This window comes from Cynocephalus volans, chromosome 5 (genome assembly GCF_027409185.1).
Source record: "Cynocephalus volans isolate mCynVol1 chromosome 5, mCynVol1.pri, whole genome shotgun sequence".
In the NCBI taxonomy this organism is placed as follows: domain Eukaryota; kingdom Metazoa; phylum Chordata; class Mammalia; order Dermoptera; family Cynocephalidae; genus Cynocephalus; species Cynocephalus volans.
Window position 1 is genome coordinate 119,150,226 of NC_084464.1, and position 144,179 is coordinate 119,294,404.

Consider the following 144,179-nt stretch of genomic DNA (forward strand, 5'->3'; position numbering starts at 1 on the left):
TGTGTTCCCTGGACTTTGGACTTTCAGCCTCTGAAACTGTAAGCAATAAATTTCATTTTCTTACAAATTACCCAGTTCCAAGTATTTTGCTATAAGCAAGAGAAATGGACTAATACACCTTCCAAAATTAGCTTTATTTTTATCCGCAGTATTTGCATAAGTTCATTACTACAGCTACCAAGCTCCCAGCCACTTGCTCTACACATGATACTGTAGTTAGCAATGCATTTTGGGAAGTTGAAGTAAATAATTTAAAATTAATGTGTGTGTGGGGGGGAATAAATGTAACCATAATAATAATAGCTTTCAATTATTGAGTTAGGCATTGTGCTATTTGCTTTACTTATTTGATCCTCACAATATCCTGTGAGATAGGCATAATCACTTTTTTTATAGATGAGTCACAGACAGCTTAAGTATCTTGGTAAGGTCACTCATCTAGAAAGTGACTGAGGTGGGATTTCAATCTATGTGTTTTTTCCTCCAAGTCTTTGCTATTAACCATGGGCTACAGAAGGATGTGGGAATCCATTTCTTCTTGTATAAGTTAACAGTATAATAAATCGGCCAGTCAGTTCCAAAAGTTTGTTTCAAAAAAAAAAAAAAAGAACTTCCCAGTTATAAGCTATATGCAAATATATTAACATATAAAAAATATTACTAAAAAAGTAATTGTAATACTCATTTTCTATTACTTATAACTCTCTTTAGTTTATATGGACCACACTTGAATACACTTGAGTATAAATTTCATTTCTTTAAAAACAATTATTCAACTTCCTGCTGTACTGCGTGGGTGCAGCTGAGCTGCATTTTTTTTTTTTTTTTTTTTTTTTTTTGAGCAACACCAACGACTTCAAAACACGTCAGCTACAGACAATTTATTTTTATTTTTTTTTTTATTTTTTTTATTTTTTTAAATTTTATTTTGTCGATATACATTGTAGCTGATTAATGCTCCCCATCACCAAAACCTCCCTCCCTTCTCCCTCCCCCCCCCCCCAACAATGTCCTTTCTGTTTGCTTGTTGTATCAACTTCAAATAATTGTGGTTGTTATATCTTCTTCCCCCCCCCCCCCCGGTTTGTGTGTGTATGTGTGTATGTGTGTGTGTGAATTTATATATTAATTTTTAGCTCCCACCAATAAGTGAGAACATGTGGTATTTCTCTTTCTGTGCCTGACTTGTTTCACTTAATATAATTCTCTCGAGGTCCATCCATGTTGTTGCAAATGGCAGTATTTCATTCGTTTTTATAGCTGAGTAGTATTCCATTGTGTAGATGTACCACATTTTCCATATCCAGTCATCAGATGATGGACATTTGGGCTGGTTCCAACTCTTGGCTATTGTAAAGAGTGCTGCAATGAACACTGGGGAACAGGTATACCTTCGACTTGATGATTTCCATTCCTCTGGGTATATTCCCAGCAGTGGGATAGCTGGGTCATATGGTACATCTATCTGCAATTGTTTGAGGAACCTCCATACCATTTTCCATAGAGGCTGCACCATTTTGCAGTCCCACCAATAATGTATGAGAGTTCCTTTTTCTCCGCAACCTCGCCAGCATTTATCATTCAGAGTCTTTTGGATTTTAGCCATCCTAACTGGGGTTAGATGGTATCTCAGTGTGGTTTTGATTTGCATTTCCCGGATGCTGAGTGATGTTGAGCATTTTTTCATATGTCTGTTGGCCATTTGGATATCTTCCTTAGAGAAATGCCTACTTAGCTCTTTTGTCCATTTTTTAATTGGGTTGCTTGTTTTCTTCTTGTAAAGTTGTTTGAGTTCCTTATATATTCTGGATATTAATCCTTTGTCAGATGTATATTTTGCAAATATTTTCTCCCACTCTGTTGGTTGTCTTTTAACTCTGTTAATTGTTTCTTTTGCTGTGCAGAAGCTTTTTAGTTTGATATAATCCCATTTGTTTATTTTTCATTTGGTTACCCGTGCTTTTAGGGTCGTATTCATGAAGTCGGTGTCCAGTCCTATTTCCTGAAGTGTTTCTCCTATGTTTTCTTTAAGAAGTTTTATTGTTTCAGGGTGTATATTTAAATCGTTAATCCATTTTGAGTTGATTTTAGTATATGGTGAGAGGTATGGGCCTAGTTTCATTCTCCTGCATATGGATATCCAATAATCCCAGCACCATTTGCTGAAGAGGCAGTCTCTTCCCCAGTGAATAGGCTTTGTGCCTTTGGCAAAGATCAGATGGCAGTATGTGTGTGGGTTGATTTCTGGATTCTCTATTCTATTCCATTGGTCAGTGTGTCTGTTTTTATGCCAGTACCATACTGTTTTGGTTATTATAACTTTGTAGTATAGCTTAAAGTCAGGTAGTGTTATGCCTCCAGCTTTACTTTTTTGCTGAGCATTGCTTTGACTATGCGTGGTCTTTTATTATTCCATATAAATGTCTGGATACTTCTTTCCATTTCTGAGAAAAATGTCTTTGGAATTTTGATGGGGATTGCATTGAATTTGTATATCACTTTGGGTAGTATGGACATTGTCACTATGTTGATTCTTCCAATCCAAGAGCATGGGATATCTTTCCATCTTCTTGAATCCTCTCTAATTTCTCTGAGCAGTGGTTTGTAGTTCTCATTATAGAGATTTTTCACATCCTTGGTTAATTCAATTCCTACGTATTTTATTTTTTTGGTGGCTATTGTAAATGGGTAGGCTTTCTTGATTTCCCGTTCTGCATGTTCACTATTGGAGAAAAGAAATGCTACTGATTTTTGTGTGTTGATTTTGTATCCTGCTACTGTGCTTAAATCATTTATCAATTCCAAGAGTTTTTTTGTAGAGGTTTTAGGCTGTTCGATATATAGGATCATGTCATCTGCAAACAGGGACAGTTTGACTTCATCTTTTCCAATCTGGATGCCCTTTATTTCCTTCTCTTCTCTGATTGCTCTGGCTAGTACTTCCAACACTATGCTGAATAGGAGTGGTGAGAGTGGGCATCCTTGTCTAGTTCCTGTTCTTAAAGGAAAAGCTTTCAGCTTTTCCCCATTCAGGATGATATTAGCAGTGGGTTTGCATATATGGCTTCAATTATGTTAAGATACTTTCCCTCTATACCTAACTTATAGAGGGTCTTTGTCATGAATGAGTGCTGAATTTTATCAAATGCTTTTTCAGCATCTATAGAGATGATCATATGGTCCTTGGGTTTCAGTTTATTAATATGGTGTATCACATTTATTGATTTGCGTATGTTTATTTTTATTTTTATATTTATTTATTTTTTTAATTTATTTTTATTTATTTATTTATTTTTATTATTTTATTTTATTTTATTTATTTTTTTTTTTTGATTTGCGTATGTTGAACCAACCTTGCATCCCTGGGATGAATCCCACTTGATCATGGTGAATAATTTTACGTATGTGCTGCTGTATTCTGTTTGCTAGTATTTTAGTGAGGATTTTTGCATCTATATTCATCAAGGATATCGGCCTGTAGTTTTCTTTTTTGGTTATATCTTTACCTGGTTTTGGTATCAGGATGATGTTTGCTTCATAGAATGAGAATGGGGGATTTGCGTCTGTTTCAAACTTTTGGAATAGTTTGTAAAGAATCAGTGTCAATTCCTCTTTGAATGTTTGGTAAAATTCTGCTGTGAATCCTTCTGGTCCTGGGCTTTTCTTTGTTGGGAGCCTTCTGGTAACAGCTTCAATCCCCTTTATTGTTATTGGTCTGTTCAAATTTTCCACGTCTTCATGGTTCAGTTTTGGAAGCTTGTGTGTGTCCAGAAATTTATCCTTTCCCTCCAGATTTTCAAATTTGTTGGCATATAGTTTTTTATAGTAGTCTCGAATGATTCCTTGTATTTCAGATGAATCAGTTGTAATATCGCCTTTTTCATTTCTAATTTTTGTTATTTGAGTCTTCTCTCTTCTTTTTTTTTGTTAGCCATGCTAATGGTTTGTCAATTTTATTTATCTTTTCAAAAACCAACTTTTGGATTTATTGATCTTTTGTGTTGTTTTTTGGGTTTCAATTTCATTCAGTTCTGCTCTGATCTTAATGATTTCTTTCCGTCTGCTAACTTTAGGATTGGATTGTTCTTGTTTTTCTAGTTCTTTAAGGTGAAGTGTTAGGTTGTTCACTTGCCGTCTTTCCATTCTTCTGAGGTGAGCATTTAATGCAATAAATTTCCCTCTTAATCCTGCTTTTGCAGTATTCCACAGGTTTTGGTATGATGTATCATTGTTTTCATTAGTTTCAATAAATTTTTTGATTTCCTGCTTGATTTCTTCTTGGACCCATATGTCATTAAGTAGAATGCTGTTTAATTTCCATGTGTTTGTATAGTTCCCAGAGTTTCGTTTGTTATTAATTTCTAGTTTTAATCCATTGTGGTCTGAGAAAATACATGGGATAATTCCAATTCTTTTGAATTTATTGAGACTTGATTTGTGACCTAATATGTGATCTTTCCTGGAGAATGATCCATGTGCTGATGAGAAGAATGAATATTCTGAGGTTGTTGGATGGAATATTCTGTAGATATCTGCCAATTCCAATTGGTCTAGAGTATTGTTTAGATCTTGTGTTTCTCTACTGTATTGTTTAGATCTTGTGTTTCTCTACTGATTCTTTGCCTAGATGATTTGTCTAATATTGACAGTGGGGTGTTCAGGTCTCCTGCTATTATGGTATTAGTGTCTATTTCCTTCTTTAGGTCTAATAGAGTTTGTTTTATAAATCTGGCTGCTCCAACATTGGGTGCATACATATTTATGATTGTTATGTCTTCTTGATGCATCAGTCCTTTTATCATTAAGTAGTGTCCCTCATTGTCTCTCTTTATGGTTTTTAGTTTAAAGTCTATTTTGTCAGATATAAGAATAGCTACTCCAGCATGTTTTTCTTTTCTGTTTGCATGGTAAATCTTTTTCCATCCTTTCACTCTTAGTCTATGTGAATCTTTATGGGTGAGGTGGGTCTCTTGTAGGCAGCATATAGTTGGGTCCTCCTTTTTGACCCAGTCATCCAGTCTGTGTCTTTTGATTGGGGAATTTAAGCCTTTTACATTTAGAGTTGTTATTGAAAAGTGTTGGTTTATTCCTAGCATTTAATTGGTTGTTTGGTTGTCTTAGGTGTCTTTTGTTCCTTGCTTTCTATTTACTGTTTGGTTTCTGTGTTTGTTTGTTCCTTAGGTTGTAGATAGCGTTTTTGTTTGTTTGTTTTCTCTTCATGAATGCCATTTTTATTATACTAGTGGGTATTGATTTTTCTTGGGTTTTTATGGCAGTGGTAGCTATTTTTCAGGAACCAAACCCAGTACTCCCTTGAGGATTTCTTGTAAGGGTGGTCGTGTGGTAGTGAACTCCCGCAGTTTTTGTTTGTCTGAGAAATATACTATTTGCCCTTCATTTCAGAAGGATAGCCTTGCAAGGTAGAGTATTCTTGGCTGGCAATCTTTGTCTTTTAGTATTTTGAATATATCATCCCATTCCTTTCTAGCTTTTAGGGTTTGTGATGAAAAGTCTGATGTTAGCCTGATTGGGGCTCCCTTATAGGTGATTTGACGCTTCTCTCTTGCAGCTTTTAAGATTCTCTCTTTGTCTCTGAGTTTTGCCAATTTGACTATAACATGTCTTGGAGAAGGCCTTTTTGGGTTGAATACTTTTGGAGATCGTTGAGCTTCCTGGATCTGAAGATCTGTGATTTTTCCTATACCTGGGAAGTTTTCTGCCACTATTTTGTTGAATATGTTTTCAATGGAATCTCCATATTCCTCCCCTTCTGGAATACCCATGACTCGGATATTTAAGCATTTAAGGTTGTCTGATATCTCTCTCAGATTTTCTTCAATGTCTTTTATTCTTTTTTCTTTTTTTTTGTCTGCTTGTGTTATTTCAAACAGCCCATCTTCAAGTTCAGAGGTTCTCTCTTCAACTTCGACAAGCCTGCTGGTTAAACTGTCTGTTGTGTTTTTTATTTCACTGAATAACTTCTTCAGTTCAGCAAGTTCTGCTACATTTTTTTTCAGGACATTGATTTCCTTGTACATTTCCTCTTTCAGGTCCTGTATACTTTTCCTCATTTCATCATGATGTCTAGCTGAGTTTTCTTATATCTCATTCGGTTTCCTTAGAATTATCACTTGAAGTTCCTTGTCAGTCATTTCAAGGGCTTCTTGTTCTATAGGATCTGGAGTTTGAGATTTATTAACTTTTGGTGGTGTACTTTCTTGATTTTTTGTCTTTCTGGTATCTTTTTTTGATGTTTATTCATTGTGGCAGGGGGTTTCACAGTCCACCGGTTTGAGACTATTGACTAACTAAGATGTTGCTGTGGTTGCCAATTTTGTATGGCTCCCTCCGTGACTGCTCAGTTGGCCTCTAGTGCCTTGTGTGTGTGGTTGCCTCGGGTCCTGGGCCTCTCTGGGGAGCCACCTCTCTGGTCAGCTTGGACTCTGCTGGGCTGCTGGATCACGGGGCGGTACCACAGGGTGTGTGGTCTCTGCTGAGCTTCCACTTCCCATGCAGGACTTCTCCCTGTTCCGTGCACTCTGGCCCGGGGTGTAGGATCTCAGATTTCTTTGCTGCGCAGGCCAATATCCACAACTGCACCGATACCTCCTGTAGGGCGAACGTCTCAGCAGTAGCTGGTGGGGAGCACAGCGCTTCTCACCCCAATCTAGGGGTGACTGGAATTTGTGTAGTGCAGTAATCCAAACACCTCGAGTAGATCCCTGCCTTTAAATCCGCATCTCGTAAGAAATGCCTTCAATTTTCCATTTTACAAGCTGGGGAAACAAGTCTCCTGAGCCCATCAGGGACTAGCTCTTTTCCAAAAGCTACAACCACCTCCAACCCTCCATGTTCAAGCCCAAAGCTGGGCCACACACACAAGCCAGCTCTAACGGATCACAGCCAAGCCGTCCACCGCCCGCCTGGCCTTTAGAGAAGCCACGTGCGGTGGGGCTGCCCCTAGCCTTATTCTTCTGATTATTTCTTTTATATACACAAATGGAGCAACTGTTTGCCCTCTTGTTCTTAAAACTTGAGAGTTTTGGTGCAGCGATTTAGTATTAGCTCAGACAACTCTTCTTCCAGGAAGCCTTCCTTCTTTCTCTTCATGTGAAGTTATGGACTCCTTCCCTATTTAGTTACCTGCAAATACCTGCTATTGCATCTGTCATATTCTTTTGGAGCCCCTTAGACTGTGAGCTCCTTGGCAGAAATAACTCTATCTTGCTTATCTCTGAATCCCAGGTCCTAACACAGGACGTGGAATATAGTACGAATGCTGCAGATATTTGTGGGATGTTAGTAATTAAGATAGTCCATCATTTTATCCAGGAAATTCTAAAAACAGTCACTTTTTAAGACATACCTTTTTTAAAAAAATTTTATTTTGTTGATATACAATGTGGTTGATTATTGTGGCCCATTACCAAAACTTCACTCCCTCCTTTCTCTCCTCCCTCCCACCCAACAATGTCCTTTCTGTTTGCTTGTTTAAGACATGCCTTTGATATATGCTATGCAGCATAGCTAAACAGATTTTTATATTGGCTCAAGGGTTAGGGATATCTGTAAAATACATGTTAGTCTTTAAAATTCAAGGAATATTTTTCCCAATGAAAAGAGAAAGGTTTATTTAACAATGTTCTGGCTTATCTCACTAATAAATCCAGTATAATTTATGCTTCAAGAATTATTTTATCTATTCTGTAGTTAAAATTTACTAGATACTGTGTTTTGTATGGTATACCCAAACCTAAAAATGAAACATAACAAAAAAATTTTAATCCCTCTTACAAGATTTGTATTCCCTTACACTATCAAAGACTGGTGATAACTCCTTTTCTGCCTTACCTGATCTACATTCTTCATTTACCCTTTCCCACAGCTCCAGGTATGGTTCAGCATTATCTAAAACCACCATTTATCAACAATGGTATCAGAGTTTACTACCCATTGATTCTTCCTCTTTCATGCACTGTCAAGTCACTGTTTATTTCTCAGATTGTCAGACTTTGCAGGTCAAACACAGACTCCCCCTCATCAGCCTCTGTCATTTATGTTTCTTATAGATTAGTTCTACAAGGGCCCCCCAAACAATTGCACTCCAAATACCCTTCAACATTAATTTTCTTTTCTTTGCACTTTTATACTTTGATTAAAAAGTATAAGATACTATAAATCATCTAATTAGAATTTTTATAGTCTTATAAATTAACAAGTCAGAAAAGTATAGCAAAGCAGTTACACAAAAAGCCATGTCACAGCAGCTGTCGGAAATAGTATTTGTTTTGTCCCCAGTTGATTGCAACTCACTCAGAACTCATTTGGCTTTTGTTGCCATGGTGAACAGAGGGTGTGAGAGTAAAAATATTTCTGCAGTGAAAATTTTTCTCCACAAATGGGGGACTGTCCATATTTGAGCTCTCTTCCTTTGTTTATGGAATTTTCTGACTTATGTGACTTGGTGGGAGATAGAGTCCTCCTTCCATAACAAATGGGAAGTGACAAATAATCACTTTCCTGGCTCTGTAACAGCTAGAGCACAGTCATATGACCTAGAATGAGCTAAATAGAATCATCCACCTGAAATTTTTAACATGGAGACAGTGAGGCAGGGATTGGGAGAATTCTCTTTGGTAGAAAGTGGAGATGGGAGTGAAGATAGCAGCATCCAGTTTCAGTAGCAGCCATGCCAGTGATGGTTTCCAATTTCTGGTTGGTGGTGGGGGCCAGTGCATTCATGTTCTGCAGTGGCAGTAGCAATGGTGTCCTCACTCAACTGAGGTGGGATTTTGCTTTTGATTCTGGCTATATAGCTTTCCTTTATTCTTGACCATTTTCAAGTCTGGTTCTCCAGACTTTCCCACAATTCTGTGTGCTACCCAGTTTTCTTTTATTAATTCCTTCTCTGCTTTAATCAGTTAGAATTTGTTTCTATTGCTGGCTACTAATAACCCAAACTGGCACAACTATCATTTATTGAGACTCTACTTTTTGCCCATGGACTTGACAAGCCTTAGCTCATTTCATCTGTTCTTTTCTGTAAAGTGGAAATTATTTTCCCCATTTTATCTTCATTCTATAGAAGAAAAAAATGAGGCTTAGAGAGCTTATGTAGGGGAAGAATTTATTTCTCTGTTTTACTGTAAACTTACACTCTTTATGCAACATGTTCCAGAAGCAGCAAATAAATTGTAAAATTTTTATTATTTAAATATTTAAATTTTAAATTATAATTTTTTTATTATTTAAAATTTCTTTTGAAAGAGCTTTTCATTTTTAAAATGTCTTCTGTTTAGCTCTTGGCTGACCAGCTTTATAGTAGGAATCATGAGCTGATGATTCTAGTCTCAGGTCAGGGAGAATTTGGGTTAGTTTCTTTTCTGGAATTCAGTTTTCTATCTACACTGGGAAAGAGGGTATTCATTATATTATCTCTAAGGTTTCTTCCAGTGCTGACATGTTATGAAACTAATAAAAATTCATCAACATGCCAAAAACAAAATTAAATCTTCCTTTTAACCACAAAGGAGTAGTCCTTAAGAAGAGATTTATTTCTGCAGATTTCTTTATCCTGGTATAATATTCCTTCTGTGGTAATTGCTCCCAGAATACTACATCAAGATATTAGGTAACTTCAGGGTTTAGGACAATTATTTCTTGCTCTTTGCTTTTCATAAGTCAAGGAAGGCCAAGGTCCATTTCACAGAGGTACACATTTGTGTTTATTGCATGGTTTCTTAACAATAGCACTATTGATATTTTGGACTGCATAATTCTTTGCTGTGGGGGCTATCCTGTGCAGTGTAGGTTATTTAGTAGCATCCCTAGCCATTACCCACTGGAAGCCAGTAGCACTACCCACCTTCCCACTTCTTAGTGGTAATCAAAAATGCTTCCAGATACAGAGGGAGAATAAAGAAGATAAAGAAAGCAAGAGAGGGAGAACCCTAGCTTGATAATCTGGATAAAGAATCTAATCCAATTTAAATTCAGATACAAAGCATATTCCTTGAGATTGCTCCCCTACTTGTATTGAAAATCTAAACCTAGATTCTGGGCTGTATTGTGAACAGAGTTGCTGGGTGAGTCGTTGAGTTTTCATACTTGAGAAAGGCACTGATGCTCCCTTATCTGGCTTCTCTTTCCCAAAGAAGCTGAGTAACAATGATCAGAAAAAGTGTTGTAAAACCCTTTAAAGAAAAGAACTGCATGCCACACACTTAGCTTTCATGTGTGTTCATGAGCTAAAAACCCGAACTTTACATGCCTGGTATTATTATTCAGCATGTGAAAACTCTAAAAGTCAGCAGAAAGTAAACTAGTAGCTGAGCAATAGTGGTAGCTCTTGTGGCTGCTTCCTAGCACAAAAAATATGCGAAAAGACCTGTCCCTTCCAGAGCAGGTACAGCAAACATACATGTTCTTCAAGCACCCAGGCTGTACCTTGTATTACACTTTCTCTGCAGTTTATAGAATCAACAAGGCTTTGCCTTCTACCTCTTTCTTAATTGTTCTTCTTCCTTTTTCTTTTCTTTAACTATTAGAGACAAGGAATGATAGAGATTTAATTTTCTGTCAATATTCTTACTTTCAACAAACTTTCTTTTGTCTAGTAATAGAATTATTTTTTAATGTTTAGAATTTTTAAATATCAAATTAATGCTTAATACAAGAAAATCTGGGAAAAAACAGCAAAGATCGGGGAGGGAAATCACCTTTGGTCCCATCGCTAAGCCAAAGATTATATTTCCATTTTCTTTTCTATGCTTAGGCTTTTAAAAGACAGAGAAATACTTACTGAACACTTTTTTTTTTCCCTGTGTTGCTAAAAAGGTAAATTCATATTCACTTATTTTAAGTAAAATGCCTTCAAAATCCTATTCTTTGATGTGCCATCAATGACAGCACATTTTTCTGTTATGCAGTATAGTGATGAGTTCCATTTTCTATCCTTTGTAGGTGACCGCAGGATTCTTTTTTCTGAGTCTTGAAATTACACTGTATAATATTTTTTTCTTCTTTTTCATGGTATTTCTATAGCTTTACTGCAATTCTGCCATTATTTCTAATATTTTACATTGTGAATAGTTTTATTTTCTCAGGTTATAAACATCCTCATATATAATTTTATGTATGGGAAAAGCACACAGAAATTCTTACCGTGGAAATAAAATGAGTTGATTATTAGATCAAAGAAATTTGGCTTCAAATGACAATTGTAGCAAAGAGAGGTAAAGTTGAAGAGCAGACTAGAGAAGCTTCTCAGTATTAAAAAGGGTTTCTTTACAGTGAACTGCTAAGGCCTACCAGAAGGAGGAAATTTAGTTCTTCCACTTGTGGGGAGATTTCCTCTCTATATGATCTTTTGTCAAAGCTCTCAGCAGGGACAACCAGAGCAAGACAAAAAGCCACAACAAAGGAGCGCCCTAGACAAGTGCAGCTTTTCCCTCTATGGTCAGTGAGGTTTTACAACTGGCAAATTCTTCTGAAGAAACCAGAGACCCTTTCTACCATTATTACAAATATATGGAGATAATAGACTCATTGTGATGCTTTGTTCTCATTTGAGTTAACAATATTTTTGAATGTCAAAGACATTTTCCAAATATGATCTTTGGGTGGATGAAGTGATAGATGAATTGAAAAAATAATACGTGGCTCTAAGTAGCTCCCCATTGTTTCATCTACCAACAAAATTTTACTGAAACTGCAATAACAAACAGAAAACCTGCCTATTTTCTCTTGCTAGTTAATGTGAGAAGAAAACACCTGCCTGTTTCAGTCCGGCAAAAATGGTTTTAATATTAGGTCACAGAAAATTCAAAGGTTTTATGGTACACTATAAAACAGCTCTATGTCTTTTCCCACTAATTCCTTAGTGTCACATTTAACAAACGAAACAAGGAAACTACAGATAGTAGAGGTGTTTGCACATTAGCCTCCCAAGCCATAAATAACATAGGGTTTTGCTCACCTACAAATATTAAGGCAGCTTATCAATGTTTAAGCCCCTTTCTCTTTGTGATGGTTGCTAACATTTTAACCCAGACAAATTGAGAATTTTTTCTTTCCTGTCTTCTTACATTGACAGAGTACACATTCACAAGATTCTGTTACCAGATTTCATGGTATAAAAGAGTGGAACATCACCTAAACGCCTGCCTGCTACCAGAGAGCCTCTGTTTTGGAAGATGCATCTGCTTTATACTTTCCTTGTCTTGCTCTCTCTCAGCGATGGTTTCTCTGCTAACTGTCCCGGAAGATGTAGCTGTGATTCCATGCAATCGATGCAGTGCTACAGACTAATAGAGGTACCGTCAGGTATTCCTTCCACCACTAAGAGGCTCTACATTAGCCACAGCAAAATTCAGCACCTCCAGGTAACTATGTCATTCTACACTCAAATTGCTGCAATTGCATTTTTTGAGGACGAGTGAGGAACAAGTGTGCGGTTGTTAAAATTGATTTAAATAATCATAACTTAAAAGGCTAGTTATTAAGCCAGGGTAGTTAGGGTAGTTGTTCTACTGAGATGGGTATATGCCTCTGGATATTTCTTTTTAAGGAAGCAGCAAAAAAGAAAGAATTTATACTTAATGATATTTTATTTCAATTTTTATTAAAAACTTTTAAAACTATGTTGTTGCAAAGTAAAAGTAAAGAAGGAAGTCTTTCTTAACAAAAAGCCCCTTGCCACTTTATGTCCACGGGACTAAGAATAAATCAGGGGAAAAGGACAATAGTTTTGTTATGCCGTAAATGGTAAGTGATACATAGAACATCATAAGACTATCAAGGTTAACCCAGATATCAGAATAATTCATACAAATCCTACATACCAGCCAGGTATCAGTGTCTTTGTGGAAACCTATACAGAGGAAATACTTGTTTTTTGTTTTGCCAAGTTACACATTTCTTACTCTATGTGCTTCTAATTATGACTTTTATTTTTCTGCTCACCCATCCAGAAGGCATTGAAAAGAGTGCTGTAGATTTGTCTGACTTTTACAACATGAAAGAATTTTATTTTTCCTCTTTGGTGTTTAGAAAAGTAGCAAGAGCCTAGGGTTCTCGCCCTAGTTTCCTCACTAACTATACATGTGACCATTTTGGGCAAGCTATTAAAAAATCTCTGGGCCTCACCTTGTACCTTAGTAAAGCAAGAAGGCTGGATTAGATAGGCAATTCTTGACCCCTTCTTGATGGAAAATTCTATGGCCCTCTGATTTTCTCTTTACTAGTCTCCCTCATAGATCCAAATCCTAGGATAAGGAAATGCCTCTCTGTGAGCCAGGGTGCAGAGAGGCAGCAGGTGACTATAACTTCCCTTCAAATAGTGACACCTCTTCCTTTCATTTAGTTGAGAAATTTTCATATAGGTGTCACACAAACACACACAGTTTAAAATATGTGGCATGGTATTTATGAGTATATCCAGACTCAGTAAGCACAATTTTCTACTCTCCATCTGTTTACTTTCCTCTTCTAACCCAGTATTGCCTAATGCCAGATGGCAAGTCTGACCCTGTCAGATCTAAGCATTCAAGCAAGACACCTGGTTAAAGGATAAGATGCTTAAATATTTGCTCTGAGGACTTGAGATGCCTAGAGAGCTGGAGTGTCAACTAAGCCTGGTAATTATCCTATACTGCTACTTAGTAGCCAGTAAGATAAAATTATACCTCTCATTAAATTCAGTTATTGAATAAGTCAATTGGTCATAGGTTAGGTTCATTGAACAGTAGTGTTGCCGCTTCCCTGACTTTAACCTAGTTGGAAGGGCAGTTCACAACAGAAAGGTGATCAGAGACAAGATTGTTTTGTTAAGGAACTAAAAAACTCTAAGCAATAATACTTGTCTTTTAGTAATACTTGGGTTTTAAGTGATCATACAAGTATTTCATTTATATTTGATGAATACAATGTATATTCTGTTCATTTGGTTTGAACTTACAGAATCTGGTGTCTATATTTAAAGAGAAAAATACCTTAAAATGGATCCTCAGATTAATAGTAATAAAAATTACATATAATTATAAATATATGCTAATAAATATAACACAATTTAAAATGTTTATATTACTTATTCATATGACCCAGCTGTTTTGGGACTGTGAATACTGTATTTAAGGTTGAGGACAAAGCATGAAAAATTCACAGTATCTGCCCCAAGAAAAGAGGAACTTTATCCATTTATCTAAAAATTCCTACTTATTTGAGGTTCATGCCATTGGGTTGTAATGCTCTTTAATTGTTCTTCTGTCTGTCTTATACTGTGCCTCTGGTCCCTTCCCTTCTGGCTTATAGTTTCACTCTCTGTCCTAAGTACTACATCTTCTTGGGTGCCTTTATGACCATGTTGATGGCCAGTCCTGTATCCTAGTCTCGCACTTCCTTGAACTCATAAAAAAAAGGTATGTGTGTTCATTACCACTTCATTTCCCCCATCTTGGTTATATTTCTTTGTTATATCATAATCATATATCATAATCTTCATTATAACCTGGAACTTCTCCACTTAGAAAATCTTGAATTTTGGTCATCATTTCCTTTACTTTCAGCTGCCACTCTCTGTCTACACTTATCTTTCCACCTCATTTAGACTTCTAATGCTAGATTTAGCCATGTTCTTCCCAGATGATCAGTTTATTTCTTATCTGTCTTCTTTCCCTATGCCTTCCCTCTCTGCATCGCACAATTAATTGTCTCAACACATATCAAGCTAAGCCTCAGTATTAAATTTAGGGTGATATTTTTCCTTTGTTTCTCCTATACCTGGACAGCTGGGTGCTGCTAAAGAGGATCATGCACTGGATAGTTTGGAACCATCACAGATTCAGGGTCTTCAACCTCATCTCATTCTTCATTGTCACCAATCTGTTCTTTCATTTCTTCTTGGTCAGGTTATCCCTACATTCCATGAACATCTTCCAGAACTTTGGCATAGTTTTGGGTTGCCTACTCAATCCCTGCTTTCCTCATTACCGATAAATGGCTGGCCTCCCATTTTATTGACAAATCATGACAACACATGATCTCCTTCAGTTCCTGCTGTCTGTGTACTAACTTGTCTCCATTGACTTGTACAAACCTCTTTCCTCCAGACAGAGGATGAGATGTCCTTCCTTCTATTCAAGGTGATCCTGTGCCCCCCATGCCCTTGATTCCATCCTTCTCACTTCATTACAGTCAGAACAAAATCCTCTTAATTCTGTGTCTCCTCTTGCTGTTACCTCCCTTCATTTTCAAAACTCTGTGCTTTTACTGTCTCCACTTCCTCACTTTCTCTTTATTCTTTCATTCGTTGCAGTTTGGTTCCTACCTATTCCACATAGTTAAACTGTTGTAAGACATGGTTGCTCACTTCTATTTTCTTGAAATTCTTACTGTCTTGCCTTCCATGACATTGCACTTTCATGTCCTCATTATTACACTTTTATAGTCCTCTCTGGTATATATTTTCTGACATCTTTACAGATTTCTTTTCCTCTACCACTGCCCTCCCCCCCCATTTCGGCTTCGCCAGGGAGTCTCAATCCTCAGTCATTCCTTTTCTTTCTATACACATTCTCCTTACATGACTTCATTCTATCTAAGTGGTGATGGCTCCCAAAACTGACTCTCCATTCAGACCTTTCCTTTATGTTTCAGATTTATCCAGCTGCACTTCTTCACTTAGATATATAAGAAGGATCTCAAAACAAAATGCCCCAAACCAAATTCAATCTTTCTCCCTAAACTTGTGGTTTAGGCTTTTTGATTGGCTTCTTTCACTTAACATAATGTCCTCAAGGTTTATTCATGTTGTAGCATGTGTCAGAATTTCTGTCCTTTTTAAGGCTGAGGAATATTCCAATGTATGTTTATAACACATTTTGTTTCTCCATTCATCAGCTGATGGATATTGGGTTGTTTCCTCTTTTTGGCTATTATGAATGACACTGCTGTGAACATTTGTGTGTACAAGTTTTTATGTGGACATGTTTTCATTTTTCTTGGGCATATACCTAAGAGCAGAATTTCTGGGTCATATGGGAATTCTGTTTAATATTTTGAGGGAATGCCAGATTGTTTTCCAGAGCAGCTGCACCATTTTGCATTCCCACAGAAATGTATGATGGTTCCAATTTTTCTACATCCTCATCCACACTTCTTGTTATCTTTTTTTTATTATTATTATCAAGCCATCCTAGTGGGTGTCAGATGGTATCTCATTGCAATTTTGATTTGTATTTTCCTAATGGCTAATGGTGTTGAGCATCTTTTCATGTATTTATTGTACATTTGTATATCTTCTTTGGAGGACTGTCTATGAAAATCCTTTGCCCATTTTCTAATCAGATGTTTTGCCTTTTAGTTGTAAGCACTCTTTGGATATTCTAGATATAAGTCTTTTATCAGATACATTATTTGCAAAAAGTTTCTCCCATTCTGTGGGATGTCTTTTCGTTTTCTTGATTGTGTCCTTCAATGCACAAAAGTTTTCAATTTTGATTGAGTCCAATTTATCTATATTTTCTTGTGTCACTTGTGCTTTTGATGTCATATCTAAGATAGCTTTACCTAACCTAAGGTCATGAAAATTTATTACTGCATTTTCTTCTAAGAATTTCATAGTTTTAGCTCTTACATTTAGGTTTAAGTCCAACGTGTCTCTGCTAATTTTTTTGTAGATGATCTGTTTAATGCTGAAAACAGCATGTTAAAGTCTCCAACTAGTATTGTGTTGGGGCCTGTCACCCCTTAGATCCAATAACAGTTGCTTTATCTATGTGGGAGCTCCAGTGTGTGTGCATATATATTTATGATTGTTATATCTTCTTTTGCTGCATTGATCCTTTTATCATTATATAATGTCCTTCTTTGTCTCTTTTTATAGTTCTTGAAGTCTATTTTATTTTATCTGATATAAGTATGGTAACTCCTGCTCATTTTTGGTTTTCATTTGCATGGAATATCATTTTCCATCCCTTCAGTATTAATCTATGTGTATCTTTATTGGTGAAGTGAGTTTCTTACAGGCAGCGTATAGTTGGGTCTAGTTTTTTATTCCATTCAGCCAGTTTATATCTTTTAAGTGCGGAGTTTAATCTGTTTACATTAAGGGTTTTTATTGAAAGGTATTACCTTGTTTCTGCCATTTTATTAATTTTTTATGGTTGTTTTATATTTCATCTGTTCTTTTCTTTCCCTTTTATTGCTTATCTTTGCTGTTTAGTTTTTTTTTTTGTAGTGATAAGATACATTTTCTCTCTCTAATTTTTTTCATCTGTTCTGCTAGTGGTTTTTATTCTTTCTCATGTATTATGTTGATATATATCGCTCTTTTGAATCCAGATATAGGACTCCCTGGAGGAGTCTTGTGGTGGTGAATTCCTGCAGTTTTTGTTTGTCTGGGAAAGACACTATTTCTTCCTCATTTCTGAAGGAAATCTTGGTTGGATATAGTATTCATGGTTGGCAGTTTTTTTTTAGTACTTTAAATATATCATCCCACTCTCTCCTGGCCTATAGGGTTTCTATTAAGAAGTCTGCTATTAGCCTGATGGGGATTCCTTATTGGTGATTTGATGCTTTTCTCTTGCTATTTTTAGAATTCTTTGTCTTTGACCTTTGACAATTTGACTATAATGTTTCTCAGGGAGGTCCTTTTTGGGTTGAATCTGTTTGGTGATCTTTGAGCTTCTTAGATCTGTGAGACCATATCTTTCCCAGTACTTGGGAAGTCTTCGGCTATTATTTCATTAAATAGGCTTTCAATGCCTTTTCCATTCTCTTCCCCTTCCGGCGCACCAATAATATGGATGTTTGTATGATTAAGGTTATCAGAAAGATCTTGTAAACTTTCTTTAATTGTCTTTTTTTTTTTTTGGTCCAACTGTTTTAATTCAAAAAGCTAATCTTCTAGTTCAAAAATTTTTCTTCCACTTACTCTAGCCTGCTGCTTATGTTCTTGGTTGTAATTTTTATTTTATTGAAGGAATTCTTCAGTTCTAGGACTTCTGCTTGGTTCTTTTTTACTGTTTCTGTCTCTTTGTTGGATTTCTCATACATGTCTGGATTTTTTTTTTTTTTAACTTCATTGTGATTTCTATTTTTTCATCTGTCATGTTGGGCTTCCTTAATATTGCCATTTGAGTTTCATCTTCAGGCAATTCATCAATTTCAGAGCTGTAGTCTTCTTTAGGGGAGTCATGTTTTCCTGTTTTTTCATGCTTCTCATATCTCTGTGTTGATATCTGGCAGTCTGGTGGTGTAGTCACTTCTTCTAATTTTTTGGAGTGGATTTTGAGGGGAGAGACTTTTGCCTGTAGAAGTGTTTTATATTGATAGTCAGGTTGGGCTTTGTAGGTTTGGTGAGTGCAGTAGCAAGTGACCATGGTAATAAGTGCTGGCTTGCCCCTCACACTTTCTCTGCTGGTGCTGGCAGGCTGCTGTGTCTGACATGACACTGGGCTCCTGGGGAAAATGGCATGGATCTAGGCACTTGCACACCCCCAGTACACTCTCCGCTGGCGTTGGTGGGCTTGCTGCAGCAGACAGACCTCTCTCTTTTTGTTTTTTGGGGGTTTTTTTTGGCAGCTGGTTGGTAAGAGGATCCAAACCCTTAATGATGGTGTTATAACACCATACTCCAACCAACTGTGTAAACCAGCCAGTCCCATTCCACAACTTTTAAATTGTTTATAGAGAATAAATGTTGCTTTGATGATCAGAAAAATAATCCAACATTGTTTTACAAACTCCTTGCTGGCTTGTTTCACATAGGTTAGAAGCTGTCACTTTGTGGGTATGTCATTTTCATTGTATGTTGAACCCATAAGGTGTATGACCCTCTATTACTCGGAGTAGGGCCTGCCCAGAATTGAAACCAAATCAAAGTCTTTCATGGAGAAGCCAGCAGGAGATACCCTGTGCTCTACTTTACTTGACTTGCCTTGCTTTTTAAGCAATACTGAAAAAGCTACCAACAGCCTCCGGGCTAGTTTTAGGGCATCTCTTTCCACATCTCTTGAGCATAGCACTGTTTAGGCCGTGGGAATGGGAAAACAGATCTGGCAGAATTTCTTTCCCTTTGTCAGCTTTGCAAACCCACCTGAAAAGCTGAAAATCAGGGGGTGTCTTATTCCCTGTTTGTGGCACCAGAACTCTAAATTATTTGGCTAAATGGATGTTATAGCAGTAGGTTTAAAAAAAAAATGTACGTGGTAGAGTAAGATAAACCTGGGTTGGTAGTCCAACATTTGCACTGGATAGTAGGATATACTTGGACAGGTTATTTCGCCTTCTTGAGCCTTTGTTTCCCTCTCCAAAAAGGGAATAATCATGCTTATGCATAGGGCTTTGTAAAGATTAAACCTAGTAAATACTTAGGAAATGGTAGCCATTTTAATTAATAAAAATGAAAAGTAGTCTATTGATTTTGACAAAAAGGAAAAGAAAATGCTTTCTATGCTTAATAAAGGAAGACAGCTATCTAGGATTCAGTTAAGAATATAAACTCTATTTATGATTTAGGCCAGTCTGTATACTTTATAAAGAGAAATGAAGACAGATTGAAGCTTTGACATCACACTTTATCTAGTACCAAAATAAATGGCCCTTTCAGATCCATGCTGTCTCTGAGACTTTACTGCATAGTCAGCAATCTTGGGGTTTGTGGTCACTCAGATATAAGTGTAAGTATTATTATTAATATCGAGTTCTTCTTTAGGGAACTTAATAGTCCAAGAAGCAAAGATCTATGTCAAGAATAATTGCTACTTTATATGAAAGATAAGCATAGAGTGGAGTGTAGATTAAAGAACACTAGGTCTTGAGCAGGTCATTTAATTTTTTATGGCCTGAAATTCTTCATTCCTGAAATGAGAAACTTGGATTAGATAATCTCTAAAAATCTCTGCTTTTCTAAAATGCTGTGATTTGTGTCCATATCTTGAGTCTTTTTTGAAAACATTAATTGTTGGCCAGATGCAATAGAAAATGCATTAGAAAATGGGATAACTGAGGGAGAAAGGGCTTTGGGGTCCACTAGACCTTGTTGAAGTTCTCGACCCTTTCACTTTCTAGTTCTAAGTTTCCTCATCTAGGAGCCAGAGTTGATAATAGCAAACTTGCAGGGTTATTAAGAAATTGATGATAACATATAAAAAAGTACCTGGCACTTGTAGATACTCAAAAAATGCAGGAATAAAATTGCTATTATTATTGGGAGTAGGACTAGTCAATACTACTGATTAGTTATTAAGAAAATATCAAATGTTATCAGCAATGTATAACCCAAGGCAGTGCCAAAACTATTGTAATTAAAAACATTTGTGGAAATTTTAACTTGGGATTCTTCTAATAGAATAGTGTATTAGTAGATGCTTTAAAATATAAACATCTCATGTCCTCCCGTAATATAAATACCTATAATAAATATGTGATGTGAAATTAACTCACTTTGAAGATGTTAATCATGCACTGATATTATAATTAAATGAAATATTTAGAAACTATAGGTAGTGAGATATATAAAATTGTACACTGAAGATTATAGCTTAATTGAATTATAAGGCAGGTTGAAAACTTGAAGATTTATCAAGCTGAAGAAAACCTGAAACAATTTCTCTTTCTGCCTAAACATAACCTTTCTCCTAGCACTAAATGCAGACAATTACATTATTAAGGAAAAGAGGTGAACATCAAGCTAGGAGGTTGGCAGATGTGCTGAGATCGGGGAACTTGCAAAGCAAGAAGAAAGTACGTGTATCAGACTAGGTAATTACCTAAATTCTAGGAGAGGAGTAGCATTACGTCTGGGATATATGTATGAATGAACTTATTGCTCTACAGAGATGGAGAGAAACATGTACACATTTGTTTCTTTATGGATCTTTTTCATTGGTGAAATGCAAATTGGGCATAGGGAACAGGTAGACTCTTTTCCAAAATATAATATAGTTGAAAATATTTCTCAGGCAAGTATATCCTCATGATAGCAGAATCTATGACATCTAAAATTTTTACTTTTAATTATTTTTTTTTAAAGTGCAAGCATTTTTTAAGTGTACATAATTCATAATTTTAAAAAACCAAACCAGGGCCGACCCCGTGGCTCACTCGGGAGAGAGCGGCGCTCCTGCTGCGGGTTTGGATCCTATATAGGGATGGCCGGTGCACTCACTGGCTGAGCGCGGTGCGGGCAACACCAAGCCAAGGGTTGCGATCCCCTTGCCGGTCACAAAAAAGGAAAAAAAAAAAAAAAAAAACCAAACAAGGCAAAATGTATATATATAGTGAAAATCCCTGGCAATTCTACCACCTAGAATTAGAAACTGTTAATAGTTTGGGAAAGATTTACAGATTGTTTCATTTGATGCAACAAAGAACATTCTAGTGCATGAATCATTGTGCAAGGTGTCAGCACTTCTGCCTAGAAGTGGATTTTCTGGGTCGGAGACTATGCAGTAAGTTGGCCAATATACTATACCTACCAGTAGTGTGTGAAAGTGCTTAGAGTATTTTTAATATTGTACACTGATGTTAGCAATCATAAGTAAAAATAATCAGGACCTGCGTTTAAACCCTTGTCCAAAAGATAATTTTAAATAGAATCAGAAAGGAAATCTGAAGTATTATTAGTATTGTAATAATAATGTATACATGGTATTTTTTTCATAACAACCCTAATTTGTTGCTTTTCTTCCCCTTCCTTGCCCTCACCTTTTTTGTAGCTATCTAACTTCACTCAAATGTTGGCCCTAGAAGATTTTATTCTGCTGGCCAGTGGAACAGAGTCAGTAGAAAATGACACCTTCAGAACTCTGAGTACCTTGAAGACCTTAGAACTCTGGAAAAATAAGTTGAGACGAGTCCCCAGCATTCTCCCAGCCAGTCTTGAAGTGTTAAAACTAAATGATAATTTAATATATGTCCTACATGGATCAGATTTTGAAGGACTGAAGAAATTAAAAATCCTTGAACTTAAAAACAACATGATCTCTGCCCTCTCTCCCAGCATGCTTTCCTCCCTTGTCAGTTTGCAAAGTTTGATGTTGGATGGTAACAATATGGAGTCTGTAGCTGGACCCCTGACCCTCCCCCATCTGAAATATATGAGTATGGAGAATAATAAACTACATCTTATACCAGGTAGCTTCTTTACTTCTCTACAGTCTTTGCAATTTCTCAGTTTCAGTGGTAATTTTCTGACTACAATTCCTATTAATCTACCCAAATCCTTGCTATCTTTAAAGATGGAGAGAAACCAGCTCAAAATAGTAAGGTTTCAAGATATGAAACACTTGGAGAATCTTTCCCATCTTTACCTGTCAGAAAACTTACTCTCTTCCATGGATGGGGCACAGCTCCTTGCCAATTTAACTACTCTGGAGCTGTCCCAAAACCAGCTTCAAATGTTGCCCCTCAGACTACCAGCAAGGCTACAAAAACTTGATTGTAGCAGTAATCTGATTCAGAGAGTCACAGCACAAAACTTCCAGGACCTCAGAGACTTGAAACATTTGTTTCTGGACAACAACACTGTCAGCTTGTTCGAAGCTGGAGCCCTTCAGAGGTGTTCTCAGCTCTCTAACCTGGCCCTGGAGCAGAACCTACTGTTGTCTATACCTCTAAGGTAAGTAAGAGTATCACTTATTGTAGCTACTTATAAAATTTTTCCAAAGATTGGGACAATTCAGCAAATTATACAAGCAAGAAAATTAGGGCAAATATAAATTACCTGATCAGGGCTGTATAAGAGCTTAGGGATAGAAGTTTTAAATACAGGTTTGGAATCTCCAGCCCTCAGACTGAATCCTGCACTTACTTAATTTATATTGCCTATGAGACAAGACACAATAGGCAGTCTCTATACTGACAAACATAATATGAATATTGTAAAAAACATGTCTCAGTTTCTAAGTATAAGGCCTGGATAACCAATAGGCAGACCAGGCATGAGCTTAGCCACTAGCAAAACAAGGATGCCAGGAAAAAATGAGAGGAAAAATATAGTAGGATATTTATATTTTAAAAAGCATTGAAGTGGTAGTTTGGGGGGAAATTAAGCTGTACTTTTTTTTGTGGGGGGAGCTGGTCAGTATGGGGATCCGAACCCGTGACCTTGGTGTTGTAAGGCTGTGCTCTAATCAACTGAGCTAACCGGCCATCCCTGGAAATTAAAACTTTATAATGTAATATTGTGTTTATGTTGAATTACTTATTGAGGAGCCTTATATTCTTTGCTGTGCTGTGACCTTTAAAGGGCTTAAGCTGGCTCTGCTTATTTCTCTGTGTCTGTCTGAATGAGTGGGTGAGTCCATCTCTGTTGGTCTGTGTTTTGTTTTTGGTTTATCTCTTCAGTTCTCTCTCTCTCACACACACACACACACACCTCCTCACACTTTGACAGTTTCCCTTTTCAAATATCTCTCCCTCTACTCCCTCTATACCCAGCCCAGTGTACCTGTACCCCCTAACTAATAATCTACAACTAATGTACATGTTTAAAATAAATGATTTTATTTCATATTCTACATGTTAAAGTAGATAATTTTTTTTTTAAATAGAAGAATGAGGCACTTGTTCTTTTTAAAGTTACTGTGTTATCATATGTGACTGTCAGTGGATTCTTTTCCTTTCTGCATGTCATTGAAAAAAAAAAAGCTTCTTGCCCTGTCTGTTAGCATTATCAAATTTCTGAAAATTAATATACCAACTTCTGGCTTCTGTAGAATCCTGTGGCACTCTATTTATCTAATTTCATTGTTAGTTACAATAATTTTTTTATAAATGAGAAAAGGAAAAATTATATTTGTACAGATGTTCGTTTTTTTCTAGTTAAAAAATGAATTTTTATTATACTGTATGATAACCATTGCCAGTACGAAACACCAAAAAGTGATTTTTCCAGTTGAACTCAGTATTGTAAAATATATAGAAGGTGATTTGAAAGTAATCCATTTCTTTTAATGCATAAGCATGTATATGCCATTAATTTAATTCAACAAATATGTTTTGAGCACTTACCATGTACATTCACCAGGCACTTGGGATACATAAATGTTAATAAGAGATAAAACTTTCTGTTCTATACAGCTAAAATTCTAGCAGGGGAAGACTGACAATAATACAATACATAAGTAAAGTGTATAATATTTACACTGTGTTAGGTGTTATAGTTAACAACAAAAAATGGCATGAGTACCAGGTTCAGGAGTATAGAAGGTAGGGTGGCTGGTTGCAATTTTAAGTAGCATAAGCATGATAACCCTCATGAAAAGGTAACTCTTGAGCAAAGGTGTGAAAGAGGTGAGAGATTTAGCTATAAAGCTATTTGGGGAATGAGTGTTCTAGACAGAACAGCCAGTACAAAGGCCCTAAGGCAAAAATATGCCTGAAGTGTTTCAAGACTCTAATACCTGTCATTTATGTAATTTTCTATTATATTTCAAGTGTTATTTTCTATTACTGAATGCCCCTACTCCAAGAAGAAAATAGTATATAAAATAAAAACTCATGAAACAGGTTAGGGAGTGACTATATTATATAAGGATTTCAGTGGGCTATGACAGCCATGGGCAAAGTTATGAACTCGGTGAGCTTTTCTACTCGGGTGACTTTTTTTTTTTTTCTGACTGGTAAGGGGATTGCAACCTCTGGCACAGTGTGGTCTGCACCATGCTCAGCCAGTGAGTGGACTCTGGCCATCCCTATATAGCATCTGAACCTGTGGTCTTGGTGCTCCCAGTGCCATACTCTCCCATGTGAGCCACCAGGCTGGCCCTACTCAGGTGGCTTTTAGGGAGTATTTGGTTAAGCTAAGTATTTGCTAAGTTTAATGAGTGAAAAATAGCTTAATTATTTACTCCTTCCAGAGAATTTCTGTTTTAATAAGTGACTACAAAAAGCACAATGCTTTTATCCAATGGAGTGTATGATGGAATTGCAGGCATTAGCTAGCCATCTGTCTTCACATTAGAATTACCTGGAGAAGTATAAAAAAGCATACTCATGCCCAGATTTCACTTCTAATCAATTAAATCAGATTCCCTTGGGTGGGAGCCCAGTTATCAGTATTTTTAAAAAGCTCCCCAGATGAATTTAATGTGCAGTCTGGGTTGAGAACTACTGGGCGAGAGTGGTGGGGCAAGTTAACGTGAGATGGGAGTGGGCTTTTCTTGAGGCTTAAATTAATAAGCAAGAGAACTGTCTGTTCTGGCAAAGAACTTGGCCAGCTGTGATAGCAAAGTTCTTGTGATTTTTAAGTACCCCCACCACTACCACCACCATCACTCCCCAGCTTTTCTTTGAATTGGAAAGTGAGAATAACCCAGAAAAGTTTCTCTGGTTTTCCACCAATGAAAAAATTAAAACACAATAATATCTATTCCTTGTATTTGAAAAGACTTTTATATATGAGCTTTAAACAGTACACTTTTTCTTTTTATTTGCATACCCAAAATCCACATTATAAAATTCAATGTTCTATAAATAAACTTTAAATACAGGCAACCGGCTCCTGTAACAAATGGTATTTCCAAAAATCGCTTTTTTTTTTTTTTTTTTTTGTGCCTACCATCTCCCATTCTACATTTTATCAAGAAAATAATGGTGTATGGTTTTAGGCACACATATATTAAAACACTGTATTTTCTTCAGTATGCTGAGATAGAAAATAATACTTAACATCTATTAAGAGTTTACTAAAACCAGCAGAACTTAGATACATTTGTTACTCCTTGTTAATCCATAAAAGAGTCCTGTGAAGATAGGGACGTTGTTTGGGCTGGCCCCGTGGCTCACTCAGGTGAGTGTGGCGCTGGTAGCGCCGACAGGTTTGGATCCTATATAGGGATGGCCGGTACACTCACTGGCTGAGCGTGGTGCGGACGACACCAAATCAAGGGTTGCGATCCCCTTACTGGTCAGGAAAAAAAAAAGTACATTGTTTGGCCTGTCATTTTACAGATTAGGACATTCGGCTTAGAGGTAACTAAGAAACATGTTTAAAGTCACATTGTTAATAAGTGGTCAGAATTTTAGCCACTGCATGATCCTGCCTCTAGATTTACCCTACTGTCAACAAGACCCTATTCTACTTAGAACTTAGAATGCCCAAGAGCTGGGCTTCACTTTTTGCTGCTTCATATTTCATCAATCTGCAGTGTAGTGAACAAATATACGTTAGATGTCTCTTCTTTATCCACTCTTTGGATAATTCACATCCAGAATAGCTTTCCACAACCTAACGCACAAAGCATTTTGTCTTACACGGAAGTGCCATCTACTGGCAAAATGGGCTGAACTCCTAAACAGCAATAAACCAAAGAACATAGGATTGCATTTCTAGAATCATGTTGGTGTTAAAATCAGGGCTTCCTTTTCATATAAATCAGACTTATAAAGACAAATTATATCAAAGCAAGAAGTGACTATCCAAAGGTCATAAAACCATTCTAATTAGTGATTTCTCTTAGAATGTCATTTTGTTTATAACTTTCATAGAATCAAGAGAGGGGAAAAAAAGGCATAATTATTGGATATGCAACTCAGAACTGAATGATTGTATTTGGCTTTTTTTTTTTTTTAAACTTGGCTTTCTCATTTTCATTATCTAACATGTGTTAAGTGACTTATGTGTACTAAGCAACTTCATCTGTAGGGTGAAACATCCGAAGCTTTAAGAAGTGCAATTACTTACCTAAGGCCACGCTGTGATTCTGGTAAATAGAATGGCCCAAGTTAAAATACAAGTCTTAATAAGCAGGGACTTTTTGACTCTTCAGTTTACTCTAACATATCGTTCCCCGGCTAGGCTCCATTATTCTCTACAATGGGAACAGAGTCTTGCTTACTTCCATACCATCTGTTAGTAGTCCATCTTTCCTTGGGGGGAAAACTATACATAAGAGATTTTCAGTTTACTTTTTAGAAATTCACCTTAGATAAGGTGGTATATGTACAAAATTATATTTTCTTGGAGACCAACTTTCAATTCAATTTAATTATCAAACTGCTAAAATGTATGAAGTGATTTTCCCTGGTAAATAATTTACTTTGTTAGGTAAATTTTATTCTATCTAAGGAGAAGACACTTTAAATGATTAAGGGTTTAAAATACTCAAAAAGTACAAATATTTATATTATGTATTTTAAAATACAGATATTTATGTATTTATAGGTACTGTATAGTTTAGAATATGAATACAAATTTAAATGACCAATTTAGTTAAAAAAAGAAAAACCAAAGGGAAGAATTTAGGCTAAGTGCCAAAAACCTTAAACACTAACTTTTTGGAGTGAAATTCACATAATACTACTACTATAATAGTCCAAAGGTGATAAAGTATGGATAAATTTGTTTGTTTCCTCTCTTTGACATAACAGTCATCTAACTGGGACTGCTACAATAAATTTCACTGAATAATGAAATGCAGTGTGTTCACACTGTGTGAAAGTAGCATTCGAATGGTATTTCAATTTGAAGAGCCTTTTTTTCCCATAATACTTTCCAACTTCTTGTACTTCATAGAAAGAAAAGCATTTACTACAAGTTTGCTGTGTGGCCAAAAGAATTTCAAGTTCACCATTGTGATTCTTTCATATTTTTATCAATAGGCATTAGCATGACATTTTTCAAATTGGTATCCACAGTTTAAAAAAAAAAAAACTTTCTTTTTTATTCCTTATTATAAGGCAATAGCTGTTCAAGGATGAAAACTTAATATGCTGAAAAATAAAAAATCATCCATAATTGCTCAACCAGAACCTTTGTCCAGACATAAACACATAATTTGTTTTTATGTATTCAAGATCATTCAATTTTGTATTCTATTTTTTAATTATTTAATATTGTAGAGTATTTTTTCTTTCCCGTGTCCCTTTTTCTTTAGTTTTTTCCAAGTACAGTAGTCTCTGCTTTATCCACAAATTTGCTTTCTGTGGTTTCAGTTACTTGCACTCAACCATGGTCCAAAAATATTAAATGGAAAATTCCAGAAATAAACAATTCACAAGTTTTAAATTGCATGCTGTTCTGAGTAGGGTTATGAAATCTTGTGCTTTCCCACTTCATCCTGTCTGGGACATGAATCATCCCTTTGTCCAGCATATCCATGCTGTGTGTGCTACCTGCCCGTTAGTCACTCTTAGTAGGCGTCTTGGTTATCAGATCAAAAAAATGTAGTTTATGTAGGGTTTGAAACTGTCCATGGTTTCAGGCTTCCACTGGGGGTCTTGGACTGCATCCCCCACAGATAAGGGGGGACTACTGTACCACTGTGGACCCATGGATCTTAATTTATTCAGTGTCTTACGGTCACTTACAGTTGTTTATCTCTTTTGATGTTCAAATTGTAACAAATTTGGCTAGTAGGAGCCCCTCCAAGTTGATTCCTGCGTTCATGAGATATATAACTCCATGAATCATTTTTTAGAAATTGTGGTAAAATACACATAACATGAAATTTACCATCTTAACCATTTTTAAGCATATAGTTCAGTATTGTTTAGTATATTCACACTGTTATACAGCCAATCTCTAGAACTTTTCATCTTGCAAAACTAAAACTCCACATCTATTAAACAACTTCCCATTTCCCTCCTACCCCAGCCCCTGACAACCACCATTCTACTTTCTGACTTTCAGTTTCTATAAATTTGACTCTTGTAGATATTTCACATAAGTGAAACCATATAGTATTTGTCTTTTTGTGACTGGCTTTTTTTTTCATGTATGATGTAGCATGTGTCAGAATTTCCTTCCTTTTTAAGGCTGAAAATATTTCATTGTATTTGTATACTACATTTTGTTTATCTATTTGTCAATGTCAGTGGACACTTGGGTTGCTTCCATTTTTTGGCTATTGTGAAGAATGCTGCTATGAACATGGGTGTACAAATATCTCTTCAAGAGTCTGCTTTCACTTCTTTGGATATATACCCAGGAGTGGAATTATATGGATTATATGATAATTCTACTTTTATTTTTTTGAGAAACCACCATATCGTTTTTCATAGCAGCTGCAGCATTTTACATCTCTACCGACAGTGCATGAGGCTTCCAGTTTGTTCACATCCTTGGCAATGCTTTTTATTTTCTGTTTTTCTGATAGTTGCCCTCCTAATGGGTGTTCTGTTATTCTTTGAACATTTCATCACATTCTGGCTCAGAAGTTCTAGGTTTTCCTTGCCCTAGAAATAGAATGAGCCAGACCCATTTCTCCAAAAAGCCCTGATTCTTTTGGGTGAAGGTTGGAGTTCAGATACTAAGAGCTGTGTACTTAGTGTGCTCATGTTATTGGGGTAGCATTACTACTAGAATCTAATATTGATTCTAGGTCCTTTCAGTATATAGAGCTAGAAAATATATTTTTCAAAATTATGAATTCACACTGACATTTCCAATTCATATTTAACATCAGAAAGTGTTTTTTCTTCTTTTATTTTATATTAATATCTTCTTCTCTTACAATGAAAGGCTTGGTTCCTAATAACATGAATATATTTATTTGTTTTGTCTCATAGTATTTGTTAAAAAGTTTGGAAATTTAATTACTAAGATTGTATTAGCGATAAACATACTGAGAGCAATTTCAGGATCTTTTTGTCCTTGAGTCTAAGGCTTTAATATATGCACCAAAAAATGTCAGAGTACTTTTCTTTTCTCTCTGTATGGCTATGTTACCAACATAAGCATTTGATTATTTAATTAGTTTTCTTTGTTTATGCTTGTGTTCAATTTTAGGACTTAATTTGTTTTTCTTTTTGTGAACATGGTTCAAAAGTTAAAACCACATAGAACCAACCTCTCCTAATAAATAACTATTTTTATTCACTTCTAGTTTATCATGCTTTTTTTGTCCCAAATAAGCAAATATGTGTGTATGTAATTCTTATTTCCCCCTTTCTTACATAAAGCTAACATGTTATATATATTATCATGCTCCTTGCATTTTTCTCTTTAACAATACTTTCTGGGAATCATTTTATGGTAATTCATGGAGACCAGCCTCTATCTTTTTCAGGGCTGCATAGTACCTCTTTTCTGATGCACTAGGCGATTTTCAGTATTATGCTATTATAAATAATACCATGATAATTGCCGCATATACTGTTTTATATTTGTAGAGTCATATCTTCAGGGTATACGTGGGTACTTACAGAAAGCTCATAGAAAGCTTCTTTTATTATCTTTTAATTCTATTTTCTTTTTTTTTAAAGATGACTGGTAGGGGGATCTCAACCCTTGGCTTGGTGTTGTCAGCACCACGCTCAGCCAGTGAGCCAACCGGCCATCCCTATATAGTCCGAACCCATGGCCTTGGTGTTATCAGCACCACACTCTCCAGAGTGAGCCACGGGCCGGCCCTTAATTCTATTTTCCATGAACTTTTGAAGTACCCTCATATGTCCAGAAGTGGGATAGCTGGGCTAAAGGGTAAATGCCCACGTTATTTTGTTAGATTTTGCTAAATTTTTCTCCGTAGGGGCTGTACCAATTTAGACACCCACCAGCAATGTATGAGAGTATGTTTCTTCACAGCTTTGCCCACAGAATGTATTACTAAGGCTTAGGATTTTTACCAATCTGATAGGTGAAAAATGGCATCTCTCAGTTGTTTTAATTTTCATTTCTCTATTCTATTTTATTTAAGGGCCCTTTGCTTTTCTTTTAACATAAACTTTCACTCATGGTTTTTGCCCATTTTTCTGTTTTGTTTTAAAATCTTTTTTTTCTCAGTTTTTAGGAGTTCTTTAACGTACTAGAAAGATTAGCTCTTTGTGATAAAGGTGCATATCCATCCCCCCCCCAGTTTATCATTTGTCTTTTGACTTTGCATATGTCTTTTGCTATATATAATTTCTTTTTTATTCTTTTTAATGTAGTTGATTTATCAATCTTTTATAACTTCTGGATTTTTGAATCAGAGTTATTTTTCTAATTTATTTATTTACTTTATATTTGCTGCTGATCAGTACAGGGATCCAAACCCTTGATGAGTTATAGTTAAAAGCTTTTTCATAGAATTAGCATTTTAAAAATTATTTGAAAACATGATTTTTATAATCAAATAATAGTCCATTATCTCATAATTTCCAAATTATTGGACATTAGTCTTTTTTTTGCTGTTATAAATATGATAAAATATGTACCAAACATATTTGTAAATAAATCTGTATTCACTTTTCCTATTATTTTCTAGGTCAAAAGGCATGACATTATTTAAATTTGATAAATGTTACCAAATTGTTTCCAAAATGGTACCAATTTATACTCCCACCAACAGTTCTTACTCATTACACCCTCAGCAGCAAGAAGTTTTAAAATCGAAAATTAACCCTGTTCTAATTGTATACATTAAAACATTGCATTATTTTTTCATGCCTTTTATATTCCTAAAGAACAATAACTTCATATTTTATTTTGACACTTTTACTTCTCCTTCTGTAAATTATCGATATATGTATAGCCTTTGCCAATGTAAAAATTTGGAACTTAGTTTTTCTTATCAATTTGTTTGAGTGATCCCATTTAACAAGAAAAAAATTAAAGAGTTTTATGAATAGGAACCAGAAAAATCAGAAGGTTAGAAAGTAAGACCTATGAGAAAGAGTTAAAGGCCTATAGAATAAGACTGAGGTCTGTGCTTATAATCAGTTTTCTAAAATAAAGCTCATTTCCTAGCTTGAAGAGGGACAAAACTGTACAGAGAAGGTGGGCGCTGCTCAGTTTCTGTTGCCTTGGCAGTTGTGTAATGAAGGTCATGTCCTCCTCTCACTTCCTGTTTCCATGCTTTGCAGGCTCCCGGGGACCTTAGCCAGGCTGGATCTAAAAGGTAATGCCATCCAGGCTATTGCTGAGAGGGAGCTCAAGGGTCTCAAGCAGCTTCAGGTTCTAAACCTTAGGAACAACAAGATCTCTGCCTTAGACCTCAAAGCCTTGGAAGGTCTGCCTCGCCTTAGGCACCTGTATCTGGACGGAAATCCATGGAATTGCACCTGCAGTCTCCTAAGAGCAGGGGAGGTCCTGAAGGCCAAGGGCACAGATGTGAGGGGAGGACAGTGTGCAGCACCAGCTGAACGACAAGGGGAGAGCTGGATGTCTTCCAAGAAGATCCTAAGGCAATGTGAGCATCACTTACACCTGACCGAGAAAAGCAAAGAGACCAAAAAGAAATTAAAACATGAAGACCTCTCCAGCATCAGAGTCAACATGGACGATGATGATTATGATTATGAAATAAATTAAGTATGAGCTTTGTTTACAGTTTAGAAAACCTTTTTTAAGATTCAGTGTCTTAAGTAGAAATATATTATACTTTTAGATATACAAGACTCTTTTCTAAGTTTTGGGGGGTTTTTTGAGAATGAAATGAGAGTTAAAATAAGTTAAGGTAGGGGAGGAGAGTAGAAAGGAACAGTGGTTAGAAGGCGTAAGATTTCTTCCATTTTAAAAGTAATTTGTTTGCATTTTATACTGAAACCTAAACAAATAGTGCCAAATAAAATCACTATATGGCTAACTTCCTGTAAATAGAGTAGTTCATTTTCTCAAATAAGAAGTGATGATTTTTGTATACAAAACTGATGCTGTAGGCCTATGCTACAGGCTTTTGTCTGCAAGCAATAAAAACTAACTCTGACTGACAAGCAAGATAGAAATTATTGGAAGGGTTTAGGATAGCTTGTAGAATCAGAGGAAAAGCTAAAGAACCTGGAAAGGATGGGGATCAGAAGTGCTCCAGGGACCCAGGCTGAAGGATATAATGGAGAGACCCTTAATGGAGGGTTCTCCTCTTCACAGAATGAAGTGTGTCCCACTGTTTTCACTGTTAGCTTCCTTCCTCTCAAGAGTCATATCCTCATTAGGAGAGACTAATTGGACTGTCTTGAGTCACATTTTTGCCCCATAGCTACAGGGACAGTAGGTCCTGTTTGACAATCTTACGAAGACCAGAGGGAAACCAGCTCTGGCTCATAGGGGTGAGGTGACGTAGGTTCACACATACAGGGAGAGGCAGAGCTAGAGCTTGATTGCACCTGAGTTTTTTTGACTTCAGTACTCTTACAACTACAGCATTCACAGCAATGTAAGGTTCACTCGGTACACTCTACTCACAATGTCTAGACAGGTGATATGTTCAGTAAAGTGTCTGTATTCATCTGCTTGGGCAGCCATGACAAAACACCATAGATTTGGTAGCTTAAACAACAGAAATTTATTTTCTCACAGTTGTGGAGGCTGAGCGTCCAAGACCAAGGTGTCATCAGGGTTGGATTCTGGGGAGGCTTCTCTTTCTGGTCTCTTCTCTTTCTCTCCCCCCATCCCCCGGGGGCGGGGGAGGAAGGGGGGAAGCACAAGCATGAGCGAGCACTCAAATGCATTCTGGTCTCTCTTATTCTTCCTATAAGGACACCATTCCTATTGGATTAGAGCCCCAACTTTATAATGTACAATACAGTCACATTAGGAGTTATGGCTTCAACATATTAATTTTGGAGGGACATAATTTTATATCAGAATCTGTCTAAATTTCTGGTTCTTGATTGAATTTATTAATTAACTTACAAAAAAAAAAGTGGGGGAAGGACAAAATAGGATAAGTTAATTTTAAAGCCTAATTATCATACACTTATGGTAGAGACTCTTGATTAGTCAAATAGTCAAATAATTACCTATTAATCTTGGAAAGCAGCTAGAGATCAGGGTTGGGATGTAGGGCAGGAGAAATTTGGAAAGAAGGATGAAATATAGAATATGAGATATTGCTTCAAGGCCTTAGAAGGTGGGCATAAGTTTGAGTGTCACTAGAGTTGGAGAAGGGACAGTCATCTCAGGCACCAGGGTGCATGTGATTCCTGAGAAAAGGGATTAGTTGGGGATAGATAAGGTAAATGGGACATAAACTTCCAGAGGCTAGTATTTCTTAATACCTTTCAGTGCCTCTGTTTCCCCATCTGTAAAATGGGAATTATAGTACTACTTCCTAGAGTTGATTTTTTTGAATTAAACCTATTTGGAGGAAAAACAGTTTCCTATCTGCCCCCATAATTTGCAAATCTGCCCCTTTCTTCCAATGGAGACATTGCTCAATACCCTGGACACCAATCATATGGTTGCGTATGTAAGCCAATGGTGCCCCATGGGGTTATGCAGTGGACAGCATGTGTCCATACTGAAGGCCTTTCTCTTTCCTCCTTGGAACCCCACAACATTTCAAATCATGCCTTCTTAGACCCGCCGAGAGTCAGAACTGAGTTACTGTCTGATCCTACTACTTCTACCAGCTGCTCCCTTGGTAATACAAGCCCTGATTGAAGCCTTTAAACTGCCCCCTGGAAGGGCTTGATCTTAGAAGAAGGTCTAGTCTCCCACTCAGCCTTGGATTAGTGGGTGAGAATGTCATCCCGGTTTGGAACCCTGCAAAGAATAAACGCAATGAATGATCTGAAAAGGTGCTGGTTCTTTCTGGTACACATACAAGGTCTTATGTGAAATTACTGCTTTTAACAGAGCTGATATTTTCATTAAAGAACATTATCAGTTTCTACTCACAATTGCTCAGAATTGATCAACTTTAAAGGGGTTTCTCACAGTCTTTATGAATTTCTGTTGCACAACATACACAACAGCAGGAAATGCTGTAGACTTGTCTTCCTTCCTCTGATGTGTGCGCTTTCTGCTAATGCCTTTGCAAAGGGGCTCACAAGTCTTTTCAAAATCTGCTTGGTTGCATCTGTGAGTCTCCTCCCTTTCTTCAGAGGCTTTAGAAGGGAAAGATAACTTCAATGCTGACATTCAGAGAAACTCTCCTTCCTTTTCGCTATGGCTGTTTACTATGCAACCTCATCAAATAATGCTTTGGCGTTGAGGTGTAGCCAAAAATTTTGGTCTCTTTATTATAAAACAGCCAGCCATTGGTGTGGGGGTGGAGTTGGGGGAGAGTCTGATGACCTTTAACTCTTTCATAACTTTTATATATAGGTTATATGGGTGTCAGCACTGAGAAACTGAATAATAACTGTTTTTTGAAGCTCTACTTCATCAGGGGTCAAGGCTCAATTATGTCACTCATCATTTAGTTAATTTGATATTTGCGCTTAGCTAAATTTTCTTAACCAAATATGCACACAAATGAAATAATGACTATGTTTATAAGAAATTCAGTGTTTTTCTGTCATATACTCATAATTGCATGGTGAATGTTAAAAATTGTATTCTTTCCAGCTTATCAATCTGAAACTTCCCAAAGCACAGTTTTGCAAGAATAAGCCTTGTGGAACTGGTGTCATCCTAGTAGTAATAATAGATTATCTTAACAGTTTGATTTTACTAGCACTATCTCCGAACCCTAAGATTGCCTTTATTCTAGATAGTATCTGTTTTTTACAGGGAAGAGATATTGTGATGGATTTTCCTATCTTTTTCTGTCTAAGGCAAGATATTGTTTTATTATTCTTTTTAGGTTTCCACAAAACACTGTTTTTAAGGATCCACTATAAAGGATTTGATATAATAGCCATTCTTCAGCTTTCAAAACAGTCACTGACAATTGCCTTTGGGGAGGGGGGGTGTTCTTAACCCAATCTATCTTGATTTCAGAAAAATATTTTGTGTACAGTCATTGGACCCACTTATTCTTGCCCACCAAACAAACCATCCACAACCTCCCCACCCTGGATAGGATCACTGTTATTTAGGCTTACAGTACTCATTTCTTAGGATTTATCAACCACTTTTTTAAATCACAAATGCCACTGAAAAATGTCTGAATAGGCAGCAAATGTCCATGTATTTTATGTAAAGTAGCTCATGATAATGATTCACCTGGAAATGTAGTGAAATTTCAAAATGGGATCCCTGTGTTAAAGGTTATGTGTATTTTTACTTTTAATTGATTCCCCCATATAATTTTACAAAGATTACTTCCTCCAAATGTTATATCAACTCATACTCTTATCAGCAGTGTCTGTAGGTACCTATGTCCACATAGTTATCAGCATTTACCCTCAGTCTTTACTTTTTGCCAATCTAATGGGCAAAAAAATTGCCACTGATTTGATTTTTTCCTGACTACTAGTGAGATGGTGTATGTTGTTGTATTTGTTAGCCTTTGTATCTCCACTGTTGTTAGTTACCTATTTATATACTTTGCCCATTTAAAAATTAATATATTTGTCTTTTCTAAAACTCAATTTGTAGGATCTCTTTGTATAGTAGAAATATTACCTCTATTTTGTCAAGTGTATTAATAATATTTTCTACTAAATTACCATTTCTCCTTTGGCTTGGTTTACGATGTCTTTCGCCTTACAGAAAATTTTATCCTTTAGATAATCAAATCAGTCAATCTTTTATATATAAAGCACACACTATATGTACATATATACATACATACACATACACTGAAAGATATTTTAGAGTGTGTGTGTATATATAATGTACATGTATATACATATATGTAGTGTATACGATTATATATGTGTTTGTATATCTTAGTGACCAATGTTTCAGTATTCTATGTTACATAAAGGTTATCTATATAACTCATATCAATTATCCAATCAGTTAACCTAATTCAATATTATTTCCAGGTCTTAAAGTTAATTGGAAATTCTATTCAAGATAATACATCATAGATCATAATTAACATTGATATATAAAGTTTGTCAAAATTTATATAGTCCTAAATTGTTGAATATATAATTTTACATTTTTGCTAATTTTAAATGTTACGTGGGAGTAAACTTATCTGATCAATAACCCAGTGCAAAAAAATTCAGGAAGTTTATAATAACTAGTCTCTTTAAATGAAGTCAAATCTAAGGAACAGACTTAAGGTTTTTTTTTTGTTTGTTTGTTTGTTTTAATTTTAAACCCAAACTATCAAGCAAGTATGATTTACCTAAGGATTTTGAATTCTTATATAAAAATGCTTCTGACTTGGTAGTTTCTGTAAGAAAAGGATTTTTTTTTTTCTTTAAAAAGCTATCACATAGTTTAGTTTCTTATTTTCTGGGCATTCTAGGAATATTACACTTATGTAAATACTTTTAAGCCTCTATAAACCAATCAGAATAGAGCTCCTTTTACTTAAGAGACTTTATAATCTAAATTAGGTGTTGGCAAACTTCTCATGCGAGTGACCAAATAATATTTTAGATTTTATTGGCCTTGAGATACCTCTTGCAACTACTCAACTCTGCCATAAACTATTCATAAATAAATGGATATGGCTGTGTTCCAATAAAATTTTATTTACAAAAACAGGTAGTGGACTTCCAGTTTCTGTTCCAGCATGTAAGGAAGTTGGAAATTGTCACCCCATACTAACAACAATTAAAACACTGAATAAACTGAAAAATCAACAACTCATCTTAGATCTGTCAGAGAAGTGAGGTCTCAGGGCAAACCAATGCCTCTAAAATTGAAGGAACCAGGAGGTGAATACAGAGAATCACAACTTACTGGAGCAGAAACCAATAAACAGAAACCTCTGAGGGAACTAGCACCAGGGTTGGAAAACCTGAACTGTAATTGATGAATTGCTGGAGGCTAATAAGGGATGAAACTGAGGGTCAAAACTTCAGGAAGGCCCCACCATAGGTGGGAGGCCCACATTTTGGTGAGTTTTACCTCCATGAGTTCAACCAGATTCTCACAGCAGATGTTGGAGAAGAATTCCCTCCTGCTTCTAGCAGAGAGAGAAGAAAAGGGACCATTTTGAAATATACCTGAACATTCTGTTCTTTTTAGCAAGGCCCACCTTCAAGATAAACTATTTTACCAGAGCCTAAACTATTAGGGTTTTTTAAGAGCCCAATCTAGGCAAAGGGAAGTATCCAACTTTACCTCACTCTAGCCACTCTGTCCCACCTAAAGTGGGGTAGGGTGGAGTAGAGGAACTGAGAAGCATTTGTGAAGTCCAGAGGCACAGGTTCACTAAAAGACTGAGACCTAATCATAGGACTATAGAACGCTCTCCTTCCCCACTCCCCAACAAATTAGTAAAGGTCTATTTAGAGTAATTCCTTTTACCCAACACATCGTGTCTGGCTATCAAAAAAAGAAAAGAAAATTGTAAGGCACACTAAAAGGCAAAAACTACAGTTTGAAACAGACAAACTGTATCAGATCCAGATATGTCAGGGATGTAGAAATGATCAAAATGGGAGTTTAAAACTATGATTCATGTCCTAAGAACTCTAATAAAGTAGACAGCATGTGAGAATAGATGGGCTTTGTAAACAGAGATGCAAATTATAAGAAAGAATAAAAAAGGAATGTTAGACATCAAAACTACTGTAACAGAGATGAAGAATGCCTTTGATGGGTTCATTAGTAGACTGGATAAAGCAAGAAAAAAAAATCTCTGAGCTTGAGGATATATCATTAGAAAATTCCAAAACAGAAAAGCAATGAGAAAACAGATTGTAAAATAAAAGAAACAGAATATTTAAGACCTGTAGGACAACTACAAATGGTGTAAAGGTGCTTAATGGGAATACCAGAAGGAAAAGAAAGAATGAAAACAGAAGTATTTAAAGCAAGTATGACTGAGAATTTCCCCAAATTAAGACCAGATGCCAAACCACAGATCCAAGAAGTTTAGAGAACACCAAGCAGGATAGATGCCAAAAACAAACAACAAAAAACTATACCTAGTCATATCATATTCAAACTTTAGAGAATCAAAGGTGAAGACAAAATCTTGAAAGAAGCTGCCTTGGATTGAATGTCCCCCCAAAATTTGACTCCTACTGTGACAGTGTTAAGAGGGTGGGAAATCCTATTATGTTAATTGAAAGGTGGGACCTTGAGGAGGTGACTGGATTTAGAGTCATGCCATAGTGAATGGATTAATAATGGTGGTGAGGGGTGTGGTTCTGAGGGCTGTAAAAGGGGAGCATGAAAACTCTCTCTCTCTGCTCTGCCATTTTCTGTCATTTGAGAACGCTGGATCACTGTCACCATCAACAAGACCCTCACCAAATGTGTTCCCTGAACTTTGGACTTCCTAGCATATGAATCTGTAAGAAATAAATTTAGTTGTCTTATAAATCAACTAGTTCCAAGTATTTTGTTATTAGCAACAGAAGTGGACTAATACAGAAATTTGGTACTAAAGAGGTAGTGTGTTGCTTATAACAAATACTTGAAAATGTGGAAGTGACTTTGGAACCGGGTATTGAGGAAACGCTGGAAGAATTTTAAGGAGCAGGCTAGAAAAAGCCTACCTGCTAGGTGGTAGTTTAGAAGACAAGAAAACCAGGAAAAGTTTGGAATGTTTTGGACACTGGTTAAAAGGTAGTGACCAGAATGCTGACATAAACATTGACAGTAAAGGCCATTCTGAGAAGACTTCAGATGTAAATGAGAAGGGACTTATTGGAAACTGGGGCAAAGATCACCCTTGCTTTGAACTGGCAAGGAACTTGGCTGCGTTCTGTTCATGGCCAAAAGATTTTTGGAATGTGAAACTTCAAGGTGCTGAACCAGGGCTTCCGGTCAAGATGGCAGAATAGATGGTCCCCAGTGTTACCCTCTCCCACAATCAACCAATTTTCAACTATTAAAAAGCAACAAACACCAAGCTGGGGCCAGTAGAGCTCAGGGGAAGAGGAGGAGAGACCTACGAAGTTCGTGAAGGCAGGAGAAGCCACAATGAAAGAAAGAAAGGATCGCTCTCACCATTTTTAGCCCCGGCTGCTTTAAGTCTGGAGCTGGTGAGCACATGGAGCAAGAGTTGGCAAAAGCCACTCACAGGAATCCAGTGGACCAACATAAGAGTGAGGAGTCATAGACAAGTGAAAAAAGGAGCCACTCAGAGACTGGTGAGTCATCGCAAGGGACTGGCACATGGCCTGTCCCATGGGGAGTGTTTGGAGTGCAGGTAGTGGGGGAGATGGGCTACCAGGGTAACAGTGGTGTATAGCATCAACAGTTGATCTGCCCTCCAATCAGCACAGGACCACTCAGTGGAGACTGGTCAGGAATATAGAACTGCAGGGGGTGCAGTTTGCTGAGAAGACTCAGGCCCAGGCCAGAGTTTCCACACAACCCAGGTGTACCAGACCTCATGAGACCTGGAAGTGCTTACAATGCCAACAATTAAAACCTGAGCTGCACAAAAAGCCTTCCCCAGAGAATCAGCAGCAAAGCAGCAATTTAGCTCAACCACAGGGCTCAAGTACTGGTTCCCTTAGGAAGTTCCCCAATTTTAGAAGTAACAAAAGGACAACAAATTAGTTCCAGTGCAAAAGTTAAGTGGTGGGAACAGCAAATAAACCAACACAGAACTGAAAGAAAAAACAAAATAACCAAAGATCAGAGACAAAATTTGATATTAACCAGTAAAGGTCTAACACCACCAAAGAACACCTACAAAACCTAGAAGGACTGGAAGCCCCTGGGCTCCCAAGCCAGGTAGTGGGGAGGGCCGTGATGACTGCTTCCAGCCCAGCAATGACCACTGAGCCACCGCAGTAAGTGCTCTGGACTCTCTAGTTGGGGCAGTGGGGGACCAAGAGCCTTAGCCATGCCCCACCAACATCCACAACCAGCCCAGTGACAACCATGAAGCTTCCACCAGAAACACACTGAGCTCCCGAGCTGGAGCAGTGGGGGGCCAAGAGCTTAAGCCATGCCCCCCTGACATCTGCATCCAGTCTAGCAATGACCAAGCCACTGCTGGAAGCCCCCTGGTCTCCCCTCACAGAATGAGGTGGGTGCTAAGGGCCTTGACCACCCCCCTTCCTCCTCCTCCCCCTATTTCCCTTCCCCTCTCCCCCTCCCTCCCAATTGCTCTGCAACAACAACTTAGAATGAGGCATGGAGCCAGGGGAAGCTGAACCCAACCACAACTAGGCAAGGGGCCACTACTGCCCCAGGCCCCACCAGGGTCCTGAGGCATGGAGCCAAGGGAAGATGAACCCAGCTGCAACCAGGTAAAGAGCACACCAAAAACACCATTCCCATGTGGGTAGCCTACCATAGCCACCACAATTGCCATGGCTGCCACAAAAGTGACTAGTCTTTATAGAAGCAGTCACAGCCACCATGCAGATGGCATGCCAGACTTTCAACTGCAATGACACAAAGACAGGCACCTGCAGAGACCAAAAATAATAAATAAAGAATAGGTCATCTCCATAAAACACATTCCAGAGTAATAGAAGCAGAATCTGCTTTATGATAATAGGGGATGACTTGATCACATCTGTCTCAGTACTGGACAGATCATTTAGGCAACAAACCAATGGCAGATCAGTTAATCTATCAGGTAGAACAAATCTATGGTATTAGAGAGGGGAAGGGAAGGGACAAGGGGGAAGAGGAGAGAAAGTATGATTTATAATAATAAATGTGCTAATAAAAAATACATTTTTTTAAAAAATGTGCTGACCCCAGGTATTTGGCAGAAGAAATACCTAAGAAGCAAAACATTCAGGAAGCTGCATGGCTACTTGCAACAGCCTATGCTGAGTTGTGGCAGCAAAGGCATAATGTAAAGCCAGAACTTACACTTAAAAAGAAGGCAGAGTGTAAAGATTTGGAAAATGTGCATCCTGTCCATGTCATAGCAGAAATGTATTCAATTATTTATGCAGATATTTGATTATGTATGCATTTATATTATATATTACATATATGTATGTATGCATATGTATAAGTGAAATGAATGACAGCAATGATAAAAGGAAAAGTGCATTGGTAGTGCAAGTACTTGACTCCTTCACTTTGAAGAAGGAATTAGGATTATTTTGTTATCATAAGGTACAGTATTTGCACTACACATGAGGAGGTATAGTGTTATTTGAGAGTGGACTTGGATTATTTGTAAATGTTGCAAATTCTAGAGCAATCACTAAAAACAGTAAAAAAGAAGTATAACTTATATGCTAAGAAAAGAGATAAAGTGGAATCATATAAAATGCTCAATTAAAACCACAAAAGGCAGGAAAAGTGTGAAAGACATAAATAGGAAAAAAGAAAAAGGCAACAAATAGAAAACAGTAACAATTAGGGTAGATATCAATCCAATTATATGAATAATCACTTTAAGTATTAATGGTCTAAATACACCAATTAAAAGACAGAGATTGTCAGAGTGAATCAAAAAACAAGATCCAACTATATGTTGTCTACAAGAAACCCACTATAACTATAAAAACATATTTAGATGGAAAAATAAAGGGATGGAGAAAGATATACTATGCCTATATGAATCAAAGAAAGCAGGAGTAGCTATATTAACTTCACACAGAGCAGACTTCTGAGCAAAAAAAGTTATCAGGGATAAAGTGGGGCATTACAAATGGTAAGGTCAATTCTCCAGGAAGATATAAAAATGCTTAATCTGTTTATTCCTAACAACAGAGTGTCAAAATACATGCGGTAAAAACTGATAGAAATGCAAGAAAAATACAAAAATTTGCTGTTATAATTGGAAACTTCAACACCCCTCTAACTACAGTTGATGGATCCATAAGACAGAAAATCAGTAAGGTCATAGTTGAACTCACCATCATCATCAATTAACTAGATATAATTGCCATCTATCAACAGCTTCATCCAACAACAGCACAGTACACATTCTTCTCAAATTCACATGGAACATTCACCAAGAGAGACCACATTCTTGGCCATAAAACACACCTTAACAAATATAAAAGAAGAGAAATCATAAAAGTATGCTCTCAGTCCACAGTGGAATTAAGCTTGAAAATTGATAACAGGAAGATAGGAAAATTCCCCAATACTTGGAGATTAAGCAAAACATTGGTCAAAGAAGAATTCTCAAGAGAAAATAAAAAATAATTTGAACTAAATAAAAAGAAAAATACAACTTAATGAAATTTTTGGGATACTGTGGAATATGCTATAAAGCATATATACTTCACAGGGCCTGGTTTTCCAAAGCCTTGCCGTTTCAAATATTGACCTTGTGGAGGACTGGAAATTTTCCTCAGGCTATAAAGTCTCTGGTGTAAGATAAAGATTTGTGGCACAGTGAGGTTGTTGGCTCAAGGACAGACTAGTTACTGGTTGTTATGTAAAGATACTGAGAAATTGTCTTAAGAAGGAATGTTTGCTAAGATCAAGCTTTTGTTGATAGACTCACTGGAATGTCATCTGGCTTGTTTCACTGAAAGTTACCAGCCTATATTGTTAAACTATAACCCCACCTATGTCTCTTCCTGTAACTTCCTGTTTGGAAAATAAATGCAGGAAGAGAACCCTAATTCAGGGTTAATTTCCTGAGGAAGGGATGCCTCTTGCTTGAGCATTCCCAAGGCAAGTTAACTGCTCAGAACAGATCGGCTTTGAGTAATCCTTTGCATCTCCATCACCCAGGGGAAGTGGGGTGACAAACCTGTTGAGGGTGAAGCAACATAAAGCAACAAAATGGTGCCCCATGTGAGGACATTCTCCATGGATCAGAGACTGACCTGCCAAGCATTGGAGAGGAACAGGATGTCTGATTCATGCTGGCAAGGGAGTCCCTAATAAGGGAGACACATCCTGGTAAGGGAATCACAGGTGGCTTTCGATTAGCGATTGCATGCCTGTGGCAGGTCAAAGTTAGGTCTTTTTCAACCCCGGAGATATTTTTTCCTTCTCTTTACTTTTAAATATGGATAATTCATTAACAAAAGGGGAGACTGAACATACATTACAACTCCAATGTCTCCTTAAAGCAGCAGGCTGTAAGTAACTGAATGGCAGCTTGTAAAACTGTTAGTGGATATTAAACAACCATGTCCTTGATACCTCAAGGAAGGGAGCCTTAACATAAAAATTTGGGAACAAATTCGTCACTGGTTAATTATGCAATGGGTCTCGTTAAGGCTTCCCACCTAACAACTAGGAATCTATGTCAAGTCGCTCTGAGACCTATCCAAGATCTTAACAAAAAACTAAGACACATTTAGGTCACCACCAAAAGATAAAACTTAATCTTTGCCAGTGACTGAGAGAACTTTAAATTGCACAATCTAAAGTAAAAGAAATTAATATTTCTTTATAGTGTTGGTATTGTTTGAGCATGTTTTTCTTTCTTATCTGCACGATACTTCTCTCTTCTCTTAAAAGCAATGGTTCTTTTCTTAACTGCATGTGCTACTCTTTTTCTCTGAAAACTCTGTTGTTTTATGAAGAAAAGCAGCCATGGTGCCAACCAGACCCCTTTTGGGTCTACTGCTCTTCTTCTAAAAACCTCAAGAGTCAAATGGTTTCATCTCTGATTGGTGGCTCAGCTCTTGAGTTCAGTAACCCATTTGAGAAACAAAAACTAACCTAAAATCTACCTGTTTAACTAGATGGTCTCAAATTTTCTGGCTTCCACTTGGTTATCTTAAACAGACTTCTAAATTCTCTTCTAGTCTCATCTATGTATTTCTTCACAAAATCCTATGGTAGAATTCTATGCTATCTTCTTAAAAGGAAGAGAGTCTTCTCTGCATCTTCTTGAAAAGGTTTGCATACTTTGCTTTACAACGTAAATTTGTTATCTTGCTTTCTTTAAGGCAAGGTGAGGCCTCACCAATAAGTCTTTTGGAAAAAACACAATGTAAACCTGACTGTCCTTTTTACTAGTGAGCTTTTCTTAGATCTTGAACAAAACCTATAAGATCCTTGTTTGTTCTTGTTGTTTTATGTCTGCATATATGTGTGTGTAAGATGTATGTTAGGTCTATATGTTCATGTCTGTTTGTGTAATTGTGTTATGTGCAAGGTACCAAACTGGCTTACAGTTAATGTGTGCTCATTAAATAAATAAATATACTTTTCAAATTCACATGACTTAAATCTTCTAAAGTTTTGATAAATATATTTTCAAAATCTGATTTAAACCTTTTACCTAAATTTGTCTCTAGGTCAATAAGTCTCCTTGTTATCTCAGCTCTGCCTCCTGGCCATGCTGGGAGAAGCAATATCTTTTATGTATATACCACACTCTGTATTAAGCTTCACATGGCTCCAAATACCATGTGGAAACCCGGGACCTGAAATGGCTAGTGAAAAGAAACCTATGCCAAATAACACATACGCTCTAGTTAGCATTAACTGATAAGGGTATAGATCTAATACACCAAGTTTTAGGTTGGGAAACCATAAATATGTATTTGGTAAATATAGCTAAAACTCAAACTGGGCTTTGTATAATTTGCTCTGATAAACGGACATGTATTTTCTAACCTGAATGTATAAAAATGTTCTTATCAGCACACATCATTGCCTGGGTTTACTAATCAAACAGGATTACTAAAGGTCTTTTCACTTAACTGCTCTTGATGCAAAGTTATAAAAGGCTTTCTTTGCCCCTTAGGTAACTGGTTTAAAAAACTTATTTCATGATAATTTCTTGTGTTCTCTGCCTTTGAAACCCTTTGTCACTTTGGTTTTATTTTTTGTGATAATTTGTGATCTTATTCAACTAAATGTTTTAAGCTGTTTGTTATTTAACAAAGCTTTCCAACATGAAATTCTGAAAGTTTAAAATAACTTTGAGGGGCCGGCCTGTGGCTCACTTGGGAGAGAGAGGTGCTGATAACACCAAGACCTCGGGTTCGGATCCTATATAGAGATGGCTGGTTGGCTCACTGGCTGAGCGTGGTGCTGACAACACGAAGCCAAGGGTTGCGATCCCCTTACTGGTATGTATGTATGTATGTATGTACGTATGTATGTATATATGTAGAAATAAATAAATAAATAAATAATAACTTTGAGGAATTCCAAGGGCCCTGGAGTTTCTCAAAGGATATATAAAAGACGTATCAAAACTAATTGGCTTATTTAATAAATTAGACTACATGGGAAAGCATTGTCAGTACTGAAGGTGTTATGGATATGTTTTCCAAAATCTTGTAAGCATCTTAAATATCTGTGTCTTGATATAAATGCTACCGGTCATAATCTTGGTTTAATAATAATTTTAAAATGTTATGTCTTCAAATATTTCATGAAAAAACTCTGATAGGTACAGTTTCCTGACAAACTTTGAGTTCCTAGCTTTAAACTTTAGTTCCAAAATTCTTATGAAGGAACTGATGGGTTTGTGAAATTGTTCACGAAGGTCAAAACGACAAAAGTTAATTGGTAAATTAATTAAAAGGTATTATGGGTTTTTACAATTTCCTTAGTTTAAAACACTGCTGATTCTCCTAATGATTTGTTTTCCAAATGCAAGAAAACTCTCTCTCTCTCTTAAGCTATCTATAACTAACAACAGTTTGGTAAAATGTCATTTAAAACAGAGATAAAAGCACTTGTTTTCTCCCTATTTGATCCCCCCCAAAATTTAATAACTTTAAGTAACCTTATGATTATTATGGCAATATGGCTATTTTTATAAGTTCAATGAAAATTAACTCTCTCTCTTTATAACAGGATATAATTTAAAACATTGGATATAAGATTGCATGTCTCACTTTCAAGTTGCTGATCTCTCTTTCATGTTTGCCATAATTTGTCCTAAACTGCTGCTTCATCCTGCTATTCATCTTTCCCCCGTGATGTGGGACAGATCTTCATCCAGGAAACAGCATTCCCAGCCACATGGGACATAGACAAAGAAAAGTAAGACCTTTTCAATCAAGATATTGATCATCAATGCTTTTATGAGGTAGTATGCCTTGATCTTAAAGGGGGAAATAACGTCTTCTCTACAAAAGCAGTTCTCTAAATTTTCCTGGCCTTAAAGAGGGTGTTTATAACTTGGATGAGACATCCTGTTCTTAAACAAAAGACTTGTAATTGATCAAAAATTTTACATAAGACTAGACACTCTGAAAGCAGTAATGTCCTGGACAGGTGAACTAATTATAACAAACTCTCTGGACTCAGAATCAACTATTATACCGAGCAGAATCCCATTCCGGAGTTTCAACAATTGGTAATTGCACCCAATTCACAGCACCTGGAGTGATGCTGCTGCAGCCGCCCTGAGATGAAGACATCATCATTCTTCAACTGAAGTAAATTAAAAGGACTTGCCATGCTAAATGATACCAACTTTGCTTTAAATGCTTTTTGTCTTAACTGTGCCAACCTGATCAATAGCTTTTTCTTTTAAATAAATAAAACGAGGGAGATGTGGAATATACTATAAAGCATATGTACTTCACAGGGCCTGGTTTTCCAAAACCTTGCAGTTTCAAATATTGACCTTGCGGAGGACTGGAAATTTTCCTCAGGCTATAAAGTCTCTGGTATAGATAAAGATTTGTGGCACAGCGAGATTGCTGGCTCAAGGACAGACTAGTTACTGGTTGTTATGTAAAGATACTGAGAAATTGCTGTAAGAAGGAATGTTTGTTAAGATCAAGCTTTTGTTGATAGGCTCACTGGAATGTCATCTGGCTTGTTTCACTGAAAGTTACCAGCCTATATTGTTAAACTACAACCCCACCTATGTCTCTTCCTTTAACTTCCTGTTCTGGAAAATAAATGCAGGAAGAGAACTCTAATTTGGGGTTAATTTCCTGAGGAAGGGATGCCTCTTGCTTGAGCATCCCCAAGGCAAGTTAACCGCTTCGGGGTCTCTCACTGCTCAGAAGAGATAGGCTTTGAGTAATCCTTTGCATCTCCGTCACCCAAGGGAAGTGGGGTGACAAATCCATGGGGGGGCAAAGCAACATAAAGCAACATGATACAGTGAAAGCTGTGCTTAGACAAAACTTATACCATTTAGTGCATTTATTAGAAAAGAAGAAAGATCTAAAATTTATAATCTAAGCACCCACCTTAGGAACTGGAAAAAGAAGAGCAAAAAAGTAAGCATAAGAAAAGAAATAATAATATTAGAGTAGAAATCAATATACTCAAAGACAGGAAATCAATTGAGAAAATCAACAAAACCAAATGCTGGCTCGTTGAAAAGTCAATAAAATTCATAAGCCTCTAGCCAGGTTAACAAGGAAAAAAAGAGAGAAGACACAAATTACTAATATCAGAAATGAAAAAAAGGATATCACTACAGATCCCAGGCACATTAAAACTATAATAAAGGAATACTATAAACAATCCTATGCTCACAAATTTGATAACTTAGACACATGGACCAATTCCTCAAAAAACACAATCTACCAACACTCACACAAGAAGGAATAAACAATTTGAATAGTTCTACGTCTATTAAAGAAATCAAATCAATAATTAATTACTTTCTAAAGCAGAAAGCATCAGGCCAAGATGGGTTCACTGGTGAATTCTACCAAACATTTAAGGAAGAAACTATAAGGTTCTCTACAATCTCTTCCTGAAGAGGGAAGCAAAAGGAATACTTCCTAATTTATTCTATGAGGTCAGCATTCCCTTAATACCAAAATTAGACATTACAAGAAGAAAAACTGTAGACCAATACCTCTCATGAACACCGATGCAACATCCTCAACAAAATATTAGCAAATCAAATCCAACAATGTATAAAAAAGAATTACACACCATGACCAAGTGGGATTTATCCCAGGTCTGCAAGGCTGGTTCAACATTCAAAAATCAATCAACATAATACATCACATCAACAGGCTAAGGAAAAAATACATAATCATATCAATAGGCACTGAAAAAGTATTTGACAAAATCCAACATCCACTGATGACTAAAAACTGTCAGCAGACTAGGTATAGATGGGAACTTCCTGACTTTTTAGATATAACACCAAAGGGATGATACATGAAAGAATCAATAAACCGGACTTCATTAAAATTAAAATTGCAAAAGACACTCTCAACAGAATGAGAAGACAAGCCACAGACTGGGAGAAAATACTTGCAAAAGGCTCATCTGAAAAAGGAATGTTACCCAAAATGTACAAAGAACTCTTAAAACTCAACAAGAAGAAACTAAACACAATTTAAAAAGGGCAAAAGACCTGAACAGACACCTAACCAAAGAAGGTAGACAGATGGCAAATAAGCATATGAAAAGATATCAACACCGTAAATCATTAGGGAGTTACAAATTAAAACAACAATGAGATACCAGTACACACCCACTACACTGGCCAAAATCCAAAACACAATATGAAATGCTGACAAGGTTGTGGAGCAACAGGAACAATTAATTCTTACTTCCTCAGGGGAAGTTGGTAAACAGAGGGAGATTTTGAGATGGACATAAGATTCAAGTTTTAAAATAAAGCGAAGTAAGTATTAGAAACTGAAATGGGACTAGTTGAAAAAGGGACTATGATCAAAAAATTAAGTCTTGTAGCCAAGTTGTTAACAGATGTTTCCTAGTGAGAAAAGGGGGCTAATGAGGACAAAAATTAGTTAGGTACTACAAAAATGTAATTGTTTATATATATGATTATATATTTTTATAAGTAATACAAATTTTTAAAAATTATATACACACATACACACATATGATAATCAAGGATGTGGCGTGTCGGATGAGCCTTGAGAAATGGGTTGGAACTTGGGCTATACCTAGCTGGGAAACAGGAATTTAAGCAGAGAAGAGTTTGAGCAAAAGCGGCAAAAATAATACAGAACTGCTGCAGGAAAGTGCTGTAGGAACTGGCCTACAGGACCACTTAGAAGTCCAGATTGGCTGGAACATTAGGATGTGTAAAGGAGACAATAGGGCTGGATGGGCAGTTTACATCAAATGATGGCGGTGACTGAGGTGAGGCGCCATGTCTATTTTCCTCCCTACTGTAAACCTAACTTATAGCTGGTGGTCGAGCATCCCTTGCTGACTGAATGAATAATAGAATGAAGTGACTGGACTGCCAGGCGGTGGAGCCTCTCTTTCATGCACTAAGCAAAGGACAGCCAGTAAGGATAATTAATGTTCAGAGGGTAGAGGTGTGTTTCAGGAACATTACTGAAGATCCTTATTCCTATTCGGGGACGAACTAGCCTCTGTTGGGAGGCTGAACAAAGAACAGTAGCAGGACTCCCTCTAACGGAGCACACTCCAGCCTTTCCTTTTGGGGACCCTGGTTGAGTCCCAGCATCAATACTTGCTGAGTGCTGCCTCTCACCCTAGGATCTTTCTGCTATTTGTAATTTCCAATCCACTTAGGCCACTTTTACTCTTTGGAAACCGTTTCTATCAGGGTCGTGAAAGGAGATAGACAGTATAACAGGATCCGAGGGACGCCGGGTCCTTGGAACCGCCCATTCCATCACTGACCAGGTGCGCCTTGCTTGTGTCCCGCTCGGAAAGGCCGAACAGCTGGCGGCGTCCGCTGCTCGCCCTCCACACTACGAGGGGGCGCCCTCGGCCCCCGGCCCTCCTAATTCGCAGGCATGTGCTTTCCCCTGCCGGACCGGCTAGGCCACATCCTCTGATCCAGAAGACGCGTCAGACTTCCACGCCGGCCAATCAGAACTGTCCATGTACTAGTGGGGGCGGGGCTGCTAAGAGAGGAGGAAGATGGCGGCGGGGGCGAGGTGAAGTGTTGGCGGTGGGAAAGGGTCTGGGGGCGGGGAGACGTGGAGCGATGGACCGCGCGGGCCGCACGGGCGGGTAAAAGGCCGTCGCGCCGGGGCTGTGGACGAGAGGGAGAGGAGGTCGCCCGAGCGCCACAAGAGTATGACGGGGCTGTACGAACTGGTGTGGCGGGTGCTGCATGCGCTGCTCTGCCTGCACCGCACGCTCACCTCCTGGCTCCGCGTTCGGTTCGGCACCTGGAACTGGATCTGGCGGCGCTGCTGTCGTGCCGCCTCCGCTGCGGTCCTAGCGCCGCTCGGCTTCACGCTCCGCAAGCCCCCGGCTGTCGGCAGGAACCGCCGTCACCACCGGCACCCGCGCGGGGGGCCGGGCTCGGTCGCCGCCCACCCCCGGGTTCGCTGGCGCGCGGACGGCCGTTCCCTAGCGAAGCTACCTGTGCACATGGGCCTGGTGATCACGGAGGAGGAGCAGGAGCCCAGCTTCTCGGACATCGCCAGCCTCGTGGTGTGGTGTATGGCCGTGGGCATCTCCTATATTAGCGTCTACGACCATCAAGGTGAGGCCTGTTTTGGGGGCGTGCTGGGAGGTGTCTCCTATCGCGACGACCGCACATCTGGCAGGTGTGTCCCGCGCGCGCAGCACACTGCCGCCCTTTGAACTCGGCGAGGTCCGGCGTCCCCGCGGCCCTATGTGCAGGTCACGGTGCTGTTGCTTTCGAGGAAGGGAAATCAGCCTTATTGAACACCTTCTAAGTCCCTGGATTTGATTCAGTCGCTTTTTAACGTTTAAAAAAGAGTTTTTATTCTTTTTAATACCCCAGTAAGGTAGGTGGTGTTTGTATTCCCTTATTTCACAAAAGAAGGAGTTGAGTGAGGTTAACAAACATTAACTGATTTGCCCAAGGTCACAAAGGTAGTAATGTGGCAATTGAAATTTTAGCCAGTTTGTGCTTTTTCACCATCTTTGGCTAACACCACGGTGTTTCTTCAGAGAGGTTCAAGGCACTCTTCTTAAGTTGGAGTCACACTGTGGAGGATTTTTGAATGGGCTGTGTGTTAGATACTGCGAATGGTAGCGGTTTGGGCCAAGGCGCATTTGAACTGGGTTTATGAAAAGTATGAGAGAGATTGGATAGGCAGAAAGGCAAATGATCCTCTTCTGTTATTGGAAGGCTGGGATGGTGTGTGACCCTTGATCCTCAGTGGCCGGCCCAGTAGTTGATAGAATTGTTCTCCCATAGGTTTTGATTGAGGGAATGCATTTCACTGTAGGGAACTTAAGTACAAAAATTCAACACTCACTGGGTAGCTGCTAGCCTGAAGCATTGTGCTAGGCATATCTCTTGGAATCTTACACTTAATTCCACGGACTCTCAACTTCGTGGGGAGGTAGGCACATAATCACATAGGTGGTATGGTTGGTAAGTGTTGGGAATAATGTAGTATGAGAAGGGAGGAGAGAAATTCTGAAGGGAGGAGAGAAATTCTGAATGGAGGAACTTGAATTTCATGTAGAGGAGATGGGATTTAAACAGGACATAGAAAAATAGGTGGGAGATCAAGTTGAGGAAGGCTCTAAATGTTAGGTTTGGGTTTCAATCAAATCCTGAAAACTTTGGAATTTCCTTAAAGGTAAAGATGTGGTGATAAGAATGATTTAGAAGTATTGGTATGAAGGAAAGAAAATGAATGTTTTATTTTCTTTTCAATTACTTAAATTACCAGTATGCTCTAGAGAAGCTATAACTTGATTTTACCTTTAAATCTTTGTCAGATATGTAAATTTAAGTGCAGGGTTTTGTCAGAAAGGATAGGTCTAGGTCAGACAGTAACTCTTACAGGGTAAGAGTAATCTTTGACTTCCCTATCATCTTCCTTCCAGCCAGCAAGGAATATCATGACTCAGTAGCCTGTCATCCTCAAATGATGGTTTGACCTGTAGGATAGAGTTTAATATATTCAGGGACTGACATTTTATGGAACTTGCTAAAAAACTTAGCAAACCAGTAGAAATCATGAGACTGTTAGGAGGTGACACATTCCTTGCCTAAACCAGTGCAACCAATATTGTTGGGGAAAAAATTAACTGAAGCAGAAATGGAAATTAAAGATATTAAGCAATGTGGTAATAAACTTATATCCAGGTGATTCTTTTAAAGCAAGTACCTTCCAGCAGGGAAGGGAAATGTATAGCTAAATTGTTTGACTTGGTGACTGTGTCTACTAGCATAGAGTATAAATATTGCCACACTTCCTTGTTCTGTCAATTCTTGTTATTGAATTGCTGATGTGATTTAGAAATATCCCTTGTCATATTTGATAAAAGAAAAATGATTGGTAATGAAGAGGAAGTCAAGCCAAACCAAGTTTTGACTGAGAACTGAAAGTAGCATTTTCAATGCATGAATTTAGATGATCTTACTCTTATTATAAAAGCAGTTTCTTTCTTTCTTTTTTTAAGAGATAAGGGATAATTTCATTGCTTGAAATGAGAGATCTTCAATTTACCCAGCCTTGTTTTTGATTCATTCATTCATACAACAGGTGACAGTTGGTACTCTTCCAGGAAGAAGTGAACAAAACGGACAAAAATTTCTGTGCTCACGAAACTTAGATTTTAATGGGAGTCTGACAAATAATATAAATGGGTAAAGTATGTGGTATAGTAAGTGCAATGAAGAAAAATAAAGGAGGGAAGGTTGATGGGAGCAAAGTCAATGGTGTAGGAAGGGGTGCAGTTTTAAAGGAAAGCCTCAGTGACCTTTGAGTATAGACCTGAAAAGAGGTGAGAGAGCAAACCATGTGGGTATGTGAGAAATGTTGGCCTTTTTTCAGGGAAAATACTTATAGATACCTAACTTTATTCAGTTTTTTTCCAATAAATTTCTTTTTACACTTATTTCTATATAGATATTTAACTTACTAAAAAATGCTATGAACATACTCATAAATGCCACATTTATTGAGTACCTACTGTGGTATAGAGCACTGGGATACAAAGTACAAGAAATGGTGCCTCTTAAGGAATTTACACTCAAGTAGAATGTCTACTAAAAATTAACATAAGCTAAGGAGACTTTATGTGAGAGAAAAAGGGAAAATTTTATGAGGAGCAGGTTTACCTCCATATGTCCCTAGTAAGGAAGGGAAGTAACACTTGAGCTGGACCTAACAAAAATAGGTAGAATTTGGATTTGCGTGAACAGTACAGTGTTCTCTGTGTGCATGAATGGAGAATTGCCCAATGGTAGCATTTCTATTAGACTAGCTTGAACGATAGCATTGAATATTGGGAACAATGAATGTAACAGGTAAGTTTATATAATGGATAGTTGGGAAATGAGGTTAAAGGCTTGGAAACTGTTCTGGTTATCTTTTGCTTTGTAGAAATCTACCCAAGGCATCGTTTTGTAATACAATAATTTATGTGTTGGCCCAATTCAGTTGGGCAGTCTTTCCTTTGGGTCACTCATAGGTTGGAGTCAAATAGCATCTGGAACATAAAGGTTTCTTGTCATGTGTCTAGTGCCTGCTTTGTGATGGCTGGAATAGATGAGGGCAGGTTGGTCATCTCTATCTTCATATGGTCTGGAGGTCATGGCTAGCATGGGCATCCTTATTTAATAGTGGCGTCTGGGTAATCAGACTTCTTACCAAGTAGCTCAGTTCCTCTAGCAGGTATTCCCAGAGACTTAGCCAAAGGCTTAGCAAGGCTTCCTGTGATCTAGCTTAGGAAATCATGCAGTGTTGTTTTTGCTATCTTCTCTTGTTCAGAGACGTCACACATCTGCCCCAAATCAAGAAAGTGGAGAAGTAGACTTTACCTCTCAATGGGAAATAGTTTGCGTGGAAAGGTGGAGGGGTGTGGGGAGATTGACGACAGCTATTTTGGAGACAAGCTACATTACATTTTTCCCTGCCCTACACCCCATCACCCAAAAATCTGTAAATAAGTATTCATGCTGATTATGGTTGGATCTAGATTATATTTAATCCTTAGACTAAAAAATCTACTGATATTTACCTTGATTTGACTCTGTCAGCATGGGCTGGCCCGTGGCTCACTCGGGAGAGTGCGGTGCTGATAACACCGAGGCCACGGGTTCGGATCCCATATAGGGATGGCCGGTTGCTCACTGGGTGAGCGTGGTGCTGACTCTGTCAGCAAACTGATATTTTTATTTTTCATTTACCTGCAGTATTTCTTGAATATAATAATTTCTGCTGTTAATTCTTTCATTTATCAGAAACTGCAGTTTTCTCAGTGATAAGGAATTTTTTTGAGCTCAGAATCTAGTAAGGAGATTTGGCGCTTTTGTTTACATGATTAAAATTTAAGAAATTAGCATAACTGCGATGGTACAAAAACCAGGGTTTGGGGCATGACTTTGACTTAAGTGGTTTTTGATGTTACAGTCTTAGGGATGTTATACTTGCCTGTGTCTTATTGAAATACACCTAACTCCAAGTTGTTTTCATGTGTATTGTTATCTTCAGTGATGGAACCTCTTATTGCCTGGCTGTATTGTGTCATGCTGGGAACCTTGCTATGTGCCAGTATTTTTCAAAACCAAGTTTGTATCCTATGAATGAGTCATTGGGGGATGCTCATAAGAAATACAGATTCCACACACTTACTGATCAGACAGAATTAGGGGAGTGGAACCTCGGCAACTCTTACTTTTTTTCTGCAAAGGTTTTGTTCTGCACAGAGGGGAGAGGGGGCTCGGTACGTCTTGGCAGCTGTTTTTCTCCTGGTGGCCAAGACATCGCTCAGCTCCTCTTGCTTCTTGGTGCGAATGTGTATCCTTTTCTTGATGAACTTGAGGCCCATTTGTCCTTGGAGACCTTGAGCAGTTCCATGGTGCACTTCTATCAGGCAAAGCCACACACTTCTTGGGTCATGTGTCATGTCCTGCATGAACTTTGTATGCTTGGTGAGTTTTATATGATTTATACTAGAGTATAAACTCCACAGATGCTATCTATCCTTCCCATTTTTGCTTCTCTTACAGAGTATAGCTTGGTGTTAGGCATGTAATGGGTAGTCAATATGTATTCCTTGAATTTTAAGGTGGGGCTGCATTTCCTCTAGATAAGCATAAGAACTGAGTTGCAGTTTCTATTTTCCAACACTCATACCCAGAAACCTTAAAGTAATGAATGAAAACGAACATTTGCCTTAGTTTACTTATTCATACATGTACACAGATGCTGTTGGGAAATATGATTTTATTAAGTAATATTATTATTTTGATATACAGAGAGGCCAGAAGTATTGAAATCCCAAATATAAATGTGATTACCTTTGATATGTTGAACAGTACAACCTGCAGTGCTTGTCTTCATGTGAAAACTCATGTGAGGGAACGTTCTATTCCTAAAATTCGCCTTTGTGTAGTTCACTTCTTGTACAGAATTTCACATTTATCTTAGCATCCTGGAATGTCCTCTTCTTTTTTGGCAAAGGGCTAGCTACCTGTCAAAAGGCTATCATCGATTTTTGTAAATTCATCCTAACTTACCTCCTGGGTAGCCTCTCTCAACTATTCAATCCCCAGTCTTATTCTGTCTTTGAAAAGCTATATCCTGCTTTTGTTAACTTTTGAAATGACTTCATTCTCTGAGTACCCTTCTATTTAACTGTAGTATCTTAATAATAATAATTTTCCTTCCTTGAGTTCTTACTCCGTACTAGGTACTCTACAAAAGTGCATTAAATCTTTAGCAGATTTACATATCAAGAAACTGAGAATTAAAAAGTCAAGACCTATTTCTAGTAAGGAGCAGATCTAGAATCTGAACCACATTTTATTCCAAAGCGTTTGTACTTAAACATTATGTTATATTAATTACCACTGGTAAGAGAATGTGATCACAATAGTTACTTTTAGTACTATTCGTGATTATATTGCGTCATCTTAAAGCCTTGGTAAAGAGGTACTTATCTACAGGTGATAGAAGTTATTTGTAAATGATACTTAAATGCAAATAGGATTTTCTTTATACCACTAGCATAAACCTTCATCCTTTGAATCATAGGACACACTTTTTTAATCAACTAAATTTTAATTTTATCGAGCTCCTGATCTTTATTGAACTATTACTTTTTCAGCTGAGCAGAGTCTGTGAAGATGTTCTCATTTTTAAAATGTGTAGTCAGAGGCTGAGAAAGCCCACATGGCTTGTTCATTTTTCACATCTCTTATTCTGAAGAGCTGGGACTTAAGTCCTGGCACTCATTCCGTCATACTTTGCCACTGTTATGTATATATCTGTTCCCTTTCTACAGTGTGCTAATTCCAATGTAATTTGTTGTTGTCGTTGTTTTTACCCCAAACAACAGAAATTTATCTCTCATAATTCTGGAGGCTAGAAGTCTGAAGTCAAGGTGAAAGCTGGGCCATGCTCCCTCTGAAGGTTCTAGGAGAGAATTCTTTCTTGCCTCTTTCTAGCTCCAGTGTTTCCGGAAATCTTTGCTATTCCTTGTCTTGCAACTGCATAACTCCAATCTTTGCCTCCATCTTCACATGGCATTCTTCCTTTGTATCTTCACATTATTATTTTTTTAAAATAATGTTTGCTTTATTAACAATTTTTTTTTTCACATTTAGATTTTTATTAGGACTGCTGCATGTTATCTGCCTCTGGTTTTTCTTTTCTTCCCATCCAGGCTTTATTTATTTATTTTTTCATAAAGAGACAAAATTGATTTCTTACAGTTTTGGAAGCCAGGAAGTTCAAGGTCCAGAGGACACATCTGGTGAGGCTCTTCTTGGTGGGGCCTCTGTACAGAGTCCTGTGGCAATGCAGGGTATCATATGGCAAAAATGGCAAGAGCTCTCTCATGTGTCTCATGTGTTGTCATTTATATATATATATATATATATATATTTTTTTTTTTTTTTTTTTTTTTTTTTTTTTTAAACACGAATTTTACCTCATTCTCAGCATAGTTCCACGAAGTAGATACCATAGCAACTGTAGTTCGCAGGGATCAAGGGATATGTTGAGGGTCACACATACGCTGAGGTTCACAAATATGCTGGCATCTCAGGCAGGATTCCAACTCAGCTCTGCCTCACTCTGGCTGAGCATCACAATTTTTCTTTTTATTTATTTATTGGCAGCTGGTTGGTGCAGAGATCTGAACCCTTGACTTTGGTGTTACCAGCACCATGCTCTAACTAAGTGGGCTAACTGGCCAGCCCAGATTTTTTCTTCTCTCTTTTTTTTTTTTTTTTTTGCTAAAAGAGAAATTTATTTAATGTAAATGCATACATTAATAAAAAGTGAAGATCTCAAATCAACAATCACCTTTGTACCTTAAGAAACTAGAAAATGAAAAGCAAACTAAGCCCAGACCTAGCACAGGAAGTAAATAATACAAATGAGAGCATAGATAAAAGAAATAGAAAAGAGAAAAAAAAATAGAGAAAATCAGTGAAACCAAAAGTTGGTACTCTCATGAGATCCACAAAATTGACAAACCTTTGCCTAGATAAACTAGGAAAAAAGAGAAAACTCAAATAACTAAAATCAGAAATGAAAGGGGTCATTACAACCAAACTTACAGAAATCAAAAGGATTATAAGAGAATACTATGAATAATTGTTGGTCAACAAATTAGATCATCTAGATGAAATGAATAAACTACTAGAAACATGCTACCTACCAAGACTGACTTATAAAAAAACAGAGAGTTTGAGCAGAACTATAGCTAGTAAGATGAATAATTATTGTTTTTCAGATTCCATATGCATGACTCTCTTGAGGATTTCTTGCAGGGCTGGTCTGTGTAGTAGTGAATTCCTGCAGTTTTTGTTTGTCTGGAAAAATACAGTGTTTCTCCCTCATTTCTGAAGTATAGCCTTGTTGGATACAGTATTCTTGGCTGGCAGGTTTTTTTCTTTTAGCCTTTCGGTTATATCATCCCATTTTCTTCTGGCCTGTAGAGTTTCTGTTGAAAAGTCTGCCGTTAGTCTGATAGGTGCTTCCTTATAGGTGACTCGATGCTTTTCTCTTGCTTCTTTTAAGATTCTTTTTTTGTCTTTGAGCTTTACCAGTTTAACTATAATGTGTCTTGGAGAGGATCTTTTTGGCTTGAATCTGTTTGGAGATTTGAGCCTCTTGGATCTGAATGTCCGTGTCTCCCCTATACCTGGGAAGATTTCTGATATTTCATTGAATAGGTTTTCCATGCCTTTACCTTTCTCCGCCTGCTTCTGCAACACCTGTTGTTTGAATGTTTATGCAGTTAAGCTCAAACATTTGAGCTCGCTTTGGTTTTCTTCATTTTTTAAAATTCTTTTTTCCTTTTTTTTCTTTTTTTTTTGTCTGCCTGGGTTATTTCGAAAAGATTATCTTCAAGATCAGAAATTCTTTCTTCTGCTTGTTCTAGCCTGCTGTTTAAGCTCTTGGTTGTGTTTTTTATTTTGTTGAGTGAATCTTTTAGTTCCATGAGTTCTGCTACCTTCTTTGTTAAGGTATTAATCTCTTTGTAAATTTCCTGCTTCATATCCTGGATTTTTTTCCTCATTTCATTATGTTGTCTAACTGAATCTTCTCATATCTAATTGAGTTTTCTTAAGATTCTTGCTTGGATTTCCTTAAGATTCTTGCTTGGGATTCCTTTTCAGTCATTTCAAGGGTTTCCTGCTCTATTATGTCAGGTATTTGAGAATTACTGCATTCTTTTCGTGGTGTCATATTTTCTTTGATTTTTGTATTTCTAGTATCTCTACATTGATGTCTGGTCATCTGGTAGAGCAGTTGATTCTTTTATTACTCTGGAGTAGGCTTTGAGGAGAGAGATTTCCTCTTTTTCCCATCTCTGCTGGTGATTGTCCTTATGTCAGTGCAATTGAGTGTCCAGCAGGCTGCCTGCACAGTGGATGTGGCTACTGCTATGCTGTCAAACACTTTTGCTCAGCCATGGCTGTTGTGGGCCACGTGCAGAAATACTGTTTTCTGCATGCTCCTTGCCTGCTTCTGGGCAGGGGATGCTGCCCTCAGCTTCTGCCTAGTATTCCGGGTGTGCTCTGCTTTTGCCTGCTTCCAGGTGGAGGAGGCTATCCTTGGCTCCTGCCTAGGATTGCGGGTGTCTCCAGTATAATTTGTTGTTCTCTGAGGTATTCTGAGACTCTCTTGAAATAAAATAGTTTAATGGCTTATTTATTTTTTTATGGTTTATTTTGTTGTGATACTTCAGTCATGTAAAATCTTAACAGATTTTTTTTTCATTTTAAATAATTCTTCCAAGGTTGTCCTCTAATAGTTTTATAATTGGGTTATTAGAGAAATTAATTGAGGATAACCCCTAGGTAACTTGCTCAGGTGTCTAGTTTAAAAAGAAAAAACCTAGGCCAATTTGAAGAATAGATTTATTTATAAATAAGTGTTACTTTAATTTCATAGCTAATGAGGTGTTTTATAATGAGAGATTATTTCAGTGTTTATCTCATTTTTCTCCCTTCCTTTGCTTTTCTAAATACTTTCTGTTAGATATTTCTTAAAAGTCTGTTTCTGTAGAAGAAAATGAATAAAGTAAAAATTTTAATTTTAGATTTAAAAGAAGATATATTAAATGCGTGTTTTAAAAGTCTCATTTTACAGAATTGATTATACATTTCAGATAAATTTTAAAAGAATAAATATTTAAAGAATATAGATAAGATTGTTACTTGGTTCACTTAATATGAAAAAAGTGTGTATATCATAGCTTTATTACCCAGTAATAGTTTATGTGTACATGCTTGTGTGTAAGAGTAGACTAACTATTGAAAGCTATAAGTAATTCCAAAAAGTCATCTTAACTTATATAGTAGAGATTTTAAAAGACTCCAGTAAGGTCCCCGAATACAGTATATAATCTAATAGGTAGACTGGGCATATATAATTTTACTTTCTTTGAAATATTTTCTGCTCCTGACTTCTATGATACCACATATGCTTCGATTTCTTCCTTTCTCATTGCCTGTTCCTGCTGAACCTTATGTCTGGCTTCTCCTGTGTTCCACTTCTAAATTTGTGGTGTCTTAAGAGTTTTGAGCTGTGTATTTATGCCCCTGTCTTTCTGTTGTTTACTCTATCTCAATTACCCAACTTTTTGGCCAAGGTAGCCAAAAAGCAGCCATAAGTAAATATGTGGCTGTATTCCCGAAGCTGTTGTTTGCTGATCCAAGTCCCAGATGATCTATCAAGTCTGATTGCTTTAGATGTCATCTGTGTGCTGACACACAGATTTGTATCTTCAGCCCTGATCTCTTCTGTGATTCCAGTCTTCTGTGTTCAGCTCCTTACCTAACATCTAACATCTCTACTTTTGTTTTCTTAGGCATCTTAAATGCCTGACATGTCCAAAACAGTACTCTTAAATCTTTCGCTCCAAAACTGCCCTTCTTACAGTTTTCCCCCATCTCTGAAAATATCGCTACCTTCCGTTTTGTTGCTCAAACTAAAAACTTAGATATATATATGTGAGTCTTCTCTTATAACATGTTTTACCTGTAATCTATCAATAGGCCTTCTTGGCCTTACTTCTAGAATATATGGCAAGTCTGCCACTTGTTTTAGTCTCCATTGCAGCCACTTAAGTATGAGTTCTATTCTGGCCATAATCTGTCGGGTCTGCTGCCGGCCGACCCGAACAGCCCTTTGCCTCGTTCCTTTCGGTGGGCGAGCGAACGGCCCGGAATTCCTCTTTCCCTCCTGTCCCCTTTGGAAGGAGACGGGGGGAAGAGAGCCGTGAAGAGAGGTGAGCACAGCCGCCGGCCCCCCAAAAACAGCCTGGTTAAAGGACACTCAGACGTGGTGGGTTCTGTCGAGCAGTTCCGTTTATTATCACACAAGCACTTGCTTTTAAAGGCAAATGGGGAAGGGAGGTTTTGAACATAATTTTATCAGCTTAAAGGTCAAGAGAGCATGCATCCTGTCTCAATGCCTAGCTATTGCAACCTTGAGCGCGGAAGCGCGTATGTGGCCAATAAGGGCTAAGGCAAGGTTCCCGCAGACACCCCCACCCTACTTCCTCCTGGCGCTGTCTTAGGCTGCCACATTAATCCACTTGTAATGTCACTTAAGGTGGTGTTAGTTTTTAAAGCCTGACAATAATCCATTCTTCACCTGCCAGCAAAGTCATCTTTTTTGACAACATCATTCAAATTGACTGAAACCCTCCAGCAGCTTCTCATTGTACTTGGAATTCTTTCCATATTTATTACCAAGGCCCACAGGCCTCTTCATGTTATGGTCACTGACAACATCTCTGATCTCAAACTAGTATAATACCCCTCTTTCCACTTATTTTTTATGTTCATACTAGAGCTTTTCTTTTCCTTGAATATGATGAGAAACCTGAATGCTGAGAGAATATGCAATAGAGTGTTCCACATAATAGTACAGGTGGGGAAATACTGATTTTTATATTTTAAGAACTGAACAAAATCAGCAAAGACCATTTTTAAAAAAATAATGCAATTGTTAAAATAATCATGGGATTAACACCAAGGAAGGATACATGATATACAAATGAAAAGAGCAGAATATGAAATTACATAGTCATATATACCAGGATTACACATACATGTGGACAAATATTAGGGAATATTGAAAAGTGGAAATGGCTGTGCTATGATGGTAAGGTTGGGGATATTCCAATAGTTTGTTATGATGATAGTTTAGGGGACATTCCCTTATTGTCTAAACTCTGAACATCTTATATAGTTCTTAATACTAGAATTTAAAATAAATGTTTCTTAGAATGTAAAAAGAAGCCTAACTTTGGCCTCCAGAGTGCATAGCTAAATGTTTATCAAGAAATAACAAAAACATTGTAGTCTATCCGAGGTGCAGTTTTTCTAGAATAATATTTTATTCTTTCATGGCAATTGAAGGTTTTCTTGTCTGTGTGTGTGTGTGTTTTCAAAAGCAGCTCTTTTATATATCTTTTCTACATATATTCCAAATAGTTTACATTTGGGAAATTGAAAGTACATGAGATATAGTTATAGAGCAACAAAATATTATGTAAAAATTCTTTAAATCATTATTGCAAAAATTTATTTTAGATTCCCAGGTGATTCTTAAAGAATTCAAGTATCTGTGCTATGAAATCTTCTTAAAAGCCTTTTAAAAAGAGTTCTAGTCTTAGTTTTTTCGAAAGATACTACTCATTTGTAAAAAGATCAGTTTCATTTATTTAATAGAGTTTAACTTTTTTTGAGGGCAATTCAAAATTTATTTAATAGTTAAGTGAGTTTAGCCTTGCTCTTTTATCAGTTAGAAATAGTTACTGAATCTGAATAATTAGAAGTCAGGAGACCTGGATTTCAGGCCAAATTCTTAGGTGCTTGGTCAAGGACAATTGCTTGACTTTTCTGGGGCCTATTTCCTCATCTGTAAAAGAACAGGAGAAAACAATTCTTGAAGTTTAGTACTATATAATTCTGTAAAATACAGTTTTCTCAGAAAATTTGAGTATTTTTAAATGTTTTTCCCTTTAGTCAGTTATTTCTAAAAGAATGTGGTCTCAGCTTCCTTTTACATAAAATAACTTTGGTGATTATTTTTTCCCATCATTTTGGCTTTTATTTAGATTTTAGAAAACAAACAGGATGAATTATGTGAGGAAAAGAAATCTCTACATATTCTGTGATATTACTAGAAGAATTGCCTAGCCTATCTCAGTCAAAGCCACTCATATCTTATTTTGTTTCTTTTGTATCATGTGAGTAGACATGTGTGAATCATGAAGGAAATTGTAAGCTGGAAATGGCTGCCACATTAATCCACTTGTAATGATAATATTGTTTATGGGTTAGTAAGGTAAGTACCATAGAGTATAATCAGATTCCTGGATGGAGAGGGGTCAAGCTGTGAGGTGTTAGGGTATCATCTTGCTCATAATCTGTCTTATCTTTGCATTTAGCACTTATCAGAAACTGTACTTTTAAATTTCATCTCTTCATCCAAATCAGTCGAGACAAAGGTTCTATTTATAATAATTTTATGAAAGTCTTTATAAAAGATACTTTGTAACAGTGCCTCTCTATAATACTCTTCCTTTTTAACAGAAGTTCTGCCTGTGTGCAATAAGGAAGTATCTTTTATTGTGAGAGGTTCCTGGAATCTTTTTTAAAAATTCCATTCAGTGATCTGTTTCTTCAGGTTTTGTTGTTAGTGGCACTTTGTGCCCTGGTAATTCAGTTTATTAAATAAACACTGAACTCCTGCTATGTGGAAGGTGCTTAGGGAAAAAGAGATGAGTAAGACAGAGGTTCACCAGTTCACAAGTAAGACTATATACAGTTCAGTAGGGGGGGATTAAGCTATAATTATAATAAAAATTAGAATACTAGTTTATTAAGGGGTTTGAACAAAATGTGTATATGTGGAGGGGGGAGTGAGGGTGAGTCAGAGGAGGAATAAGGCACATCTGGCTGGGGAATTAGGAAAGGCCTCTTGAGGGTAGGTGACATTTCAGCTGGCCTGTGAAGAATTAAGAGAATTTCACAGCTGTGGGCTTGGGAAGGTAATACAAAGTTTGGAGGTTGGAGTCATTCCATGTGTTTTTGAGGAACATAAGGCAATTCTAATTTTCTAGGGATAGAGTGCTATAGAGAAATAGAAAGGTTCATTTATTTCATACACATAAATTACTTCCATCCACCCGGCTTGGAAACATGGGCTGGAATTTTAATATTGAGCTGAGCAGTTTATTCTTAATACACTAGGCATTTTAGGAGCCATTGAAAATACTGAGGTTGGAATGTGCCAGGATTGAATTTGTATCCAAAGAAGATTAATCTGGTAGTTAATCTAGTGATACTTGTTAGAAGGGGCAGGAAGACCCATTAGAAGGTGGTTGTAATATCATAAAGAAGGCAATGGCTTGGAACAGTGCAGGCAATGGACAAATGGGCTTTTTTAGCTCATTAATAGGGTATTTGGGGGTGGTTATAATGCTAGAGAGTTGAGAGTATGCCTGGGTGACTGGTTAGATACTGATATCTTAATTAGAGATAGAATGTAAAGAAAAGGGGCTTTTTTTTTTGAGTAGTTATCCCTGTCCTCTTTTTGACCTTAACCTTAATCAGACTCTTGTATTAACAAAATTTTATTGTTTGTGTTTTCCTTTGCTGCTTTATTTGGAATTTGTTCAGTTCTAGATCTATGTTCTTTTCACAATGAGCATCCATTAATCATTGAAGAGGGTAAATTGGCCTAGTTGTGATTTACTTGTTTTTTTGTGTTTTTTTCTTTTTAAGGAATTTTCAAAAGAAATAATTCCAGATTGATGGATGAAATTTTAAAACAGCAGCAGGAGCTTCTTGGCCTAGATTGTTCCAAATACTCACCAGAGTTTGCAAATAGTAATGATGATCAAGGTAAGCGTGAGTGTAAAATTGAACATGTAACATATGAAGATGTGTGTTTTGTGTTTCAAGACAAATTCTGTCACTCGGTCATTTACTCATTCACTTTGCTCTATTATAGCTTTTATTGTCAACATCTTCAGTTATGAGATTTACTCTTCCCTCTTCATCTTGTTAAAAGATAATTTCCAGAAAAAGATAAAATAATGATTCTCAGATATTGAAAAGTGAACATGTGGTAAAGATTTTATTTAACCAGGCAGATTTTATAACTGGTTCACCAGTGAACCCAAAGAATGACATATTTATCGTTCAGTAATATTGAAATGAATATGTAAATAGACGCAAAACCGTTTTTTTATGGGTGAGAGGGAAGATAATTGAACATTTACCAGACAAGAAAGAATTTGCATGTCCGTAGATAAGAATCTTGCATTGTTATGTTTCCTAGAAACCTATCTGTTGTAAAGTAGCTCCCATAGAATCAGAATTTGATAAGATGTGTGTGCTATAGACAGTGCATATTCCATTGAGACATAATTTTTTCTCCAATCTTCACTTTTTTCTTTTATGTTACTGATAAATGTACTATGATTGTAGATGGAATTTTAGATGAGTAAAAATTGTTAGCTAGCCAATACTTAAAATTCCAATATTTTTCGAGGATTTAGTCACAATACAAGGTCATTTGAAAAGAAGGTGGTATGTAAATATATGTATAAATGTATTTTGGGTGCATGGGTCCCTTCAGAGGAGAATAGCTAAATATGGTTTGATATTAAAGTTGAAGGGCTTAAACAATTCTTGTTTTGTATAAGAAAGGTACCTTTATTTTAGTTTGAACTTAATATTTCTTAAAACTGATTTTGAAATACATCTGGAAGAGGGTGTCTTTCTAAATATCTTGTATTTTTCCCTCTAGTTTTAAATTGCCATTTGGCAGTGAAGGTGCTGTCCCCAGAAGATGGAAAAGCAGATATTGTGAGAGCTGCTCAGGACTTTTGCCAGTTAGTAGCCCAGCAGCAAAAGAGATCCACAGAATTGGATGTAGATATGTTAAACAGTTTACTTAGTAAGTCATATGTATATATGTTTTCAGTTTTGTACCACAAGGATACAGTATGAAAGTGTTTTCATTCCTTTCACACTATAAAGCCTGGTTTTTTTGTTATATTTTTAAAATTTAAAGTCCCAAGTTTGAAAATGGTTTTGAGGTAATGAAATTTGTAGTCAACTTACTTGCCTGAGGACTTAATGGTAAAGGTGAGGACTTCTGAGGATTTTTTTTTGCAGTGATGAATATTCTTGCAAATAGGACTTCTGCTTGCCAGTCTTCCTTTCCCTCTCCTCCCTTTTTTTAGTTTGAATTTTCTATCAAGTTTGAACTCAATAGGTTTTTAGGAGACAATCCCAAGAACATAACCTATTCCTTCTTAGTATTCCTTCTGTCATACTATACCAAATATACCACTGTGTTTGTCTTATATCAAATATAACATTTTATTTTTTTCTTCAGCTATTTATAAAAGGCTTTGGTTTGCTTATTTTCTCTAGAGTTGCTCTAGGAAATTTTTGCCTTAACTTTATGGTCCTTCTGCTCACTAGCATTATCCTTGATCCTTTTGAAGAAAGGCAATCTCTAAAAAATTCATGTCCATTGATAACATCTATAGCCCTATTTCATATTTCAAATATTCATACTTTTCATTCATTCACATAGAGTATCCATTACCTATTGGTCTCACTAACTGCTTACTTTCATTAACTACTCAATTATTATCCTACTCTTGTATTCTCTCCTCTCATTGCCTAACTACATTCAAGGTCAATGAGTAGTAAATAACTGGGGGCTTTCTGGTCAGAGGTTACTAACATGTTGCCAGTTTTCTGGACCGTGTTGGCCCCAACTAGAGAGTAATTTATGAAGTTGGCGTGGGGCCCAAAGGTGGCCTTAAGGTAGCCAATGAAAAAGTACTAAGGTGTTGAGTTCAAGTGCTGCCTTCAGGGATTGTAGACTCAAGATTAAAGAGAATGTACACAGTCCTTAGGTTAACTCATTAATCTGACAGAAGCAAACACTCTGAATACCATCATCCCCAAAGTTCCCTTGTGACTGCATTCAGTCCCCACTCCTGCCACCCAAACCAGGCATCCACTGATCTACTTTCCAACTATTGTCTTTTCTAGATATTTTATATAAAAGGAATCACACAATGCACAGTCTTTTATGGTTACTCAGCATAATATTTCTGAGGTTCATCCATCTTGAATGCATTAATAATTTATTAGTTTTTATTGGTTAGTAGTATTCTGTTTTACAGATATATCACATTTTATTTATCCATTCATCAGTTGATGTACATTTCAGTTTTCGAATAAGGCTGCTGTGACCATTCACATACAAGTCTGTGTGTGGATATGTTTTCCTTCCTCTTGTGTAGATACCTAATAGTGGAATTGCTATGTCATGTAGTGAGTGAATGTTTAACTTTAAGAAACTGCCAAACTGCTGTACATTTAACATCTGTTTACAGCCAAATAGGCTGTATGTTTTACATCTATACCAGCAATGAAGAGGGTTCTAGTTTCTCTACATCCTTGCCAAGACATGGTATTGTCAGGTTTGGGTGTGTAATAGCATTTCGTTGTTTTAATTCACATTTTCCTAATGACTAACGAGTATTTTTCATGTGCTGATTTGTCATGCGTATCTTTGGTGAAGTGTCTGTTCAACTATTTTGCCTGTTTTTAATGGGTTGTTTGTCTTACGATCATGTTTTAAGAGGTCTTTATATATTTTGGGTACAAGTCTTTTATCAGTGATAAGATGTATGATTTGCAAGTACTTTCTCCCTGTCCACGGCTTACTTTTTTGATTTCTTAATGGCTTCTTTTAATGTCTTGTATTTTTTTATGAAACCCAATTTATGGATCATTCATTTGGTGTCATTTCTGAGAGATCTTTGCCTAACCCAAAGTCACAATTTTTTTCTCCTGTCTTTTCTTCTTGAAGTTTTAGCTTTAGCTATTACATTTAGGTCTATAATTCATTTTGACTTTTGTCAACGGTGTTGAGGTAGAGGATGGTAGTTTTTTCTTTTATCACTATTTGTTGAGATGACTGTCTTTTTCTCCCTTGAATTACTGTGAAAATCAATTGACCATAAATCTGTGAGTTTATTTCTAGGCTTTCTGTTCTGTTCCATTGGTCTATATGCCTGACCTTATAAAGACAAACTGTCTTGATTACTGTAGTTTACTGTATAGTAAGCAAGTACAGGTAGTGTAAGTCCTTCACCTTTGATTTTCTTTTTCAATGTTGTTTTGACTATTCAGGCTTCTTTGCATTTTCACATAAATTGTAGGATCAGCTTTTCATTTCCAGAAAAACTCTGCTGGGATTTTGATATGGATTGAGTGAATCTGTAGCTCCATTTGGGGAAAACTGACATATAAACAGTATTGATTCTTTCAATCCATGAGCATACATAGCATGTCTCTCCATTTATTTGGGTCTTAATTTTTCTCACAACAATGTTTTGTAATGTCAGTGCATTGAGTTTGTACTTCTTTTGTTAAATTTATTCCTACATATTTTATTCATTTTGATATTATTGTTAATGGAATATTTTTTTCTTATTTTTGGATTGTTTAATACTGATTTTTTATCCGGCAACGTTGCTAAAATTCATGTAATAGTTTTAGTAATTCTTTTTGTAGAGACTTAGGATTTTCTAAATACAAGATCATGTTGTCTATAAATAAAGATGACTATTGCTGTCTCTGCTTAGTTTGTTTTTTGGGTTTTTTTAATTTTATTTTTTTTGTCTGGCTTTCTGTGTCTCCTTAGCTTAGTGGTCAGCCAATGATTTGCACACTGGTTATGCTCAGACACACAAGGCATCTGTAATCTCCTGTGGTATTGGAGTGTGCATTCAAAATTGCTCCCAGTTCTCAAGTCTCCTTGGCTTTTGCCATGGATGTGTGAGAGTTTATCTGAACCCTTATTTCCAGGATCTCCCTGTTAAATTTCTGGCCGCCGTACTACTTGCTCTCATTTGGGCTGCAACCTCAGGCTAGTAAAGCTGTGGGTTTTCCTCATTCATTTCTTTTGAGTTTCCCACTTTTAGCTGGGAAACCATCGATTTTAAACGTTGCTCTCTCTCTCTCCTGCTCACACCCTCTAGTTTCAAGCTGAGTTTATGTTTTTTGGCAGCAAGCAGCAAATCTAGTTTTTGCCATCAGCACTGTGCTGGTAAAACTACAGTTTTCTCCAATTCGTTGAGGATAGAGGTGTTGGGGTTGGGAGCAATCCCAGGCAAGAAGGTCATAGACTCTTGTCATTCTTACCTAAAGCTCTGGCTGTTTTTTTGTTTTTGTTTTTCCCAAAGAATAATTGTCTGCCTTTGGTTAATATCTAGTGCCCTCGAATGGTTTGTTTTATGCTGTTTGTCACCCTCTTCACATCATTACTAGTCAGGAGTTCCTTCTTGTCATTTTTTACTGAAGAGAATTACTTTTTAGGTGGCAGAGGAATATATGTTCTTCTGCCCAGTCCGTTCACTCTGCCAACTTTATTTATTTATTTATTTTTTATGGCAGCTGGCCAGTAAGGACATCCAAACCCTTGACCTTGGTGTTATGAGCACCATGCTCTCCCAAGTGAGCTAACTGGCCAGCCCTTCACTCTACCAATTTTTAAAGGGACTTTGTTAGGGAAATAATTCTTCAATATTACTGCTGATGGGCTTGCCTAATCCAGTCTCCTTATTTGACAAATTAAAGAACTGAGCTCTGTGGAGAGATCGTGTGACAAGCAAGTTAGTGGCAAAATAGAATATTAGAAACTGTTAGAACCTAGGTCTTTTGGGTTATAGCATCTTTTCCATTATGCCAGTGACTCTTCAATTTTTTTAAAGCAGTTGAAACATCCTTATCCCTTTTTCTCCCAAGCCAGGTCTCCTATAGAAATCAGTTCATAAAACAGATTAAAAATGGTCATGCCTTTTTGGGGGCAGTTATACGGTCTACTTTTCCTCTCTAAGGTTGCTCGGTCTCTGAGGAACACTGAAAGCATTTGTATTCTATATCCAGGAGTTGGACTTGCTGGGTCCCTAGCTTTAAAATGGGGGAAATGGGGGAGGGAAGGAGAGTAGAGACTTTTTCAATTGTTTTTTATTCCCTGAAGTTATTTGATTCTGTGGCCAGAATCAGCAATTGTGCCGTTCAAGCAGTGTCTTTCCCAGGATGCGAAGAGAACATGTGTTCTAAGTTGAGTCTTGAAAGATAGATGAGATTTGGAGGATACGTGTTGATTTTAGGGTGGGAGTTGGGTTATCCCTCCTTATCAGGTAACTAATCCAGTTAAATGGACTTTGGAGAAAACTTCCATATTTGAAATGAACATTGATATTAAAGTATATGTTGGGGAGTAGTGTGGGGAGCATGGAAACATACAGATAAAGCTTCTGAGGAGAACATATACTTAAAGCATAAGAAGCCAATTTGATTAACAGATTTTGCCCTTGTTCTTTTTTTTTTTTGGTAAGCAGAACATATTAAATTTTTTGTATTTCTTTATTTCCAAGGTTCACATGGCATCCCTGATCCTGATTTAGTATTGAAGTTTGGTCCTGTGGACAGCACATTAGGCTTTCTTCCCTGGCACATCAGATTGACTGAGATTGTGTAAGTAATTAATAGTGTACTGACTTTGTTTCAATTCAGCAAGTGTTTCTTGAGCCCAGTACTATATAGATCTGGTGAGAATTCCCAAAGAATTATAATACTGGATCCTTTACCTCAGGTATTTCATAGTATCAGTGGTAAAATAAAGATATACATAAATGAGTTAGATATAGAAGAGTATATGGTTTTCTAGATGTTTGGCATTGACACTAATTATCTTAGGAGATCAGGAGTGAGAGATATGTCTGTGGGCCATAGTGGTTGGGGCTACAGAAAAGGTATGACTTGATCTAGGGTATATAAAATGAGTAGAATTTTTGTATTTAGAGAAAAGTCAGGAAGTATAGGGGCTGAGATGGAAAAAAAAAGAAAGGCTGGGGTTCGTTTTAAAGAAATAGTCATACCAGAGCAGGGAGTCGGTATTAGGCAGTAGTATGAAATCAAATAGTTGAAGTTTGGAAGGCTTTAAATGCCAATATAAGGAATGTGTGTAACAGTAGATAGGCAGTAGGAAACTGTTGAGCCTAAGGATAATGTGGGAATGGTGACTTTGGAAGATTTGCTTGGCAATTATGTACTAGAGTGGTTTGGATTTGCAAAAGAGTGAGGTAAAAAGACAAGTGAAGAGGCCATAACTATAATTCAGGGGAGAATACAGTGAAAGGAATGAAATTACTTATTTAGGACAGGGTTTGGCGAACTTTTTCCTGTAAAGGGCCAGATAATAAATATTTTAGGCTTTGAAGGCCACACAGTTTCTTGAAACTACTCCTCTCTATTGCAGCTATCCAACTCAGCTAGTATAGCTAAACAACCATAGATAATATGTAAACAAATGGGTGCGACTGTGTTCTGATAAAACTTTATTTACAAAAACAAGTATCATGTTCATGGGCTGTATTTGCTGACCCCTGATGTAGAATACGGAGGAGACTTAGTAGCCTTAAAATATATTTAAATTCTGGATCTTAGAAGGAAAATACTACAAATTCTGTCATGAGCAGTATTTACCAACTATTATTACAGGCCTAGCACTTTACTAACTGTTAAAAATTAGAAAAGAAATGAAATAACTCCTAAGTTTTAAAGACTAAATGAGTGGGTGAATTATGATGTTATAGAGGGGAAACCAGACAGTTAAGGGAGTATTGATTTTCAGAGGGAAGATGTAGATTATTTTGAGGCCATACTCTATTTAGATGGAAACAGGAGTACAGAAGAAGATGTAGAATTGGTGCTTGGGTGAGAAATCAGTGCTAATGATGTATATTTGGGAATCATGAGTATCTAGGAAATAGTTGAAACTATGAAAATAGAGGGTCTCTCCAAAGTGTCGGAAGGGTCCTTTAAGAAATTCTCCAAGTTTGGGGACAGGAAAGACAAAAAGTGTCAAAGAGGCAGAAGAGAACACATAGCATGTTAGAATTGAAAAGGACTATAAATTATCTGGTTCTACCTCCACATTTATAGGTGAGGAAAATGAGGAAGAGAATTTTTCAAGCTTGTAACAAAGTGGAATTAGAACTCAGATCTCCAAACTCTGGATTTCTTGTGGTGGACATATGTTTCTCTTACCTGTTTTTCTCTAGGGGTTTTCCAAATCATTTAAGATGCCTTTCATGTGGGCTTCAAGATTGGCAGCATTGATACCTTGTGACACTGGGAGTGGTTTGGAGAGAAGAATATGTTTTAAAACAGATGGATCTTGAATCTTGGCTGTGCAGTTCAATAATATGACTTTAGAAAGTTGTTTAAACTTCTCTATATTTGTAAAATGGACATTTTTATGTGGAGTTGATAGTAGACATCAGATACGTAGCACATAACAGGCTCTCCCATTGACCTGTGTATATACATCTGTCACATTATATTGATGCTGGTTCAATATTTGTCTACACTCCACCAGGCTGAGCACCATGGTGGCAGGAAAAATGTCTTAAATCATTTTGGAATCAATGGCAGGGCCCTAGCAGAACAGACTGGGAAATAGCAAGACAGTTTCTGAAGCTCTGAGGAGTAGTGGCACTCATGGAATAGTGCTTCTTGGAGAGTGATAGGAGATGAGGCTGTTGATAAAGAGGGTAAAATGAGGAAGACTTAGGAAAATGGGAAGCTTGAGGACTCTGAAGCAAGCTTTAGGAAGAAGAATGTCATTAAATGTGTTTTTTGAGGAAATCATCTCAGTAGAGTGAATAAGACATAAGATTGATAACAGAGATTATTAAGAGATGACAAGGAATTGGAGGGAAGTGGATGACTTGTTTCAGCATATCTGGCAGTCAGGAAGGATAAAGGAAAGCATAGCTAAAGAGAACCTCAGGGACAGGCAGCAGTTCTTCATGGTAGGTTTATTCAATCCTTTTTTGGGGGGTGGGGCGGTGACTCTTGTACTCTGGCACAGTGTTTGGCTCTGATACTGTTTGGAACTTCTAAGCCTCATTATAAAGTTGTATAAGTTAGAAGCTTTTTTTTTTTTCATGTTAATTATTGAAAATTATTTTAAGTATTTAAAATGTGTCTTCACTCTGTCTTTAAAGTGCTTGTCTTCACACTGTAATTGCCCCTTGAGCAGTTGGAAATGGTGGAGATAAATGTTCATTTATTGCTTGCTCACCACATGGCTCCAGTATATCATCACTTGGGGATGCTGTGCCCCTCTGCTCAGTGTGAAGCCTGGCTCATAAACTGTCCACATAGTGCTGTCTTCACTCTGACCAAGAGGAGTTCCTAAGGGGATTTGAATGAGATCCTTTATACGCAGATCTCCACCTTTGCATTCACTTAGGCTTATGCTTTAAACAGATTATGTATCTCTAACTCACTACAAGTTGCTTTTCTCTTCTTGTGGAAAGAAGGGCAGATTAATTTTTACTTGAACTGTTTCATAGTGAGTTTAACAGTCTTTTAGTAGAAATGATTTGTCATATTTTGCTTATAATTTACTTTCTTCTGTCCTTAACTTCTTTTGGTCATTGTCCTCTGGTTTCCCCTACCAAATTACAGTGTATCATCTAACTGCTGTTTTCTGCCTGTGCTTTCTTTTCAGCTCTTTGCCTTCCTACCTAAACATCAGTTATGAGGACTTTTTCTCTGCCCTTCGTCAATATGCAGCCTGTGAACAGCGTGTGGGAAAGTAGTGATCCCTGCTTGGATAATTTGATTTCAGGCTTTTGGAGAAAAGGACCCAAGTGACTCTGATGTTTACAAAGCACCTATGAACCCTGTACACACCTAGTTCATATTCTCATAATTTATCAACAAATACAAAAAAGTGTCTTACTTGAGGGTGAATGTGAGTGTGTGTGTGTGCACATGTTGTATGTATGGAAATAAACTTATAAATGGGGGAAGTATTGGAGAAGGAAATACAGAGACCTGCAACTTTGAGCAAATAGCAGCCATGTTTTAGGAGCTGAGATTTAAGACTTAAAGTCTTCAGCCCCAACTACTTCCCTGTTTTTGTGGGGAGAAGAGGGGGTGATTAGAGCTGTTTTGGTGGTTGTTTGCATGGAGGGGAATCATTTTTGTTCATTCTTTCCTAGTGACCAAACTTTACTTTTTAAGAATAGTATGTTATTAAATGGAAGCATTCTGAGTTTGACGGAGCTTGGGAGTTCTGTGTTGCTCGTGTGTTAAAAGCTTGCTCACCTTCAGAGCAGAGGGAATACCTATTTTCAAATATCCGTCCATTTTCATCTCTTTATTGTAGTCAAACAGTGTGACTTGAGAGTGTTGCTCTTGTGTCTGTATTCTGGGTTATAAGGATCATTTGAAAAAGAACTCTTACTACATTGAAATGAAGAATTTAAAAAATTTGAATATTGAATTAGGCAGTCAAAAAAACAAAAAAAGATAAATAAGTTGTAATCTTAAAAGTAAAGGCAGAAAATTTCCTAAAAAAGGAAAGAAAGTTTTGATTTCCTTTTTGTTTGGTGAGCCGTATGTTATATAGTATCCAAAGGTGGTTTAAAAAATATTTTCATTAACGATTTTTATTTAAGATAAACATTTGAGGAAAGTTACCAGGGCAGCTCTTTTCCTCAAAAATAACCTGTTCCTCTTTGGAATAGCACATTTAGGGCCATGTTAATAATCAGGATTTTTACTCAAGGAATCCTGATGGTGACCTTGCATAAAAGGTCTTTAAGTAGGACTGAGACCTGTGTAGGGAATAAAGTATTACCAAAGTCTACAAAAATATTTAAAATTAGCTTTTCATGTTCCATTTTATGACTGAGAATAGCACTGGTTCTGTTATTTTTTTTAATGAATAATGATTTCTTCATAGGTGTTTAGTATTCCCTCGTTGCTGATCCTTGGACAGAAACTATTCTTTATATTTGATGGACTGTTTTCAGAAAACTCTTATCAACAAGTGTACAATAGTTATCTAAAATTGTACATTTAGAATGGAGTAGTTTAAATACTAGATCTCAGAAGTCTGAAAAATAGTAAAGAATACTAGATTTGGAAAGCATGGTCTGGAATTGCTTGTCAAATTCTGAAGCTATGAAGAATAAGTGTTTTGACTTTGGATTATAAAACCCCATTTATGGTTTTTAAAATATACTTGAAATAAAAATGATTAAACTAAATTTTGGTCCAGTGACATTACTTTGCACATCATAGTCCTTTGTACATTATAAGACTTTTTAAGTCTTAATTTATTACAAAAAGTTTTGTGTGAAGCTATCTAAACTTTATCAGAGAATTTCTGATTTCTGTTTCCCTGTACTGTGATCCGTGTCCTATTGAGGCTTTTTCTTGCCTTAGTTTAAGACTGAATTTATGCCTTTTATAAACATGATAAATGTTAATCTTTTATAAACATTCTAGAGCATATATATAGCTTTAATGAATTAGATCTAATGGGCCCAATTGAAGTGAAGGGATTTAATATTTGATAAAATGAAGTTAGTCAAATAAATTACCCATTGGGATATATAGCCCAAGTCACTAAAGGTTTAATAAATTTGAGTTTTTGTACTTTTATTTTCTCCTTCTATTTTATAACAGTGTACACATCAAAGTAAATCTAGAGTCTGTGACTGAGTCTGTTGAAGTGCTAAGAAGAGATTTACACAAGTTACTAAGTATTGTGAATTCAGATATAGGCATTCCAGAACCTTCTCTACATGAGCTCAATTGCTAGTACAATCTCCACAACTTGAATGGCATTGGTCATTCTATAATTCCTGCCTAAATCACCACAAATTATGCATCACCAGAGCTCCCTTTGCACTCCCAAGAAGAACTGATAATTTTAAAGGAAAGTGTGTGTCTTTATGTGTATTGAAGGATATTGTCTTTAAAGTTTTTCTTCTTGACACTCCTCACAATGGAAAAATTACCATATTAAGCCTACTTTATGATGGCAGCTTGGAACATAGGAAGAAGTCGGAGGGTTTGAATTCTATTCCCTATTCTTGTGTTTTGTTTAAGACTAATTGATTACTGTTATAAGGTTTAAATGCTGGTTTTAATGTGAATAGCAAATTTTGGTATGTTGCTACTAAGGCTTAAGAATACCTGAGAGGAAGGTGTTATAATATTAATGAAGAGTGCCAAATACACTGTGCAGATCTACAGTTTAATCTTTGAATGTATATTACTTGATTAGCTCCCTCCTGTGTGATGGTACCATGCATGGAGTCAAATCCTTGTGATGTTTTGTATGGCTGTAGACTTTGGCAACATGTAAATAATGTGTAAATCAAGTTTTTATTATTAAGGAATCAAATTTATTGAATTTTATTATTGAAAGTTGAAACTTGCCATGTACAAATAAAAACCAATAAAAGAATATACTCTTTTCATGGGCTATATAGTATTATGTGAATGCTATATTTATTCTGAACATTTAGGGCCTACAAAAATTTAAAGAGAAACTCATCTAACTAGATAGCAATAGTATGACCAGACAGCATTGCTATTTGGTATGTTCTTGACTGAATCGTATTCTCATTTTTACCAGGTTAAACGTATTTGAAATCTTATAATGTTATTTGCTTTTTGATAGATAACAGCAAAATTCAGCTTTGTCATTGCTAGAATTGTCAAAATTCCACAGTAATTAAAATCTGAATTGATTTTCACTGAATATGGAATTGCCAAATTGAAAATGTACATGTGTACTCTTTTAAAAAGGAATTTGATAGTTCTTGCCAAACCGGGAAACTAAAAGGTAAGCGCTATGGTTTGTCTTATGCTACATAGAGTATTCACTTTTTAACTTAAAGATTTAATTATAAGACATTTGGCTCTTTGTGCAGTTTTCATCTAAAATTGAGTTTACCAGCGTTCACATTTTAACTCTGGTTAATAGGAAATGCCTTTACCAAAAATTACTGTGGAAAAAGTTCAGCATAGTTTTCAGTAAAACCCAGGAAACAATATTGTTAGCAGTTGTCCTAGCTGATAGTCCATGAACTGTGATAAAATTTGTAGAAAAAGGGAGTATAAAAAAATTTGCTCAAGGTTTTAAAAATACACATTTATTATAGAAAAAAATGAGAGGATTCAGAGAAACAAAAATAAAGGAAAATAACTTGGTTGGTTAGACTTTTGGGGACAATTCTTCCAGAATTTTTTTGTACTTACATTTTTTAAAATGTATCCTATTGTAACAGGTTTAATAAAGAGATTCTTTTTAAACTATAAACTGGAAGTTAAGAGTTAGTCCTTTTGTACTGTATTTGGTTATTGTTTCGCAATATAAATAGTTACATCAGCTTATGAAAATAAAATGTTTGGGAAAACATTGTAGTCCACATTCAGTTATCCTTAATGAATATTTAACCTTGGTTCAAATTCTTCAAATAATTTTATTCTCATCTCTTCTCTCCCTCTTGTGGCCATTCAGGGACTGTAAATTTGAACATGACTCAATCCAGATGATTGCAAAAAATAAAAATTAAATGCAGTCTCAGATCAGACTATTTGGATTATCTGATTTTGGCTATGCTTATATTCCCCTTCATTAATACTAGCAATTTAAGTTGCTGTTATGAGGACAAGAAAAAAAAATCTGTCTTGGAGAAGAAAAGCCTGAACAAAATGAAAAAATCAGAATATAGGTAAATGCTAACAGCATGGTTCTATACTTGTGTAGAGTATCTAATATTTCTATTCCGATGAAGATTTATTTCAATTGCTGTATCTTATGGATTTGGTTCTATGAACCCTTCCTTTATTTTAATTCTCAGAGCTGTACATAATGACTGCCTTAACTTTCTGTGATTTATTTATTACTTTACAAGTTCTTATCAGGCCACTTTATTTTTACACTTAATGGAGAAGTAGATGGGTAATGGTAATAGTAACCAACTGTTTTCTCTGGAGAGGAACCTATATTTTAATTAGATTTCAGAACATCAGAAAGAAAATGGGACTTCAAGAAAAATGTGGGAGGGAGCTGCTTACCTAGAGATGTCTGCCATAGCATTTATCTAGTCCGGTGGTTCTCAGCTGGAGTAATTTTGCCCCCCAGTGGACATTTGACAATGTCTGGAGACATTTTTGTTTGTCACAACTCAGGGAGAGGAGGGATACTACTGGTATGTAGTAGGAAAAGACCAAGGATGCTGCTAAACATGTTACAATGCACAGACAGCCCTCACAACAAAGAATTACCCAGCCTCAAATGTCAGTAGTGCAGAGGCTTAGAGTCTTTGGTCTAGTGTGATTTCTATAGTTTTGTCACTTGTTTTTTCATTTGGGGGAAGGTGGTGCTGGATGTTGCCTAAAATATGCTATTGGGTACTTTAAAAAGCAAGTGAAATTTTGATTTAAATCTGTAGATCCTAGTTTAGAGATGAAAAAAGTTTATTATATATGCATATTTTAATTATATGAAATCATATATTAACTTTCACTCACTCATTTGTTATATTCATATTCATCTTTGGCATTTTATACCTACCGGTTTTCCAAAGCCTGTCAGTTTGTTGTCTTAAGTTTATTTGAAAGATAATAATGTTTTTTGAAAGATTATTTTTTACCCATGTGTAATGTTATAAGAAATCCCATGCTTCAAATTACCCATTGTATAAACATTAAATTAGCAATTTTTACAATTTATCTTGTAGGTAATTGTGATTTCCACAATTCAACCACTTACATTGTTCTTAAAAATTATCTTTAAAATGCTTGTTTTTAACATGTCATATGCTTGTTTTTGAGGGCACCATCTCCAAGAATAATGACTAAATCATTGTTAAATTTCTTTGCCTCTTGTTTTTAAATAATTCACCAGGTGGCCTTTCTATAGCCTTCTGAAAGTAACATTGATTGAGATGGTTTTAACCTAAAGTGATTTCCCTAAATATTAATTGCAGTTCAAATAAGTAATTGGAGTGTGCTTCATGAAGAAATTTTACTTGGTCTGGAGGAAGATGACTTTTCTAAGGAATAATTTTCTTAAGGAACTTTTCTAAGGGAAATAAACCTGCTTATGTTCAGGTACATATGGGATGTAAATGTATGAGAAAATAATTCTGATAACTTTGTCATTGACTTTGGAGTGTTCAGTGCAACAACAAATATAAGGAATTCAGGAGATTAACAGGAATGCACAGGAAATCTCCAGGCAAATGATTTTATTAAATATTAATCTATGAGTTACTTGGAAGCTGAAACTCATCTATACGTAAGTATGCAGGATATCAAATTATTTGCAAAACCAAACCCTGTCAGATGTACTGTAAGGGTATATTAAATGTTAAGACCAGCCACAATGCTCAGAGCATATCATTTGGTGATGCTTTTAATTAATTTAAACAAAAGAATCACAGCTTCCCTCCCCATTGCCTACTCTTCTGAACCCTGGAAGAGAAAGGCAAAGTTAACAAGATGAGTGTATGTGCTTTGGAATGTGGATTTTTTTGTCAGTTTAAAAGGAGAAATAAGTACTATACATAAATGGTACTACTTGGCTGCTAAACTGGTGATTATGTCCAAGAATTCTACTCTGTATTTTTTCAAATGCAGTGTGTTGCCCCCAAAGATGAACTTAACAGTTGGTAGTTAGGTCTAGTGTAAGGATGCCTTTTCCAATCTAAGTGTCAATGTCATTCCTTTCTACCCCCAGAACTTCTGCACTGTGAGGGAAAAAGTGGTTTTTGTCTCATCACGACTAATCCTCACACTGTACCTCTAATATCATCTTTTCCTTTCTTCAGTACTTTTTTCTCCTTACCGTTTTCAGTCTCTGTGCCAAATTCTTCCCCTAGCTTCCCCAAATGCATTCAGGTTTTCAGACTTTGTAATTCCTTGAGTTATGCTCTCCTTTTCCCTTCACTGTTAAACATCTTGAAAGCCTTTTTAACCACTGCCTATCTCCTTATTTCCTCAAAATTCCTGATCCTCTTACCCTGCTCCCATATCACTTATCACCTTCTAACATACTGTTGATCTACTTATTACGCTTGTTTTTTATAGCCTACCCCCCACTAGAATGTAAGCTCAATCAGGGTAATAATTTTTTAAAATATTTATTTTAATTGACAAAACTTGTACATATTTTTCATGTACAACATATTTTCACATATATACATTGGGGAATGGCTCTATTAAGCTAATTAACATATGCAGTACCTCACATAATTATTTTCTGTTGTGAGAAACCTGAAATCTACTCTCAGCAGTTTTCATTGTTATTTATTAACTATAGTCACCATGTTGTACAATAGATCTCTTAAACTTATTTACTCAAATCTAACAAATTTTGTATTCTTTGACCAACATAACATCTCCTCATTCCCACTCCCAGCCCTTGCTAACTACCATTCTACTCTCTGCTTCTGAGTTCAACTTTTTTAGATTCCACATGTGAGTGAGATCATGCAGTATTTGTCTTTCTGTCTGGCTTATTTCACTTAACGTAATGTCCTCAAGGTTCATCCATGTTGTCCCAAATGACAGAACTTCCCTCTTTTTGAATGTGGAATAGTATTCCATTGTGTACATATACAACATTTTCTTTATCCATTCATTGATGGACACTTAGTTTGATTCCATATCTTTGCTATTGTGAATAATGCTGCAATGAACATGGGAGTGCAGGTATCTCTTTGACGTACTGATTTCATTTCCTTTGTATATTGCCTTGGATTGAGTGTCCGCCCCAAAACTTGACCCCCACTGTGAGGGTGTTAAGAAGGTGGGGAATCCTATTATGGTAATTGAAAGGTAGAGCCTTGAAGAGGTGATTAGATTGTAGGACTGTGCCACAGTGAATGGGTTAATAATGGTGATCAGGGACGTAGTTCTGAGAGCTTTCAAAAAAGCACATGAGAGGTATCCTTCTCTCTGTTTTACCATTTTGTTCCATATGAGACACCTGGGTCACTGTCACCACCGCCAACACCCTCACCAGATGTGTTCCCTTGACTTTCGACTTCCCAGCCTCTGAAATTAAGGGATAAATTTTGTTTTCTTTATGAATCATGCAGTTTCAGGTATTTTGTTACAAGCAACAGAAACAGACTAACACAGAAAATTGGTACCAGAGAAGTGGAGTGTTGCTTATAATAAATACTGGAAAATATAGAAGTGGCTTTGGAACTGGGTGTTAAGGAGAGGCTGTAAGAATTTGGAAGAACAGGATAGAAAATGCCTAGATGCTGGTGAAAGTTTAGAAAACAAGAAAACCAGAGAAAGCTTTAGAGACTGGTTAAATGGTGGTAACCAGAATGCTTATGGAAATATGTACAGTAAAGGCCATTCTAAGGAGATCTCAGATGTAAATGAAAAGGAACTTAATGGAAACTGGGGCAAAGATCATCCTAGCTATGAACTGGCAAGAAACCTGGGTGCATTCTGTTCATGTGGGAAAGCTTTATGGAACATGGAACTTAAAGGTGTTGCCCCAGGGTATTTGGTGGAAGAAATTTCTAAGCATTAAGGAAGCTGCATGGCTACTTGTAACAGCCTATGCTGAGTTATGGCGGCAAAGGCATGACATAAAGCCAAAATTTAAAAGGGAAGCAGAGTGTAAAGATTTGGAAAATGTGTAGCCTGTCCATTTGGTAGAGAAGCAGAGAGCATTTGCAGGAGAACAATTCAATGGTGTACAACTATTGGCTATGGAATCAGTGCACAAGAAAGAGATTATCAAGAAAAGGGAAAAAACACCTTGAAGGCATTTCAGAGACCTGGGAGGCTGCATCTTCCATTACAGGCCCAGAGGTCTAGGGAAACACAATGGTCTCAGGGAACAGACCTGAGGTGCCCTTCACCAGCCTGCAGTCCAGGGTCACCTCAGGATGCTGCTCTCCACAACAGCACCCCAGCTGCTTTGGCTGCTCCAGCTGTGGCTGAATTGGCGCCAGTGGTGGCTGGACCTGCAGCTTTGGAAAATACAAGTTGGAAACCTTGGCAGCGCCCATGTAGTGTTAAGTCTGCAGGCTCACAGAATGCAAGAGCTGTGGAGGCTTGGGAGCTGCTTCCACCCGGATTTCAAAAGATGTATGGAAAAGCCTGGGGGTCTGGGAAGAGATCTGTTGTAGGGGTGGAGTCACTGCATAGAGTCTTTCCTAGAGCAATGCCAAATGGAAACGTGGGATCAGAGTTGCAGCAGAAAATCCCCAGCAGTGCCATGCCCAGTGGAGCTGTGAGAGCAGAACCACCATGGAGACACTGGAATTGTGGAGCTATCAGTGTGCAATGCCAGCCTGTGAGAGCTGGAGCATTGCCTGAGACCAGGAAAGCTATAGAGGCAGAACTGCCCAAGGACTTGGTGATCCAACCCCTACACCAGTGTGCCAAGGACATCGAACGTGGAGTCAAGGTACATGATTTGCCAGCCTGGAGATTTAATGCTTACCCTGCTGGGTATCAGACTTGCTTAGGACCTGTTGCCCCTTTCTTTTGGCCTATTTTTTTCCCTTTTCAAATGGGAATATGTACTCTATGCTTGCCCCACCTTTGTATCTTGGAAGTAGGTAATTTGTTGATTTCACAGATGGGACTTCGTGTTGCTTTGTGTTGCTTTGTCCCCCACGGATTTGTCACCCCACTTCCCCTGGGTGACGGAGATGAAAGGATTACTCAAAGCCCATCTCTTCAGTGAGAGGCCCTGAAGTGGTTAATCTCCCTTTGGGACGCTCAAGTGAGAGGCATCCCTTCCTTGGGAAATTAACGCTGAATTGGGGTTCTCTTCCTGCATTTATTTTCCAGACTAGGATGTTACAGGAAGAGACATAGGTGGGGTTATAGTTTTACAGTATAGGCTGGTAACTTTCTGTGAAACAAGCCAGATGATATTCCAGTAAGGCAATTAAGCGGTTCTATCAACAACAGCTTGATCTTAGCAAACATTCCTTCTTAACAGCAATTTCTCAGTATCTTTACATAACAATCAGTAACTAGTCTGTCTTTGAGCCAGCAACCTGCTGTGCCACAATTCTTATCTTGCAACAGAGACTTACACCCTGAGGGAAATTTCCAGTCCTCCGCAAGGTCAATATTTGAAACTGCAAGGCTTTGGAAAACCAGGCCCTGTGAAGTACATATTCTTTATAGTATATTCCACACTCATGGGCCTCAATGCTGAATTTAAAAGCTTAAACTTCAACTTTGTAGCTAATATGCCTGGGGGTGAAATGGTCAGAACTGCAATTTTGATTATTCTGGCAGCTACAGAAAGAAGAGATGTGAGGAGAACTATATAGTGAAATAGAGCAAATTTGGTGTAAGGAAACCAGCCCTTGAACTTCTCTCATCTCTTTGTGTGTTCTTTCCATAACCTCACCCATTCTCGTGGCTTCATCTACCACTTATAAATAAGTGACTGTCAATCCGTACTTCTGTCCACAGTCTCTACTGAATTCCAGATGTCCATTTCTATCACATGCTGAACATCTGACAGATTTTTCTGGACACCTTGCACATCTAACACAAACTAACCTGCCATCATACCTCAATAGACTTATGACACTTCTTTCTCTGCTATTTTCATGTTAAGTTCTCCCAATCATTCTATTTTTAAAATCTGTCATTTTTGAAATAACATTTATTTGTCCCCAAATTCACTTAGTTTCCCAGTTTTAATCAATCCTTTATTTCCCAAGCTTCTGGCTTTTTTCATCATCCATACTCAAGACTGAGTTAGGTCAGTATGATGTCTTCTTAATGAGCCATTGCTTTAACCTCCTGTTACGGTCTGAATCGTGGCCCCCCAAAATTCACAGGTCAAAGCCCTAACCCTCAACTTGATGGTAGTTGGAGACAGAGCCTTTAGGGAGGTAATTAAGGTTAAATCAGGTCTTAAGGGTGGGACCCTAATACAACAGAATTAGTGTCCTTGTAAGAAGAGAAAGAGACACAAGAGCTCTCTCTGCACCTACACAGAGGAAAGGCCATGTAAGGACATAGTGAGAAGCTGGTTTTCTGTAAGTCAAAAAGAAAGCCCTCATCAGAAACCAACCCTGATGGTACCTTTGATCTGGGACTTCTAGCTTCCAGAACTATGAGAAAATAAATTTCTGTTTAAGCCACCAGTCCATAATATTTTGTTGTGGCAGCATGAGGAGACTAATATACCTCCCAACAGTTATCCATCTTTACATCTCCCCTCTTACATATTCTACAAATCATTATCAAAAGAATTTCCTAAAGCACAGCTTTGCTCCCTTCACTCCCTGATCTAAGGCTTTCTATTTTGTATTCATTAAATTCAACTTCTATATTGCTATTCGATACTCCTACACATGACTCCAGCCATTGTGTCTAGCCATATTTCCTACGACTTTCCTTAAAAATACCTAGCAGTCCAGCCATATAGTACCAGTTGCTATTCTTTATCATCTCCTTTTTTGCCTCTGTTCGAATTGTTGTGTTTACTTGGAATGGTCCTCTTTCCTTTCTGTCTGTCACAGTGTTTTTCATCTTTCAAGACCCATTTCACCAGTGCTACTTCTTCCATGATGTCTTTTCCCTTTCTCTCAGCTAGATATAATCTTGTTCTCATCTGACACTCCTGCCACACTAATATAGAGCACTTTCCCCCTTTTTTAAAAATTAGACTTAACTTCATAATGATATAGTAATTTATACATTCTTTTTGTCCTGTCCAAATGTAAGTCTCATGAGTACAGAAACCTTATGCATATTGTTTAATGTTGTATACTTCATGCCTGACACTACTTTCTCAACAAGTATTTTTTTTAATGAATTATAAGTATCATATGTACAGAGATAGAATGTTTGTATCCCCTGCAATATATAACATGGTATGTGGCATATACCATAGCATAATAAACTGTTTAAATCGACTTGATGCCTTTGGGATCCCCTTTATGTACATTATCACATTAATCATGGGTAAAACATTTTTCCATATCACTTCCCTACCCAGAGTCCTTCCTCTAATCCACAGTTTAAGGCAAATTTCTTTTTCTTTTTTTTTCATTTTCTTCAGGTTTATTGAGATACATTTCACATACAAAATTCAGCCAGTTAATATGTATAGTTCAGTGGCTTAAAAACCACGAGATTTAACAGTGTGTAAATGTTCTAATTTTAAAAGATTTTCTTCATCCCCGAAAAGAAACTGTGCACCCATTAACAGTCACTCTCCATTTCTGTTCTCCCATCCTCCACCTCAGCCTCTAGTAACCACTAATCTACTTTCTGTCTCCACCGAGTTGCCTATTCTGGACATTTTAATTAAATAAAATCATACAATATGTAGCACTTTGTGACTGGCTTCTTTTACTTAGCATAATGTTTCCAAGGTTCATTCATGTCGTAACACATATATAAGTATTTCACTCTTTTTTGTTGCCATTACATATTCAACTGAATGCATATACTGCATTTGTTTATCCATTCATCAGTGGATGGACAATTAGGCCATTTGCACTTTTTTTTTCTTCCAAATTTTATTTTATTTTGTCAATATACAATGTGGTTGATTATTGTGGCCAATTACCAAAATCCCCCTTCCTCCCAACAATGTCCTTTCTGTATGCTTGTCGTATCAACGTCAAGGAATTGTAATTGTTATGTCTTCTTCCCTCCCCACCCCACCAGTTTGTGTATTTATTTATTTATTTATTTTTAGCTCCCACAAATAAGTGAGAACATGTGATATTTCTCTTTCTGTGCCTGACTTGTTTCACTTAATATAATTCTCTCAAGGTCCATCCATGTTGTTGCAAATGGCAGTATTTCATTCGTTTTTATAGCTGAGTAGTATTCCATTGTGTAGATGTACCACATTTTCCGTATCCACTCATCTGATGATGGGCATTTGGGCTGGTTCCAACTCTTGGCTATTGTAAAGAGTGCTGCGATGAACATTGGGGAACAGGTATACCTTCGACTTGATGATTTCCATTCCTCTGGGTATATTCCCAACAGTGGGATGGCTGGGTCGTATGGTAGATCTATTTGCAATTGTTTAAGGAACCTCCATACCATTTTCCATAGAGGCTGCACCATTTTGCAGTCCCACCAACAATGTATGAGAGTTCCTTTTTCTCCGCAGCCTCGCCAGCATTTATCGTTCATAGTCTTTTGGATTTTAGCCATCCTAACTGGGGTTAGATGGTATCTCAATGTGGTTTTGATTTGCATTTCCCGGATGCTGAGTGATGTTGAGCATTTTTTCATATGTCTGTTGGCCATTTGGATATCTTCCTTAGAGAAATGCCTACTTAGCTCTTTTGCCCATTTTTTAATTGGGTTGCTTGTTTTTTTCTTGTAAAGTTGTTTCAGTTCCTTGTATATTCTGGATATTATTCCTTTGTCAAATGTATATTTTACAAATATTTTCTCCCACTCTGTTGGTTGTCTTTTAACTCTGTTAATTGTTTCTTTTGCTATACAGAAGCTTGTTTTTTTAATCCCATTTGTTTATTTTTCCTTTGGTTGCCCATATTTTGGGGTTGTATTCATGAAATCTGTGTCCAGTCTTACTTCCTGAAGTGTTTCTCCTATGTTTTCTTTAAGAAGTTTTATTGTTTCAGGGTTTATATTTAATTCTTTAATCCATTTTGAGTTGACTTTAGCATATGGTGAAAGGTATGGATCTAGTTTCATTCTCCTGCATATTGATATCCAGTAATCCCAGCACCATTTGCTGAAGAGGCAGTCTCTTCCCCAGTGTATAGGCTTGGTGCCTTTGTCAAAGATCAGATGGCTTTAGGTGTGTGGGTTGATTTCTGGATTCTCTTTTCTATTCCATTGATCGATGTGTCTGTTTTTAATGCCAGTACCATACTGTTTTGGTTATTATAGCTTTGTATTATAGTTTAAAGTCAGGTAGTGTTATGCCTCTAGCTTGCTTTTTTTTGATCAGTGTTGCTTTGGCTATGCGTGGTCTTTTGTTATCCTATATAAATGTCTAGATAGTTCTTTCCATTTCTGAGAAAAATATCATTGGAATTTTCATGGGGATTACATTGAATTTGTATGTCACTTGGGGTAGTATGGACATTTTCACTATGTTGATTCTTCCAATCCATGAGCATGGGATATCTTTAAATCTTCCTGTATCCTCTCTAATTTCTCTCAGCAGTGGTTTGTAGTTCTCATTATAGAGATTTTTCACATCCTTGGTTAACTCAATTCCTAAGCATTTTATTTTTTTGGTGGCTATTGTAAATGGGTAAGCTTTCTTGATTTCTCTTTCTGCATGTTCGCTATTGGAGAAAAGAAATGCTACTGATTTTTGTGTGTTGATTTTGTATCCTGCTACTTTGCTGAAATCATTTATCAACTCCAAGAGATTTTTTTGTAGAGGCTTTACGCTGTTCGATATATAGCATCATGTCATCTGCAAACAGGCACAGTTTGACTTCATCTTTTCCAATCTGGATGCCCTTTATTTCCTTCTCTTCTCTGATTGCTCTGGCTAGTACTTCCAGCACTATGTTGAATAGGAGTGGTGAAAGTGGGCATCCTTGTCTAGTTCCTCTTCTTAAAGGAAAAGCTTTCAGCTTTTCCCCATTCAGGGTGATATTTGCAGTGGATTTATCATATATGGCTTTAATTATGTTGATATAATTTCTATCTATACCTAACTTATAGAGGGTCCTTGTCATGAATGAATGTTGAATTTTATCAAATGCTTTTTCAGCATCTATAGAGATGACCATATGGTCCTTGTGGTTGACTTTATTAATATGTTGTGTCACATTTCTTGATTTGCGTATGTTGAACTGACCTCGCATCCCTGGGATGAATCCCACTTGATCATGGTGAATAATTTTAGGTATGTGTTGCTGTATTCTGTTAGGTAGTATTTTATTGAGGATTTTTGCATCAGTATTCATCAAGGATATCAACCTGTAGTTTTCTTTTTTAGTTTTATCTTTACCTGGTTTTGGTATCAGGATGATGTTTGCTTCATAGAATGAGATTGGGAGATTTGCCTCTGTTTCAATCTTCTGGAGTAGTTTGTAAAGAATCGGTGTCAATTCCTCTTTGAATGTTTGGTAAAATTCTACTGTGAATCCATCCGGTCCTGGGCTTTTCTTTGTTGGGAGCTTTCTGATAACAGCTTCAATCTCCTTTATTGTTATTGGTCTGTTCAGATTTTCTACATCTTCTTGGCTCTGTTTTGGGAGCTTGTGTGTGTCCAGAAATTTATCCATTTCCTCCAGATTTTCAAATGTGTTGGCATATAGTTGTTTATAGCAGTTTGGAATGATTCCTTGTATTTCAGGTTATCAGTTGTAATATCACCTTTTTCATTTCTAATTTATGTTATTTGGATCTTCTCTCTTCTTTTTTTAGTTAGTCATGCTAATGGTTTGTCAATTCTATTTATCTTTTCAAAAAACCAACTTTTTGATTCGTTGATCTTTTGTATTGTTTTTTGGGTTTCAGTTTCATTAAGTTCTGCTCTGATCTTAATGATTTCTTTCTGTCTGCTAACTTTGGGTTTGGATTGTTCTTGTTTTTCTAGTTCTTTAAGATGAGGTGTTAGGTTGTTCACTTGCCATCTTTCCATTCTTCTGAAGTAAGCATTTAATGCGATAAATTTCCCCCTTAGTACTGCTTTGCAGTATCCCACAGGATTTAGTATGATGTATCATTATTTTCATTAGTTTCAGTAAATTTTTTGATTTCCTGTTTGATTTCTTCTTGGATCCATACGTCATTAAGTAGAATACTGTTTAATTTCCATGTGTTTGTTTAGTTTCCAGAATTTCTTTGTTATTGATTTCTAATTTTAATCCATTGTGGTCTAAGAAAATACATGGGATAATTCCAATTTTTTTGATTTCGTTGAGACTTGATTTGTGACCTAGTATGTGATCTATCCTGGAGAATGATCCATGTGCTGATAAGAAGAGTGGATATTCTGATTTGTTGGATGAAATGTTCTGCAGATATCTGCCAAGTCCAATTGGTCTAGTATGTTGTTTAAATCTTGTGTTTCTCTGATTCTTTGCCTAAGTGATCTGTCCAATATTGACAGTGGGGTGTTCAGGTCCCCTGCTATTATGATATTAGTGTCTGTTTCCTTCTTTAGGTCTAATAGAGTTTGTTTTATAAATCTGGCTGCTCTGACATTGGGTGCATATATATTTATTATTGTTATGTCTTCTTGATGGAGCAATCCTTTTATAATTATGTATTGGCCCTCATTATCTCTTTTTATGGTTTTTAGTTTAAAGTCTATTTTATCAGATATAAGAACAGCTACTCCAGCTCGTTTTTTATTTCTGTTTGCATGGTAAATCTTTTTCCACCCTTTCACTCTTAGTCTATGTGAGTCTTTATGGGTGAAGTAGGTCTCTTGAAGGCAGCATATAAGTTGGGTCCTCCTTTTTAATCCAGTCAGCCAGTCTGTGTCTTTTGATTTTGGATTTAAGCCTTTTACATTAAGAGTTATAATTGAAAACTGTTGATTTACTCCTAGCATTTTATTGATTTTTGTTTGAATGCCTTAGGTGTCTTTTGTTCCTTTCTTTCTGGTTTACTATTTGTTTTCTGTATTTGTTGGTTTACTGGGATGTAGATAGCCTTTTTGTTTGTTTGTTTTCTCTTCATGAATGCCATTTTTATCATAGTCGTGGGTTTTGATTTTTCTTGGGTTTTTATGGCAGTGGTAGTTATTTTTCAGGTACCAAACCCAGTACTCCCTTGAGAATTTCTTGTAAGGGTGGTTGTGTGGTAGTAAACTCCCACAGTTTTTGTTTGTCTGAGAAATATACTATATGCCCTTCATTTCAGAAGGATAGCCTTGCAGGGTAGAGTGTTCTTGGCTGGCAATCTTTGTCTTTAGTATTTTGAATATATCATCCCATTCCTTTCTGGCTTTTAGGGTTTGTGAGGAAAAGTCTGATGTTATTCTGATTGGGGCTCTCTTATAGGTGATTTGACACTTCTCTCTTGCAGCTTTTAAGATTCTCTCTTTGTGTTTGAGTTTTGCCAATTTGACTATAACATGTCTTGGAGAAGACCTTTTTGGGTTGAATATGTTTGGGGATCTTTGAGCTTCCTGAATCTGAAAATTTGTGTCTTTTCCAATAACTGGGAAGTTTTCTGCCACTATGTTGTTGAATATGTTTTCAATGCAATCTCCTTTTTCCTCCCCTTCTGGAATACCCATGACTCGGAAATTTGAATGTTTGAGATTGTCTGATATCTCTCTCAGATTTCCTTCAATGCCTTTTATTCTTTTTTCTTTTTTTCTTTTTTGTCTGCCTGTGTTATTTGAAACAGCCCATCTTCAATGTCAGAAGTTCTCTCTTCTACTTCTGCAAGCCTGCTGGTTAAACTCTTTGTTGTATTTTTTATTTCGTTGAGTGAATTATTCAGTTTGGGTAGCTCTGCTACCTTCTTTTTCAGGGCATTGATTTCCTTGTACATTTCTTCTTTTGGGTCCTGTATACTCTTCCTCGTTTCATCATGTTGTTTAGGTGAGTTTTCTTGTATCTCATTCAAGAGATACAAGAATTATCACTCAAAATTCCTTGTCAAACATTTCAAGGGCTTCTTGTTCTATAGGATCTAGAGCTTGAGAGTTATTACCCTTTGGTGGTGTACTTTCTTGATTTTTCATATTTCTGGTATCTTTCCTTTTATGTTTAGTCATTGTGGCAGGGGGTTTTATAGTCCACAGATTTGACACTATTTTCTGGCTAGGATGTTGCTGGGGTTGCCAATTTGGTATGGCTACCTCAGTGTCTGCTCAGTTGGCCACTAGTGCCTTGTGTGTGTGGTTGCCTCAGGTCTTGGGCCTCTCTGGGGAGCCACCTCTCTGGTCAGCATGCACTCGGCTGGGCTGCTGGGTCACGGGGTGGCACTACAGGGTGTGTGATCTCTGCCAAGCTTCCGCCTCCCCTGCTGGACATCTCACTGCTCCGTGTGCACTGAGCCAGGCTGGGGATAGAGACAGGTGGCCATGGTGAGGCCTACCTGCTGGATTGTATGGCGGTGGCACCACAGGGTGTGTGGTCTCTGCGGAGCTTCCACATCCCCTGCTGGACTTCTCCCTGCTCCGCACACACTGGGCCAGGCTACTGGGTCACACGGCGGCACCACAGAGCATGTGGTCTCTGCAGAGCTTCCGCCTCCCTTGCTGGACGTCTCCCTGCTCCATGAGCACTGGGCTGGGCTGGGAATGGAGATGGGTGGCGGCAGTGAGGCCTCTCTGCTGGATCACGTGGCAGCAGCACCGCACGGCAAGTGGTAAGGCAAATTTCTAAACAGCCATTCTGGATCCTGTACCACATAATTTCAACAACACTAATTCTTCCAAAAAGTTGGTTTATTTATTGACAACACCATCAATGCTGGTCGAGTTCTGTGTAATTGTGAGGATGAATCTTAAAGACTGCAGCTTCCTTTTCCTTTCTCTGGGAGTCCTGAGGCCATTAAACAGAGAGAGTGAGAGACAAATAAAGAGAGACCGGCCAGCAGGCTGTTCCAGCCATTTCAGACAGGTGAGTGAAATTGTCTTGGGTATTTCAACTGCAGATGAATGCAGTCTTGAGTGACTCCATGCCATGTGGAGCAGAACTTTCCAGCTGGACCTTCCTTGAATTTTGAACCCATGGAATCACGAGTAAATAAAATGATCATTATTTTAAGCCAGTAAGGGTAGTTCATTCTGCAGCAATTGAAAACCAAAATATGTATCTCCTTTTACAGGTGACTTTGAAGGTCTTTTCATGTTTAATAACCATTTTCCTTTTTTTTTTCCCCGTGGCTATACATGTCTTTTGAATGTTTTTTTTGATATTCTGGTGTATGTTCTCCATTTCATATTACTGATGTTTGTCCTTTGTCTGTAATATAAGTTGTGAAGATTTTTTCCCAGTTGTCATTGACCTTTAGATCTTGTTTTTATTTTTGTTTTGTTTTTCCATGTAAACATTTTTTATTTTTACATAGTCAAACTTATCAATCTTTTCTTTTTTTGTCCTAGATTTTGATTCATAGTTAGACCATCTTTCCCCACCTTAAGGTTATAGATGAATTCACCTGTGTTTTCTTCTAGAATTTGTATAGTTTCTCCTCCTATCCCCTTCTCTCTTTGTCTCCCTCCTTCCCTTCATTTGTTTCTTCCTTCTTGATCATTTGATCTCTGATCCATCTGTGTTGGGCGTCTCCGGCGGCCACACAGAACCCCAACAGGTTTTTCATTTCCCTAGAGGGTTGGGGCCAAAGGGATTGCCCTTTTCTCCCCCCCAGGACATGGGGCAAAAAGAGATTCCAATGGATGGGTGAGCACGCTGCTGCTCTCCCAGATAGGGAACAAACACATACACATGCAGCGGAGGTTCTGTCAGGCAGTTCTGTTATTGTAACACAAAAGATCATATTTATGTGCTTAGCAGGCATGGATTTCCAAGCTTAGGCCAATCCTTGAAAAGGTCAAATGTGCACATGCCTTGCCTCTCTATGCTTAGCCCTCCCCCTTACCTTCCTTTGGGTGCCACCTTTTATCTGTTCAGGCCATCTGTTGTTTTTGCTTAGAAAAGGGGCGTGGTCCCATACATCTGGAGTTTATTGTGATGTATAGTTTTAAGGTACGGATCCAATTTAATCTTTTTGCAAATGGCTGACCAATTTTTACAAGCCCATCCTTTGTCAGTGATTGGATGTGTCACTTTTATCTGCACTAAATTTTGACTTGTACTTGGATCAATTTTTGGACTTCATATTCTGTTCTATTGGTCTGTTGATTCATACACCAAAACTACATCGTTTTTATTATAGTGGCTTTACAGTATGTTTTAATATCTGGTAGGACTTGGAATCCCTATCATTCTTTTGTAGGATTTCATAGCTATTTTTGCTTACATAATAAACTTTAGAATAAGCTTGTTTATTTCCAGAAAATAAATTTTATTTGTTTTGTTTGTTATTTTATTTGTTTCAGATTAAATTTATACACTTATTTGGGGAGAATTGACATTTTTATGATAAGGTTGACTTTCCAAGAACAAGGAATATCTTTCTCCTTGTTCAAGTTTGCTCTTGAAATTCAGTCTTTCAAGAGTGTTTTAAAATAAATGTATGCTGCAAATTTCTAACTTAAGTTCATACTCCTCAGTATTTTGTTTTTGTTGTGTGGTTTTTGTATGTTAGTTTTATATTTTGCCACTTTATTGAATGAATTCTCATATTGTTTATTTTAGTTATACCTTTGTTTTCCTTAGGTTTTCCTGGTATCTAGAGATAATTTTACTTCTTCCTTTTCAATTCTTACATATCTGTTTTTTTTTTTTTTTCTTTTCTAATTGTGTTGGCTAATACCAGCAATATAAAGAGCGGTGGAGACAATGGGTGTCAGCATATTCTATCTGTCTTCTGTGAGAATACCTCTAGTGTTTTGCCATTTAGTGAGATGCTGATATAGGTCTAAGTGTATGTATATCTGTACCTATCTATATCTATATTGATTATATTTATAAATATGTATGTATATACTTATGTATGTATACACACATACAAACACATGTAATTGTGATAAGTATTTCTCATTTCCTATTTAAGTATTATCAGTAAAGGATGCTAGATTTTGCTGACTATAAATTTAGAATACAGTCAGTCCTCTGTATCCTTGGGTTCTTCATCTGTGGATCCAATCAACCAAGGGTTGAAAATATTCCCCCAAAACTGCATCTGTACTGAACATATACAGACTTATTTTATCTTGTCATTATTCCCCAAACAATACAATATAACAACTATTTACAAAACATTAATATTGCATTAGATATTATAAGTAAACTAGAGATGATTTAAAGTGTACTGGAAGATGTGCATAGGTTACATGCAAATACTACTTTATTTTATTTCAGGGACTTAGCAACCATGGATTTTGATATCTGTTGGAGGTCCTAGAACCAATCCCCCATGGTTACTCAGAGACAACTGTATATGGAAATGTCATATGATTTTTCTTCTTAGGTCTTGTAATATGGTGAATTATATTAATGGATTTCCTAATATTGAACCATTCCTATATTCCTGGAATATACCAGACCCAGTGGCTGTATTATTCTTTTTTTTTTTCAATGTGCTGTTGGATTATATTTGGTAATATTTTAATTAGTATTTTGCATTGATGTTCTTAAGTGAGATAGGTCTAAAGTTTTCTGTCCTTGGCAATAAAATTCAGGGTTTGAAATCAATGTTTTGTTTTGTTTTTTAATAAATGGGAAGTTTTTCTTCTTTTAGAACTATTTAAATAGCATTGGGATTATTTGGACCTTGTAGATTTGGTAGAATTCATCTCTGAAAACATCTAGGCCTGAAGCTTGTTCTTAGGTTAGTTCTTTGATAAATTTTTAAATTTCAATTTTACTTTCCATCTTGTCAAATTTGGTAAGATATATTTTCTTAGGAAATTATCTGTTTCATTTAAGTTTTCAAAGTTATTTGCAAAGACATGTATTAAGTAGTCTTGCATTTTTTATATATATATGTATATCATTTGTTTCCAAGTTATTTTTCCCTTTTCATTTCCTATTTTGTCTGTGTATGTTCTCTCTCTCATCTCCTCCTTCCCTATCTCTCCCCCGCTTTGATTAGTTAACTAGTGACTTATTTATTTTGTTCATTAAACTTTTAAGAAGCAGATTTTTAATTTATTTATTTGTTTTGTTTCTAAATAACTATTTATACCTTATCTTTATTATTGCATTTCCTTTCTACTTTCTGTGTTGCTATTTTATAGCTTTTGAAATGAATATTTAATTTAATGTATTATTGATTCTTTCATTTTTATTGATGTAAGTATGTAGACTCTAAATTTTCCACCAATTGTTGCTTTAATTTTATCTTGTACATTCTAATATATTATGATTTTATTTTAATTATCTTTTTAGAAATTTGGCAATTTTGATTTGTCTTTTCACTCTGATCTGCAATGTTTGTTTAGTGGTGAATTTGGGGTTTTTTAATTTTCAAGTGAAATGACATTTCACGTTTTTAAAAAGAATTGATTATTGGCTTCTTATTTTACTATGTTGTGATCAGAGAATATTGTTTGTACTCTTTCTACTTTATACAACTTTTCAAAGTTTTATTTGAGACATAATAAATTTCTTTGAATGTTTCACATTGTTTGAAAAGAGGAAAAGATTATCTAATATCAGGATACACTTATGTTTATATTATTAATGCTTTTGGACCTGAATTCTCCTTTATTACGTATCAAGCTCACAATTTTGCTTTACTTTTGTTTGCAATTGCCTAGTCTACTTTGCCTATTCCTTTATTTTTAGCCGTTTTTGTAAATAAGGCAAATGGGTTAGGTTCATTTACATTCATTGGTACAACATACTGCTGCATGCATGCAGTAGAGAGAGTCAGGCTAAGACTTCCAAATTCATATTAGAGTTACCATCTAGGCAGTTTACAACTCTACAACAATGCCATTTTGCTGCAGCTATTTTACTTTTGCAAGCACAATTTATAGTACCAATGATCTTGTCTAACTTTCATTTTCTTGAATCTCAGAAGAAAGAAAGATTTGGCAGCTTTATCAAAAACATATGGTCACCCTAAGTCAACAATTTTTTACAAAAATGTAGTTTCAGAATTACTTAAGAGCAAAGTGCTGAACTTTTGAGGAGGAATATTATATTTTTATTATACAAACAAGTTCAAATTTTCAAGCAGCACACTCATCAAGTATGCTAGAAAAACATTCTTTGGGGAGAAGACTACCAGAGACAGGATAAGTAATATCCAGAGTATGCCACTGTCTATTCAGTCTAGGAAATGCACAGAGATTTTAGCAGGGCTAGGTATACTATTCTGGGAGATGGATTGCTGGATTTTTAAGCTGCATGACTAAGAAAACACTGTGCTTCCCGCTAGTCTGATCAGGGACCAGGGGGATCCAGATCCTATCCTAATAGCTCAGGCTTTGTAGCTAGGGTGTATGTATGAGTTGTAGATTGAAGTACTCCCTTGTTGTAATGAGGGGGCTGGTGCCAAGTGATGTGGCAAGCCAGCAGCAGGATTCTTCTTCCCCTCCCCTGGAATAAGCAAAGCACCAGGGCCCAAGGTTTGGGGTTAACTAGAATGATTGCCTTAAGTACTAGGCACAGCCAGTTTCCATGGAATTTAGCAAGTTCCAACTCCCTCTCTGAGAAACTAGCCTCTTAGGCAAATTAATAATTAACCTTCAATTTCCATTACAAAAAGATTGTTATTAATATTTAGTTCAGAAACAAAGTATGTTTATATAAAATCCCTTAAATATTTGAAATGGTTTCCATTGACAGGTCACCATATCATGATTTGAATTTGGTTAACTGTGAGAAAGTTACTTTTGATTGTATCATTTAAATTTGGGTGTTGTTACTAGGGGAAAAGAGAAAAATACAAATTCTCTTTAAAGGTAAGTAAGTGGATTGGATATGAAATTTGCTTCCCTTGAGGGGAATAACTATTAATACAAATAATTCTCAGTGCACAACATGCTTCTACAAGTTTGTAACACCTACTGTTTATTGTACTCCAATTTACCTAACAAATGGCAGCAAGTGAAACACCTTTGATATATTGTTAAGCTATAAACTGATTCAAAATAGGAAACTAGAGAGCAATAAAATTTAGTTGGAGTCTTGGGTAGATAGACATTTAACTCAGTTTTTCATACATTTGAAAGTAAAATATGGATAATTTAAAAACTGAAACATTGATATTTCTTTTTCTTCCTATGTTTCATGCTTCTTATCTTTTCAATAATTTATACTATTTTTGTAAAGGACCACTTATATAGTAAACTTTCTCTTTAAAAAGCCAGGGTCATGCATATGGTATATATTGTATTTTACTTAGATAAAGTTTATATACTTTTTATATTTTTTAATTTCAAATTATTCTTTATGCATTTTGTATTATTTTTTGATTGCCAGTTTAAAAAATCAATTGTGTTTGGTATTTTCATTGACATATTCTTTTACCACTTTTTGTTACACCATCTTCTACTACCATAACAATGACAAGCTTATGGTGGCTGCTTGATGAATAGGTAAATAAATGACTGTGATATATCCTCTCCCTAAGGAAACTTTAATTCCTGTTTGCCTAAGTCTTCTGGATCCAAATTTGTGATCTAAACAGAGCATGTCAATACTGTGCAATTCAACACAACCTACTGTGATGGTTAATATTTTGTGTTAACTTGACTGGGCCATAGTGTGCCCAGATATTCCGTTGAATGTTATTCTCGGTGTGTCTCTGAGGATGTTTTTGGAGAAGATTAACATTTGTATTGGTCAGCTGAGTAAAGCAGATTGACCTTGCAAATGTGGGTGGACCTCATCCAATCAGTTGAAAGCCAGAATAGAACAAAAGGCTGACCGTCCGGCTGGTAAGAGGGAACTCATCTTGCCTGACTACCTTGACCTCGGACATGGGGATTTTTTTGCCTTTGGACTCAAACTGAAACATAAGCTCTTCCTGAGTCTTGAGGCTCTGGCCTTAAGATTCGAACTTTACACCATTGGCTCTTCTGAATCTCCAGTTTGCAACAGTAGATTTTGAGTTTTGTTAGCCTCCATAATTGCATAAACCAATTCTTTATTATGAATCTCTCCCCCTCTGTCTCTCTGTGCGCGCGCGCGCACACACACACACACACACACACACACACACACACACACACACACACACAGAGACATCCCATTGCTTTTGGTTCTCTTCCTCTGGAAAACTCTAAGACACCTGACCACCATTTTGTTTTGAAACATAATTGAAAATGCTAATGCTCATCATTTCGTTGAACCCAATTTTCCCATAATCCAAATCTGTCATTTTTATTTTGCTGAGTACTTTAGTCTTTGTTACACATATAAAACTATGAGGCAATGGATGTTTAGACAATATACAGAAGTAGATTATGATGGTATAATGGTTTGAATAATGGCCAACCAAAGATATCAAGTCCTAATCCCTGGAATTTATAAATGTTATCTTATTGGGAAAAGGGCCTTGGCAGATTTAAGTTAAGGATCTTAAAAAAAGAAGATTACCCTGGATGATCTGGGTGGGCCCTAAATACCATCACAAATGTTCTTAAAAGAGAGATACAAAGGTAGATTCCATGGACACACAGAGAAGACATACTGGTGAGGAGGAGGCAATGTGACCATAGAGGCAGAGATTGAAGCCATGCAGCCACAAGCCAAAGAATACCAAGAGCCACCAGAAGCTGGAAGAAGCAAGGGACAGATTCTGCCCTAGAGCCATCAGAGGAAATGTGTTCCTATTGACACCTTGATTCAGAGTTCAGGCCTCCAAAACTGTGAGAGAATAACTTTCTGTTTTTTTAAGGCACAGTTTGTGATAATTTGTTATAACAGACATAGGAAACTAATACAGATGGAAAAGTTACTTAAAATGGCTATTGTAGAAAATAACCTGACTGGATAATGTGTGTGTGTCAAATAAATTTACAAGTAACTAACTGTCTTACTATATAATTAATTATTTTAAATCTTTGTGCAACTTGTTGCTATTTGTCTCCATAATCCTTTTTTTTTTTTTTTTAATCTTCTTCACCCCCTCCCTGGTTTTTTTTTTTTTTTTGTGTGTGTGTGTGTGTGTGTGTGTGTGAATTTATATATTAATTTCTAGCTCCCACCAGTAAGTGAGAACATGTGGTATTTCTCTTTCTGTGCCTGATTTGTTTCATTTAATATAATTCCCTCAAGGTCCATCCATGTTGTTGCAAATGGCAGTATTTCATTCGTTTCTATAGCTGAGTAGTATTCCATTCTGTAGATGTACCACATTTTCCGTATCCACTCATCCGATGATGGACATTTGGGCTGGTTCCAACTCTTGGCTATTGTAAAGAGTGCTTCAATGAACACTGGGGAACAGGTATACCTTCGACTTGATGATTTTCATTCCTCTGGGTATATTCCCAACAGTGGGATAGCTTGGTCATATGGTACATCTATCTGCAATTGTTTGAGGAACCTCCATACCATTTTCCATAGAGGCTGCACCATTTTGCAGTCCCACCAACAATGTATGAGAGTTCCTTTTTCTCCGCAAACTCGCCAACATTTATCGTTCAGAGTCTTTTGGATTTTAGCCATCCTAACTGGGGTTAGATGGTATCTCAGTGTGGTTTTGATTTGCATTTCCCGGATGCTGAGTGATGTTGAGCATTTTTTCCTATGTCTGTTGGCCATTTGTATATCTTCCTTAGAGAAATGCCTACTTAGCTCTTTTGCCCATTTTTTAATTGGGTTGCTTGTTTTCTTCTTGTAAAGTTGTTTGAGTTCCTTATATATTCTGGATATTAATCCTTTGTCAGATGTATATTTTGCAAATATTTTCTCCCACTCTGTTGATTGTCTTTTAACTCTGTTAAATTGTTTCTTTTACTGTGCAGAAGCTTTTTAGTTTGATATAATCCCATTTGTTTATTTTTCCTTTGGTTGCCTGTGCTTTTGGGGTCGTATTCATGAAGTCTGTGCCCAGTCCTATTTCCTGAAGTGTTTCTCCTATGTTTTCTTTAAGAAGTTTTATTGTTTCAGGGTATATATTTAAATCCTTAATCCATTTTGAGTTGATTTTAGTATATGGTGAGAGGTATGGGTCTAGTTTCATTCTCCTGCATATGGATATCCAGTTATCCCAGCACCATTTGGTGTGTGGGTTGATTTCTGGATTCTCTATTCTATTCCATTGATCAGTGTGTCTATTTTTATGCCAGTACCATACAGTTTGGGTTATTATAGCTTTGTAGGATAGCTTAAAGTCGGGTAGTGTTATGCCTCCAGCTTCATTTTTTTGCTCAGCATTGCTTTGGCTACGCATGCTCTTTTATTATTCCATATAATGTCTGGATAGTTCTTTCCATTTCTGAGAAAAATGTCATTGGAATTTTGATGGGGATTGCATTGAATTTGTATATCACTTTGGGTAGTATGGACATTTTCACTATGTTGATTCTTCCAATCCAAGAGCATGGGATATCTTTCCATCTTCTTGTATCCTCTCTAATTTCTCTCAGCAGTGGTTTGTAGTTCTCATTATAGAGATTTTTCACATCTTTGGTTAACTCAATTCCTAAGTATTTTATTTTCTTGGTGGCTATTATAAATGGGCAGGCTTTCTTGATTTCTCTTTCTGCATGTTCACTATTGGAGAAAAGAAATGCTACTGATTTTTGTGTGTTGATTTTGTATCCTGCTACTGTGCTTAAATCATTTATCAATTCCAGCAGTTTTTTTGTAGAGGTTTTAGGCTGTTCGATATATAGGATCATGTCATCTGCAAACAGGGACAGTTTGACTTCATCTTTTCCAATCTGGATGCCCTTTATTTCCTTCTCTTCTCTGATTGCTCTGGCTAGTACTTCCAACACTATGTTGAATAGGAGTGGTAAGAGTGGGCATCCTTGTCTAGTTCCTGTTCTTAAAGGAAAAGCTTTCAGCTTTTCCCCATTCAGGATGTTATTGGCAGTGGGTTTGTCATATATGGCTTTAATTATGTTGAGATACTTTCCCTCTATACCTAACTTATAGAGGGTCTTTGTCATGAATGAGTGCTGAATTTTATCAAATGCTTTTTCAGCATCAATAGAGATGATCATATGGTCCTTGTGTTTGACTTTATTAATATGCTGTATCACATTTATTGATTTGCGTATGTTGAACCAACCTTGCATCCCTGTTATGAATCCCACTTGATCGTGGTGAATAATTTCACATATGTGTTGCTGGATTCTGTTTGCTAGTATTTTAGTGAGGATTTTTGCATCTATATTCATCAAGGATATCGGCCTGTAATTTTCTTTTTTGGTTATATCTTTAGCTGGTTTTGGTATCAGGATGATGTTTGCTTCATAGAATGAGATTGGGAGATTTGCCTCTGTTTCAATCTTTTGGAATAGTTTGTAAAGAATTGGTGTCAATGCCTCTTTGAATGTTTTGGTAAAATTCTGCTGTGAATCCATCTGGTCCTCTCTCTTTGTTGGGAGCCTTCTGATAACAGCTTCAACCTCCTTTATTGTTATTGGTCTGTTCAAATTTTCTACGTCTTCATGGTTCAGTTTTGGGAGCTTGTGTATGTCCAGAAATTTATCCATTTCCTCCAGATTTTCAAATTTGTTGGCGTATAGTTGTTTATAGTAGTCTCGAGTGACTCCTTGTATTTCAGATGAATCAGTTGTAATATCGCCTTTTTCATTTCTAATTTTTGTTATTTGAGTCTTCTCTCATCTTTTTTTTTGTTAGCCATGCTAATGGTTTGTCAATTTTATTTATCTTTTCAAAAAACCAACTTTTTGATTCATTGATCTTTTGTATTGTTTTTTTGGTTTCAATTTCATTCAGTTCTGCTCTGATCTTAATGATTTCTTTCCGTCTGCTAACTTTAGGTTTGGATTGTTCTTGTTTTTCTAGTTCTTTAAGGTGAAGTGTTAGGTTGTTCACTTGCCGTCTTTCAATTCTTCTGAGGTGAGCATTTAATGCAATAAATTCCCCCCTTAATACTGCTTTTCAGGATCCCACAGGTTTTGGTATGATGTATCATTATTTTCACTAGTTTCAGTAAATTTTTTGATTTCCTGCTTGATTTCTTCTTGGACCTATATGTCATTAAGTAGAATGCTGTTTAATTTCCATGTGTTTGTATAGTTTCCAGAGTTTCGTTTGTTATTAATTTCTAGTTTTAATCCATTGTGGTCTGAGGAAATACATGGGATAATTCCAATATTTTGAATTTATTGAGACTTGATTTGTGACCTAATATGTGATCTATCCTGGAGAATGATCCATGTGCTGATGAGAAGAATGAATATTCTGAGGTTGTTGGGTGGAATGTTCTGTAGATATCTGCCAATTCCAATTGGTCTAGAGTCTTGTTTAGATCTTGTGTTTCTCTACTGTATTGTTTAGATCTTGTGTTTCTCTACTGATTCTTTGCCTAGATGATTTGTCTAATATTGACAGTGGGGTGTTCAGGTCTCCTGCTATTATGGTATTAGTGTCTATTTCCTTCTTTAGGTCTAATAGAGTTTGTTTTATAAATCTGGCTGCTCCAACATTGGGTGCATACATATTTATGATTGTTATGTCTTCTTGATGCATCAGTCCTTTTATCATTAAGTAGTGTCCCTCATTGTCTCTCTTTATGGTTTTTAGTTTAAAGTCTATTTTGTCAGATATAAGAATAGCTACTCCAGCATGTTTTTCTTTTCTGTTTGCATGGTAAATCTTTTTCCATCCTTTCACTCTTAGTCTGTGTGAATCTTTATGGGTGAGGTGGGTCTCTTGTAGGCAGCATATAGTTGGGTCCTCCTTTTTGATCCAGTCAGCCAGTCTGTGTCTTTTGATTGGGGAATTTAAGCCTTTTACATTAAGAATTGTTATTGAAAGGTGTTGATTTATTCCTAGCATTTAATTGGTTGTTTGGTTGTCTTAGGTGTCTTGTTCCTTACTTTCTGATTTACTGTTTGGTTTCTGTGTTTGTTGGTTCCTTAGGTTGTAGATAGCGTTTTTGTTTGTTTGTTTTCTCTTCATGAATGCCATTTTTATTATACTAGTGGGTTTTGATTTTTCTTGGGTTTTTAAGCAGTGGTAGTTATTTTTCAGGAACCAAACCCAGTACTCCCTTGAGGATTTCTTGTAAGGGTTGTCATGTAGTAGTGAACTCCCGCAGTTTTTGTTTGTCTGAGAAATATACTATTTGCCCTTCATTTCGGAAGGATAGCCTTGCAGGGTAGAGTATTCTTGGCTGGCAATCTTTGTCTTTCAGTATTTTGAATATATCATCCCATTCCTTTCTGGGTTTTAGGGTTTGTGATGAAAAGTCTGATGTTAGCCGTATTGGGGCTCCCTTATAGGTGATTTGAAGCTTCTCTCTTGCAGCTTTTAAGATCCTCTCTTTGGATCTGAGTTTTGCCAATTTGACTATAACATAATCTTGGAGAGGGCCTTTTTGGGTTGAATACTTTTGGAGATCGTTGAGCTTCCTGGATCTGAAGATCTGTTATTTTTCCTATACCTGGGAAGTTTTCTGCCACTATGTTGTTGAATATGTTTTCAATGCAATCTCTGTTTTCCTCCCCTTCTGGGATACCCATGACTCAGATATTTGGGTGCTTAAGGTTGTCTTATATCTCTCCCAGATTTTCCTCAATGTGTTTGATTCTTTTTTCTTTTTCTTTTTGTCTGCTTGTGTTATTTCAAACAGCCCATATTCAAGTTCAGAGGTTCTCTCTTCAACTTCGACAGGCCTGCTCGTTAAACTCTCCGTTGTGTTTTTTATTTCACTGAATAACTTCTTCAGTTCAGCAAGTTCTGCTACATTTTTTTTTTCAGGACATTGATTTCCTTGTACATTTCCTCTTTCAGGTCCTGTATACTTTTCCTCGTTTCATCATGATGTCTAGCTGAGTTTTCTTGTATCTCATTCAGTTTCCTTAGAATTATCACTCGAAATTTCTTGTCAGTCATTTCAAGGGCTTTTTGTTCTATAGGATCTAGAGTTTGAGATTTATTAACTTTTGGTGGTGTACTTTCTTGATTTTTTGTCTTTCTGGTATCTTTTTTTTGATGTTTATTCATTGTGGCAGGGGGTTTCACAGTCCACCGGTTTGAGACTAATGACTAACTAGGATGTTGCTGTGGTTGCCAATTTCGTATGGCTCTCTCCGTGACTGTTCAGTTGGCCTCTAGTGCCTTGTGTGTGTGGTTGCCTCAGGTCTTGGGCCTCTCCGGGGAGCCACCTCTCTGGTCCGCTTGGACTCTGCTGGGCTGCTGGATCATGGGGCGGTACCGCAGGGTGTGTGGTCTCTGCTGAGCTTCCACTTCCCGTGCCGTACTTCTCCCTTTTCGGTGCGCTCTGGCCCGAGCTGTTGGATCGCACAGTGGCAACCCCACAGGGTGTGTGGTTTCTGTCGAGTCTCCGCCTCCCTAGCCAGACGTCTCTCTGCTCTGTGTGCACTGGGCTGGGCTGGGACGTGTCTTCTGCAACCCTCGTCTATCAGCTTGGCCTTGAAGATCCTGCTCAGCACCGCCTACCCAGGAAGTCTACCAGGTTTCTGCTAGGCACAGACGACTGGTCGCTCTGGGTGCCTTTGTAGCACTGTGTAGATCTTTCTCGGGACTTATCACCTTCCTCCTGGTATCGCGGTTATTTGTGTACTTGTCTTATCTCCCACACCAGAGCATGAGCTCCTCGGGGGAGGAGCCCACAGCACACGGTTCACCTTTGAATCCCCCCGGCGCGGACCGAGTCCGGTGCCTGCCCGCAGTCAGCTCTCCGGCAGGTTCAAGCAAATTCGGGAACTCTCTGACCACACTATTCCTAACCAGAAATTGGTTAGGCATTTTTCTGAATGGTGGCCACAGAGATGGTATCTGCCTCCCGGTAACAGGAAGTTTACCAGGGGCCAGAGCCCAAGGTGCGGTGGAGTGACAGTCGGCCCAGCCCATACTTCCTTGCCCTCCTGACGCTGGCCGGGGACGCCCCACACCACCAGCCCCGCCAGATAACCATGGAGGAAGTGAGAGGGGAGGCCGGCCGCAGGCCCCAGGAAGCCCCGAGCCAGGGCAAGCAAGTGGGAAGGCTCAGTGATGAGCTGAGCCGGGCAAGGAGGACAGGCTTGGCTGAGCTGGGCCGGAGCCGCCACCACTTGAGAAAATGGAGGCAGCCCCGGGGCTGGTGAGTGGCCCGGTTGGGCAGGCGGAAGCCGGCCAGGCATCTGCCCCCCCGAGCAGGGCGTGGCCGGGGATCACTCACGGGGTTGTGCCAGGTCGGGCAGCTCCCTCTCTGCCTCTGCGTCATCACCGTTTCCGTTCTCGGCCATCTCCGCCTCGGGCTGCTCACTCGGTCCTGCGGCACGGCTCAGGTGCTCCCAGGAATCTTCTTTTATGCCGGCCTGAAACCTCAAATCCTGAATAGGGCAGCTGGCTGCCTTCAGCACGGCCCCGGCCTCCGGGATCCTGGCAGCATCAACAGCAGCCCCGGCGCTGTGTTCCCTGTTTAGAGACTCGCTTTTGCAGCTAAGAAACAGTTCTTTTCCTTCTCCATACTTCAAAGCTGTTGCCTGTAAATGAGGCAGCTTCTCCTGCCAAGGGCAAAGTGGCGGTCAGCCCCCACAACCGGCCACCAGCAGCGGTCCTCCCTTAAGAGACGGCAAGAGGAACGTCCACAAGTTTCCCGGCTGCCTAAGGCCCAGTGGCTGCCTTTTCCACCTCAGCTACTCCGCACCAACTGCCGCAGCCACCGCCATCTTAGGATCCTCTCCATAATCCTTGAATTGGTTCAAACTATTGTGCTAGTGTAGATTTAAAGATTTTTGAGGCTAATTACTTACAATACAGAGTTCATTTCAGGCTGATGGAATGTCAATTTGGATTTCTGAGATAAATAGGTATGGATTGGCCTCAAGGATCATTGAAGTGACAACCACCTGGTGACAATTTTTGAATGACTATTTAGTTTCAAGGTAGATGCCATTCTTGTGTTAGTATGCCTAACAATTCAAAGGTACAGTGGACAATCAGCATTTTCATGGATATCTACCCTCCAAACTTTCCCTCTTGTTTGGGATAATTCACCATTGGTGCAGTTTTGATGGTAGACAGGATATTCCACCAATTATAGTAGCCCAGATGGCCAGATATTTCCTTTCCTCTTCTCCTAGGAGCCAGGACTTGGTCATGTGATCAGCGCTTGGTTAATCACACACTCTCACTGAGAACTTTGCATCTTTAGAGACCAACATATGCACAGGGGAAGTTAGGCATGATTCACCGTAGCAGGGGCAATTGTTTCTGCCAAAAGCTTCCTGTTTCTTCCCTTCAGCGCTGCCTTTGGTGTTGGCACATATTCCAAGTTTGGTTTGCCAGCACCCCACCAATAATGTGAACTCCCTATATCTTTTTAATAAATTTCCTTTGTACTTGAGAGAAGCAGTGCCAGTTTCTGTTACTTTCATTTTAAAGATTTCTAAAATATATACTGGTTCTTCTGAGTGTCTTAGTATCTATCTTAGTTCTTAATATTTTTTAGTAGTTTAGGCTTCATTAATCCAATAGGATTTCTGACTGAGAGATAATGAAAGTGAGCCATCATGTCCAGCCTTGAACTTATTGGGGTTGGTTATCAAGCCATACTAAATTGCAAAATGTAATTAAAACATGTAAGCAGGTGTTTGTGACAAGTTAGCAAGTGTCTTTACATCACCCAAGGTGACTAGAGTTCTGCTTGGTACTTAACATGATATAAGGTAAAGTAATGTGGTATTTTTGTTGAGAGAATGGATGAATAATACAGTGTGTATAGGAAATTATATAACAAATAAACCTATTATAGAGAGTTCACTGTATGCCAGAAATATTTTTAAGAATTTTACGCATTTATTTAATCTTTAAAAGAATCTTATGAGGAAGGTACCTTTAAAATTCCCATTTTACAAATAAGAAAATGGAGGGATTGGCAAAAGGAAAAAAAAAAAAAAAAGGCAGCTGATATTTTGTACTCCCAGTGCTTACAACTTTGATTATTATGCATAAGTCAGTTCTGTAAGACTTTCTGGCTTCTTAAGTGCAGCCAGGTCCAGACAACTCAGCCACTGCAAGGCTTCAGGTGTCCTTTGCTGCTTCAGTGTGGATCTCAAAACCATACCACATACAGTTGGTGCAGCTGGCCTAGCAGATGTAGACTGAAGCCATCTGCAGAATTTCACAAATGACTCTAGTTTAATTTGTTACATATATATAAAAGTAGTAGTACTGTGTATCTTAATGTATAATTTTTTTTTTATTTTTTTAGGAGCACCTTTCTCATCTACAAAATCATTTGGGATTACTTAAAGCAATCTCAATTTTATAGCTCAGCTGCAAACCACAAGGAGAATCTTGATACAGAAATGTAGGCTAAAAATAACTTTTAAAGAAGTCAGTATGTCTTAGGTTTCATAATCAAACCAGCAGAAATAGATAGCTTTTTAGGTTGTTCTGTCCTAGTACCATAACTTTGACCCAATGATACCTGTTTAGCATGGTGGGCTAAAGTTGTCATATAGGTGGAATGGATTGTTAAAAGCACAATTCTATGTTTCTGGCATCCTCCTGTTTCTTCAGAATTATGCATCTGCCTCAGTTTTCTTTGTTCTTTAATTTTCTGTTCATTCTCATATTGACTTTTTCTCTCTTCTCCTGGCCATAGCTTTCCCTCTGGAGCTTATTTTATGAGATGTATTTCAGCTATCTAGTGCTGCATAATGAAGTACCAAATTTACTGGCTTAAAACAACTGTTTATCAACAATTTCTCACTATTCTGTGAGTCAGGAATTCAGGCAGGGAACAACAGAGATGACTTGTCTCTGCTCCACTACTTGGGCTAGAATGTCTAAGATAGTTTCCATACTTCCATGTCTGGCGCCTCCACTAGGAAGTCTCCAATGGTGGGGGCTGGCTCTAGTGGCTCTCCTGGGGTTATATAGTTAGGGCCTTTGCTCCTCCAGTTGGCTGGGTTCCTCAAGTTTTCTCCATGTAATCTCATGACCCGTCTTTCTCCACATGGTATCTCCATAGGGCCTCTATATGTGGTGTTTCCAGTGGTGTGGCTAGACTTCTCACACGGGAGCTCAGGACTTTCAAGAGTGCAAAAGTGGAAACTGCCAGGCCTTCTACCTCATTTGATTGGTTAAAACAGGTCACTGGGCCAGCTCAGATTCAAGGGGAGGAGATTATACAAGGACTACTTTCAGAGTCATCAAAGAGCAAGGGCACTGTGTAATGGCAGCATCACAACCATATTTGTGTCCAGGCATTGTATGTATGTTCATGCTGGACCTTTGATGGAAGCTTTTTCTCCATTCTCCTTGCATCAGGTTAGATTTTTCTTTCAATCACCTATACACAGACGTAAATCTAATTATCTTGCTTTTTTTTTTTATCATGCTATTACTGCATCTTTTGGTTAAGTGAGATTTGTAATAATTTTGGTCATAGGTTGATGAAGAATTTAGAGAACAATGAGTTGTACCTTATCTTCAAAATAAAGGTCAGCTCAGAACAGTGATTTCTGAGTAAATTTCTGAGTAAAAGAATAGGGAAATCCTGGGGGTTGATTTTTTTTAACCAACATTTATAAGGTATAATTTATGTAATATATTTAAGGTATAATTAACATAAACACAGTGCATAGATCTTAGGTATTCTTCACTTGAGTTTTGACAATTTCATATACCTATGTAAGCACTACTCAAAACAAGAAATAAATTACTTCTATCACCCCAGAAAGTTGTTCTCATGCCCCTTTCCAGTCAATTTCTTCTGACCCCCCGAGTCAGCCAGTGTTATTCCTACCACCATTGATTAGTTTTTCTGGTTCTTGAATTTCATGTAAATGATACGTACTATGCAACTGTTTATGTCTAGATTTGTTCACTTACTATGAAATTTGTCTGTTTACTTGAGTGTATTAATTTGTTCCCTTTATTAATGAGTAGTTTTTAATGATATGGATATACCACATTTTATTTGTCCTTACTACCATTGATGGACATTTTAATTATTTCTAGTTTTTGGCTACTATAAATAAGAATGCTATAAACATTCGTCTTCTCTATGTCTCTCCCACCTTCTCTCTTCCTTGGCTCATCAAAGAGTAAATTTATATTTACCTTAAGAGCTCTCCAGCGTGGTGGTTAACATTTTATAATCCCAACAGCAATGTATGAGAGTTCTAATTGCTTCGTGTCATTATCAGCATTTGGTGCTTCCACATTTTTAGCATTCTAATTGGTATGAAGTGATGTCTCATTGTAGTGTTATTTAGCATTTCTCTTATGACTAAAGATGTTGGGCACCCTTCCATGCACTCACTGGCTGTTCATATATTCTCTTCTGTCTCATGTCTTTACGGTATTTTCCCATTGGTATAGTTGATTTATTCTTTATTTTAGGAGTTCTTTATATATTCTGATACATGTCTTTTGTCAGATAAGATATATGTATCAAAATTATTTTTATCCCCAGTCTGTGGCTTGCCTATTCATTTTCTTAATAATATCTTTTGATGAGCAAAAATGCTTAATTTATATTAAGTACAGGTTATCAAAATTTTTTCTGTGTGTGGTTAGTGCTTTTTGTCTTGTTTAAAAATATTTTCATAACCCAAGGTCACAAAGATATTTTTCTATATTTTTTAGAAGAGATTCTATGGTTTTAGCTTTTATATTTAGGTCAACTTCCTTTTTTTTTTTTTTAACTTTAAAAAAATTTTTTATAGATATAATACTTGTACATATTTATGGGATACATGTGATAATTTAATACATGTATATTGCATTAGTAAGTTTTCTGTCACTTGTAATAGGATACCTGAAACTGGGTAATTTATAAAGAAAAATTTATTACTTAATAGTTTTGAGGGCTGGGAAGCCCTAAATCAAAGGCAAACATCCAGTGAGAGCCTTCTTGGTGGTGGACATACTTCTTACCCTCCTCTCCCTGAGTACCTCTCCCACTTATCCATTAACCCATTAATCCACGAATGGATTGATTTATTCATGAGGCATAACCTACACGATCTAATCACCTCCCAAAGGCCCCACTTTGCAGCACTGCCACATTGGGAATGAAGCTTCCATGTAAGTTTTGGAGGAGACAAACATTTAGACCATAATGTATACAATGTGTAGTAATCAAATCTGGTTAATTGGAATATCTATCACCTTACATTTATGATTTCTTTGTGCTGGGAACATTCCAAATCTTCTAGCTATTTTGAAATATAAATTGTTAGTTGCAGTCACCCTACTGTGTTCTTGAACACTAGAACTTAACTTCCATTTTGAACTAATTTTTGTATGTACCGTGAGATGGTCCATTTCTTTACATATAAATATCCAGTTGTCCCAAGACTTTTTTTTTTTTTTTTTTTTGTCTTTTTCATGACCAGCACTCAGCTAGTGAGTGCACCGGCCAGTCCTATATAGGATCTGAACCCGCGGCGGGAGCGTCGCTGCGCTCCCAGCGCTGCACTCTCCCGAGTGCGCCACGGGCTCGGCCCCTCAAGACTATTTTTTAAAGATTGTTCTTTCCCCATTGAATTACTTTATTAGTACGTTTTGTGTTGCTATAACATGGCGGAAAGCAGCAGGCAGCCGGCAGGTACAAACAGATCACATGGTGAGAGGACGCAAGAGAAAGAGAGGAAGTGCCAGGGTCTTTTGTATAACCAGTTCTCAGGGGAACTAAATTTAATAAAGTGAGAATTCACTGACTCCTCCCCCCAGGGACAGCATTAATCTATTCATGAGGGATCCACCCCCATGACTCAAACAGCTCCCAACACTGCCACATTGGGGATCAGATTTCAACATGAGTTTTGCGGGGGGGACAACCCATCCAAACTATCAATTACCTCGTTGGCACCTTGATCAAAATTAATTAACTATATATTTATATGGATCATTTTTTGGTGTCTTTGTTCTGTTTTCTTGATATGCTTATCTAAGCTTATATCAGTACCACATTGTCTTGATTGATATATTTTGTCTTAAAATAATATAGTGCAATTCCTCCAACTTTGTTCTTCTTTTTCAAGTTTATTTTTCCCATTCTAGATAGATCCTTTGTATTTTCATATTAAGTTTGAATCAGCCTTTTAATTTCTGCATAAAAACTTGCAGAGATTTTGATTGAAATTGCATTGAATCTACAGATCAGTGTGGAGAGTATTCAAGTCTTAACAATTTTGAATCTTTCAATCAATATATAAGGTATATCTCGCCATTTATTCAGGTTTTCATTAATTTTTCTCAGCAATGCTTTGTGTTTTTTGGTGTGGAGGTTTCCATGTTTCTTATGAAATTTATTTCTGGATAATTGATTGTGTGTGTGTGTGTGTGTGTGTGTGTGTGTGTGTGTGTGTGTGTGTGTGTATGTGTGTGTGTGTGTGAGACTGGATAATTGATTTTTTGTGTGTGTGTGTGACCGGTAAGGGGATCGCAACCCTCCTGCGCTCAGCCAGTGAGCGCACCGGCCATCCCTATATAGGATCCGAACCCGCGGCCAGAGCGCTGCTGCGCTCCCAGCACCGCACTCTCCCGAGTGAGCCATGGGGTTGGCCCAGGATAATTGATTTTTAAAAAATATTCTGTCCCATTGATAATTGTTGCTGTTGTTTAACAGCTGAAACAGGTATTCTGGTGATGCTACTGTGCTCCTCTGTTACCCTGAATGCATTTTTTTCTTCACTGTATTGATGGCATGTCATATTTTTTACTAACTGCTAAGTATTTGTGTCAATAAGTATAAGAAAATAATTGCTTATCGGTAGAATATAAATTCAGATTCAGTAATGCTGGTGATATCAAACAACTACAGATTGTCCACATGGGTGGCTGAGACAGTGACCTTTGCTTTCTGATGGTTCAATGTACACAAACTTTGTTTTATGCATAAAATTATTTTTAAATATTGTATAAAATTACCTTCAGGCTATGTGTTTAAGGTATATATGAAACATAAATTAATTTGGTGTCCGACTTGGGTCACATCCCTAAGATATGTTGTTATACACATGTAAATGTTCCAAAATCTGAAAAAATCCAAAATCTGAAGCTCTTCTTGTCCCAAGCATTTTGGATAATAGATACTCAACCTGTAATATATGCTTAAGTTTCCTCCATGTCTTTTCATGGCTTTGTAACTTACTTCTTTTTATTACTGAATCATATTCTATTGTCTGAATGAACCACAGTTTATTTATCCATTTACCTACTGTCTTAGTTGGCTAGAGTTGCCACAGCAAAATACCACAGTCTGGGTGGCTTAAACAAAAGATATTTATTTTCTCATGGTTATGGAGGTTGGAAGTCCAAGATCAAGTTCTAGTAGTGTATTAGTCCATTTTTGTTACTTATAACAAAATTCATGGAACTGAGTAATTTATAAGAAAATGAAATTTTTTGCATACAGTTTCTGATGCTGAGAAGTCCAAAGTCCATCTGGTGGTGGCAACAGTGACCCAGGGGTCTCACATTGCTAGATGGTGGAAGCAGAGAGAGCAAGAGAGAGAGAAAGACTCTCCTCTTCTTTTAAAGCCTTCAGAACCATGCCCCTGACCACCATTTTTAATCCATTCCCTACTGCACGGTCCAACAGTCCAATCACCTCTTCAAGGTTCCACCCTTCAGTTACCATAGTAGGATTTTCCACTCTCTTAACAGTCACAGTGGGGGCTAAGTTTCTAATACATGAAACTTTGGGGACACAATTCAAGCTTCAGAGAGTTTTGGGGGAGCATAATTCAATCCAACACTAGTAGGGTTCAATTTCTGGTGAGGACTCTATCCCTGGCTTGCAGACAGCCACCTTTCCACTACATCTTTACATGGCCTTTCCTCTGAGTGCTTGTGGGGTGATAGGGGTGGGGGCAGGGAGATCTCTTCCTCTTATAAAGTCACCAGCATCATATTGGATTATGGCCCCACCCTATGACCTCATTTAAACTTAATTACCTCCTAAAGACCCTATCTCCAGTAGTGTCCCCTTTGTTTAAGCCTTCATTCTGTGAATTGGCGGGGAGGAATGGTGGTGGAAACAGTTCAGCCCGTAGCATCTTTTGAAGGAATCTTGGTTGCTTCTAAGTTTTGGCAATAAATGAAGCTGCTGTGAACACCTGTGTGCACTTTTTTTTGTGGACATGGGTTTTCAACTTCTTTGGGTAAATACCAAGGAGCGCAATTGCTAGATCATATGGTAAGAGTCTGTTTAATTTTGTAAAATCTGCCAAACTGTCTTCCAAAGTGACTCTACCGTTCTGTATTCCTGCCAGCAGTGAATGGGACTTCCTGGTGCTCCACATTCTTTGCCAGCATTATTGTTGTCAACTGTTCTGGATTTTGACCATTCTAGTAGTGGTATCTCATTGTTTTAATTTGCATTTCCCTAATGACATGTGGTGTGGAACATCTTTTCATATGCATATTTACCATCTGTTTATCTTCTTTGGTTAGAAATCTGTTCAGGACTTTTACCCATTTTTTAATTGAGAAATAGCATTCTTTTTTTTTAAAGGTCACAAAACTTTATTCAACTACAATTGCAAATGTGAGAAATAGCATTCTAATGCACGATTCCATTTTATAGATTAGTGAAGTTTTAAAAATAACCTGTGAGTCTGGAGATTTTTAAAAAGTTGAAGCAATTTGTGAAATTTATAACTATAGTACTTAAGAGACAGTTCTGAAGAATCTGACAAATTTTTCTTCTGGAAAAATTTCATCTTTAAGTAGTTGTTTAAAGTCACATGAAAATAGGCTTTGGTTTGGGCAAATATGAGACTCTGAAGTATTTTGGTTTTTAAGGAACAGCAACACACATATTGAAGAAAAATAAGAGCAAGGCAACATATTCCAAAACCCTTTTCCACCCCTGCTCACCCTATCCCACTATTCACATTCTTTGTCTCAGACTATGTCATATATCTTCTCAAAGCAGTCACTGGAAAGGTGAATAAAGTCACCATGATTGGCTTAGACCAATTAGAAACCATCCTTGGAATTAGGGATGGAGCCAGCATCCTCTGAATTATATGGCCCTATGGAAGAGGTGGATGTTTGAACAAAATCAAGGTACTGTTGTTAGGAATAGATGGTGGTGGTGTCTGCTAAATCCCATTTCCACAAGTAAGTTTACTTACTGTGACCTTGGGAAGCTGAAAAATCTGACACTGAGTGAGAGTTGCCACAAAAAGGATACACGCCTATCTGGGGAGAGTCTTGTGGCAGAAAAATGGGATGGAGAGCATGGGGGTGGTGAACCCAAAGTAGAGGCACACTTCAAAAGGGATTCAGGCAGAGATAGAGGTCATAAAGCTGATCCTAGAGGAAGGAAAGCAAACTTCAAAGGCCAGGTTGGCTGGCTGCAAATTTTGCCTTGGGCCATCAAACTCAAATGTTTGTATAGCTCATAAATAAACCAGCAGCTTCAGACGATTGCAGCACAGTTATAAGCTGAGGGTCAGGACTATGAGCTGTTTCTTAAAATAATTAAGTTGGTGGAGGGTGGGGAGGAGGGGAACTCTGGACATTTATAGAGTCTTATTTACAGAACGAAGGGATTGCATATGTATGTGGGGGTAAAGGGCAGAATCAGCTAAATAATTTTCAGTTGCAGAATAAAAATTCAAGGCCCCTTGTTAAAAAATTATTAAGAATTTCAAGACATTGACAGAAGAGCATTAAACCAAATGTGGGCCTTTCTAAGCATAGGTCATGTGTAGCCACACAGATCACACACTCATGAAGCCATTTCTAGTGTGGAATGTTTCTACCAGTAGAGTTTGAAGAGGCACCAAGTGGTTTCTATACATCCCTTTAATGAACATTCATATATATTTTGTTTTCTTTTTCCTTTTTTGCAGCTGGCCAGTACAGGGATCCAAACCCTTAACCTTGGTATTACAACACTGCACTCTAACCAACTGAGCTAACTGGCCAGCCCCTATAAATATTTTGATATGGCAACCCCACTGTAGCCATGTAACATCAACTATAGTGTGGTATCAAAGCACAGTAAGAGTAATTAGAAGAATCAGTTCCTAGCTGCAGTCCTGCAACTGAGGACAAGTTAACTTTTTCAGATCTCAGTTTGCTTATTAGACTTGATGTAGATCAGTACTTTTCATACCTTTTGTTTTAAAGTAATAAAACCCCCTTTTCCATCAAAAATCATACTTGGAATCTGCCATGGTCTGAATGTTTTTGTCTCCCCCAAATTCATATTGAAACCTAATCTCTAATGTGATGCTATTCGGAGATGGAGCCTTTAAGACGTGATTTGGTCATGAGGGTGGAGCCCTCATGAATGGGATTAGTGTCCTTATAAGGGGCTGAAGAAACCAGAGTTCTTTCCTTCTACCATGTAAGAACACAGCAAAAAAAAAAAAAAAAAAAAAAAAGGTCATCTATGAACTAGGACATAGACCCTCACTAGTCACCAAATCTGCCAGGGCCTTGATCTTGGACTCCCCAGTCTCCAGAACTGTGAGAAACAAATTTCTGTTGTTTAAGCTACCCAGTTTACGGTATTTTGTTATAGCAGCCCAAAGGTACTAAGAGTTCTAAATACAAAACAGATAAAGAGAAACTTCTCTGATTAAAATCTTCTCTCTGATAGAAGTAGTACCTGGGATTCCACAGAATAATTTAATACCCACTTATCTAAAGGTTGCAAACGACAGCCCTTGAGTCAAATCCAGCTGCTGCCTGACATGAAGTCTTATAGGAATGTGGCCACACCCATTTGTTTATATATCATCTCTGGCTGCTTCTGCTCTACAATGTTAGAGTTGAGTAGTCTTGACAGAGCCTGCATGGCCAGCAAGACCTAATATAGTTACAGTCTGGCCCTTAACAGAAAAAGTTTGCCACTCCCTGATCTAGATGATTTATTCTGATTATCCTGGGAAGATGGCAAGAACAAAGCACAAAGGTTCTTATGCCTGGAGAAATGGGCAGGCCAATAAGCTAGAGACCCAGTTAGTATAACCAGTGTGTTACACACAGATCTAGCCTCTGAAATAAGACAGAAACCCAGTTACCAAGACAGGTATATATACCAAGACTACAATGAGAAAAGCAGGAAGTTTTCCTAGATGCCAGATACCTGAAGTATGTGGTATTCCTGAAATTTCTCCCAAGTAGGCTAGAGTCCAGAGCCCCGCAGGGGAATAGAGTTGGAGAATAGAAAAGTACTAGGGCAGAGACCAGGTGGGTCCTCATCAAAGTTACAGAGACGGGAAGATAATAGCCCCTGGAAGGGTATGTACGAGAGCATAAAAATGAAACAGCCATGTCAGTGATAAATTGAATACAGAGGACAAACAGAAGGAAAAAACCAGAGATAGAATAATGATTAGAAGACGAAAAGACCGTTTCTAAGCTTCTGTGATAGATATTGTAAAATGAATGGTGATACACAGATACCCAAGTCAGTCTCTGACTTCAAGGAGTGTATATGGAAGTCTGAAAATAAAATACCCTGAAATATAATCCTGTGCATTTGAGGCTCCCTGTGGAACTTTTATTTTTTGTTTTTATTTATTTATTTTTAAAATTTTTATTGAATCCAGATTGATGATACATATTTTGGGGGTTGAACATTGACATATGTTGATCAAATCAATATTACAAGCATATATACTGTTACAAATCATAATTATTCTTTATGCCCCTTGTCCAATCTCTCCCCATCCCCCTCCCCCCCAATAACCCTAGATTTCTTCTCTCCTTCTGAAAGAATAATGGTGACTCTGTTGATTTGTTGCCTAGACGATCTGTCCAGTGCTGAGAGAGGTGTGTTCAGGTCCCCCAATATTATCATAGAGCAGATGCTTCTTCTGTCACTCTGGAATGGGCTTTGTGGAGAGAGACGTCCTCTTCTTTTCTTTGGTCTCTGCTGGTGACTCTCCTTGTGTCAATGCACTCCAGTGGTTGGTGGACCATCTGTGTTGTGGTTGTGGCATCTAGCCGCTTTCGTGGCAGCCATGGTTATTGTGGTGGCTGTGCTGGGCCACCCACATGGAGGTGATGTTTTTGGCATGTTCCTTGGTGCTGGTGGTGTGCCTGGTTGTGGGGAGTGTCTGGTCTCCAACTCCATGCCTTGGGTCCCTGGATGGGCCCCAAGGTGCTGGGGCTGTGTGCCTGGTTGTGGGAGGGGGTTCTGGTCCCCTCCATGCCTTGGGTCCCCAGGCAGGCCCTGAGGTTCTGGCACAGTGTGCCTGGTTCTGGGAGGGGGGGTCTGGTCCCCTCCATGCCTCAGGTCCCCAGGCAGGCCCCAAGGTGCTGGGGCAGTGTGCCTGGTTGTGGGATCCCTGTGATAGTTTTAAAAATAGAGATTCCAAAGTATTTCCCCAGACTTGCCAAATTTGAGTCTCTGTGATTGGGGCTTGGGCAAATGTTATGGGCTGAGCTGTGGTCTCTCCCCACCCTCCAAATTCATATGTTGAAACTGTAACCCCAAGTACCTTGGAATGTGATTGTATCTGGAGAAGGGTCTTTAGAGAGGTGATTAAGTTAAAATGCAGCTGTTCAGAAGGACCCTAATCCAATGTGACTAGTGTCTTTGTAAGAAGAGGAAATTTGGACCCACAGAGAGACACCAGGGATGCACATGCACAGATGCATAACCATGTGAGGGCAGAGAAGAAGGCAGCCTCCTGCAAGCCACGTAGAGAGGCCTCACAAGAAACTGATCCTGCTAAATCTTTGATCTTGGATTTCTAGTCTCCAGAAGTGTGAGAAAATAAACTTCTGTTGTGTAAGCCACCTAGCAAATGAATAAATCATGTGTGACATTTAGAAATCTACACAGATAATTCTGATACTCACACTGGGTTGAGAACCACTTGGTTAGAGTTAAAATGCAGACCCCCGGGGAAGATAAGGGAAAAGTGCTGAAAAATGTGTAGAGGAAATGTTGTATCAATAAACAAGAGTGATGAGCTTTGTGTTGCCTGTGGGGGCTCCCCATGCCTGAGGTATCTTGGTTTGAAGCCCTGAAGCAGCCGTGCTTGTGCAAAGCCTTCCGGTGTCCATATGAAGCCCTTTATTTGCTATCTTGGTGATGCTTCTGTTGTTTTGAGTTGACTCAGGTTGGCCTTCATATTTTTCTTGGAAATTCCTGCCCCCGACCAATCAGAGCTGGCACAGAATCCTGTTATGTGCTCTTTATGGTCTCCCTCGCCTGTTGTCATGTTGAAAACTGTGCAAGAGACAGAAGCCAAAGAACGAAGTCTTTTTAAAATCATTAAACAATCTAAGGGGCCATTTTTTTGATGGAGTAATCTTGTTGCTATCCATGGCTTGTTGTTCTAAATCCCATTTCTCAAAAAGAGTTGCAGCAGTAGCAGATTTCAGTGAAGTGGTTATTAAGCATATTTGGCTGTGATGAAGGCAGATTCATTTCCTAATGATCTTTATCTGGCTAAAAATAGCAAGTCTTGAGTATGTTAGTCTTTGTGCAGAGAATATTAATGTTTTCTTTATTTTTCCCAGTGATATTGAATAGAAACGGCTTTTGACTAAAACAAAATCTGAGGTCAGCTTAACTCCTGACTCTTATTACTTAACATGACATATATTCAACTAAAATTAGTAGCCCATTTTCTCATGGTTTCAGTGGAAAAGATCCAGAACTTAATCATTTGATTAGATGCTTCTAGCTTCTTTTCAAAGGAGATAGCATCTCTTGTTAAAGACTAGATTTCAGGGAATAATGTCAGCAGGATGGCAGAGTAGGAGATCCTAGCTTTCTTTCTCCCACAAAAAACAATAATTAGCTATCCATGAACAGAAATAGCTCTAGATAGCTCAGGTGCCCATTTAAGAAGCTGCAGGAACACAGTGGAGCAAAAAGCCCGGGAATCACTGCACAAAAGGGGTAGGAAGAATGGTTTCATTTTGCCTACATTATCCCACATTATCCCACCCCACCCCCAGGCTGGCACTGCTCAGTGCTGAAAGGGAAATCCCCAGCGCACAAGTTTCTCTCACAGAGAAAAGGAGAGCAGGCTAAATGACCAACTTCCAAACCCTTTTGGTGCATTGCTTGAAGTACCTGCTTTGGTTTCACTCCACTCAGATCACTGGGGAGACCAGCATCACTGAGACATATGGAGATCGCTGAAAACAAAGAAGGGTGGGTGCTATCAGTATCAGCCATGTGGTGGGTGCTATTGTGATCTCCAGTGGCTTGATCCCAATTTTTCACCACTGGAAATCTGAACATCCCTTGCAGCATTGCACATTACCCCCCACCCCCAGTTTTCACCAGTGAGGACCCCATGATGTTTGCCATTATGGATCCCAGAAGTCTTCTCCACAGAAGATGCCAACAGCTTTCACCTCTGAGAGTCACAGAGGTTTGCCTTTGCAAACTCTAGGTGCCTAAGCTGCTGCCCTTCTCTATCTCCCCTCCCCAGAGCTTCCCCAGCTGATGCCATTGTGGGCACCCCAACCCCAAAACCCAGTGTGGCCACTGTGTGTTCATGCTTACAAATGGACTGGGCCTCTTCTCATGCTGCCCTGGCTTCTAATGCTGCATATGTGCTGGTGACTAATCCTGCAACCATGTGTGTACACAGCTGACCTTGACCCCATTGCAGGCCCCTACTGCCATGTGGGCACCTGAAGCTGGCTCCTAGAGCCAAACACATGCATGCCACCAGCCCTAGCCCCTGCATCAGAGTGCATACAAGCAGCCAGCCCTTACTCCCATCTCTGCCCCCACCACTACGCTTATGCCTGCAGCTGCTCCCTGAAGCCGATCTCATGTGTGCCACCAGCCACAACACCTGTAGCAACACATGCAACAGCAGCTTGCCCCTGCAACCAAGTATATGCACATTGCTGGCCCTAATGTCCACTATTGTCAACTCTGGTCCCTTGCCACTGGACCTAAAAGCACTGCTGAGAAGCTCAACAGCCTTTGAACCCACCTTAGACCCACTACAGTTCTTACCACCAAGGGCCATGCAGCTCCTGATGTCACAGAACACAGCTTCCAAAGCTGATGAGACACTGCACCCCTCTAGACCTAGACAATCTTATGCCCCCACACTTGGTACCCAGTACCACAGTGTACTTCAGTGTTCCCCAACCCCATAGATAAAGATTTTTTTTTTTTTTTTTTTTACCAAAGCCAGTTCATAAAGTCTGGAAGAGGTTTTCAAATGTAGAGATGTGTTGTGGATAGATTGAAATATGTCCCCCAAAGTTCATATATTAGAAACTTAATTCCCACTGTAATTGTTGAGGGTGAGAAATCCTATTGTGGTAATTGAAAGGTGGGTCCTTGAAGAGGTGATTAGATTGTAGGACCATGCCATAGTGAATGAATTAATAATGGTGGTCAGGGAAATAGTTCTGAGGGCTTTGAAAGGAGAGCACATGAGAGTTTCTCTCTTTCTCTGCTCTACTATTTCTTGCCATGTGAGGCCCCTGGGTCACTGTCATTACCACCAGGGCCTTCACCAGACGTGTTCCCTGGACTTTGGACTTCCCAGCCTCAGGAACTGTAAGCAATAAATTTCATTATCTTACAAATCACCCAGTTCTGCATATTTTGTTTTAAGCAGCAGACATGGACTAATACAAGACACTTATACAAGAATACAAGGATTACAAAGAATCAGAGAATCATGACACCACCAAAGCAACACAATAAACCTTCGGTAATCGACCCCAAAGACATGGAGATCCTTGAATTGCTTGACAAAGAATTCAAAATAATTATTCTAAAGAAGCTCAGAAAGCTACATGAGAACACAAACATACAGTTTAGCAAAAATCAGGAAAACAGTACAAGAATAAAATTAGATGTGCAACAACAATAGCAACAACAAAAACATAAAAAGAGCCAAACAGAAATTTTGGATCTGAAGAATATAGTGACTGAACTAAAGAATGTTATTGAGAAAGACCTTCAACAACAGATTTGATCAAGCAAAAAAAGAATCAGTTAACTTGAAGAAAGTTCATTTGAAATTATCCAGTCAAGAGAGAAAAAAGAATGAAAGGGAATGAAGAAAGCCTGCAATTTGGGGGATAGCATTAAGACAGCTAACATTTGTATTATGGGATCTTCAGAAGAACAAGAGAGAGAGAAAAAAGGATAGAAAGCTAATTTAAAGCAATAAAGGCTTGAGAAGTTTATGTCCTCTAGGTACATAAAGCTCAAAGGTCCCAAGGAAGACTTCACCAACACATATTATAATCAAACTGTCAAAAATCAAAGACAAAGAAAGAATTTCAAAAGCAGCAAGAAAAAAGAAGCTTATCATATACAAGAAGGCTATCAGCAGGTTTCTCAGCGAAACCTTTCAGGCCCGGAGTGTGTGGGATGATATATTCAAAGTGCTGAAAGAAAAAATTGCCAACAAAATATTTCATCTGGTAAGGTTGTCCTTTATAAATAAAGGATATAAAAAGACTTTCATGGACAAAAAAAAGCTGAGGGGACTTCATCACCACTAGAACTGCCTTACAAGGAATGCTAAAGGTAGTTCTTCAAGCTAAGATGAAAGGATGCTAATTAGTAACATGATAACATATGAAAGTATAAACCCATCGGTAAAGCTAAATGTATAGTCAAATTCAAAGTACTCTAATACAGTAATGGTGGTGTGTAAATCACTTAAAACTCTAATATAAAGGTTAAAAGGCAAAAGTATTCAATGTATCTACAATAATTCATTAATGAATACATCATTAAATTGTGACATCAAAAACATAAAATTAGGGGGAGAGTAGATTGTAAATTGTGACATCAAAAACATAAAATTGGGGGGGAGAATAGAAGTGCAGAGCTGTTGTATGCAATGAAAGTTGTTATTTCTTAAAACTAGCCTGTGTATCAGTCCGTTTTGTGTTGCTATGATAGAAATACCTGAGACTGGATAATTTATAAGGAAAAGAGGTTAATTTGGCTTACGATTCTGGGACAGCTGCATTTGGCATGGGCCTCAGGCTACTTCTACTCGAGGCAGAAAGCGGCAGGCAGCCACCATATACAAGCAGATCACATGGCAAGAGGAAGCAAGAGAGAGAGAGAGAGGAGGTGCCAGGGTCTTTTAAACAATCAGCTCTTGTGGGGACAAATAGAGTGAGAACTCACTAAGTACCCCTCCTCCCCCAGGGAGAGCATTAATCCATTCATGAGCAATCCACTGCCATGACTCAAACAGCTTCCAACACTGTCACACTGGGGATCAAATTTCCACATGAGTTTTGGAGGGGAAAATGCATCCAAACTCTATCAGCCTGTTATAACAATAAGATACTTTATGTAAGCCTCATGGCAAGCACTAAGCAAAAATCTTAGTAGAAACACAGAAGATAAAGAAGTCAAAGCATACCACTACATAAAATTATCAAATCACAGAGGAAGACAGCAAGAGAGGAAGAAAGGAATAAAGGATCTTCAAAACAGCTAGAAAACAATTAACTGAATGGTAATAGTAAGTCCTTACCTATCAATAATTATGTTAAATATAAATGGACTAAATTCTCCAGTCAAAAGAGATAAAGTGGCTAAATGAATTAAAAAACCAGACCCAACTATACGTTGTCTACAAGAGACTCACTTCATCTTTAAGGATACACATAGACTAAAAGTGAAGAGATGGAAAAGATATTCCATGCAAAAAGAAACTAAAAGAGAGTAGGGGTAGCTATAATAACATCAGACAAAATAGGCTTTAAGTCAAAAACTGTAAAAAAAGACAAAGAATGTCATATATAATTATAAAAGGGTCAATTTATCAAGAGGGTATAACAGTTCTTAATATATATGCACCCATCATTGGAGCACCTAAATATATAAAGCAGACATTAACAGCTCTGAAGAGAGAAATAGACAGCAAAATAACAGTAGTAGGGGACTTTATACCCCACTTTCAACAACAGATAGACCATCCAGACAGACTATCCATCAGGAAATATTGAACTTAAATAATACTATAGACCAAGTGGACCTAACAGACATAAACAAAATGTTCCACCCTACACAACAGAATACACATTCTTCTCAAGTGCACATAGAACGTTTTCCAGGATATATCATATGTTAGGCCACAAAATGAATTTTAACAAATTTAAGAAGATTAAAATCATATCATGCATCTTTTTTGAACTTAATAGTATGAAAATAGAAATCAGTAACATGAGGAAAACTGAAAAATTTGAAAGTACATGGAAATTAAACATGCTCCTGAATGACCAGTGGGTCAATAGAAAAATTAAAAGGGAAACAGAAAAATATCTTCAGACAGATAAAAATTAAAGTACAACATATCAAAACTTACAGAATGCAGCAAAAGCAGTTCTAAGAAGGAAGATTACAGCAATAAGGATCTACATAAGCAAAAAGGAAGTTCTCAAATAAACATAATTTTACACCTCAAGGAACTATAAAAAGAGGAAAAAACTAAGCTGAAAGTTAGCTGAAGGAAGGAAACAATAAAGATCAGAGCAGAAATAAATTAAATAGAGACTAGAAAAATAAAAAAGATCAATGGAATTGAATTGTTTTTTGAAATGATAAACAAAAGTGACAAAAACTTGGCTAGAATAACTAAGAAAAAATAGAGAGAAGACTCAAATATATAAAATCAGAAATGGAAAAGGAGACATTACAACTGACAACACAAAAGTACAAAGGATAAGAGACTGCTATGAACACTTACGTGCCAGCAAATTGGATAACCTAGAAGAAATGGATAAATTTCTAGAAGCATACAACCTACCAAGCCTGAATCATTAAGAAATGGAAAAATCTGAACAGAACAATGAGAAGTAAAAAGACTCAATCTGAAATTAAAAATTTCCCAACAAAGAAAAGCCCAGGACCACATGGCTTCACTAGTGAATTCTAGTAAACTTTTATTTTTTAATTTTTAATTTTTAAAATTTTTATTGAATGAAAATTGATTATACAAATATTGGGGGTTCAACATTGAGATATGTTAATCAGATCAATATTACTAGCATATATATTGTTATAAATCATAATTATTATTTATGTCCCTTGTCCAATCCCTCCCTGTTCCCCTTTCCCTCCCCCCACCCCCCCAATCACCCTAGATTTCTTCTCACTCTCTGAAAGAATAATGGTTACTCTGTTCATTTGCTGCCCAAAAGATCTGTCCAATGCTGAGAGGTGTGATCAGTTCCCTTAGTACTATCATAGAGCAGATGCCTCTTCCATCACTCTGAAATAGGCTCTGTGAAGAGAGAGATCCTCCTCCTTTCTTTATCTCTGCTGGTGACTCTCCTTGTGTTAAGGAGACACCCCAGTGGCTGGCACCCCAGTGGCTGGCAGACGATCTGTGTGGTGGGTGTGGCATCTAGGCACCTTCATGACAGCCATGGTTATTGTGGTGGCTGTGGTGGGCCAACCTCATGGAGAAGATGTTTTTGGCATGCTCCTTGGCGCTGGTGGTGTGCCTGGTTGTGGAGAATGTCCAATCCCCAGCTCCACACCCCAGGTCTCCGAGTGGGTCCTGAGGCACTGGCAAACTGTGCCTGGTTGTGGGATGGGGGTCTAGACCCCTTCTCCATACCCTGGGTCCCCAAATGGGCCCCAAGGCACTGGTGTGGTGAGCCTGGTTGTGGGAGAGGGGTCCAGTCCCCTTCTCCATGCCCCGGGTCCCCAAGTAGGCCCTGAGGCACTGGCACAGGGTGCCTGGTTGTGGGAGGGGGGTCTGGTCCCCTTCTCCATGCCCTAGGGCCCTGAGTGGGCTCCAAAGTGATGGCCTGAGGTGCCTGGTTGTAGGAGGGGGGTCCAGTCTCCTTCTCCATGCCCTGGGTCCTCGAGTGGGCCCTGAGGCTCTGGCACAGGGCACCTGGTTGTGGGAGGGGGTCCAGTCCCCTTTTCCATGCTTTAGGTCCTGAGGTGGGCCCCAAGGCACTGGTGAGGTATGCTTGGTTGTGGGAGGGGGGTCCAGTCCCCAGATCCATACCCTGGGTCTGTGGGCAGGCCCTGATGCACTGACGCAGTGAGCCTGGTTGTGGGAGGGGGTTCTGATCCCCTTCTCCATACCCTGGGTTCCTGGGTGTGCCCCAAGGCACTGGCCCGGTGAGCCTGGTTGTGGAAGGGGACTCTGGTCCACTTCCCCATGCCTCAGTTCCCCAGGTGGCCCGTGAGGTGCTGGCTTGGTGTGCCTGGTTGTGGGAGGGGCATCTGGCCCCCATCTCCATGCTCCAGGTCCCCAAGTAGGCCCTGAGGTGCTGGCACAGGTTGCCTGGTTGTGGGAGGGGGGTCCAGTCCCCTTCTCCATGCCCTGAGTCCCTGGGTGGGTCCCAAGGCACTGGTGAGGTGCCTGGTTGTGGGAGCAGGGTCTGGTCCCCTTCTCCATGCCCCATATCCCAGGGTGGGCCCTGAGGCACTGGCACAGTGAGCCTGGTTGTGGGAGGGTGGTCCAGTCCCATTCCTCTTGCCTAGGTCCCCAGGTAGGCCCTGAGGCACAGGCACAGGGCTCCTGGTTGTGGGAGGGGGGGTCCAGTCCCCTTCTCAATGTCCCGGGTCCCCAGGCAGGCCCCGAGGCACTGGTGTTGTGTGCCTCACTGTGGGAGGGGTCTGGTCCCCTTCTCCATACCCTGGGTCCCCATGCAGGCCCCAAGGCATTAGTGGTGTGCCTGGATATGGGAATGGGGTCCAGTCCTCAGCTCCAGTCCTCGGGTTCCTGGGTGGGACCCCAAGATGCTGGCAGTTTGAGTGGTTGTGGGCAGGAGTCCTGCCCCTGGCCTCATACCTCATGTCCCTGGTGGGCCCCAAGGCATTGGTGGTGTGCCTGGGCCAGAACTGAGTTTTTGTCCTTTGCTTACTTCTTTTTTTTTTTTTGGTCTTAAGAGTAACTTTATTTTTTTTTTTTAATTTTATTTTGTCGATATACATTGTGGCTGATTATTGCTCCCCATCACCAGAACCTCCCTCCCTTCTCCCTCCCCCCCTCCCCCCCAACAGTGTCCTTTCTGTTTGCTTGTCGTATCAACTTCAAATAATTGTGGTTGTTATATCTTCTTCCCCCCCCCCCCGGTTTGTGTGTGTGTGTGTGTGTGTCTGTGTGTGTGTGTGTGTGTGTGTGTGTGTGTGTATGAATTTATATATTAATTTTTAGCTCCCACCAATAAGTGAGAACATGTGGTATTTCTCTTTCTGTGCCTGACTTGTTTCACTTAATATAATTCTCTCAAGGTCCATCCACGTTGTTGCAAATGGCAGTATTTCATTCGTTTTTATAGCTGAGTAGTATTCCATTGTGTAGATGTACCACATTTTCCGTATCCACTCATCCAATGATGGGCATTTGGGCTGGTTCCAACTCTTGGCTATTGTAAAGAGTGCTGCGATAAACACTGGGAAACAGGTATACCTTCGACTTGATGATTTCCATTCCTCTGGGTATATTCCCAACAGTGGGATAGCTGGGTCGTATGGTAGATCTATCCGCAATTGTTTGAGGAACCTCCATACCATTTTCCATAGAGGCTGCACCATTTTGCAGTCCCACCAACAATGTATGAGAGTTCCTTTTTCTCCGCAGCCTCGCCAGCATTTATCGTTCATAGTCTTTTGGATTTTAGCCATCCTAACTGGGGTTAGATGGTATCTCAATGTGGTTTTGATTTGCATTTCCCGGATGCTGAGTGATGTTGAGCATTTTTTCATATGTCTGTTGGCCATTTGTATATCTTCCTTAGAGAAATGCCTACTTAGCTCTTTTGCCCATTTTTTAATTGGGTTGCTTGTTTTCTTCTTGTACAGTTGTTTGAGTTCCTTATATATTCTGGATATTAATCCTTTGTCAGATATATATTTTGCTTTGCTTACTTCTAACATGGGGTAACTTCCTGTGGGAATCAGTACTTGAGCTGTGTGGTTGACCTAAATTGCAGCTTTGCTGCTGTTTCCCTAGGGAAGACTTTTTGTACAGCTCAGGGTTTAATGGTTGACCTTATAGGTACTTCTGGCTCTGATACTCGGTGCACCTGGGTTGTGTAGAAACTCTGATCCGGGCCTGAGTTTTTTCATTAAACTGTACCCCATGCAATTCGGCATTCCTGACCAGCCTCCTCTAAATGGTCCTGCACTGATTGGGGGGAGTGGGGGTGGATCAGCTGTCCTTGCTGTGTCCCATTGTTCTCCCAGTGGGCCTGTCTCATCCACTGCCTGTGCTCCAAACACTTCCCATTGGGCAGGCCCTGCACTGGTCCCCTGCGTTGACTCACCAGCCTCTGAATGGCTCCCCTTTATCAGCTGTTCTGGCTTCTCGCTCCTGCATGTATCCATGGGAACCCTATTAGTGGTCTTGCTGTCCTGGGGGCCACCAAAGTCCTCTTCTCCCCTTCTGCCTCCAAGTAACTCCATCTAAAAGGCATGGCTGTGGCTTCTGCTGGCTCCTGCTCCATGTGCTCCAGCTTTAAAGCAGCCGCGGGCCAAACGCTGAGAGTAGTTTTTTCTTTCTCTCATTGTGGTTTCTCCTGCCTTCATGAGTTCCATAGGTCTCTCCTCCTGTTCACCTGAGCTCCAGTGGCTCCAGCTTGGCTGATGTTACATTTTTATTGTTGGAAATTCATGGATTTGTGGGAGAGAATGATGCTGGGGACCACCTATTCTGCCATCTTGACCGGAACTCTCTAGTAAACTTTTAAAGTAGAATTAATAGAAATCTTTTTCAAACCCTTACAGAAAACTGAAGAAGGAACACTTCAAAGTCACTTTGTGAGGCCAGCATTATCCTAATACCAAAGCCAGAAAATAAAATTACAGGCCCATATCCCTTATGATTACAGATACAAAAATCATCAACAAAATACTAGCAAAACAAATTTAATAGCACATTAAAAGGATCATATACCATGATCAAATGGGATTTATCCTTGGGATGCAAGGATAGCTCAACATATGCAAATTAATAAATGTGATACACGACATGAACAAAATGAATGATAAAAACGATATGATCATCTCAGTAGATGTAGAAAAAGCATTTGACAACATTCAACATCCTTTTATGATAAAAACTCTCAGCAAATTGATATAGAGGGAATGTTGCTCAACACAATAAAGGTCACATATTAGAAGCCCACAGCTAACACCATAATCAATGATGAGAAACCTCTTACCTATTTCATTTAGCCCAGGACTGGAAATTCTAGCCAGAGTAATTAGGCAAGAAAAAGAAATGAAAGCCATCCAAACTGGAAAGGAAGAAGTAAAACTGTCTCTGTCTCCAGGTGACATGATCTTATGTATAGAAAACCCTAAAGACTGCCAAAAACTATTAGAACTAATCAATAAACTTAGTAAAGTTTCAGGATACAAAATCTACATACAAAATTCAGTTGTGTTTTCAAATACTATTCATGAACTAGCTGAAAAAGATATTAGGAAAATAATCCCATTTATATTAGCACCCCAAATAATAAAATAATTAGGAATAAATTTAAACAAGAAGGTGAAATATTTGTACACTGAAAACTATAAAACACTGATGGAAAAAAAAATAAAGACGTGAACATATGGAAAGATATCCTGTTTTCATGGATTGGAAGAATTAATACTCTTAAGCTATCCATACTACCCAAAGTTATCTAAAGATTCGATACAATCACTATCAGAATTGCAATGGTATTTTTCACAGAAATACAGAAAACAATCCTAAAATTTATATGAACCACAAAAGATTTCAAATAGCTAAAGCTACTGAGCAAGAGCAAAGCCAAAAAACAAAAACAAAAACACCAAAAAAAATTAAAGACATCCTATTTCCTTACTTCATATTATATTCCAAAGCTATGGTAATCAAAACAGTATGATGCTGGCATAAAAACAGACATATAGATCAATAGAACAGAAGAGAGATCTCAGAAATAAACCCACACATGTACCACCAACTAATTTTTGACAAAGGTGCTATGAACCACAATGGGAAAAGGATAGTTTTTTCAATAAATGATGTTGGTAAAACTGGATATCCACATTCAAAAGAATGAAATTGGATGCTTATCTTATATAATACACAAAAAGAACTCAAAATGTATTAAAGACTTAAACAAAAAAACTGGAAACCATAAAATTCCTAGAAGAAAACAAAGGGGGAAACCTTCTTCACATTAGTCATGGAAATGAGTTTTTGGATTTGACACCAAAAGCACAGGAGACAAGAGCAAAAATAAATAAATGGGATGCTATGGTTTGAATTTTTGTTTCCTCCAAAGTTCTTGTTGAAATTTAATGTCTATTGTAACAGTATTAACAGGTAATCTGACTATGGAATTTGAAAGGTTGGGCCTTTAAGAGGTAATTGGATCATCCCTCATGAATGGATTAATCCTTTCAAGGATTAATGGGTTAATTGATTAATGAGTGATCATGAAAGTAGACTGCTGGCTTTACAAGAAGAGGAAGAAGCACGTTAATTAGCATGCTCTTGTCCTGCTCGCCATGTGATGCTCTGTGCTGCCTCAGAACTCTGTAGAGAGTCCTCCCCAGAAGCAGAACCTCACCAGATGTGCCCCCCTCAACCCTGGACTTCTCAGCCTCCAAAATTGTAAGAAATAAATTTCTTTTCTTATGTATTACTCAGTTTCAGGCATTCTGTTATGAGCTACAGAAAACTGACTAATATGTAACACTTGTACAGTGTTGGAGGGAATGTAAATTGGTACTGCCATTATGGAAAACAGTATGAAGTTTCCTCAAAAAGTTGAAAATAGAATTATCATATGATCCTGCAATCCCATTTCTGGGTACATATTAAAAGGATATAAAATCAGTACCTTGAAAAAATATTTGCACTTCCATGTTCATTGTAGCATTATTCCCAATAGCCAAGAAATGGAAACAACCTAAAGGTCCTACAATAGAGGAATGGATAAAGAAAATCTGATATATACACACAATGGAATATTACTCAGCCTTAAAACAGGAGGAGATCCTACTATTTGACACAACATTGATGAACCTGGAAGACATTATGCTAAGCAAAATAAGCCAGACACAGAAAGGTAAATATTGCACGATCTCAACTTTTGTTGTATCTACAAAAAACTCCTGGTAACAGAAAATAGAATGGTGGTTACCAGAGGCTAGAGGGTGGGAGAAAAAGGGAGATATTGGTCAAAGAATATGAACTCTTAGTTTTAAGATGAATGAATTCTGAAGACCTAATATACAGAATGATGACTATAGTTAATAATAATGTATTGTACACTTGAAATTTGCTAAGAGAGTAAATCTCACGTGTTCTCGCCACACAGACACACAAAATGTAACTATGTGAGGTTATAGGTATATTAATTACCTTGGTTGTATGAATCATTTCACAATGTATACATATATCAAAACTTCATGTTGCACAGCTTGAATATATACAATTTTTATTCATCAATCATACCTTAATAAAGCTTGAAGGAAAAAAAGATGAAATTTCAGATAAATTTTGGTGCCCTAATCCATAACAGAAAGTTCTGATTCTTTACATAGCATGATATTCATTATTTTACTATTTTTTTTAATTTGTTTATTGTGTGAGCAACCCAAACATCAGTTTAAGTGCTGTGGTAATCTTATTACTAGATTCCCCAACTCTACAATTGATAAGTTTTATACCATTTTAGATATTTAATAAGATACTTAGAAATACTAGGGGAAAAAATCAGTATTCAAAAGATTAATTTTGTTTATAATAAATTATTTTATCATCTTCTTCAGTTCGAAATCCAGCTTTGAACCTGAGGGAGGCTTTCGAATCATGTTAATTAAATGGTGTTCCTTTAATCAGTAGCAATTTGATTATGAATGACTTATAAGATCTTTTTGTGAATGCCTCCTTCTTGTGTGTTAATATTTGCATCTCCCATTTGGCCTTTTTGATAGACAGAAAAGAGTCATGTTCAGACATGATCAGTATTTGGGACAACCCATATCTCTCCGTGTTTGTGCAGGTCACTTCACATAATGCTATGCATTTTAAGTTACGGCTTTGCAGGAACTGGGATTGCTGCCCTTTTTTTCTGTGACTGGGATGTGTTGCTGCTTTTACCGCTTGAAGCCATCCTATCCTTGGCAGATGCATTTTGCTTCTTGTTCATCCCTGAATAACCAAATGATATACTTGACATTGGACTAAGATAGATTCCACTTGCATACATTGCACTGTGGAGCTGCAGTCATGTATTAGAAGCAAAAACCAGACCATTCCTCAGGATGGAGCGCCAGTTTTCAATGTGTGAGCCATGAAATGCAATGGTGCTTCCAAAGAGTTTTTTAGCAGCTCAGAATTGGATTCTTTGGCTGGCGACTGCCGAGAAGAAGGAATTGATATGGAGTATGCATAAACTTCAGTTGCCTGTTAACTGGCAGTTTCACGATATGTGACCTATCAGTTGAAATAACCCATTGCAGTAGGGGATGAGCAAGGGGGTACTGTTTTTCCATCTGCTTCTTGACTTCCAGATATGGTCCTTGTGTCATTTCTCTGATAGAAATTCTGCTATCCAGTGCTTTCCTTAATTGATCATAGTTCTTCTTCCTGGGGTTGAAGCCCAACATCCGAGGATCATCGGGATCTACCACAGAAGGATATGGCTCGAAAACAACAACTTTTCTAGGAGATTCCAGTGCAGAACTGCACATGGACAATAGTGGATCTGCCACCTGAGCTCCAGTTACTATTTCATCAGCAGCTTCCTTCATTACTCCCAGGGCTTGAAAAAGCAAATACACACAGCTCTCATTCACACACAGTAGGCCTAAGACTGGGGACATTTTGAAACACATGTGGCTCATCACAAACCACACAGTATTCATTCGATACAGGGATCCCCAGTTCAGCAAACTCAACTGTTTGAACTAGGACACTGCAGTCTCATATTGGAACACATTTTGTACCATTTAGAGCAGGCTGGGAGGATGAAGAGGAAGATGGCGTTAAGGTTCCAATAATCCCTGAGGTAAGAGAGAGCCTCCTGCCCTTAGGTTCCTTGAAAAGCTCAGTTTTGGATGACTTGGTTGGCACTGGAGTAAGATTTGCTGGGCAGTTTATGATTTTTCAGTTCATATAATTCTTTCATTCTGGGATTACTGGAGTAAGACCTACTGAACAGTCTGTTGGGCTTCAAGTTGGTGGTGTGCCCGCATCACAGATATCCAGAACAAGATCGAGTCAACAGTTTATGCTGCTTTAGAGTGAGGCAGGCCTCCTGCTCAATAGCTGCGGGGCAGAGACAGTTCAAGAGTTTGTGTGATTTAATTGTTGTTGTCTGATCAGCCCTGGGATCACTGGACAGGGAGGCACCAAAGGTCCTGTGCGACCTCGTGGCGCACATGTCATCAGTCTCAACCGTGCTGGAACAAGTCTTGCTCAGCAGCTTATGTGTTTTGGAGATTCCATCTTGCTCAGATTTCAGTTTGAATTTGCTTTTACCAGAGCCAGGGGGAAGGATAACTTGGTGACCTATGCAAATTAGAAAATAAATGCAGGGGAGATTTCACTTTCTTCTCCAACAACTTTTTGTTGTGCAGGCAATTGGATTTTTCCTTTGCTCTGTTTCCACTGCTGTGTAACGAATGTCTGCGTGGTTTTTTTTTTTTTTTCAGCTGATATCCCAATCCAAACCACTCTTTTGTGGAAATCTGAAAGGCATCAACAGTGGGCACTGGCCCATTTAAATACTGTGTGAGTGCAATGGGCTACTACTCAGCCATAAAAAAGAATGAAATTCTGCCATCCTCAGCAACGTGGATGAGCTTGGAGAACATTATGTTAAGTTAAATAAGGCAGATGCAGAAAGAGAAATACCACATGTCCTCATTCATAAGTGGGAGGGAGGGAAAGAAGGAAGAAAGGAAAGAACAACTACAGTAAGATGTTGAATTTTCAGGAGAGAATAGATCTATCATCACTAGAAGGGGGAAGAAGGGAGGCGGGTTAGGGAGAAACCGGGGAATGGGCACAAAGAATGACTGTGATTTGTAATGATGAATATGATAATAATACTGATTTGATCATTATGTATTGTACATAAATACTGATAGTAAACTCTGTACCCCATAACTATGTATAATCAATTGTGTTTCAAGTATAAAATAAATAAATACTGTGTAAGTGAACAGTGTAGTCGGACAACTATAGGTTCTGTTCGAATTACTTCCCAAGCCACAGCCATCTCATCATCAAGAAAGCTAACTAACATCAATATGCAGATCAATATCTACATCAATGGCGCCATATTCCCTGAGAGAAACAGCGTGTGGCCTGTATATCTCTCTCACTGCCGACAAATCAGCTTCCAGCTGTAGGTGTTTCCCCATCAAAGTTCACCTGTCCTCTGTATTAAAATTCTTCGGAATCATTATCACCTTCAGAATCTTCTACTGTTCTATTCTGTCTTGACTCCTCCCTATTTTCCTTTTGTAATTTGGATTTCATGGATAAGCAACAGTTAATGTCATTTGTTTTTCTTAGTTCTGTTGCTATTCAATGAAAATTTGCTGGAATTGGCTCTGTCGCACCTAGTAGATCATCATTTTCTGAACTTGACACAAATGTATTATCTGGGTAATCTTCAGATACATGTACTGATTAGTATACACTTTTGGGCTCACCAACATAGGTAAAAATAAAGGTGGAGTCTGAGTATCTGAAATCTGCAAACAGGCCGTCCTTCTCGACTCTGGACTTCCGGATCACAACGTCGGTATCTTGAATTTGCTCCTTCCTTGAACACCTCTCCATTAAATAAATCCCTGGAAAAGAAGGAGCCACTATTTCCATCCTTTCCTATCCCCCTTCACACTTGCAGCCTCATTCTTTTACTATTTCTGCAAGAAGGACTTTCCTAATTTGTTACAAACTTTCATTAGGGGTAGAGTTATTTTCATTGTGTTCATTTTTCTTGTTTTGCTTTCATGGCTACACACGTGATTTAGGGACAATTTACTTGGAGACATCGCATACTTGTTACATATGATACATAGAATAGGAAGGACTGATTTCTTCCATCAGAATACAGGAATTGATTAGACATAAATACCTGTACTTCACAGGAGAGAAAGCTTTATTTGGCATCTCTTGTGAATACTCAGGTATAGGGCTTTGGGAGTGAAGAATTTGTTGTATTTCTCAATTACTAGGTGATATTTCTCCTATTGACACAGTACATCTTCGTGCAACAGGACCTGTTTCTCCCTTTGCATTGTCTGGTAGGATGCTCAGAACCAATGGATGTTCCACTTCTATTGAGCATTATTATTAACTCTTCCTTCATACTATGATTTTTAGCTTTATTTTACATTGTACCCAATTTTTTCACTCACTTATTTTAGTTTTTGAAAGGCTTAACTAGCCATGTTTAAGTTGTCCTAAAAATGTAGATCTCACCTCTGCCTACATTATATTGAAGAGTAGTGGGGATGGGGTAGGGGTGTGGTACCCAGGCTTCAGCATCTTGAAGAGTTATTCCCATTAGCAAGAATAACCACATCTGGCTGGCCCTTGCCCTTGAAGTTCTATCCTCTGGGCTTTTACACCGGTCCACCTGGTGACAGACATGTGTTCCTTCCCTGCTCCCTCCCTACCTGCCCAAGCACCTGACCACAAGCGTCTCTAGGCAGATATTCCCTACCTACACCCTCCCTCTATTCAAATCACCTTATGCAAATAGATGTCATAGACTTGCATTTGTGTTCACTCTGCCTGTTAAAATTAAAATTAAAAAAAGAAAAAGAAAAAAAAAAGATATAATAGGCTTGCACACTGAAATACTTCATTAAAATTCCTAACCACTTTAACTCAAACCAGATCTGCATTGTATGCTTATCCTTCCTGGGAAGCTGGAGCGCGTACCACAGAACACAGGGGAGGGGCCAGGCTTGCTCTGTTTTCTCCTACTCTTGTTGGTTTCTCTCCAGCCCCAGGCCACTTTCACTGCTCTCTTTCTTCTACCATTAGGTAGGGTCACAGCATCTCTGCCAAGTTCCACCCCTGCTGGTGATGCCCTCTCCTATAGTCTTCTCCTCCATGATTTTCTTGCCTCTGATGCACATATCTGTGGGATATAGATGGAAATAGCTCAATTAATTTCTTGACTCTTGGATAAATACATGCTTCTTGAGAAAACAGTGTGTACCCGTAATTCATTGGGGAAATTACAAGGGTCCTATGCCCTTTACAGATTCAAGGACAAGAGCATTAATTAAGGAAATTATTCTCTTTTTCATTCGAGTCCTTCTAAGTTATGAATCAAAATGTAGTTTTGTAATTTTTCCTATTCATTAATTATCCTCATTAACTATCTGATTCAAGTTAGTTCAATTAAATTTTGAACTATAAGTAAGGCAGTGTTATAAGCTATAAAATAAATAAGACATTGCTCCTGCTCATGAGAAATTTTAGAGGAATACATTCCTTCTTATCTCTGACTGCATAGAAGAATCACTCAGGGAGGACTTAAAAACACTGATGTCAGAGCCAGGAATTCTGATTTAAATGGATTGAGGTGGGGTCCAGAAATTTTTTTAAGATGATACTAATGTGCAACCAGAATTGAGGACCACTAAGGTAGGGGCATGGGTTTTGCACAAAATAGCTGAACTGCAAAGCAGAACATGATTTAACTGTTACAGGACAGACACAAAGTGCCATTATAAAGTCCCCATTCCCCATTCCCTACGGCTCCCTTATAACCACCTGCCCTTCTCCCCACTGTGTTTTGGGTTAGTTGCCCCACATCTCTACTTTCATAATTCCCTGTGGTTATCTCAGCTATAGCATTTATCAGTAACCAGTGTTTTTGCCACTGGGCTATGAGCTCCTTGAAGCCAGGGACCGAGGTCTGCAGTTAGATAAATGTGAGTTCATATCTCGGTAGCTTGCAATATAGGCAGGTTACTTAACCTGTACGCATCCTAGTTGCTTATGTGTAGGATGTCAATAGTAATAGTGCCTAACTCATGGGGTTGGTATGAAAATGTAATAAAATAATGAGTGTAAAGCACTTAGGTTAGTGCCTCGAACATAATGAACCACAAATGTTAGTGATTGTTATTATTAGCCTCTCTCACCCCAGAATCTAGCATACTGCTTTGCATTTAGCTTAATAAATACAAATACCACTATACTTGACTTCACAGGCCAGATTTACTGAACTCTGATGGGTGTTTAAGCCATTCTTTAATGAAAGACAGGCTGCTGCTAGTCCCAACATTGCTTCTGTGCAACTTGGAAAAAGGGCCTTGTGCTGGTTTTGCTCGATTTCCAGGTCCAATCTGAACTCCACACTTCCCTGCCCTGGGCAGTGCCTCAAACACTGGCTTTTCTCAACTATGTCACACGGGCTCCCTTGCCAACAGACTTGAGTTCTGCCAATAGGAGAACCAAAAGGAAGGGAGGAATCAGAGAAGGGACATTTATTCCTTGCTCCCTCTCTGCTTGGGCCTGTGTTTGTGGTAGTGGCTGGATCTGTCCATACCTACACCTTCTGTCGGGAGGGAGGCCTATTCACCCTGGCTCCAGCTTTCACTGGGTTCTTTTTTTTTTTTTTTTAATAGAAGTGATTAAAGTTTTATTAGTGCAATACATCTTACTTTGTTTATTCTGTTTCTGAAAAAAAATTATCAATATACAATGTAGTTGATTTTCATGTCCCTTTACCAATTCCTCTTTGACGCCCCCCTCCCTGCTCCCCCTCCCCCATCAACATCATATCTGTTCACTTGTCTTAATAAGTTCAAGGAATTGTTGTGTTTTCTTCCCTGCCCCCTCCCCATTTGTTTGCATATTTATTTATTTATTTATAGCTCCCACAAATAAGTGAGAACATGTGGTATTTCTCTTTCTGTTCCTGACTTATTTCACTTAATATAATTTTTCTAAGTCTGTCCATCTTGCTGCGAATGGTAGTATTTCATTCTTTTTTACAGCAGAGTAGTATTCCATTGTGTAGATATACCATATTTTATTTATCCACTCATCTGATGATGGACATTTGGGCTGGTTCCAACTCTTGGCTATTGTAAATAGTGCTGCAATAAACAGTGAAGTACAGGTATCCCTTCGACATAATGATTTCCATTCTTCTGGGTATATTCCCAGCAGTGGAATTGCTGGGTCGTATGGTAGATCTATCTGTATCACTGGGTTCTGATAAGTGCTACTTTCTTCCCTTGCTCCTTCAAGTTTAGGGGTGGTGATGGCTTCCTGCTCTTGCTAGTCTCTGAGTACTGCATGCCTTATGGGTTTCCTTAGCCCTGTCCACACATGGGAGGGGTGGGGAGGTAGTCTTTTCATTAAAGTCTTTTGAACCAAGCTGAACGAATTTTCCTCTTAGGTGCCTGACTGATAACCAACTCTTACTCAAAAACATTTTGCTGCCTTCTGGGGGAAACTTGTGGTAAACAATACGATAGTCCCCCCCACCCCACCCCCCCATCTGTGATTATGATTTCCAAAGTTTTGGTTACATGCAGTCGACCTTGGTCTGAAAATATTACATGGAAAATTCCAGAAAAAAACAATTCATAAGTTTTTCGGTGTGCATTGTTGGGAGCAGTGTGATGAAATCTTGCATCGTTTCGCTCCACTGGGCAAATCTTCTGTCTGTGAAACTGTGAAGAAGGAAAAAGAAATTCATGCTAGTTTTGCTAGTGACACCTCTAACTGCAAAAATTACAGCCACTGTGCGTGATAAGTGCTTGGTTAAATGGAAAAGACATTAAATTTGTGGTGGAAGATGAGAAAGAGACCAGGTTTGGTACTGCCTGCGGTTTTCAGGCATCCACTGGGGGTGTTGGACCGTATCCCCCACGGATAAGGGGGGACTACTGTATACACTTATTAAATCTCCAGTGTGAGTGGTGCCACATTACAGGTGGGTTGAAGTAAACAATCCAAAGCAGAGCAAAGGCAGAGGCACAGAAGTTTTCACTTAATATCACTAACACGCTCTTGTACATCATAAAGGAACACAAGACTCTCCACTGAGGTCTTCAGAGTGTCACCTCCCACAGTCTCTAAGTTTCTGCCTTTGGTCGTCCCTCATCCTCGTTCAGCAGCTTCTTTTAGTTCTCCTCGAGTAGTCTGTCCCTTCCTTGGGCAACTACACCCTTCCCCTCCAAGTAAAGTCATCCTGTCCCCAGTCCCTTCATGTGTCTGAAAGTTTTCCACCTCAGATTTAGCTGAAAGGAAATATTAATGGTTGCTTTTCTTCTGAGAACCTGCTGACTGTGAAGAGAGGAGAGTTGAGTTCCGATCCCACAAGCTTGGGGCCTGGAGTTGCAGAAGGAGGTGAACAGTGATGCCTCAGTTCCGGTTTGCTTTCCTACAAAGTGTGGCTGTGACTGACTAGCTGCTCCTCAATTGTGAAAAACACATCATTATGAAGAAAATTAATTTTCTTCTGGAGACAACATTGTATATTCTCACCCAACAACTGTATTTCTCCTATTAATAGTAGTTTGGCCCTGTTCCTTGCACACACACACACAAAAGGAACTTGAATATTACTATATTAAGGGAGCATTATTTTTTTCTGGGCCTGTTTTCATGATACAGAACCCTACAGCTGAGCTCGCCTAATCATCTGGGCTAGGCGGAGTCATGCCCAAATAGTTTCTTCCTGATTGCCAATCTCAGATAACCACCATACAACACAAACATAGATACTACTTACTTAGTGCAAAATCCTTTCAACATATCTTGAGGCATATCAATGAAGTTCATGGTTCTCAGCTGGGGGCAATTTTGCTTCACAGGTGACATTTGGCAATATCTGGAAACACTTTTGAATGTCACTATGAAGGGGAGAGGTTGCTACTGAAGGATGCAGGCCAGGAATGCTACTAAATATCCTCCGGTGTGCAGGACAGGCCTACACGACAAAGAACTATCATGTTCGAAATTTCCCCCAGGCAACATTCATCTGTCGTTTCATAGGGAGGTTAAGATCACTAAGAGCACATGTTGTGGTGGACTTGTGCTCTGACTTGAAGCAGGATTCCCTTCTGAGGATGAAAGGCCAGTGTGACCTCATTTCCCAAATTTGTCTCTTACAGTAACAGACAAGCACTCACACATATTCTCTCTCTCTCTTCCCCCTCAGAGGAAATCAAAATAAATATTCAGAACCTTCACAAGCACAGCCTGGGGGAGGGTGTGTGTTAAAGTTCAGGATCCATTTTGCCCCCTTGTCTTGGAGATGGGGAGGCACGTCTGTACGGTACACGTGTTAGAGAGAATGGATTCCTTCCTTCTTCTTTCCCTTCTTCACCTCATACATGGCCTCCCTGGCACGGTTGCCAGAACAAATATATGATGCCCAGCTGTCTTAGCTCAGGCTGCCATAACAAAATACCATAGACAAGGAGGCTTAAACAACAGAAATTAATTTTCGCACAGTTCTGGAGGCTGGAAGCCCAAGGTCAAGGTGCAGGCAGGTTTGATTCCAGGCGAGGGCTCTCTTCCTGGCATCCAGACGGCCACCTTCTCACTGTGTCCTCACATGGCCTTTTCACAGTGCATGCGTGTAGGGAATGAGGGATACATCCCTCTCTTTCTCTTCTCATAAGGCCACCAGTCCTATTAGATTAGGACACCACTCTTATGACCTCATTTAAATTTAATTACTACCTCAAAGCTTTATCTTCAAATATAGTCACAATAGGCATTAGGGCTTTGATATATGAATTTTGGATGGGGACACAATTCAGTGCATAGCACCAGTTAAATTTGAATTTCAGATAAACAACAAATAATTTTTTTTTAAAAAAAGATGACTGGTAAGGGGATATTAACCCTTGACTTTGTATTGTCAGCACCACGCTCTCCTAAGTGAGCTAACTGGCCATACCTATATAGGGATCTGAATCCATGGCCTTGGTGTTGTCAGCACCATGCTCTTCCAAGTGAGCCACAGGCCGGCCCCCAACAACAAATAATTTTGGGGGGTACATTTATATTAAAAATTATTCAATGTTTATCTGAAATTTAAAATTTAATTGGACATCCTGTATTTTTATTTGCTACCTACTCCTTGGGCCATTAGCTGGCTTTGACCCTCTTCTTGGATCAAAAATACATGGGAGATATGGTTGATTCCACAGTCACATTTCTACAGCACAGGTCTGATTTGGCCTACAAAACATATCTCCTTCCCATTGCTTGTCTGTCACTTGAAGAAACTCTTTATATTAACACCAATGTGTTTGTTCCAAGTGCCACTATGCTCTTTCCAGAATGTGAAAAGAATAAACATTGTCATTTACAGTTGGAACATTAATTTTGTTTGTTCTATATGATCTAGATATTGAATACTTTGGAAAGTAAAGGGGAAATTTTTGCTATGATTTGCATAAATTTTATTCTCAATTTCAATATCTTAATATTATTTATTGATGGTTAATAATAAATAATTATTTAATTACCTCATTTTTAATATGGCATTTGCTTATAGTCTGGTATAAATTTTTACATAACATCATTTACTCAAAGACACTATTAAAAACACTACAGTTCAAAAAAAGGCAAAAATACCAAAAAAACTACTCAAGGTCTTTGTCTATGAAGTGTCTGTCTCTTTGTTTTGTTTATATTTACTCTTTCATTGGTCAACAAAAAATTTTTTAATGGGAACTGGCTGGTACAGGGATCCAAACTTGTGACCTTGGAGTTAAACAGCTGCACTCTAACCAACTGAGCTAACCAGCCAGCCCCAACAAATTTTTAAAATACATATAATGAATAGAACATTTGATAGGCACAGTGTATAGACAGCTAAGACCCTCTCAATGGATTTTTAAATTTCTTGCTTTGACAAGGATACCACAATTGCTTGGCAGTTCGTATTAATTATATATATTGCTACATAACAAATTGACCCAAGTCTTAGTGGCTTGAACAACAGCATTTTTATACACTGTGCATCTCTTAGTTTCCGTTGGTTAAGAATCTGGCTACAGCTTATGTGGGTCCTTCGCTCCAGAGGATCTCACAGGCTATGATCAGTGTTGACCAGAGCTGTGGTCTCATCTATCTTGAGCAGGGAAGAAGCCACTTCTAAGCCCACTCATGTGGTTGTGGGCAGGACTCAGTGCTTCAAGGGTTGTTGGACTGAAAGCCTCAGTTCCTCAATGGCTGTTGGTCAGAGACTGCTCTGTTTCTATCCACATGGGCTTCTCCATATGATAGCTAAGAACATGGCAGTTAGCTTCCAGCAGAGAAATCAAGTGAGGGCCAGAGAGAGAGAGAGTACCAGCAAGACAGAAACAATCTTTTGTAACCTAACCAGGGAAGGGGCATCCTAATACTTTTCTATACTTTTTAACTTGAATGCTTTGCAAGTTAAGGAGAGGAGGTGGGAGAGATTTCCTCAGGAGTAAAGAGGTTGGAAGTCAGATAACTTGTTGAGAGCTACTGCCCAAGGATCGCAGGTGGTGAGAGATCAGAACTGATTTTAACTGGACTTAGACAGTAAATGGATATTTCTTACACATCTTTATAAATTTGTGGACTAAGAGTCATTGCCTGTTATGATATTTATTAACATTTATTCACTTTAAGAGTTGGTTATCTGATTGAGAGGGAACACCAGTGTCTTAAATGAACTACATAGTTATTTTATCAATTTAAATCTTGGTATGTCTAATTTAAATTCGTTGTAGAATTCTGTAAAGCCTATTAAACCATATTAGGTAGAATTGTTCCTGAACAATTATTAACACTTCTACCAGGCTTAATATCTATTCCTTTTCCTAATTGTTTTGCAGTACATAAGATGCTATAAAAAGACCAGAACATATGAGTTTTTGCTCATTTAACTTGCTATTTTCAGTGGTCAGAATATGGTGTTTAGTGGGCATGGGAGATGAAAATATTACATTTTCAAATTTGAGATAAAATCTTAGTAAAATGAACAAATATAATGACATCTCCCATGCCTCATTCTTAGTTCTATTGCTCCTTCTATTTGTAAAAATTCCAAATGTTTAATATTACCTCTTGTTTCCCCTGCCTTGGACCCCTCTATTCCTCGTGCTGCTATCCTGGCCAGAGCCACTGTTCCCTCTCTGCTGGTCCCCTGCCAGAGCCTTCCAATAGCTACTGGCCCTCCTGCCCCTCAAACCCATCCTCTACATAGCAGCAGAGTGATCTTAAACAAAAGAAGTCAGATCACGCTACTCCCTTCTCAAAACCCACCCAAAGCTTCTCATTCAACTTTGTGTAAAACACAAACTCTTTAGCTCTCTCCAACCTGCCTGTCTGATGTCAGCTACCCTCCCCTGTCACTCTACTCCACTTTTGCTCTGGTACTCATACCTACTAAACTCTAAAGCCTAATTCAGATGAGTGAAGCACACCAATAAACAAATAAAAACAAACAAATAAACAAAAAGCAAATCTGCCTGGGGTAATCAAAGTGCTCATACTGATTATTTTCAGTAGTTAAGTTTTCTATTAGCTGTTGTCTGGATCAATCCAGTTTCTGTGTCATGTCTTTGCTTCTAGTTCATTCTGTCAAATGACTGACTATAATCAAGGACTTCATGTGGGAAGCAGATTAACGTACACTCCTCTGTTATTATTCTCCAAGGTGACTGAAGATGACCTGTTTGCTGGGAGTTAACTGATTCTTGCTATATCTTTTATTTGATGAAGCTTAGGAGTGATATCTGTGGGCCAGGAATTTCATGGTCCAGGCAGTGCATATGTGAGCCTGAGGCAAATTTATGTGTTATTAAATTCTCTCTCCTTCAGTTCACCAGTCCTCATGTGCAGACATATCCTAGTTGTCAAAAATGGCCTACCTGTCAACAACTCTGGAAGCCCCCAGTTGGCTAAGCCTTTAGAAAAGAGATACATTTTCTTCATTAAACAATATACCATCACAGTGGGTAGGCTTGAAAGGTATGGAGAAAGTACAGTTATGAATCATTCTTAATGCTCTTCAGGAAATGCAATTTTTATTTCAGCAGAGCAAGTCATTTCCATTTGATTAAAAAACAGTGAACTCTCAACTCTCCTCACTTTTGGGTCCACACCTGAAAGCCTAAGTCTAGGAAGATTTCACAGGACTCAGTCTCATCTGTATGATATTCTTTCTCCCAGTTGTTTCTGCATGGTGGACAGGGTTGACGCCAAGCTTAAGTCACTTTTCCTGGAGATTTTGATATGACTCTTGTGCTTCTCCCAGAGCACACCTGCCTACAGGGCTTTAAGTTCTCAGAAGAAAAATAAGACTAAGTGCAAATAGAAATATATATTTAAGAGATGATGAAAACAAACAAAAAATGGTACATTAAAAGCTTTCATCACTTCCTAGGGAGAGTAAAAGTCATGCCTGTTAAGCACCTATTTTGTGCTCAGCACTTCACTAGGATGAACAAACCATTTCTTTGGGGATCAATACTGACATATATGCCACAATGAAAATAGGAATACTATATAGCATAATAGAAGACAAAATCAGAGATGGTAGGACCCAAAGGATGGAGATCAAGAGGACTGAGATAATCAACAAAACTTCACAAGTCTTCATTGATGAAAATGATTTGCCTAGGAGCTGAAACCTTAGTCATTCTCCTTAAGAAGCCTATGTGACAGCTTTCCTTTTTTTTTTTCCTTCCCAACTCACATTCTACCCCTTCAGGAATGTGATCATTTAGGCCTCAGGTTGCTCCTTCTACAGAGCCCTAAGTCCTGACTCCTCCGGTTTACCTGTAGACTCCAGATGTTTGCAATGTAGGGTCAAGCTTGTGGAACTATACGAGTTCATCTCTGCCTTCAAATCTGGGTTCAGGATTCTCTGGAAGGCAACATAATAGCTTCTTACCAACATTCTGTTTTGAACCTGCAAAGGGCTGATCACCACAGGACTGATCAGTGTCCTCTGTCCCAAAACCTCAGGACAGGGGCTGAGGGGCATTCTTCTAACTCTCAACACCACTCACAAACCATTACTCCTACATGCTCTTGCAAAAAGTCCTTTCTCTTTGGAGGCTCAGGCCTTTCATCTTTCCCTCCCTCATAGCTGTCGTGTCCTGAACTAATCACTCTTCCATACTCAGTAAGGCCTGTGGACTCTGGCTCCCTGTCTTCCTCCTCATCCCGAGCGCCACTGTCGTTCTTGAAAGGAGCACAGGCTTTGGAATCAAAGAGAACTGGGTTTGAGACACAGCTCTGCCCTCTACTAATTGTGTCACCATGGGCAAGTCACATAATTCTCTGAACCTCAGTTTTCTCAAAGGTGAAACATAGTAATGGTGCTTACTTCAAAAATGTTGTGCTCTATGCATGTAAATCACTCGCCACAATGCCCAACTCATAGAAAGTGATAAATAAATGTTGCTTTTGAGGATCACTAGGAGGTGGGCAGCACACCCAACACCCTCACTTGTGCTTCTTCAATCTCTGCAGCTCCACCAAGCTCCACTCAGCCCAGCCACCTTCAGCTTTGGGCTACACCTCAGCAATCTGAATTGCTCCTCCTGCAAAATCCTAAACATCTACACTTTTTTACACCACCTTTTCCTATTATTCTAGCCCTCTTATATCTGTATTCATATTCTATGTGTTCTCTAACTTTTCTTGATCTTCAGTTCCTCCTTGTTTTCCTTCCTCTCATTTCTCAAGAAATATAGACCTCATGGTGTTATTTGTAACAATCTTTGACAATTCTCTTGCTTCCTTGTCTTTCTTCTGTGTCTTTCCAGTAAAAGCTTATTCCTAAATCA

At 38.0% G+C, this 144,179-nt stretch overlaps 2 protein-coding genes and 1 pseudogene across 2 annotated transcripts; 2 read left to right on the forward strand and 1 right to left on the reverse strand.

Annotated features, from left to right (window-relative positions):
* The first annotated feature begins 12,150 nt into the window (after positions 1-12,150).
* On the forward strand, positions 12,151-32,242 carry LOC134377654 (nephrocan). Its single transcript, XM_063096201.1, has 3 exons — positions 12,151-12,383; positions 21,723-22,624; positions 31,795-32,242. Exons 1-3 carry the CDS (start codon positions 12,195-12,197, stop codon positions 32,240-32,242), a joined length of 1,539 nt encoding a protein of 512 aa, XP_062952271.1. The 5' UTR covers positions 12,151-12,194.
* Positions 32,243-50,457: 18,215 nt separating this feature from the next.
* On the forward strand, positions 50,458-76,225 carry NUS1 (NUS1 dehydrodolichyl diphosphate synthase subunit). Its single transcript, XM_063097285.1, has 5 exons — positions 50,458-50,963; positions 64,674-64,793; positions 65,704-65,853; positions 70,370-70,469; positions 73,516-76,225. Exons 1-5 carry the CDS (start codon positions 50,549-50,551, stop codon positions 73,604-73,606), a joined length of 876 nt encoding a protein of 291 aa, XP_062953355.1. The 5' UTR covers positions 50,458-50,548; the 3' UTR covers positions 73,607-76,225.
* Positions 76,226-130,429: 54,204 nt separating this feature from the next.
* Positions 130,430-144,179, reverse strand: part of LOC134379138 (protein mono-ADP-ribosyltransferase PARP8-like) — a 14,058-nt pseudogene continuing 308 nt past the window's right edge.

Excerpts from the sequence above, each read along its gene's own strand:
- LOC134377654 (XM_063096201.1), top strand. The coding sequence starts at position 12,195 with ATGCATCTGCTTTATACTTTCCTTGTCTTGCTCTCTCTCAGCGATGGT. Across the intron at positions 12,384-21,722 it reads GCAAAATTCAGCACCTCCAG|CTATCTAACTTCACTCAAAT; the intron begins GTAACTATGTCA and ends CCTTTTTTGTAG. Across the intron at positions 22,625-31,794 it reads CTGTTGTCTATACCTCTAAG|GCTCCCGGGGACCTTAGCCA; the intron begins GTAAGTAAGAGT and ends CATGCTTTGCAG.
- NUS1 (XM_063097285.1), top strand. The coding sequence starts at position 50,549 with ATGACGGGGCTGTACGAACTGGTGTGGCGGGTGCTGCATGCGCTGCTC. Across the intron at positions 50,964-64,673 it reads TAGCGTCTACGACCATCAAG|GAATTTTCAAAAGAAATAAT; the intron begins GTGAGGCCTGTT and ends TTTCTTTTTAAG. Across the intron at positions 64,794-65,703 it reads AAATAGTAATGATGATCAAG|TTTTAAATTGCCATTTGGCA; the intron begins GTAAGCGTGAGT and ends TTTTCCCTCTAG.